Source organism: Thamnophis elegans, chromosome 13 (genome assembly GCF_009769535.1).
Source record: "Thamnophis elegans isolate rThaEle1 chromosome 13, rThaEle1.pri, whole genome shotgun sequence".
NCBI classification, from domain to species: Eukaryota; Metazoa; Chordata; class Lepidosauria; order Squamata; family Colubridae; genus Thamnophis; species Thamnophis elegans.
The window spans coordinates 14,273,731-14,416,180 of NC_045553.1; the positions used below are offsets into that span (position 1 = coordinate 14,273,731).

General features: G+C 44.9%; 3 protein-coding genes and 4 non-coding genes across 11 annotated transcripts; 6 read left to right on the forward strand and 1 right to left on the reverse strand.

Annotated features, from left to right (window-relative positions):
- Positions 1-206: 206 nt before the first annotated feature.
- DHX37 (DEAH-box helicase 37) lies at positions 207-43,672 on the forward strand. 2 transcript variants are annotated; one of them, XM_032229126.1, is made up of 27 exons: positions 207-386; positions 1,529-1,698; positions 1,820-1,932; positions 2,626-2,950; positions 5,173-5,321; positions 6,730-6,822; positions 7,796-7,892; positions 9,667-9,780; positions 12,952-13,053; positions 14,693-14,807; positions 16,113-16,208; positions 17,929-18,008; positions 18,980-19,127; positions 20,917-20,993; positions 22,477-22,709; positions 24,317-24,428; positions 26,429-26,535; positions 27,111-27,299; positions 28,794-28,918; positions 29,628-29,744; positions 29,875-30,047; positions 32,019-32,133; positions 32,361-32,498; positions 40,356-40,450; positions 41,078-41,151; positions 42,385-42,482; positions 42,681-43,672. In XM_032229126.1, exons 1-27 carry the CDS (start codon positions 272-274, stop codon positions 42,758-42,760), a joined length of 3,450 nt encoding a protein of 1,149 aa, XP_032085017.1. In that variant the 5' UTR covers positions 207-271; the 3' UTR covers positions 42,761-43,672. The 2 variants fall into 2 exon arrangements, with proteins under 2 accessions (XP_032085017.1, XP_032085018.1); XM_032229127.1 differs by having other exon boundaries at positions 29,875-30,005.
- Positions 43,673-46,479: 2,807 nt separating this feature from the next.
- On the reverse strand, positions 46,480-46,551 carry TRNAA-UGC. Its single transcript has one exon. It is a non-coding gene; the product is annotated as a tRNA-Ala (tRNA).
- Positions 46,552-47,305: 754 nt separating this feature from the next.
- On the forward strand, positions 47,306-47,377 carry TRNAD-GUC. The gene has a single exon. It is a non-coding gene; the product is annotated as a tRNA-Asp (tRNA).
- Positions 47,378-48,001: 624 nt separating this feature from the next.
- On the forward strand, positions 48,002-48,074 carry TRNAF-GAA. The gene has a single exon. It is a non-coding gene; the product is annotated as a tRNA-Phe (tRNA).
- An 801-nt stretch (positions 48,075-48,875) lies between these two features.
- TRNAD-GUC lies at positions 48,876-48,947 on the forward strand. Its single transcript has one exon. It is a non-coding gene; the product is annotated as a tRNA-Asp (tRNA).
- Positions 48,948-49,639: 692 nt separating this feature from the next.
- UBC (ubiquitin C) lies at positions 49,640-52,283 on the forward strand. The gene is made up of 2 exons (XM_032229128.1): positions 49,640-49,745; positions 50,831-52,283. The coding sequence occupies exon 2, from the start codon at positions 50,836-50,838 to the stop codon at positions 52,207-52,209; it is 1,374 nt and encodes a 457-aa protein (XP_032085019.1). The 5' UTR covers positions 49,640-49,745; positions 50,831-50,835; the 3' UTR covers positions 52,210-52,283.
- A 2,051-nt stretch (positions 52,284-54,334) lies between these two features.
- On the forward strand, positions 54,335-111,754 carry SCARB1 (scavenger receptor class B member 1). 4 transcript variants are annotated; one of them, XM_032229155.1, is made up of 14 exons: positions 54,336-54,531; positions 73,237-73,394; positions 79,062-79,203; positions 83,716-83,919; positions 87,004-87,099; positions 92,017-92,132; positions 93,251-93,417; positions 96,108-96,226; positions 100,751-100,824; positions 101,034-101,085; positions 102,145-102,291; positions 104,070-104,159; positions 104,659-104,804; positions 109,765-109,824. In XM_032229155.1, the coding sequence occupies exons 1-13, from the start codon at positions 54,385-54,387 to the stop codon at positions 104,761-104,763; spliced, it is 1,617 nt and encodes a 538-aa protein (XP_032085046.1). In that variant the 5' UTR covers positions 54,336-54,384; the 3' UTR covers positions 104,764-104,804; positions 109,765-109,824. The 4 variants fall into 4 exon arrangements, with proteins under 4 accessions (XP_032085045.1, XP_032085046.1, XP_032085047.1 ...); XM_032229156.1 differs by lacking the exon at positions 109,765-109,824 and adding an exon at positions 105,061-105,182; XM_032229154.1 differs by lacking the exon at positions 104,659-104,804 and having other exon boundaries at positions 54,335-54,531; positions 109,765-111,754.
- Positions 111,755-142,450: the final 30,696 nt, after the last annotated feature.

Here is a 142,450-nt window from a genome sequence, read left to right on the forward strand (position 1 = left end):
TAACTAAAATAAGCCAGTTTCAGCCTCATGGGTTAGCAGCATCGCCCTGCTCGTCCCGTTCCGCTATGACTGGATTCCCCGCCGCGTTTTGCCTCCCACTCGCTCGCGGGAGCCCCGCAAGCCCCTCCTCTTCCTTCGAACGGACTTCTTTTAAAAGTACCATAGAGTCGGAGCCCTGGGTTGGGGGCGAGCGAGTTTTCGCGAGACGAGACGTCAGAAGGCGGAAGTGTTTGCTTCCCGGGGATCCACGTGGGCTGGAGAGGTTGTGTTGATGCGCGCCTCTATGGGGAAGGCGCAAAAGAAGCGCAATTGGCGGGCGCGGCTGCCAGGATCGCCCAGGAGAGGGGCTGCCGCTCCCCAGGAGCCTGTGCAGCTGGAACTGGGAGGTGAATACTATTTTTATATTTTTAAACTCACCTTTTTGATACAGAACTCAATGCCCACCTGGGATTCCCGCCTCCTTTTTGCCTTGTAACAACAGCCTTGCGAGGTAGGCTAAACTGGGAGAGGGAAGGAGGGGGAAAGGGCAGGCCCCAAAGATCAATGTAAAAATTCAATGTAGAGAAAAGTAAAGTCCTACACTCAGGCAAGAAAAACCAAAAGAACATATATAGACTGGGTGAAGCCAGGCTTAAAGCAATGACTGTGAGAGGGATCTTGGAGTCTTAGTGGACAACCAGCTAAACATGAGCCAGAAGTGTGCAGCAGCAGCACCCAATAAAGCCAATGCAATCCTAAATTGCATTAACAGGGGTCTACAATCAAGATCAAGAGAGATACTAATACCACTCTATAAAGCCTTAGTAAGACCACACCCAAAATATTGCATCCAGTTTTGCTCACCACGCTATAAAAATGATATTGAGATTCTAGAAAAAGGGCAGAGAAGAGCAACCAGGATGATGAGGGGACTGGGGGTTAAAACATATAAAGAAAGGTTTCTGGGTATGTCTAGTCTTATGAAAAGAAGGACTAGGGGAGACATGATAGCAGTGTTCCGATATCTCAGGGGTTGCCAGAAAGAAGAGGGAGTCAAGCTATTCTCCAAAGCTCCTTGAGGGCAGGACAAGAAGCAATGTGTGGCAACTAATCAAGGAGAGAAGTAACTTAGAACTAAGGATACATTTACTGACAGTTAGAACAATTAATCAGTGGAACAATTTGCCTCCAGAAGTTGTAATTTCTCCAACACTGGAAATTTTAAAGAGATTTGACAACCATTTGTCTGAAATGGCATAGGGTTTCCTGTTTGAGCAGTGGGTTGGACTAGAAGACCTTCAAGGTACCTTCCAACTCTGTTCTTCTATTCTATTCGACTAATGGGGATTTTGTCAATGCTGAATGATTGTCAAGGGATGTTCCTAACTATTTTGGGATTGCACCCAAGACACCTGTTAACTATTGTTGCTATTTTTGCCTTTGAGTTCATGGGACTTATTTCAGCGTGAACGCGCATGGAGGTGGAGTAGCCAAAGGGTTGCAATTTGACCTGGTGAGCTCATCTTTGTCTTTCTCCCACCCTGACTAGATGAAACCATCTTGAAAGGAGTGGATGGGAGCAACGCCCTTGTCCTTCCGTCTCGAAAAACCCAGGAAAAACCAGCAACCTGCCTTAAAAGTCCAGGAAAGAAACCCCTGACAAAGAAGCAGAAGAAGAATTTGCAAAAGGTTTTGGAACAAAAAGCCAAGAAGGAAAAGGTGGGTGGTTTGATTTTAGGAATACCCCACGCTTGATTGAATAGGGTGACACAGGGAGGCAGGAGACGTCACCCTCATTCTCACATGGTTTTGTTCTGTTGGGTTGGGTTTGAATTTCTAGCGAGCGGAATTGCTGAAAAAGCTGAGCGAAGTCCAGGTGCCTGAAGCCGAAATGAAGCTTCTCTATACCACGTCCAAGCTTGGAACAGGAAAACGGATGTTCCAGGCGAAAAGGTAAGATAAGGAATTGGGGGGTCCCTGGCGCTTTCTGAACTTGGTGGGTTTCTTGCAGACGTTTCATGACCCAGTGCTAGAAGGTGTTGTGGCCCAGATTTGGACAGTGAGGAGGTTAGGGAGGAACATGGGGCAGTCCTGGAGTCTGGGGAAGGCTCTGATGGCTCTGTGTCGTAGGCAGAGAGGAGGCCAGGCCCTTCTGACAGTTATCAGCTGCCTTTGGAGTCAGACTTCAGTGAAGCAGAAGAACAGCTGGAGCCTGTTCCCAGTGTGCGCATGCGCAGATTTGCCAGACGAAAGGAACAGCTAAAGAACAGGGGTCGACTTGGGAGTAAGGCCACAGGTGGAGGATGAATAGCCCCTCCCATGGGAAATAAAAGAGGAGCGAAAGGGGAGTGGAGTTTGCAGGAGACAATTAGTTCATTCCTGCATTCTTGCCAAGTTTTGCGGTGTCTGAAAGATACCGGCCTGGCCACTCTCCAAGCCTGATAAAGGTCGGTAATTGGGAACTCTCTTGAAAGACTGTGGGAGAAGAAAGCCTTTGCTGGAGAGGAATTCACTGTCAATTAAATAAAAGGGGTTTATCAGAACGAGGACTTGGCTTTGTGCTGCTGGGGAAGCCTCGGTCAAAACACCTGAACTTCTTTTCAAATGTTTTGGGCAAAGAGCATCTCGTGTTCCTTGGTGTTTCAGGTCAGTCCAGGAAGCAAGTGTCGGCTGGTCGAAGAAAATCAAAAGCATTGGAGGTGCCAATAGGAAAAGAGGCAGACTTGAGTTGGAGGAGGAAGAGGTAGAAGAAGAGGAGGAGGAGGAGTCTGAGAAGGAAGAACAGGTTGACAAGGCACTCCCAGAAGCTGCCTCTACCACCACCACCAAGACAGAATCTGGAAAGACCCCCAAATCTCCACTCCTTTTAGCCAAAGGACTTGATAAACCTCCTGAGCAAAGAAACACAACTTCTAAACCCACATCTGAACCTGCAGTGTTTGTTCCAGTGGATCGACCCCCTGAGATCCAGGTCAGTTTTGAATCCAGTCCCTAGAGAATGTTCTCATGCCTCATTCAAGTTAGCTAATGAAGCAAATTTGAGCTGATTTGTGTGTGTGTGTGTGTATGTGTGTATAAATGTATATGTATGTATGTATACATACATTTATACACACACACCACACATACATGCATATTATATATATACACACACATTATACATACATACACACACACATATAGCGGTAAAGCTAGCACCTGCGCTCTTATATGATACATCATCAGATCTCTCTCTCTCACACACACACACGCACACATATACACACACACACATATACACACACACATACTTTGCATTGGCATCCATCATTCTCAAAAGACTATGGTACCCAAGCAGCAGATCCCCCACTCTCCACGTGGCAGAAATAGTCCAATGGAACAGCAGAGCTGATACGATTGGTTCCAGCTGCGTTGCAGGAGTTACCAGAACATGGTTGTATACAGTCACAAACTGCTTCCGGGACTCCGGCTCCGGATTTTGCCTCGAGGTTGACTTCTGAAGCCTTTTCCAGTAGTAGATGTAGCCACAAGGTGTTGGCGGTTTGTAATCCGAGTTTCCCTTCTCCTAGAAGATGGCTCTGCCACTTTATCTGCTGTTGGGGCGTAGAGCCCTCCAAACCGTTGACTGTCTTCTCCTGTAAGCCTGGAAAAGGGGCCCTTACGACGTGCTCCCAGCCGGCCCAGCTGGACCAAGGTTACTCCTCCATCGCTCACTCTTTGTCCTGGCTTGTGACAGGCAGAGCCTGGCTTCCCAAACGTTGGGCCCAGGCATCTTCAGGCTGGGTTTTGGGCTTAAAGTGTTATCGGAGCTGCCGTCTTTCTATAAATCTTGGTGGGGGTGTGTGGAGTGCTGGCTTTGTTTCAGTAAGTGGCTTGATTGGCTGTGTGGTTGTATCATGATTGGTGCTGGCTGTGTGTCTATTGTTGTTTCGTGTTGTAATGGCCTGGGCGGTAGGTGGGGCCCGTTTGTTGACTAGGGCTGGTTTCCAGATGTCTGGTAGGCGGGAGGTATCGTCACGTTTATTCATGTTGTGGGGGTATTTCTCTATTTCAATAGCTTCCATAATTATTCTCTTGTTGAAGTGTTCAGTTTTGGAGATTAACCTGGTTTCCTTCAAAATTAATTTCATGTCCTGTAGCTTTAAGGTGCTGGGAAAGGGAGGAAGTTTTTTCTTTTTTCTGACTGTGTTCTTGTGTTCTGCGATGCGTGCATTTATTCTCCTGTTCGTTTGTCCTATGTATGCTGCAGGGCAGATTTTGCATGGTATTTCGTACTCCTTGGTTTTCTAGCTGGATCTTGTCTTTGGGGTTTCTTAAGATGTTGGCTATTTTTTGGTCAGTGCTGAAGGCTGTCGTGATATTGTGCTTGTGGAGAATTTTGCCGATTTTATCTGTGGTGCCTTTGATGTAAGGGAGGAGAGCGATGCCATTGTCCTGTTCTGTGTCTCTGTTCTTGGGGAGTGTCTCATTTTGGATTAGGTTGGTAATTGTTTTTCTTTGGAATCCGTTGGAGATTAATACGTTTGTGAGAGTCTGTAATTCAGTTTTCAGGTGATCTTTGTCGGCTAGGTATTTGGTTCTGGAGATGAGGGTCTTGGCTAAAAAAATCTGCCCTGCCATATATATATATGTTTGGCAGTTCAAATCCCTAGGGCCACGTAACAGAGTGAGCTCTCGTTACTTGTCCCAGCTTCAGCCAAGCTAGCAGTCTGAAAGCACGTAAAAAATGCAAGTAGAAAAATAGGGACCACCTTTGGTGGGAAGGAAACAGCATTCCGTGCACTTTCTGGGTTGAGTCATGCAGGCCACACGACCATGGAGACGTCTTCAGACAGTGCTGGCTCTTTGGCTTTGAAATAGAGATGAACCCCCTAGAGTCAGGAACAACTAACACATGTACGAGGGGAACCTTTATTTTCATCTTTATAGCGCTAGTTTATATATATTTCTAAATCATCTCAGGTGCTAAACCAAAAGCAATGAAATCATCTGGTCCGAGAATGTGAAGTGACATGGAGCTTGCAACGAAAGAAGTTCTTAAGAGTGGAAATATTAACCACGAGCAATTTTAAAACTCCAGGATGTCTGTGGAAATGTAATTAAACCTCCAGAATGATGTGTGTGGAAATTTAATTAACAGTTTGGCTTACCACTCTGTTTATAAATATTCTCTCTTTCTCTTGGTTGTGAAAGGAAGCCAGGTTGAAGCTTCCAATACTGGGAGAAGAGCAGGTGGTAATGGAAGCCGTGCGGGAGAATCCTATCGTCATCCTATGTGGGGAAACAGGTTGTGGGAAAACCACACAAGTGCCTCAATTCCTCTACGAAGCAGGCTACGCAAGGTATGAATTTGGGGGCTTCTAAGGCAGCCCCTTGGACAGGTAGTCCTCGACTTAAAGCAGCCCATTTAGTGACCATACAAAGTTACAACAGCACTTTTTTTCCTCACTTATAACCTTTGCAGCATTCCCTATGGCCATAGGATCAAAATTTGGACGCTTGGCAACTGACTCATTTATGACCGTCCCGGGATCATGTGGTTCCCCTTTGCGACCTTCTGACAAGCAAAACTATTGGGGAATCCACATTCATTCAACAACCGTTTTGCTAATTTCACAACTGCAGTGCTCCACTTAATAATGGGGGCAAGAAAGGTGGCAAAATGGAGGCAAACTCACTTAACAAATGTCTCGCTTAGCAGCCGAACTTTTGGGCTCAGTTGTCGTCAATCAAGAAATACCTCTCTCTGCTTGCTAGAGTGAAATAAAATCAGAATCAGGATAGAGTTTGAAGGGACCTTGAAGGTCTTCTAATCCAGCCCCCTGCTGAAGCAGGAGAACCTATACCATTTCAGATACGTGGCTGTCTAGTCTCTTCTTAAAAACCTCCAGTGACAGAACACCCACAATTTCTGACGGCAACTTCTGTTCCACTGATTAATATTCCTCCCTGTTAGGAAGTTTCTCCTTAATTCCAGGTTGGTTTTCTCCTTGATTAGTTTCCACCTATCAATTAACAATAGCTCACACATATTTTGGCTTCAAACCTTTGTTTTCAAAGGTTTTATTATCTGGTACAAATAATAAATTTAAACCAGTTTCTTTTTCAAGCTTGCCAACTTTACAATGCACGTGTCAGCATTCCAAATATCATGCAGAATTAAATCAGAGTCCAAGGCAGAGCTATCCTTAAAGTTCCAATTTAATAAGACAGACATGTTGGCACATCTGTGGAATCCCAAATCTAAAAGCTTCCTGGGATTCCACCCAGTTGAAAGTTCATGATCTTATCCCCACACCCATAAATCCAACACGTGGTCCAATCTTCTTCAGCCATGCTGGCATCTCCACCCAGCTGGTTCCGGTCAGGTGCAGAGGTGGGTAGACAAAAGATGACCTTGGGCTTCTAGAAAAGAATGACAACACACTCCACAATTGTACTCCTTTCCATTCTCCCTCCCAATTACTACACTAATGAAACAGTATAATGAAATAATAGAGAGTGTGGCAGGCCAAAGATCCTAAAAAGGAATATAACTGCAGGCCTGACAGCACGGATTTCAGCTTCCAGAATTCCTCAGTCAGAATCTTGGGAGTTGGTCCATCCATGCTACCTATGGAATCTTGCAAAGAAGTCCACTCGTCCGGCTAGGGAATTCTGGGAGTTGAAGTCCACACATTGTAAAGTTGCCACGATCAAGAAACTGCTCTTAACGAATTTATTAAAATCTCACCTCAATTCTGTTTGTAGTACCGATAGCATCATTGGGATTACCGAACCTCGGCGTGTAGCGGCGATATCTATGTCTCAGCGAGTTGCAGCAGAAATGAATTTATCTCAACAGTAAGAATGGCCTCTTTCCAATACTAGTTTCAGATATTATTAGGGCGGAAATTTTGTTGAAATAGAAACATAGCATGTTCTGGTATTTAGAATGCAGTACTGCAGGCTACTTCTGTTACTGCGAGTTGCCATCAGTTCAATTGACCAGCTCAAGGTTGACTCAGCCTTCTGTCCTTCCGAGGTGGGCAAAATGAGGACCCAGATTGTTGGGGGCAAGAGGCTGACTCTGTAAACTGCTTAGAGAGGGCTGGTAGTGGCATATAAGTGTAAGGGCTATTGCTATTGCCTTCCTTCCTTCCATAACTCTGCCCACTCCCAAGAGTTCGATCTTGACTGGCTCAAGGTTGACTGAGCCTTCCATCATTCCGAGGTGGGTAAAATGAGGAGCCAGATTGTTGGGGGCAAGAGGCTGACTCTAAACCGCTTACACAGAGCTTATATACCACTGTGAAGTGGTATATAAGTTTAAGGGATATTGCACCTGTCTTAAGTTTTAGAAACAATTTGAGGATTTAATTATCCATATGAGATAGATTTTTCAGGGAATTTAAATAGCTGGGAAGTGATGTGATGGACCTTGTGCTTTGAATGTTTATTACTCTGTTCTTTTGAGAACAATTTCCATAGAGTTATGAGCCAGAGTTTCAACTTGTTCCCTAGTTTGGTTGTTGTTGTTTCTTCTTCTTCTTCTTCTTCTTCTTCTTCTTCTTCTTCTTCTTTCTCCTCCTCCTCCTCCTCCCCCCTCCTCCTCCCAAATCAAACACATTCTCTGAGGTTTTGAAATGACTGTAAGCAAAATAAAACCGGAAAGTATTTCAAGATAAGGAACCTAATCTTCTTTAAGCATTTATTTGCCATTTACATTTGCCCTAAATACTTCCAGCGAGATAGGTTTAAATGGCATCATCTCAGTTTTGTGTGTTGTGAGGGAAATCTGACAACCTCAACCTGGTTTCCACATTCTCTGTACCAGTGTGATTTCCTACCAAATCCGTTATGAGGGGAATGTGACGAAGGAGACGAAAATGAAGTTCATGACGGATGGTGTGCTGTTGAAAGAAATCCAGAAGGTGAAGATTTTTTACATTTTCCTCTTTTGAAATGTGGGGTGGAAATTGATTTTTAGGAGAATGCGCATACATGCAGAACATTTTCTCACTTTAGCACAGGGCTCTCTAACCTCGGCATGTTTTAAGACTTGTGGCCTTCAACTCCCAGAATTCCTCAGACAGCTTAAGACTTGTGGCCTTCAACTCCCAGAATTCCTCAGCCAGTTTAAGACTTGTAGACTTCAACTCCCAGAATTCCTCAGCTAGCTTAAGACTTGTGGCCTTCAACTCCCAGAATTCCTCAGCCAGTTTAAGATTTGTGGCCTTCAACTCTCAGAATTCCTCAGCCAGTTTAAGACTTGTGGCCTTCAACTCTCAGAATTCCTCAGCCAGGATTTCTGAAAGTTGAAGTCCATGCATCTTAATGGCTGGAGATCTCTGTTTTAGCTGGTCCGAGAAGAGATTTTTGGGAGTCAGATAATCTCTTCTTCCTGCTTCTTCCCCAGTAAGGAAACAAAAGAGTGAAGGAGATTTCTTTCTTTCTGTTCCTTCTTAAAAGGCCTTGAAATTCCCAATAGTATTGCAAGTAGTCCTCAACTTAACGGCCACAATTGGGGTCAGAATTTCTATTGCTAAGCCAGGGGGTTGTAAAATGAGTCACGTCCAATTTTGCATCCTTTTTTTTTCTTTTTAGTATGATTGTTAAACATGACTGCAGTTGTTAACTGAATGACACGGCCATTAAGTGAATCCAGTTTCGCACATTGATTTTGCTTGTCTCAACATCTTTTTAATAGTGTGACAAAACTGGATGAAGTACTCTAGGTGTGGTCTTACTAGGGCTTTATGGAGTGGTGTTAGTACTTCCATTGATCTTGATTGTATCCCTCTGTTAATGCAATTTAGGATTGCATTGGCTTTTTTGGCTGCCGCCGTACACTGCTGGCTCATTTTTAGCTGGTTGTCCACTAAGACTCCAAGATCCCTCTCACAGTCACTGCTATGAAGCCTGGTTTCATCCAGTCTAATTATGTACTTTTGACTTTTCTTACCTAAGTGTAGGACTTTACTTTTCTCTACATTGAATTTCATTTTGTTAGATCGGGCCCAGTGTTCAAATCTGTCAAGATCCATCTGGATCTTGAGTTTATCTTCTAGGGCCGTGATGGTGAACCTATGTCACAGGTGGCACACAAAGTCATATTTGCCAGCTTCGGCACACATTGGCCAACTGATTTTCGGTCTTCTGGATGAGACTATTTTCGCCCTCCACAGGCTTCAGGGAAGCCTCCAAAACCTGGGGAAGGTGAAAATTCCCCTTGCCCCTGCGGGGGTCACTCGCGCCTGCGCAGATGGGTGGGCGTGCGCGATGGCACTCACGCACACAGTTTTGACACATCTTTAGAAAAGGTTAGCCATCATTGTTCTAGAGTGTTGGATATTTCTGCCAGCTTACTATCACCTGCAAAGAAAGTGACTTACAGCTGGTACTCACCCTTATAACTGGTATTCACACTTACAATGGTTGCACTGTCTCCATGGTGACCTGATCAAAATTTGGGCATTTGGCAACTGGTTCACACTTAACGACGGCTGCAGTGTCCCAGGCTCACGTGATCTCCATTTGTGACCTTCCCTGCCAGTTTCCGACAAACAAACTCAATGGATTCACTTAATGACTGTACAATTTGCTTAACAGAACCTGGATTCACTTAATAACCATACGAGTCTGTATATGTTCTGTTGGTTTGGGTTTTTCTGGCCTAATTCTCCCACCTCTTAATTTTTTTTTCAGGATTTTTTGTTATCCAAATACCACGTCATAATTCTGGACGAAGCCCACGAGAGGAGCGTCTATACCGACATCTTAATTGGTCTTTTATCTCGCATCGTGCCTCTTCGAGCCAAGGTAAAGCAGAAAGAAGGAATTCATTCAATGTAGGCAGTATTTCCACACTGAGCTCAGTTTAATCAAAAGGTGTCTTACTTGGTGATAAATACTTCATCAGTTTTGGTAACAACACTATAAAAAAGATGTTGAGACTCTAGAAAGAGTGCAGAGAAGAGCAACAAAGATGATGAGGGGACTGGAGATTAAAACATACGATGAACGGTTGCAGGAACTGGGCATGGCTAGTCTAGTGAAGAGAAGGAGCGGGGGAGACAGGATAGCAGTCTTCCAGTATTTGAGGGGCTGCCATAGAGAGGAGGGGATCAGGCTATTTTCCAAAGCACCCAAAGGCCAGACAAGGAAGAATGGATGGAAACTGAACAAGCAGAGATTCAACCTAGAAATAAGGAGACATTTTCTGACAGTGAGACCAATCAATCAGTGGAACAGAAGTTGCCTTCAGAAGTTGTGGGAGCTTCATCACTGGAGGTTTTCAAGAAGAGATTGGACTGCCATCTGTCAGAAATGGTGTAGGGTCTCCTGCTTGGGTGTGGGGTTGGACTAGATGACCTACAAGGTCTCTTCCAACTCTGTTAATCTGTTAAAATTTGTTCAACCAGAAACTCTTCTCTCCCAAGCAGGGAAGGGAGGTCCCAAGATTGGGCAAACTCTTTAAGAAGGAAAAACACTGGGCAAGACAGCAGAAATATAGACCTGGAAAGTCGATGAAAAATCTTTGGTTTGGTTGGGGAATTTGTAGGATTTTTCTGGAAGCATTTGATGATTGTGGTCCAGCAGAGAAAATTATCTGATGTTTCACCAGTAACTTTGGATGAGCTCTTCAGTCATCTACAGGCAACTGACTGGGATCCTGTCTTCAGGACTTCTGGTTGCTCTTTAGCCGAGCTGGCTTCCGATTGGTTCAGGTTGGTGAGGGCTCACCTCTGATTGGTTATTTGTCTGAGATGGGCAGGGCTAGACATTGCAATGACACAACTTGCAATCTTAGGTCTCCAGGATTGCTGTTGATATCTCTGTTTCTGGATGGTCCTTTTGGACCTAAACTGTTCTGAAGGAACAGTGATAGAGAAGAGCATGTCCTGCTGATCTCAGGGGCATCGCAAAGCCCCTGATTGAGCCAGGAGAAAGCTCTTTTTGCCAGCTACAAGAGAAGCAACCAAAATGGCTGCAGAAGGTTGGGACAAGTCTCTGAAACAGAAGCTGTGCAGGAGTGTGTGTCGAATTGGTGAGAAAATTTTTTATTATTAGAGAAGGGAAAACCCAAAAGAATTGGAATTTAAAATATAATTGAAGATAGAAGAAAACAAGCGGCGAATCAACTCTGGTTTAAGACTAGCGTGTTATCTTCTCTACCTTAACTTTATTTGTTTTCTGTGGATGGACTCTTTACAAATGCCTCTTGCTTTTAAACTGGAGTGGTCTCTTTTTCTTCCTTCTTCCTCTATACTTTTTCCATTTTTGGTATTCGTGGTTTAAAAGCTTCTTCTCTTGTAAGTAAGGCTGGGACGCAGTGTAATTTTTACAGGTTTTTTTTCTCTCGGACAGAGAGGCAGAAACAGATGGAAAAGAGGTAACACTGCCATCTAATGGCTAGAGGCTTGGCAATATCTGATATTGCAAAGCTATAAGCTTTGTTTACTGAAAGGCTCAGTGGGAAATGTTTTGTTGATACAGATGTTCCTTTGAAGGAAAGAGAAAACTTGGATTTGATAAACTCCACTGAATTTGTTTGACCTAAAAAGTCTCAGATATTTTGGCAATGTTTATAACCTGGAAAATGGCACAACGTGAAGAAGAAAAGGCACTATGCAAAGAATGTTCTTAGAAATTCAAAAAATTGTAATAATTACAGAGAGAATTGAAAAGAGATTTGAAATTATAGATCAAAATACAGAAAGTACAGGGACAGTGATGAAGTTTGAGGACAGAGCTGAAAAAAATAACAGAGACATATGAAAGTGATAAGAAAATTGTTGACACTGATAGCAAACTGAGAGTGGAAGGAAATGACAGGTGTGAAATACGGAAAGGAGAAATTGATGAACCGGATCTTCATTTCGAATGTAGCTGATAAACAGAATAGATAACGGGTTTCGAATTCTTATAATGAACAACAGGTTCTTAAGAGAAGTCTACATAAGACTTATCAAGAAAACATTTAGAATACAGACTTCACAAATGGCAAGAGATATTGGACTACACTATCTCTGGAAGGATACAGGATGATGAAATGAAATGTCACAATAACTTTTAGTTAAATGTAGTTAAATTTTGAGTGCTATGTACAACGTAATACTGGCTATAGTCAAATGATTAATAATGATAACAAAGTATTTATATATACTACATTGATAATATGAAATCTTATACAAACTGAGTGAGGATTATGGAGATGATGTTGAAAAGCCTTTTTATAAAAGTTAAACAATTTTATATAGAATAGAATATAAAGATGCAATATCTTTATATTCTAAATATTTATATTCTATCTTAATGGATGATCTCGGGTGATGTGATAAAATGTCATAATATAAATACGTTAAAATTAATATGCCTTATGTTGAAAGGATGTAATAATAGCTGGGCTTAATGGATGTTTAATAAGTATAACAATTTGTATACATGTATATTAGATTGATGATACTAACAATGGGGAAAAACATGGAATTGGAAACTATTAGAGAATGTTATCAATGCTAAAATGATTGAATGACTTAGAATAGGATGAAGCATAATAACAATGTACAGTATACAAAGATATCTTGACTGTCAATAAGTAAATTTTGATGAAATTTGAGGACCACAGACAGGACACAGAAAGATTTTGTAACCAATCGACACACTGTGTGTAATTGAAGAGGCTTTTATGTTATATGTGTTGTGTGTTTGTGTTTGTCTGAAAATAAAAATGTTATTAAAAAAAAAGAAATGGTGTAGGGTCTCCTGCTTGGGCGAGGGGGAGGTTGGACTAGATGACCTACAAGGTCCCTTTCATTTGTCTTCAAGCAAGCTAAAAGCCAGCTAAAACCGTTTGCTAGATTTAAGGGAAAGCCTATACGGATACCTCGCCTTCCTCCTCTTGTCCCCCCCCCAAAAAAAATCTTTCTAATCTTTAATTCTGCCATGAAAACCCAACCTTTGAACGTTTCGTTTCTCTTTCGTTGTCAGAAAGGGCAGCCGCTGAAACTGATCATCATGTCTGCAACGCTACGAGTTGAGGATTTCACCGCTAACCAGAAACTGTTTCCTGTTACTCCTCCAGTTATCCAGGTGAAAAAGGAGTGGGGGATGGGGGTTAGGAAAAATGCGATTTTAGAACATTTTTCACAGGCTTTCTTTACTTCAATACAACCCACTTTACCAATCTCGTTCCAAAGTGTTCTGACCGAGGCTTTCCAAGAGCAGGAAGCAAATTCCTTGTCCCGGCAAAAACCCCTTTTATTAATTTACTGTGAATTCTGCTCATTCACATCCAGCAAACTCTTTCAAGGGAGGATTTACAGTTACAGACCTTATCTGGCTTGGAGAGCTGCCAGGCCGATATCTGCAGAACTTGTCTAGGAGTCTCGGAGGGTGACGAACCAATGAAGCGAACTAATTGTCTCCTGCAAATTCCACCCCCCTTTTGCTCCTCTTTTATTTCCTCTGGGAGGGACCATTCATTGTCCACCTGTGGCCTTACTCCCAAGTTCTTTAGTTGTTCCCTTTGTCTGGCAACTCTGCGCATGCGCACACTGGGAACAGGCTCCAGCTGTTCTTCTGCCTCACTTATGTCTGACTCTGAAGGCAGCTGATAATTGGCATACGGCTCTGGCCCCCTCTCTGCCTCCAACACAGAGCCCTCATCCAAGTCTTCCCCAGACTCCAGGACTGGCCCAGGTTCCTCCCCAACCTCTTCACTGCCCGAGTCTGCTGCCAGCTCTGCTGGCTACTAGCGGGCCTCTCCAGTTCTGACTCAGCTTTGCTGAATCAGGCTGCAATAAGTGCTGAAGCTGACCTGGCTGGTCAGAGTTTGCAGCAGCAATCACATACAGAAAGCACAGTAACTGATTGAGCAGGATTCAAAATCATAATAATATACAATACATTACCAAAAGCAGGTTTTCCAAGGTAGCGGTAAATGCAAGCATAACACAAGCAGTTTCACTTTCAGTTCTCGGCTAAGCCAAGCTCCTTGTTGCTCATATTTCAGCGTCCAAATAGCCCTCATTGGCTGACCTTGTTCCCATGTATCAGCTGAATACCATGGATGCTGGATGGCTAACCTATTTGCCAGCGAATGCCAAAAGCGGGAGGAGTGCAGGGGGTCATGCAGGGGCTCATAATTCTATGTGCAACCCCCCTCCCATGCATGCACGTGCGACCTCTGCCCTCCCCCACTTTTTGCGCATGATCGACCCGTTTTGCACCCTCTCTGGGCTCCAGAGGCTTTCTAGTAGCCTGGGGAGGGCAAAAACTACCTCCCCGCCCCCCAGAGGCTTCAGGAGGGTTCCTTGAAGCCTCCGGAGGGCGAAAAATGGCCCTTCAGGCAACCTGGAAGTCTGTTCCTGAACTTCTGGTTTGCACATTGGGCCGTTTTTCATTCTCCAGAGGCTATGAAGACCGAAGTCTGCTGGCCATCATGTGCATTGGAGCTGACAGGGCAACACCTCGCGTGCCTTAACAAATGGTTCCGCGTGCCACCTGTGGCACCCGTGTCATAGGTTCGCCATCACAGTGGTAGGCAGAAGCAGAATTTTTCTTATTATTATTTTCCTCCCCAAAACTAAGGTGTGTCTTATATTCCAGAGCATCCTATACTCTGAAAAATACAGTAATTTAATTGCGCTTCAGACCATTGTTTCAGTGTCTTCTTGCAATTTAGCACATTGTTGTTGTTGTTTTACCTGTGGTCTTTTTTCTCTGTCAGGTGGATGCAAGGCAGTTTCCAGTCACTGTTCATTTCAACAAAAGGACCCCATTGGAAGATTACAGCGGGGAATGTTTCCGGAAAGTCTGCAAAATTCACCGAATGCTTCCTCCAGGTCAGGGGGCTGATTAAAAAAACCAACAACAGTTGCCTAAAGAGATACCTAGGCAAGAAAATGTTGTCTTTGCAAAGCATTCAAGTTTTAGCAGCACGTAATTCCCTGACAATGAAGCAGTGAAGTTCCAACCTTGATGCTTGGTTATTTTCTTGCAGACGTTTCATTACCCAACTGGGTAGCATCATCAGTGCTAGAAAGAAGTAGGGATTGCAAAGAGGAGGACAACTCTGGGATTCTTGGTGCTCTCCAAGCTTAGTTATTTTCTTGCAGACGTTTCATTACCCAACTAGGTGACACCACCAGTGCTAGAAAGAAGTAGGATTTGCACCCTGCTAACACTGATGATGTTACCTAGTTGGGCTATGAAATGTCTGCAAGCAAACCAGCAAGCTCAGAGAGTCAGGTTTCCGAAGGATGCCCTAATTAGCCTCCAGCCAAGTTTCAAAAGAAAACCAGTCATTTATTAGGAGCACCATTTTGGTAATACCGTATTGCAGTCAGATCGAAGCCTCATTTGTATTACAGCTGAACTTTACCCCTGTTCCTTCCCTCCTCTCAGTCTGTGTCATAAATCACATTCCCCAATGTGGTGCACCCCTCCAAGCCTGCTGTAGTAATCTGAGATCTGACTCTAGCCGAAGGTATGGGTGGAATGCGCTCCTCCCCCCTTCTCTCACCATGGCAACTTTATGAGTTGACACAGAGCACCAAGGATCCTCTTCCTGTTTTCCTTCTCTTCTATTCCACACACCGCACTCCCTTTTAAAACTGATGATGTTATCTAGTTGGGTCGTAAAATGTCTGCAAGAAAACAACCAAACTCACAGAGCACTAAGGACCGCACAGATCAACCCTGAACTACAAATATTCCCTTTAAAGTTCCGCTCTGCTGCTTCCCCAAAGCTGCCCCCCCCCCCAAGCTGGATCCTTACCCCCATCATCCCCAGCCAGGTCTTTCAGTATTTAAACATTTTGATACTCTGCAAAGGGAGCAGGAGGTTTTCATTTTGGGGGGAGACAGGTGTTCTACGGTCTTCGCAACTTTCCCTTAGGTCAGCGGTTCTCAACCTGTGGGTCTGGACCCCTTTGTGGGTCGAATGACCCTTTCACAGGGGTCGCCTAAGACCATCGGAAAACACATATTTTTTTAAAAAAATACAGAAAATATAAAATAATTTTATGGTTGGGAGTCACCACAACATGAGGAACTGTATTAAAGGGTTGCGGCATTAGGAAGGTTGAGACCCTCTGCCTTAGGTGGTCCCGTTTAAAATGCCATCCTTCCTTCCTTCCCTTTCGCAGGGGGCATTTTGGTGTTCTTAACCGGACAGGCCGAAGTCCATTCTCTGTGTCGGAGGCTGAGGAAGTCCTTCCCTTTTTGCAAAAATGCAACCCCAGGTAAGTTTTGCCCTCTTAAAATTTACTCCTGTTGTCCTCCTATTTAAGACTTTCTCAAATAGCAATGCGAAAAAGGGCCAGTTAATGCAGCCTTTTCTTCTTTGCTCTGGGAGGGTGCAACCAGAGGCCATCCAGAGGTTTGTGGTGTTAACTTGGCCAAGGGATTGTGCGAGGTGTAAATTCAAGCATCAGGTTATTTACCTGTGCTCTGCATTTCTCGGTAGGTGACCTGGTTTAAATCTTTAGGGATGATACACAGCTGTTTTTTTTTTCTTTGCTAAGAGCAGAAAATATACAGGTAGTCCTCGACTTACGATGCTCAACATTTCTGTTGCCATTTGATGCAGTTGTTAAGTGAATTTTGCCTTGTTTTACGACCTTTCTTGCCTTGATGGTTAAGTGAACCACTGCCGTGTTAACTTAGTAACTCGGTTGCTAAGTGAATCTGCATTCCCCATTAACTTTGCTGGTCACAAAATGGGACCACATGACCCCAGGACACTGCGAGTCATAAATATGCAACTGTCATAAATACGAGTTGCCAAGCATCCAAATTATAATGATGTGACCCACGGGGGTGCTACAACAATTATCAGTGTGAAAACGCTTGCAAGTCACTTTTTTCAGTGATGTCGTAACTTTGAGCGGTCACTAAATGAACTGTTGTAGTCTTGTGGCAATTGATTTTTCTCCACTCTTTCACCTCTCTGAAATGACTCTGACATCCGGTGATTTGTGAAACCCCATCTTTATCACTCTTAAATTGGCTTTTTGAATCATTCACTCTGGAGCTGTTTCTCTCTGGCCACTTTAAGAGAGGAACGCTTCACCTCCCATAACTCCCCAGCCAGAATGGATGGGCGTGCTGGGGAATTCTGGGAGTTAGTTCATCTGTGCTAACTGGAAAAAAATGGGAGTTGGTCCACCCCTGCTGGCTGGGGAATTCTGGGAATTGAAGTCCATCCATGTTGCCTATGGAATTGTAGGTAATGAAGTCCATAGTGGGTGGGGGATTCTGGGAGTTGAAGTCCATCCATGTTGGCTAGGGAATTCTGGGAATTAAAAGTCCATCTATGTTTCCTGGGGAATTCTGGGAGTTGAAGTCTATCCATGTTGCCTGAGGAATTATAGATGATGAAGTCCATATTGGATGGGGAATTCTGGGAGTTGAAGTCCATCTATTTTACCTGAGGAATTACAGGTGATGAAGTCCATATTGGATGGGGAATTCTGGGAATTGAAATCCATCCATGTTGCCTGAGGAATTATAGGTGATGAAGTCCATATTGGATGGGGAATTCTGGGAATTAAAGTCCATCTATGTTTCCTGGTAAATTCTGTGATTTGAAGTCCGTCCATGTTGCCTGGGGAATTATAGATGATGAAGTCCATATTGGATGGGGAATTCTGGGAGTTGAAGTCCATCTATGTTGCCTGGAGAATTCTGGGAGTTGAAATCCATGTGGGCTGGGGAATTATGGAAGTTAATGTCCATTTACATTTCCTGGGGAATTTTTGGAGTTGAAGTCCATTCGTGTTACCTGGGGAATTATAGACGATGAAGTCCATATTGAATGGGGGATTCTGGGAGTTGAAGTCCATCTATGTTGCTTGGGGAATTCTGGGAGTTGAAGTCCATCCGTGCTAGCTGGGGATTTCTGGAAGTTCTACTAACATTTTATAGTCCTGATTGAGAAAGATGTGTCTTTGCTCTTTGTAGGCTCTGAAGATGAGGACAATTCTGTAGAAGCCATCAGAAGGTTTAAGAAATCCAGACAGAAAAAGAAGCATGCTCTTCAAGTAAGCTAAATTTTCCTGCACTGTCACAAATGCAGGCTGGTTGCCAAGAGCCCAAATTTTGCTCACGTGACCATTTTGTATGCTGCAAAAGTTACAGGCGCAAGTTGTAAGTCACTTTTTTCACTGCTACTGTAACTTTGGCCATTAAATAAATGGTTATAAGGACAACCTATATTTTCTCTTTCTTTTAAAAAAATCCCACCAAATATCTTAGTTTTGCACATTCATCTCCTTTAGTACATTCTGTCTACTAAATGATAAGAATCTGATTTATCTTCTTGCTTTAGATGATTGGATATTTTCGTACTTTTCAAATAGATCTTAAGATCATGTGAAACGTTAATACCACTTTATCATGCTTTAGTAAGGCTACACTTGGAATCCTGCATCCAGTTTTAGTCACCACGATGTAAAAAAGATTTTGAGACTCTACAAAGAGTGCAGAGAAGAGCAACAAATAAAGTGACTAAATGACTAAATGACTAATCAAAGATGTTTAGGGGACTTGAGGATAAAACATAAAAAATAATTGCTGGAACTGGGTAGGTCTAGTTTAATGAAAAGAAGGACTAGGGGAGACATGATAGCAATGCTCCAATATCTCAGGGGCTGCCACAAAGAAGAGGGAGTCAAACTATTCTCCAAAGAACCTGAGGGTAGGACAAGAAGCAATGGGTGGAAACTAATCAAGGAGAGAAGGAACCTGAACTAAGGAGAAATTTCCTGACAGTGAGAACAATTAATCAGTGGAACAGCTTCCCTCCAGAAGTTGTGAATGCTCCAACACTGGAAGTCTTTAAGAAGAGATTAGATAACCATTTGTCTGAAGTGGTGCAGTGTTTTATGCCTAAGCAGGGACTAGAAGACCTCTAAGGTCCCTTCCAATTCTTGTTATTCTACTACTTCTAAATTTTAAATCTAGAAGGATGTCAAGTCTTTGAAGTTGTTGTTGTTTGTCTCTTTCTTTCTAGACCCTGCCCAAAATTGATCTGGATAATTATTCCATTGTGCCGATCGACGAAGGAGACGAAGACCGAGAGGCCGCGGAAGATGATGAAGAAGCGAACTCGGCTGGTTCAGATCTCGACCTTGATCTGGGCGAAGATTGTCTGCAAGGAGGTTTGTTCTTTCTGAGCCTTTGTGTTCTGACCCAGCCTTAGCAGAAGCAAGAAACAGACTCTTGGACACGAAAAAAACCCTCTTTATTTACCTTTTGTGAATTAATTGCATTCATCCACCAAAAAGTCCAGGCAATAATCCTTCAAGGAGTTAACTGCAGTAACAGACCTTATCATCTCCTTGGGATAATTGCCAGGCCATGAGTTCCCAGCTGAAAGGCTGCAAATTAAGTTCTGGCAAGCAGTTTTTGTGGCATGAAACACAATGAGTAAAATCTTCAGAAATACAAACTGTTGTCTCCTACGACCACCACTGCCCTTTCCTTCTATTTATTCCCCAGTCAGGGTAGGGCTATTCAGCATCCACGTGTGCTTTGCTTCCCAAGTCGACTCCTTGACCCCTGTTGTTCCCCTCTCCTGACAGCTCTGTGCATACATGCATCTGGAACAGGCCCCAGCTGTTCTTCCTCCCCACTTATCTCAGCTTCCAAAGGCAGCTGCCTCTCCGATAGCTGGGAAATGTTGGACGGCTCTGGCTCTATCTCTGTGCCCGACGCAGAGCATCCATCAGAGCCTTCCCCAGACTCCAAAACTGGCCCAAGTTCCTCCCCAACCTCCTCATCGTCCAAATCTGCCACCTGGTCCACTGACAGCTGGTGGGCCACAACACTTTAAAAGTTGGCTGAGTTTGCACAGAAGACCAGAGAGATTTTAAATCATGATTAGCTGATCAAACCACATGAGGCATAATAAGATGAGGCACTATGTAATGCAGCCTCTTTTTTTCTGTTTGTATGGACAGATCTTGCCTTCATATCAACATAGAAAAACAAACCCTGGCTTATTCAACAAACCACGAATGTTAAGTTAGCACCTTATTATATCACCTCCTCAAAGATGTTGGTCTGCCTTTAATAACAGGAGATGTTTTTTTAAGGTTGAGTGTCCCTGTTTGTAAAGTAAACACCCTGTTAGATTTATGCTCAATATGACTCTCAAATAAAATCACAAAGAAGCTAGTTCTCATGAAGCTGCCAGAAAAATAGGTGCTGCTTTTTCTTCTTCCATTGCCTCTTAGCTCTTATTTGGAAAAACAAATTGAAATGTATTTATTTACTGGTTATATTTATATTTTTATACTGCCTTATTTCCCGAGGATTCACAGATGTGAGCAATTAAAATAAAAACGTGTAAGGTTAATGATCAAACAGTTAAAAAAATAGTAGTTTTCTTACTGTGTCTGGAAAATACATATTATACTACTAATAACCTAGCAGGCTAATCTTTTCAGCACTTAGATACCTGTATTTTTCAGAGTATGATGCACCTTTCCCCCACAAAAAGGAGGCTGAAAATCTGGGTGCGTCTTATACACCGAATACAGCATTTCTGGCCTCCTAAAACCCCACCCCCTTTGCAAAAATGGCCGTGCATAGCCTTTAGGAGGCTTCCAGAGTGCTCCTGGTGGCTGGGGAGGGCAGAAATGAGTGAAAAATGGCTCAGTCTTTGCCCCCCCCAGCCCCCAAGAGCACTCTACAAGCCTCCCAAAGGCTACGCACGCCCTGTTTTTTGCTCGTTTTTGCCCCCCCAGCCCCAAGGAAAACTTTGTAGGCCTCTCAAACCCTCTGCATGCCCCATTTTTCACAAAAAAACCGAGGCATGCAGAGGGTTTGGGAGGCCTGCAGAGTGCAAAAACGGGGTTTTTTTTTTTTTACCTCTTCAAAATCTTGGTGCGTCTTATACTCCAAAAAATACGGTATATGTTTTCCCTGTTTATAATTTGAATGCAGGTGAAAAACCGGATTCTTCCCACCCTCTTTACGTTCTTCCTCTCTACTCTTTGCTGGCTCCTGAAAAACAAGCCAAGGTAAGATTAAACACCCTTGTAGGAATATTGGGGTACATTCGGAAAAGCTGCCTGTACTTATGAACATTTCTAGACAGAATAACTTTATTGTCCTTTTGAACTTACACTAAGTTCACTAACTTACACTTCACTAACTTACAGGTGAAACTCGAAAAATTAGAATATGTGCAAAAGTTCATTTATTTCAGTAATGCAACTTAAAAGGTGCAACTAATATATGAGATAATACTCATTAAATGCAAAGCAAGATAGTTCAAGCCGTGATTTGTCATAATTGTGATGATTATGGCTTACAGCTCATGAAAAACCCCAATGCACCATCTCAGAAAATTAGAATATTACATGCAATCAATAAAACAAGGATTATACATAGAACAATATTGGACCTCTGAAAAGTATGCATGTACTCAGTACTTGGTTTGGGCCCCTTTTACAGCAATTGCTGCCTCAATGCGGCGTGGCATGGAAGCTATCAGCCTGAGGCACTGCTGAGGTGTTACGGAAGACCAGGATGCTTCAATAGCGGCCTTCAGTTCTTCTGCATTGTTGGTCTCATGTTTCTCATCTTTTTCAAACCAAGCTTGAACTATCTTGCTTTGCATGTAATGAATCTATCTCATATATTAGTTTCACCTTTTAAGTTGCATTACTGAATGAAATAAATGAACTTTTGCACGATATTCTAATTTTTTGAGTTTCACCTGTACATTTCATTAAAATGAAATTTCATTGCATACAGCTGTCAAAGGGTCACCATCCCCAATATACGCTACGTAAACATGACAAAAATAAAAATAAATACAAAATTATGTATTTATACTCTGTGCCATATAACATATTTATAATATGTTATATGGCACAGAGAAACAACTAGTCCGGATGTATAAATGTACGTGGTGAGCAGAACAAATCTTGCGAGTTTGCCAGATGGGTGGCGTAGGGAGCAAAGCTGTTATAGAATCTGGTAGTCCTACTAGAAATACTTCAAAACCTCCTCCCAGAGGGGAGCAACAGAAACAGGCCGTGAAGTGGGTGTGTGGGGGTCTCTAACAATGCTTTGAGCTCTAAGCGCATAGTGCTTCTAAGCAGTATCCTGAATAACACGAAGTGAGTTTCCTATAATCTCTACTGTCCTCACCACTCTCTGTAGGGACTTTCTATCTGAGGCACTGGAGCCCCCAAAACAAACAGGGATGCAGTTTGTTAAAACGCTCTCAGTCATGCCTCTGTAAAAATTGCAGTCTCCCAGGGTCGTGTGTTCACCTTTTGCGACCTTCTGACAAGCAATGGCAAGGGTTAGGATAACCCAGTAATGGAGCCTTGACAAATAGGACATGGCTGGCAGGAAACCTGAAGCTCTTCCCAACATGAAGAGCATTATCACAAATGCTCCTTGTGGAAGGGGTGACTAGTAGACTTCATTCTCTTGTCTTTGGTGAGATGGTTGCTTTTTCTCATCTGTTGAAACCTGTGCCCATCTCAGGTTTTCAGACCATCTCCACCTGGGACCAGACTGTGCGTTGTGGCCACCAACGTGGCGGAGACGTCTCTGACCATCCCGGGCATCAAATACGTCGTTGATTGCGGGAAGGTCAAGAAACGGTTCTACGACAAAGTAACCGGCATCTCATCCTTCAAGGTTGTGTGGACATCCCAGGCTTCAGCCAACCAGCGGGCAGGCCGAGCCGGCCGAACGGAGCCAGGCCACTGTTACAGGTCAGCTAACTTGCTTTTTCTTCTTCTTTACAGAGCTGAAAATCAGGATGCTCAAATGTGGCCCAAATGTCCTCGGTGCTGGTTTTCTTGTGGACATTTTATGACCCAACTAGGTAACATCATCAGTGTTAGAAAGGAGTGGGGGGGTCCCCTTATTTTTTATCTAGTAATGATTAGTTCTCTCTTTGTTGATGGGAATCTTCTTTATTAAGATAAAGGTTCCCCTCACACATATGTGCTAGTCATTCCTGGCTCTAGGGGGGCGGTGCTCATCTCCGTTTCAAAGCCAAAGAGCCAGCGCTGTCCAAAGACGTCTCCGTGGTCATGTGGCCGGCATGACTAAACGGCGAAAGCACACGGAACGCTGTTACCTTCCCATCCAAGGTGGTCCCTCTTTTTCTACTTGCATTTTTTATGTGCTTTTGAACTGCTAGGTTGGCAGAAGTTGGGACAAGTAACGGGAACTCACTCCGTTACGCAACACCAGGGATTTGAACCGCCTAACTGCCAACCTTTCTGATTGACAAGCTCAGCGTCTTAGTCACTGAGCCACTATGTTCCTCTATCTTCTTTATTAGTCTGTTTTATTGCTTCACTGTTGTTCTGGTATGACAGGGCAAGCCATTTGTATAAAGGCGGTCCTCCACTTAATGACCACAAATTGAGCCCAAAATGTATGTTGCTAAGTTAGAAATTTGTTAAGTGAGTTTTGGCCCATTTTACAACCATAGTTGCCACAGCTTTTCAGTGAATTACTGCAGTTGTTAAGTGAACCTGGCTACCCCGTTAATTTTGCTTAGCGGAAGGTCGCAAAGGGTGATCACCTGTCCTTGGGATGCAGCAACGGTCATAAGTATGAACCAGTTGCCAAGCATCTGAATCTTGATCATGGGGATGCTACAAAGGTTGTAAGCGTGAAAAACGGTCATGGGTCACTTTTTTCAGTGCCATTGTAACTTTGGTCACGAAATGAACTGTTGTAGATCGAAGATTACCATGGATAAACAGAGAGAAAACACTACTTCTTTCTAGCACTGATAATGTTAACTAGTCGGGTCATGAAATGTCTGCAAGAAAACCACCAAGCTCAGAGAGCACCAAGGACCCCACAATAATAGTAATAATCCCCCCTCCCCCTCAAGCTGCCATACTTTGTACTGTCTACTTTCTTTTGTGGGAAAATGGGAGGGGATTATGTGGAGTTGGGTGATATGTAGCCATAACAACATTATTTCTAGAAAGCCAAGGTCATCCTTTGTCTCTGCACCTGGCTGGAACTGGATGGGTGGAATCTGTCATTGTGGCAATGGAAGACTGGACCATGTGATGGACTTGTGGGTGTGGGGGCAAGATCTTGTACTTTCAACTAGGTGTGGAAAACCAGGAAGCTTTCAGCTTCGGGTTTTCCCAGATGTGCCAACAAGGCTCTCTTAATAGATTGGAACTTTGAGGAATCCTTTGCCTCGGACTCTGATTTACTTTTGAGTGCTATTTGGAACCCTGACACACAGTTCTTTAAAAATGGATGTTTGTTAGCCACTAGTTGTTGGTGGGTTTTTTTTCAAGGATTGCTTTGACCTCCACTGCTCATTTTTTGTGTGCCCTAGACTGTATTCTTCGGCTGTGTTCAGTGATTTTGAGCAGTTCTCGGTTCCCGAGATCACCAGGCGACCTGTGGACGATTTAATTCTGCAAATGAAAGCGTTGAACATCGAGAAGGTGGGTGTCCCATTTTTTTAGGTGCTTCCTTGATAGGTAGTCCCTGACTTACAACTGTTTGTTGTGAAGTTACAACGTCCCCGGAAAAAGTGAACTTGTGACTGGTTCTTGTGCTTACAACCATTGTAGCATTCTCTGTGGTCATGGGGTCAAAATGACAGCATGGTTGCTCTTTGCAATCTTTCCAAAATCCAAAGTCAATAGGAATAGCCGGATTTACTTGACAAACACAAGATTCACTTAACAGCCATATGCTTCACAAAGAAGAGGGGGACAAATTATTCTCCAAAGCACCGGAAGACCGTGACCCGACAAAAGCGCGAACGTCAAAAGCGCGCCGACAAAACCGCGGCGCTAAAACCACGATGTCAAAAGCGCGCCGACAACAGCGCGCCGACAGAAGCACGATTTAAGTTAAGGTAAGGTTTAGGGTTAGGTTTAGGGTTAGGTTACAGCGCACTTCTGTCAGCGCGCTGTTGTCGGCGCACTTCAGCGCTCATTCATCGGCACGGTTTTGTCACCGCGGTTTAGTCAGGCGCGCTTTTGTCGTTCGCGCATTTGTGGTGGAACCCCGGAAGGCAGGACAAGAAACAATGGGTGAAAAGTAATCAAGAAGAGAAACAATTTGGAACTCAGGAAAAACTTCCTAACAGTGGGAACAATCAGTGGAACAGCTTGCCACCAGAAGTTGTCAGAACTCCATCTTTGGAGATTTGAAGAAGAGACTGGACAGTCACTTGTCTGAAATTGTGTAGGGTCTCCTGCTTGAACAGGGCTGGACTAGAAGACCTCCAAGGTCCCTTCCTGCTCTCTCCTCTGCTCTCCACTTCTAAATTCTCTCCTCTCTCCCCTTCCCTCCCTCTCCCTGCTCCAGTCTTCTCTTTTCCTCAACTCTCCTGTCCCCTCTTCTCCTCTCTTCCCATTCCTATTCCTATTCTTATTCCATCTCATTTCAGCACATCCCATCCTATCCTATCCTATTCTCCCAAGCACCTGAAGGCAGGACAAGAAGCAACAGATGGAAACTAATCAAGGAGAGAAGCAACCTAGAACTAAGGAGAAATTTCATAACAGTGAGAACAATTAATCAGTGGATTAATTGTTTTTCAGAAGTTGCAGATGTTCCACCACTGGAGATTTTTAAGAGACAGGATAGCCACTTGCCCAGAATGGTATAGGGTTTCCTGCCTTAGCAGAGGGGTGGACTAGAAGACCTCCAAAGTCCCTTCCTACTCTTATTCTGTTTGTCAGCCTGCAACTATCTTTTCTTTTGTATCTTTGGCCTGCCACACTTTCTATTATTCTCCTATGCATTTTCTATTGTGGGAAAATGGGAGGGGGGATTGTACGGAGTTAGATGCTATGTAGCCAAAATAAAATTCCTTTCTAGAAAGCCAAGGTCATCCTTTGTCTCTGCACCTCTGCACCTGACTGGAGGTGGATGGGTGGAACTTCCAGCGTGGCAGTGGGAGATTGGACCATGTGATGGACTTGGGGGTGTGGGAGCAAGATCCTGAACTTTCAACTGGGTGGGGAAAACCTGGAAGCTTTCAGATTCGGCTTTTCCCAGATGTGCCAACATGGTTCTCTTAATAAATTGAAACTTTGAGCAATACTTTGCCTTGAACTCTGATTTACTTTTGGATCCTATTTGGAACCCTGACACTGCTCTGTTCTCATTTACTTAACAACCATGGCAAAAAAAAAGATAATAAAATCAGGCACAGCTCACTGAATGGTTGCATCGCTTAGCAACGTAAGTTCCAGTCCCAATTGTGGTAATAAGTCAAGGACTATTTGCATTCAGTCTGGTCAATCTCTTTCCAAATTTTGTTCATTAATTTTCTTTTTATAAAAAGGGAATTATCTCTTGTAAGCCTGAAATTGTTTGCTAGGGAGCCCCTCTTCCTCCCATCCCCCATGGTCCTTCTCTCATACCATCACAATACTCCACCGCACGTATCGCTCCATCTCATTGTTTGCCTCTTTCCTCTCTGTAGGTAATCAACTTCCCGTTTCCTACCCCTCCATCCACTGATGCCCTGAAGGCCGCAGAGGAATTGCTGATCGCCCTTGGTGCCTTGAAGGCTCCTACCACCTCTGGAAGGTATGAAAGATGAAAGAGACTAGAAGAACTTGGAACAAATGCAGTCGGTTGCATTTCCGAATCTACTTTTGCATCAGTCCAACATCTGATCTGTTGGAGGCATCCATCTCAGACATGTCCTTGTGTGGCGTTGTTGACCTTTGTTGAATCAATTAGGATATAATTTCACCAAATAATACAGGTAGTTCTTGGAGTGGTAGTTGTTAGAGTGGTGCAGTGGCCCTCTCACCTCACAATCAGGAATTGTGAGTTCGATCCGAGTTAGAGACAGATATTTCTCTCTCTCAGCACAATGCGAATATAACTGCTGAACAAAACTCTATATTTGGCGACAGGGAAGGGCATCTGGCCATTCAAACACTCTGCTAGCTCCATTCAGTTGCCCAGACTCCATCCTGCAAGGGATTATGGGGTCGTTAAATGATGCTTTTATACAGGTAGTTCTTGACTTACAACATTTAGATGGTGGGAGGGAGTTAATTTTTTTAGCACTTGGTGGGAAGATAATCCTTGACTTATTTTCATAGTTTAACCACCTTCCTTCCTTCCCTCCCTTCTAAATGTCCTTCTTCCAGGCTGGAAAAGCTGCAGGAAGCCAAGTTCAGCTCTCCCATCAGCCCTTTGGGTGTCATCATGGCCTCCTTCCCAGTAGCCCCACGTTATGCCAAGATGCTGGCCTTGAGCCAACAGCACCACTGCCTGCCGTACACCATCGCCTTAGTCTCGGCCTTGACGGTGAGGGAGCTGTTTGAAGAGTTCAACAGGTAAAGCCATGGCAGGGGACTACTGAGAAACTGAGCCTATTGCTGCTTTGATTGGTTTTATGGGCTCTAATCTGGTTTGAGGGTTAAACAAACACCTCACCTCTCAAAATGGCACCAATATGGGGGCGAATTTACGATTGGCTTGAAAAAAGATATAAATAGAAAGAGAAAGGAACAAAACATGAAGTAAATATCTCAGAAGACACATTAGTAAATTAGGGGGGAGGGGAAATAAGAAAATATTCAAATGTAAATATACAAGTGGAAAAATGAACATAAGTGGAACTAATATTAGAAATAAAATGTAAACGGAGAAAAGTGTATGAAAATACAGTATAAAGGTGGGATTGCTGAAGTGCCAACCCGAGAAGCCATCAGAGAAAATAAATAAGGGCAACAACAGAAAGAAGGGGGGGATGAGGAGAGAAAAGAAGAAAGGGTAAAGTAGAGAAAGTAAGGGTGGGGAATTAAGAGAGAGGATAAGAAAGAGGAGAAGGGAGGAGGAGAGGGGAAGAAGAAAGGAGGAAGGAGAGGAGGAAAGAAGGCAGAGAAGGAAGGTTGAGAAGATGGAAGGAGCAAGGTTGTTGCAAAATAAGAAGGAGGCAGGGGATGGCAAGAAAGTGACCCAAACTATATTGTGTTTGTGTGTGTAAAAATGAGTATAGAGACTGATGATGAATAGATAAGAATGTACAGTATATCTATAAATGAATTTGAAAGGAAAAAATTTAAAAAAAAAATTTTTTTTAAATGGCACCGATTTGTCCATGAATTTGGAAGAGTCAAGACTCACTTAAAGGCATAACTAAAGATTCAATTCAGGTAGTCCTTGACGTACGACCACATTGAGTCCATCATTCCCATTGCTAAGCAAGACAGTTAAGTGACTTTCGCCTCATTTTATGACCCAAAGGTGCTTTTTCAAGAGGCAACTGGACTTTCTAGTTTCTCTTTGAAGTTTTGCTTCTCATCCAAGAAGCTTCCTCAGCTCTTACTTGGATGGTTGGGAATGGAGGGATTGACAGTATATTCTTTGCAGACAGTTGGTCATTTGCGTCCTTTTGGAGGGTCGTTGAAGCACTTGGAGGTTAACCTGTGTCCAAAAATTGCAGACTAAGGACCTCCAACCACCCTCTAAAAAACGCAAATAACAAACTGATAGGTTTCTGTTTCAGATACATTAATAATTTAGTTTATTTAGCATAAAATGGAGCTTAGTTACATAGCATGAAGGCTGTACATTCTGCATTATTGGGACTCTCGGTGAGTCAGCAGTGGGTCAGAGGAGGACAGAGATGGCAGCTGCTCATATAAAAATCATGATTTAAATCAAGTTGATTTAAATCAAGCCCTTTTACTAGTGATTTAAATCATGATTTAAATCGACATTTCAGATCAAATCCACCCTGACCTGGGGACATTTCTGTGTCCTGCACGATGGACGGATTGTTTGATTGAATCCTTCATTTATTCATTTCTCTTTTTTTTATGCAGGCCTGCTGTGAATGAAGAAGAGCAGGAGAGCATCAAAGGGAAGAGAGCCCGTGTGGCACAGATGCAAAGAATTTGGGCTGCCCAAGGACCATCTCAGAAGCTGGGCGATCTCATGGTCATGCTAGGTAAAACTGATCTACTTGTCGGTTGGGTTGGGGACTATAAACTTTCATGGTGTTAGAGGTTTCCACCAGAGATGAGAGACCACGATCACGTGAAGGGTTAGCACCACTTTATCATGCCTTGGTAAGGCCACACTTGGAATCCTGCATCCTTTCTCTCCTCTCCTCTCTTCTGCTCTGTTGTTTTTGTTATTTTCTTCTCTTCCGCTCTGTTATCTCTCCTCCCTTCCCTCTGTCTTCTCTTCTCCTTGTCCTAGTCCTCTCCCTATTCCTATTCCATCCCATCTCAGCACATCCCATCCTAGTCTCCAAAGCCCCTGAAGGAAGGACAAGAAGCAATTGATCAAGGACCAAAGCAGCTTAGAGCCATGATAGTGAACTTATGGCATGCCTGCAACTTGTGCAACTTCTGAGGGCACATGAGGCATTGCCCTGTCTGATCTTAAGCCTTGATTTTTGGCCCTCCGGCCCAATGGGCAACCCAGAGGTCCGTTCCCAAACTTCCCCAGGCTCAAAGAAAGCCGTATGCGGGGCAGCCTGGGTGTGTGTATGTGTGTGTCACGCGTGCATGCGCGGTGGGGGGCGCATTAAATTATAGAGGTGGGCATGCAAGCGCATGGCTTTGGCACCCAAGGTGAAAAAGGTTCGCCATATCCCTGACCTAGAACTAAGGAGAAATTTCCTGCCGGTGAGTGAGAGTCTGTCATTGCAGGAGCTGTGGGCGCTTGTGAATACGCAGGTTGCACGCCTCATTTCTGTAGCACCAACGGCCTGCGCTACAAGGCTATGGTGGAAATCCGGCGGCTGCGTGGGCAGCTCACCACGGCAGGTAAGACTCTCCACACCTGCTGTCTTCCCTGGGCTCTGCTCTTCCTTCTATTGGGAGCCTCATTCAGGTGGGGCCACCTCCATCCGTCTTTTGACCTTCACATGTGTCTATGTATATGTTCCCTTCCAAGTGAATGCCGTTTGCCCGGGTGCAGACCTCTTTGTGGACCCCCAAATGAAGCCCCCCACGGAAGAACAGGCCACTTTCTTGAGGCAGATTGTCCTGGCCGGACTGGGGGATCACGTCGCCCGAAGGATCCAGGCAGAGGAACTCCTTGACGAGAAGTGGAAGAACGGCTACAAGGTCTCTCTCTTATACTCCTTTTTAGTGCCAGCACTTTGCCCTTTCTGGAATTCGTTTAATAAAGTTGGGTTCCAAATAGCATCCAAAAGTAAATCAGAGTCCGAGGCAAAGGATTCCTCAAAGCTCCAATTTATGAAGAGAGCCATGTTGGCACATCTGGGAAAACCCGAAGCTGAAAGCTTCCCAGTTTTCCCCACCCAGTTGAAAGTTTAAGATCCTGTCCCAACACCCACAAGTCCATCCCATGGTCCAATCTCCCACTGCCATGCTGGCAGTTGCACCCATCCAGTTCCGGTCAAGTGCAGAGACAAAGGATGACCTTGGCTTTCTAGAAAGGAATTTTGTTATTGGTACATAGCATCTAACTCCGTACCATCCTCCCTCCCATTTTCCCACAATAGAAACGACATAGTAGAATAATAGGAAGTGTGGTAGGCCAAAGATCCAAAAGAAAAGATGGTTGCAGGCTTGACAAAAGTTTTATGTACAAATTGAAAGGAAAAAAAGGAGACAGAATAACTCAGTGTGTTGAAACACATGCAGATGTAACTGAAGCCATATTTAAAAGTAGAGAAAACAAATTAAGAAACTAGAAAAAGGTGGGAGGGAGGGAAGGAGAAAGAAAGAAAAGGAATGAATGAATAGAGGGAGGAAGGGAAAGGAAGAAGGAAAGGAATGAATGAAAGAATAGAGGGAAGAAGGAATAGGGGAGGGAAGGAAAGAAAGAGTAGAGAAAGGAATAAGGAAGGGAATTGTTGGAAGAAGTGTCCTTCTGGGTTCAGTTCCAAGTGGGGAAAAAGACTCTGGATTCATGGAAGTTGCTTGGAAAGAAGGTTTATTGATGGTGGATGGGACCACGTGGTTTGAGGTCATGGGGAGGAAAAGGGGAAGAGATGCGGAGAATGTCCTGGTTTTATGCCCTCTCTGGGCTTTTGAATTTGAGCTTGTATTCTGATTATTTGGCAGACTCCCATGGGGCCATACAGGGGCAACTCTGTAGGCTGTCCTGTGTCCCAGTCTTGGTTGAGCCTTTGCTGGGTGATGATGTAATGAAAGGACTTTGGGATTCCTATTATGGCTCTGCCTGAAGGAGGTAGATCTTTGTTATGTAGAATAGACTGGCCCCGGGCCTTCATGGTCCATTGACAAAGGTGGGGAGGGGGGCTGAGTTTATGCCTCGCTTTTAGGGGGAAATATTCTGCCCTTTTTAATATTTCCTAAAATATTTCATTTTTCTAGGAGAGGGTGCTAACTTCCTACAGAAAGAAGGAAGGAAAGAATAGAAGGAGGGAAGGGAGGAAAAAGAATAAATGAAAGAAAGTAGAGGGAAGAAAGAATAGGGGAGGTAAGGAAGGAAAGAAAGACTAGAGGGAGGGAGGAATAAGGGAGAGTGAGAAGGAAAGAAAAAGGAAGGGAAGAAGAAATAGGGGAGGGAGGAAAATGTTCCTTGTATATTATGCTTAATTGTTGCTGGTTTACTAATAGGTATCAAAGTAATATAATATGATCAGTAGATAATATTGTTATAAAACCTCACAAAACCTTTACAGATGACTTTCAGTTGTGTAGATGCGGTTGCTGTTGGTTTGCACTAGATGGGAGCTTATCCTATTTTTCAGAGTATAAGATGCACCGTTTCCCCCCTAAAAGAGCGTGGAAATGTTGGTGCGTCATACACTGAATACAGCCATTTTTGGCCTCCTGAAGCTTTGCCCCCACATCCCATTTTTGCAAAAAACAAAGCCGTGTTTCACAAAAATGGAGGCATTTTCTCCTTCTCCCCAGCCCTGCTGAAGCCTGCAGAGTGCTTCTGAGGGCCAGGGAGGACAAAAACTTTTTTTTCTTACTTACCTCTTCAAAATCTTATACACTGGTGTGTCTTATAGTCTGAAAAACATGGTAATTCTTTTTTTTCTTTTCCTATTCATGCCCTCCATCCCCCCCCCCCCCCCCCCCCCCGCTGCTACTTAGACGCCACTGCTGGACGATCCAGTCTTCATCCATCCCAATTCCGTCCTGTTTAAGCAGCTCCCAGAGTTTGTGGTGTATCAGGAAATCATTGAAACCACCAAGATGTACATGAAAGGTGAGCTGGGGCGTCTGTTTTCCCCTTGCCTTCCGTTTTTAAAAAAAAAAAAAATATTTAAAGAAGAGAATCTAGACCAGGGGAGAGAGAAAAGACCCTGATCCAAAGAATCCGCAGGTAACATGCAAACATATTGTCTCTGGAAATTATAATTTGCATGATGTCACTTTCTAGCCGAGCTAAATTCCCATTTTCTCCCAATTTTTATTTTCTGGTCCCTTCTGAAGGGGTTTCGGCGATCGAACCTGAGTGGATCCCGCTTCTCCTGCCCCCCTACTGCCATTTTGAAAAACCTCTGGAAGAGCCGCCTCCATTTTACTGCCCCGAAAGAGGCCAGGTCCGTTGCCACAGGCCCAGCGTCTTCTGTAAGTTTGCTTTCCCTCCAGGAAACATATGACCTTCCTTTTCTCCTTCAAATCCGCCGCAAAAAAAACAGGAGCTCGGCTGCAATTCCGTTAACTTTGGGCAAAGTTTTTTTGTAGTTCCGCTGACGTTATAGCAGGAAGCTGCAATTTCTCGATGTATTTTGTTTAAATTCGTGGACAGGGTACCAAGTGCTTTGATGACAATGGGTATCACTGTTCCATGTTTCATCCATAATCGCATCGTTTTCGATTGTCAGGTCGCGATATTTTGTGATTTTTTTCCCACCAGTTCTTCTTATTGTTATTATACTTTTATTCATTAAGCATGAAACTCAGAAATATATATGAAATAATATAATATCACAAACATTGACTGGCACTGATGGTTGATACAGGTGGCTGCCAGCATCCTAGGTATCAGCTAAGTATCTTCTTAAATATTATTTAAGATTATTTAAATATTATTATTATTATTAGAGCCAAGGTGGCGCAGTGGTTAAATGCAGCACTGCAGGCTACTGCTAGATCAGCAGGTCAGCGGTTCAAATCCCACCAGCTCAGGGTTGACTCAGCCTTCCATCCTTCCGAGGTGGGTAAAATGAGGACCCAGATTGTTGGGGGCAATATGCTGACTCTCTGTAAACCGCTTAGAGAGGCCTGAAAGGCCTATGAAGCGGTATATAAGTCTACTGCTATTGCTATTGCTATTAGTAGTAGTAGTAATAATAATGAGATTGTAAAACAGCGGATAACAGCAACAGCTAGAAAAATTGAAAGATATGAGGCACGAATCATCCAATATAAACAAAATCAGCAATTTCGATCAAACCAACGGCGTTTTTATCAAAGTTTTAATGTGAATGGTGACACCAAAAGTGAAAAACCAGAAAAACAGGCCACAGTTGAATTCTGGAAAGAATTGTGGGAAAATGCAAAGGACTACTATAAGGAAGCAAAGTGGATACATGACTTTGAGAAAAGCATTGGCAACAAACAAATGCAAGTATTAGAAATAACAACTGAGATGGTCAAAAATCGAGTAAAAAAGGTAAAGAATTGGACATCACCTGGAAAGGACCAATTACATGGTTTCTGGCTCAAATATCTGACCAGTTTACATGCAATATTGGCCAGGCAACTGAATGAAATTTTACAAAAGGGCCAAATTGATGAATGGTTGACAACTGGAAAAACATACTTGATTCACAAAGATGCAACTAAAGGAACAACACCTGAAAACTACAGACCAATAACATGCTTGCCAACAACCTTCAAATTACTCACAGGCATTATTGCAGATAACATGATGGATTATTTGGAAACAAACAACATCTTGCCAGTAGAGCAAAAAGGCAACAAAAGAAAGAGCAGGGGCACAAAAGATCAGCTCCTAATTGATAAAATGATATTAGAAAATTGTAAGAACAGAAAAACGAACTTGAATATGGTCTGGATTGATTACAAAAAGGCATTTGACTCACTGCCACATAGTTGGATCATAAAATGCTTACAAACAACTGGCATTAGCAAAAATATTACATCCTTTACTGAAAAGGCGATGAAACAATGGAGAACTGAGTTGGCAGTAGGGAATGAGATCTACAGAATGGTTAATATCAAGCGAGGAATTTTCCAGGGTGATTCACTTTCACCTCTTCATCATCACAATGATCCCACTATCAGTAATCTTAAAAAAAATGAAATTAGGCTACCAAACAGCCAAAGAAGCTGAAAAAATTTCGCATTTACTATATATGGATGATTTGAAACTCTATGGAAAGTCAGAAATAGAAATCCAATCATTGACAAACACAGTCCGAGTATTCAGCACCGATATTTCAATGCAGTTTGGCATGGAAAAATGCGCCACTGTATCCATAAAAAGAGGCAAAATCACTGCATGTGAGGGAATTGAAATGCCCAATGGCCAACTAATTAAATGCAATGAAAATGAAGCCTACAAATACTTAGGCATTCTGCAGTTGGATAACATCAAGCATGGAGAAGTAAAAACTATTGTCAGGCGAGAGTATACCAACAGAGTTAGGAAAATTTTGAAATCTAAACTGAATGGTGGAAATACAATCAAGGCCATAAATACCTGGGCAATACCAGTTATAAGATACACAGCTGGTATAGTTAACTGGACACAAGCTGATTTGGACATTTTGGACCGAAAAACCAGGAAACTAATGACAATGCACTACAGTTTACATCCACGTGGTGATACTGATAGACTATACCTGCCCCGAAAATCAGGTGGCAGAGGATTATTACAAGTGAAGCAAACAGTTGAAGAAGAAAAACATGCACTTGCTGATTATTTAAAAGAAAGTCAACAACATCTATTAATTGAAGTAAAGAACAAAAATCTACTGAAGGCCCAATAGACGAAACAAGAATACAGAAAAGATGTGATAAAATCAAGAATGGAGAGTTGGCAGAACAAAGCACTGCATGGCCAATTTCTGGAAAAAATAAAAGATAAAGTGGACAGTGAACAAACTTGGTTATGGTTAACAACAGGTACATTAAAGAAAGAAACGGAGTCACTAATCTTGGCTGCGCAAGAACAAGCTATCTGCACAAATACCATTAAGGCCAAAATTGAAAAATCCTCTGATGATGCCAAATGCAGACTTTGCAAAGAAGCTGTTGATCACATACTCAGCTGCTGTAAAAAAATCGCGCAGACTGATTATAAATTGCGGCACAATTCAGTAGCAAAAATGATCCATTGGAATTTGTGCAAAAATTATAATATTAAAACAGCAACAAACTGGTGGGAACATCAGCCTGAAAAAGTCACCGAAAATCAGATGGTCAAGATCTTGTGGGATTTTCGCATACAAACAGACAAAATACTGGCACATAATACACCAGACATCACATTGGTTGAGAAAAATAAGGTCACAATCATAGACATCGCAATACCAGGTGATAGCAGGGTCGCTGAGAAGGAATATGAAAAAATCGCAAAATACCAGGACTTAAAAATTGAAATTCAACGACTATGGCACAAACCAGCAGTGATAATTCCAGTGGTAATTGGCACACTGGGTGCTATTCCAAAAGCACTGGAATTACATTTAAAACAGTTAAAAATTGACAAAATCACCCATCAGTCAAATGCAAAAAGCCGCACTGCTTGGATCTGCACGCATATTACGAAAATACGTTACAACGTCCTAGGCCCCTGGGTGGGGCCCGACTAGTAACCAATGCCAATTCCGGCGAAACAACTGGCCGCTGTGATACAATTGTATAATAATAATAATAATAATTCATTAAACATGAAACTCCCGTCAACTGAACATTTAAAAATGTCTCACAAATACCATTGATTGGTGCTAATGGTTGATACAAGTTGCTGCTAGCATCCTAGGTATCAACCAGTATCTTCTTAAAATGTATGTTGTTCCGAGTAGCACAGTTTTTTGCAGTTCCACTAGTATTGCAGGAAAGCTGCAATTTCTTGATGTGTTTTGTAAAATTTTTGGACATGGTACCAAGTGCCCTGATGACAATGGGTATCACTGTTGGAATTTGTTGCTGTTTTTGTTATTGTTATTTACTTTATTCATTAAACATGAAACTCAGTCAACCAAACATTTAAAAATGTATCACAAATATCATTGACTGGCACTGATAATAATTTATCTATTATAATAATTTAAGAAGATACCTTGTTGATACCTAGGATGCTGGTAGCAATCTGTATCAACCAAGTATCATCATCATCATATCATACTAGCTTGTATCCTCCAACGTTTAACAACAACAACAACAACATTGCAATACCTGGAGATGCACGAATTGAAGATCAACAGAAAAAAATCACAAAATACAGGGACTTGCAAATTGAAGTTGAGCAACTGTGGAAAAAGAAATCATGTGTTGCCCCAATTGTAATTGGAGCCCTTGGAGCAATACCCAAAGGGCTACCTCGCTATTTGGAAATTCTAAATTTATCTGACTTGAACATTCTGACTGTACAAAAAACCACCCTACTTGGAACAGCTTATATCCTCCGACGTTACCTTAACAGTTCCTAGGTCCTTGGTTAGGACTCGAGCTGTTGAGCTACCAACCGGCCCCAAAGGCTGTGAATCTCACCAAAGATTAACCACATAATAATAATAATCTCTTTTATTAATTAAACATGAAACTCACAAATACCATTGACTGGAGCTAATGGTTGATACGGTTTGCTGCCAACGTCCTAGGTATCAACCAACTACCTTTTTAAGATGTACGATCTCCGAGTAGCACAGTTTTTTGTAGTTCCACTGGTGTTATTGCAGGAAGCTGCAATTTCTTGATGTGATTTGCAAAATTCTTGGACATGGTGCCAAGTGCCCCGATGACAAAAAAATCACGAAATATGACCTGGCCATCGAAATTACACTGGTATGGATGAAATATGTTTCATCCATAGCTGTGTAATTTCGATGGCCAGGTCGTGATATTTCGTGATTTTTTTTTCTTTTTCTTCAACTCTGGCATCTCTCAGGACAGCGATATCAATAAACTATATGCTTCAGTTTTCGATAACTGTGGTATCTGGCATGTTGTGTTCCAAATGACAATCTGTCTGTATTCAAAAGTCCCACAAGATCTTCACCTTCTCTATTATTATTATTATTATTATTATTATTATTATTATTATACAATTGTACCACAGCGGCCAGTTGTTTCGCCGGATTTGGCATTGGTTACTAGTCGGGCCCCACCCAGGGGCCTAGGACATTGTAACGTATTTTCGTAATATGCGTGCAGATCCAAGCAGTCCAGCTTTTTGCATTTGACTGATGGTGATTTTGTCAATTTTTAACTGTTTTAAATGTAATTCCAGTGCTTTTGGAATAGCACCCAATGTGCCAATTACCACTGGAATTACCACTGCTGGTTTGTGCCATAGTCGTTGAATTTCGATTTTTAAGTCCTGGTATTTTGCGATTTTTTCATATTCCTTCTCAGCGACCCTGCTATCACCTGGTATTGCGATGTCTATGATTGTGACCTTATTTTTCTCAACCAATGTGATGTCTGGTGTATTATGTGCCAGTATTTTGTCTGTTTGTATGCGAAAATCCCACAAGATCTTGACCATCTGATTTTCGGTGACTTTTTCAGGCTGATGTTCCCACCAGTTTGTTGCTGTTTTAATATTATAATTTTTGCACAAATTCCAATGGATCATTTTTGCTACTGAATTGTGCCGCAATTTATAATCAGTCTGCGCGATTTTTTTACAGCAGCTGAGTATGTGATCAACAGCTTCTTTGCAAAGTCTGCATTTGGCATCATCAGAGGATTTTTCAATTTTGGCCTTAATGGTATTTGTGCAGATAGCTTGTTCTTGCGCAGCCAAGATTAGTGACTCCGTTTCTTTCTTTAATGTACCTGTTGTTAACCATAACCAAGTTTGTTCACTGTCCACTTTATCTTTTATTTTTTCCAGAAATTGGCCATGCAGTGCTTTGTTCTGCCAACTCTTCATTCTTGATTTTATCACATGTTTTCTGTATTCTTGTTTCGTCTGTTGGGCCTTCAGTAGATTTTTGTTCTTTACTTCAATTAATAGATGTTCTTGACTTTCTTTTAAATAATCAGCCAGTGCGTGTTTTTCTTCTTCAACTGTTTGCTTCACTTGTAATAATCCTCTGCCACCTGATTTTCGGGGCAGGTATAGTCTATCAGTATCCCACGTGGATGTAAACTGTAGTGCATTGTCATTAGTTTCCTGGTTTTTCGGTCCAAAATGTCCAAATCAGCTTGTGTCCAGTTAACTATACCAGCTGTGTATCTTATAACTGGTATTGCCCAGGTATTTATGGCCTTGATTGTATTTCCACCATTCAATTTAGATTTCAAAATTTTCCTAATTCTGTTGGTGTACTCTCGCCTGACAATAGTTTTTACTTCTCCATGCTTGATGTTATCCAACTGCAGAATGCCTAAGTATTTGTAGGCTTCATTTTTGTTGCATTTAATTAGTTGGCCATTGGGCATTTCAATTCTCTCACATGCAGTGATTTTGCCTCTTTTTATGGATACAGTGGCGCATTTTTCCATGCCAAACTGCATTGAAATATCGGTGCTGAATACTCGGACTGTGTTTGTCAATGATTGGATTTCTATTTCTGACTTTCCATAGAGTTTCAAATCATACATATATAGTAAATGCGAAATTTTTTCAGCTTCTTTGGCTGTTTGGTAGCCTTATTATTATTATTATTATACAATTGTATCACAGCGGCCAGTTGTTTCGCCGAATTTGGCATTGGTTACTAGTCGGGCCCCACCCAGGGGCCTAGGACGTCGTAACGTATTATTATTATTATTATTATTATTATTATTATTATTATTATTATTATTATTATGTGGTTAATTTTGGTGAGATTCACAGCCTTTGGGGCTGGTTGGTAGCTCAACAGCTCGAGTCCTAACAAGGACCTAGGAACTGTTAAGGTATCGTCGGAGGATATAAGCTGTTCCAAGTAGGGTGGTTTTTTGTACAGTCAGAATGTTCAAGTCAGGTAAATTTAAAATTTCCAAATAGCAATAGCAGTTAGACTTTTATACCGCTTCATAGGGCTTTCAGCCCTCTCTAAGCGGTTTACAGAGTCAGCATATTGCCCCCAACAATCCGGGTCCTCATTTTACCCACCTCGGAAGGATGGAAGGCTGAGTCAACCCTGAGCCGGTGAGCTTTGAACAGCCGAACTGCTGAACTGCAGTCAGCTGAAGTAGCCTGCAGAGCTGCATTTAACCACTGCGCCACCTCGGCTCTTCTAAATAGCGAGGTAGCCCTTTGGGTATTGCTTCAAGGGCTCCAATTACAATCGGGACAACACACGATTTCTTTTTCCACAGTCGCTCAACTTCAGTTTGCAAGTGCCAGTACTTTGTGATTTTTTCTTGCTGTTTATCTTCAATTCGTGCATCTCCAGGTATTGCAATGTCAATGAACCATACTTTTTTCTTTTCAACTATTGTTATGTCAGGTGTGTTGTGGGCCAAGTGCCTGTCAGTCTGGATTCTGAAGTGCCACAAGATCTTGACTTTCTCATTCTCTAAAACCTTCTGAACCTGATGTTCCCAATTATTATTATTATCATTATCATCTCTTATATTCATTAACCATGAAACTCAGTCAACTAAACATTTAAAAATGTATTACCGTGTTTCCCTGAAAATATGACATGTCCTGAAAATAAGGCCATGCCATATTTTTCAGTTGGGCAATAATATAAGCCCCCCCTCAAATAAGCCCCTTGGACAATCCACCCCCTCAGGCCAGGCAGAGCACCACTCACCAACCTAGCAGTATCCTGAAGACGCCAAGCTGCAGGAACTGGTGGAGGGTCAAAGGAGCTTGCGTTGCTTGTTGCCTTCAGGATACCGCTAGGTCAGTGAATGGCGCTGTGCCCAGCTGGAGAGGGGGTTTGCCAGGTGGCTGCTCTCTTGCAAGTGGGCTCCTGAAGAGCTGGGCACAGCCTCGGGCGAACACAGCAGCCATGAGGTGACTATGCTCATAAGCAGCTGCCTGGCATACCCCCTTTCCAGCCAGGCAAAGCACCATTCACTGACCTAGAGGTATTTTGAAGGCGCCAAGCCACAGGAATGCCTGTTCCCTGCCTCCCAGCCCCCGCAGCTCGGCGCCTTCGGAATACCCTTTGGTCAGTGAATGATGCTCTGCACAGCTGGAGAGGGGGGTTGTGTGAGCGGCTGTTCCGCTTGGTGCCTCCTAGCCTCACCATGCCCTGGCCCAGCTCTCCCTGCTGGGCCAGGGCACCACCGGTAAGTCGAGGACTACCAGTATATTCACTCCGCTCCCTTCTCTTCCTGCAGACCGGGTGGGTTGGCCCCTTCCTGCCGTGGAAGTGGATTATCCCGAAGGCCTTGATCGCTTCAAACATTTTGCCAGGTTTCTCCTGGAAGGGAAGGTGAGTGTCTGCTTCGCTTTACATCCAGTCCTCCACTTACGACCACAATTGGGACCTGAACTTAGGTCACTAAGTGATGCCACCTTTAAATGAGTCATCCCATGATTGCACCCAATTAGATGACCTTTCTGCTGTGATCATTACGCGAATCTGGAAATAGTCATCACGTGGGCCCCCCTAGGATGCTGCAACTGTCATAAATGCAGTCATAAGAATGAGGATTGGTTGTAAGTTCACTTTTCAGCACCATTGTAACCATGAACAAATGGTCATAAGATGAGAATTGTCCATATCTCTGCCATGATCCACTGCTGTTTCAGACTTAATTTTAAGCGTTTTCCCCAACCTCAGGCCTGGCTGTTCAGTCCATTTGACTACAAATACCATGCCCTCCACCCAGCAGTAGCCAAATTAGCTGCACATGGGAGTGGTAGTCCAGCAATAACCAAAAGGCCAGTAATTTTCTACCTTTAGATTTTTAAAAATCCATTTTTTGGAGACTGTGTTTACTTGGATAGAAATGCCACAGATTAAAAAGTTGGAGACGAGTGATTGGAAAAATGTTCCAGGGTTGTCAACTTCACAAATAAATAGATTCATCAGTGACACACTCTTTTTTCCCCCTAGGTTGTGAAACGGTTGTCGGCTTACAGCCGTTGCCTGCTCTCAAGTCCAGTCACGATGCTAAAGACCTGGTCCAAGTAGGTTGTGAGCTGTCTCTCCCCTCCTTGTGTAATGGGATGTGAAAATTGTGTGTCTATCGCTCTGTCCACACACATAGAATCAGCCTTGGGACCACTTACATTTGCTCCCATGCTTACCTTTGATAGAATACAGCTGGAAGAGACCCTGGAGGTCTTCTAGTCCAGCCCCCTGCTCAAGCAGGAGATCCTATACCATTTCAAACAAGTGACTGTCCAGTTTCTCCTTAAGAACTTCCAGTGTTGGAGCACCCACAACCTCTGAAGGCAACTTCTGTTCCACTGGCTAATTGTCCTCACTGTTAGGAAGTTTCTCCTCAATTCCAGGTTGCTTCTCCCCTTGTTTAGTTTCCATCCATTGTTTCTTGTCTTGCCTTCTGGTGCTTTGGAAAATAAATTGACTTCCCCCTCTTCTTTGTGGCAGCCCCACAGTTATCATGTCCTCCCTAGTCCTTCTTTTCTCTAGACTAGCCAAACCCAAATCCTCCAACCATTCTTTGTATTTTTTAGTCTCCAGGCCTTTAATCATCTCCGTTGCTCTTCTTTGCACTTTTTCCAAAGTAACAGGTTAGCAGAGTTGGAAGGGACCTTGTAGGTCCACCCCCCACCCCAAGCAGGAGACCCTACACAATTTCTGACAGATGGTAGTCCCATCTCTCTTTGAAAGTCTCAAGTGAAGCTCCCACAACTTCCGAAGGAAACTTCTGTTCCATGGGTTGATTGTTCTCACTGTCAGGAAATTCCTCCTTATTTCCAGATTGGATCTCTCCTTGTTCAGTTTCCATCATTTTCCTTCTCTGGCCTTCGGGTGCTTTGGAGAATAGCTTGACCTCTTCCTCTCTGTGGCAGCCCCTCAAATATTAGTAGACTGCTATCCTATTTCCCCTGGTCTTTCTCTTCACTGGACTAGCCATGCCCAGTTCCTGCAACCGTTCTTCGTATCTTTTAGCCTCAAGTCACCTCATCATCCTGGTTGCTCTTCTCTGCACTCTTTCTAGAGTCTCCACATCTTTTTTATAGCGTGGTGACCAAAACTGGTTGCAGAACTCTAGGTGTGGTCTTACTAAGGCTTTATGGAGTGGTATTAGTACCTCACTTGATCTTGATTGAATCCCTCTATTAATGCAATTTAGGATTGCATTGGCTTTTCTGGCTGTTGCCGCACATTAATTGATGAAAAGTTGGTTTTATTTATCCCTCTGGATTCAATCTTTTGCTTGGTGTTCCTTATAGACTTCAGCCCAGGACAGAATCTTTGCTTCAAGCGCTCGTTTCTGAAAATGCTGATAAACTGGACACTTTGCAGCTGGCCTGGGATAAAAATCCAAAATGTAAGCATTCAGATTGCCAAGGTTTTAATTTTTTAGATATTTTTTAATTGTACTTAATTCCGCCACCAAGGCATGTAAGGTTTTACAACCTGCAGTATTTGGGAATCACGATCGCAAGCTAAATTCAGGAATCGAAACTTTTAATCGCAGCAGACTGACGGGTCATTCCTTTCTCCAATTTTAATCTTCTCGTTTCAGATTTATTGGCTGAATATTGCCAGTGGGTTCCCGAAGTTACCCATGAGGAAATTGCTAAAATGTGGCCTCCAGTGCATTGATGCGGTGAATGTTTGAGCCAGGAACCCTCCAGCTTGCGTTCTTCCTGAAAACACCATGAAGAAAAGCAAGATCCGTAATTGCACAAGGAAACGGAAGAAAGATTAAATCTTTCTTCATTTGTCATCCAAAGGAACAACACGTGTGTGATTTGTGACCTGCAAAGAAGTGACACGTGGGACAATTGTGACGCAAAAAATAATAATCATGCAGATGATTTTGGTTGGGCTGAATGCAACAGCTGTCCAGCGAAAAAATTGATGCACATCCTTTCATACAAACGAAATTCATTGTTTCTCAACCTTGGGAACTTTAAGACTTCAACTCCCAGAACCCCCCCAGGGTCTGGCTTCTCTTGAGAACAGACTCTCTTTGGTTGCTAGAACTCATCCAATATTTCTCAACCTGAGCACCTTTTAAGAGGTTTGGACTTCAATTCCCAGAATTCCCCCAGCTGGCAAAGTTTGAAACACCCTGGATTGCTGTCGCAAAGATCTCACATTCCATTAAGCAGCATTTACTTTAATCATGGTTTGTTTTTTGGCTAAGCCATGGAGGTTATCTTTTCCTCCCCAAACCCAGAAACCTTGCTTAGATACACAGTACATCCCAATAGATTACATCACACAAACATAAAACATGGGCTGCAAACATAAAAGATTTAGCAGAGTACACAGCCTTTATACATTTCAACTAGACAACTAACTACAGTTATGCCAAGTTTTGTAGAAATAAATGCCAAGAAAGGAAATACTCTAATATGCCACTGCATATTGGAAAAAAAACCACTATGGTTTTGAGTCTCTTTGCACCTGTTTCTTTGAGTTTAAAAGGCTCCTGATGTTAATCGTGACATTTTCAGTCCGTATCCACAGGATGTTGCAGTCATTTGTAAATATAATAGTTCGAATGAATATTTGCTGTCGGCGTTTGGTTATTTATTTTCCTTTCTTTAGACATGCAAAGCATTCAAGGGTTTTAATCTGAATGCTCATGACTGGCGCAACAAGCAGATTATTTCTTTGCAAATGAGTTCCAGTGGACAACAATTTAAATATGAGCCAGCAGTGTGCAGTAGCTGCCAACACAGTTCTAAGCTGCATAAACAGAGGGATAGAATCAAGATCACATGAAGTTTTAATACCACTTTATAATGCCTTGGTAAGGGCACACTTGGAATCCTGCATCCAGTTTTGGTTGCCACAATGTAAAAAAGATACTGAGACTAGAAAGAGTGCAGAGAAGAGCAACAAAGATGATATGGGGGATGGAGGCTAAAACAAAAAATGAATGGTTGCAGGAACTGGGCATGGCTAGTCTAGTGAAGAGAAGGACAAGGGGAGACATTAAAACAGTCTTCCAATATCTGAGTGGCTGCCACAGAGAGGAGGGAGTCAAACTGTTCTCTAAAGCAGTGTTTTTCAACCACTGCCGCGGCACACTAGTGTGCCGTGACATAGTGTAAGGTGTGCCGTGGGAAAAACACTTTATATATAGTCAATATAGGCACAGAGTTAAATTTTTTAAACATTTTCTAATGGTGGTGTGCCTAGTGATTTTTTTCATGAAAAAAGTGTGCCTTTGCACAAAAAAGGTTGAAAAACACTGCTCTAAAGCACCCGAAGGCCAAAGGAATAATGGATGGAAACAGATCAAGGAGAGATTCAACCTGGAAATGAGGAGAAATTTTGTGACAGAACAATTAATCAGTGGAACAACATGTCTCCAGAAGTTGTGAATTCTCCAACACTGGAAGTTTTTAAGAAGAGATTGGATAACCATTTGTCTGTAAGGTTTCCTGCCTAAGCAGAGGGTTGGACTAGAAGACCTCCAAAGTCCCTTCCAACTCTGTTCTTCTATACGTCAATGTTGTTTTCTGCCCCAGTTGCAGTTGTGAAAATGTGAACAACTCCGGGGTTTTCAATTTGATCATCCACTTGGGAAGGATGAAGTAGAATGGATTCAGGTGGTATCCAATGCCTCTTGCAAAAAAAAACCTGCAAAAGCCCAAATTTTCATATATAAGAAGATGGTTTTGTCTTGGGAAGGGAAATCTAAATTTTTCTATACCTCTTCTGGCCTTAAAAACCCCCTATACTAATTATTTTGAAAAACAGAATAATTTCAGTGTTCGTATTTGGCTATTGCCCAAAGGGTTTTCTGAAATAAATTGGTTTTCGTTCAATCCACTGGCTTAGCCGTTCCCTGGCCAATAACGGTGTTATATATTCATTTGTTTTCACATTGCTGGCGATTATGTGGCCTTGGGATTCTGCAACCGTTGTAAAGACCAGAATTTCTGTTGCTAAGCAGTGCTGTTATGAAACAAGCCATGCCCAATTTTACAACATTGTTCAACAGAGCACCGCAATGGTTAGGAGAATCATGTCGTTAAGCTAACCCATTGACCAAAAGCTGCTGAAAAGGTTGCAAAGAGCAATTTGCAAATTGCCTTCGGAAATTGTGAGAGCTTCATCACTGGAGGCTTTGAAGAAGAGACTTAACTGCCATCAGTCAGAAATGGTGTAGGGTCTCCTACTTGGGTTTGGACTAGATGACCTACAAGGTTCCTTCCAACTGTTGTTAATCTGTATCTAGATCCCTTGACCCCAGCATGTTGTACCATTGGAAATACATGCCAGTTGCCAGATGCCCAAGTTTTGATCCCATGAATGTGGGGAATGCTGCAAGTGTTGTAAGTGTGAGGACCGGTCGTAAGTCACTTTTTCAGCACTGTTGTAACTTGAGCAGTCCCTAAACCAATGGTAAGTCAAGAACTACCTATAATGGGCTGCAAAAGAAAAAGTTGGATGAATATTGGACATTTCATTTGTCCTGAATGGTGTAAGAACTGCGTCGGGCCAGTGGGTTGGACTAGATGACCTCCAGGTTTCCTTCCAGCCCTGAAATTCTATGGTTTATACAGGTAGTTCCTGACTTAATAATAGTTCATTTAGTGACCGTTTAAAGTTACAACGGCACTGAAAAAAGGTGACATGACCATTTTCCCCAGCTATGACCATCTCTATGCTCAGGGCATCAAAATTCAGGCATTTGGCAGCTGATTCATTTTATGACTGTTGCTGTGTCCCAAGGGTCACAGGATCCCCTTTTGCAACCTCCTGACAAGCAAAGTCCATGGGGGAAGCCAGGTTCGCTTAACAACTAGGTTGCTAAGTGAACTGCAAGGATTCTCTTAATGTTTTGTTTTCACAAAAACCCTGCGAGGTAAGCTGGGTTGAGGACTAGAGGCAGAGTTGGGTTGTACAGGAAGCTTCCAGGACACCAAATTACCCTGAAATGTAAAATACAGGCACTCCTCCACATAAAACAATTCATTTAGTGACCACTCAAAGTTACAACGGCACTGAAAATGTGACTTATGACCGTCTTTCACACTTAAAACAACGGTTACAACACCCTCAGGATCACGTAATCAAAATTCAGACCTTTGGCAGCTGGCTCATATTTATGACGGTTGCAGGGTCCTGGGGTTGCGCGATCCCCTTTTGTGACCTGAAAAGCAAAGCCAGATTCAATTAACAACCGGGTTGTTAATTATCAATGGCAGTGATTCACTTACCAATGGTGGCAAGAAAGGTCGTAAAATGGGGCAACGTTGACCAACGCGACGCTTGGCAGCAGAAATATGGGGCTCTCTCGTGGTCGTAAGTCGAGGACTCGCTGTATTGCAAATACACTGAATGGGGTGGAAAAAACGTGGAGATGCCGGGGATTGAACCCGGGGCCTCATACATGCAAAGCATGCGCTCTACCACTGAGCTACATCCCCTTCCCTGTACCGAGAGTTCCAGCGGGAAATACAAAGCAATTCCATTGTTTCTTCTCTTTATTTTTCTTCTTCCTCCTTCCAAAAATAGTCTCTTTTTCCCCCTTCTTTTGTCGTGCAACTTTCTTCCCTGCAGGCAGAAGCGCCTCCTCCTCAGTCGGCTCTTAAGCCTTGAGGCTGCCACCCACCTAAGGAACGGGGGAGGCCTTTCTCCTGCACCCCTTCCTCCACTTTGGGGGGTCTCTGGGGAAGAAGGAGAAGAAGAAGGCTACTCAGGTACAGCTGCAACTTTTGGGGGGGATCCAGGACTTGGGGCTACTTCGGGGGGGGTTAGCTTCCTCTTTGGGGCAGCGGCCCGTTTGGAGAGCAGGAAAGCAAAAGGAAGCTGAGCTTTACTTTAGGATTTGGTTTTATGGAAAAGAAAGGACAGGGGGAAGGGAGGGAGGGGAAGGAAGGAACGGAGGAGGGAAGGAAAGAAAGAAAGAAAGAAGGAAAGAAAAAGAAAGTGAGAAAGAGATCGGAAGAGAAAGGGAGGGAGAAAGAAGTTAGAGAGAAAGGGAAGGAAGGGAGGGAGGGAAGAAGGGAGAAGAAAGGGATGGGGCAAGGGAAAAATGGAGGGAGGGAGGGACAGAGGGAAACAAAAAGAAAGAAAAAAGAAAGAAAGAAGGAAAGAAAAAGGAAGGACGGACGGACGGACCTTGGGATCAGCAGGTGCCCCGCTTAACTAGCCTCTTTCGGAAAGCAGCGCCCGAGCTCTTCCTCGTTAGTATAGTGGTAAGTATCCCCGCCTGTCACGCGGGAGACCGGGGTTCGATTCCCCGACGGGGAGGCTCAAAGTTTTCTTTTCAGTAACATCAATTGGAAAAATTTTAAAAAACCCAACCAAGAAAACACATGCTTTCTTTTCCTTTCATTCCAGCCCAGGAAAACATTTTTTATGACTCCTTGATTGGATTCTCTGACTTTTGCATCTTAGGCTAGTTCCTTCTTTTCATCCTCCCTCTCTCTCCCCCCCCTTCCTTCCTTCCATCCTTCCCCCCCCCTCCTTCCTTCTTTCCTTCATTCATTCGTTCGATACACCTCTCCATCTCAGGCAGGTGACACGAGGCAGCTTACAATAAAATAGACATAACGCAACGGATTAAAACAAGAACTACACCCTAACCTGCAACTCTACCCCAGAGACTGACAGGGGGAAAGAGCTACAGGATTTCTGCCCCCCAGCTGACCAGAGTTGGAGGGATGCTAATCTAACCCCCCTCCCCACTGCTAAAGGCATAGGGCTTCAGGGTGGGGCAGGAGGGTGAATGCAGGGAAGCCTCTACTGAAGAAAAGTCGGGAGCAGTTAATGCATTGGGCTGGTTGCAATTTACAAAATAAAAAGTGGGGGTGGAGGGAGAAAAGGTCGGCCGCCGAGCCTTGAAAGGGAGGACGAAGAGGCAGGATGACATCAGCCGAAATAGCTCAGTTGGGAGAGCGTTAGACTGAAGATCTAAAGGTCCCTGGTTCGATCCCGGGTTTCGGCAGATGCTTTTTGTTTAAAAGGTGGGGTGGAGCGAGGCTGTTTGTGTTGTATTGCAAAACGCTTCTTTTTGTGCGGCCCGCTGAAAAGAAGACGGAAAAAGGGGTGTAGCCCTTTGTGTGTGTATGTTTTTGTGTGTTGCAAAGCATGCAAAGTTTCAGGAGCTGAAAGTCTGTAGAGATTCTCAGTGCTCCAAGTCATGGTTCACCCAAAGGTCCTTATTTTTTCAGGAGGCAACTGGACTTCTTATTCTTTTTCTTTTGAAGAGGTTTCGCTTCTCCTCCAAGAAGCTTCTTCAGTTCTGAGTGGATGGTAGGGAAGGGAAGGATTGATACTCCTTGCAATTTGCATCCTTTTAGAGGGTCTTTGAGGCTACTTAGAGGTTTAGCACTAATAGGAATGGATTTCCAGAGAGAGAGAAATTGCAGACTACAGGAACCATTTGCACCACTCAGGTGACTCTGAGGACACAGATAAACCTCCAAGTGCTTCAAAAGGATGCAAATGACCAGCTGTCTGCAAGGAATATAAACCCTTCCATTCCCCACCATCCAAGTGAGAGTTGAAAAAGCTCCTTGGATGAGAAGCTAACCGTCTTCAAAAGAAAAAAAAACAGACAGTCCAGTTGCCTCTTGGGGGGGGGAACTTTTAGGGTTTACAATGGGCTGCTGTTGCTGATCTCTTTTCTCTTGTAGCAAAACAAAATTTCTTGCCTAGGAAACGTGTGAAAGAGACCTAAGGTGATTCAGACGTTGACTCTGTACACTCTCCAAGAAGGGTGACTGGAAACTCCTGGCAGGGCTCCTCCTCGTTAGTATAGTGGTAAGTATCCCCGCCTGTCACGCGGGAGACCGGGGTTCGATTCCCCGACGGGGAGGCCCAATATTTTTTAAAAATTATTATTTTATTTTATTTTTGAAAAGCAAAGGTCTCTTTCTTTTACAAAAAATCCTGGGAGGCGAGTTGGGAAACGTCGCACATTTTATTTTGATTTGCATTAATGCAGCAGAACCCTCCAAGGAAGATTTAAGCAGAAAAATTGCAATGGGGGCAACTCCCTTTTGCAGACTCGGTTGATGGGAAAACTTTGGCCTTTGCTGGAGAAAAGAAGTTGGGCAGGTTCTAATTTTGCCCAAATTTGGCCTCTAGTTGCTCCTCTAGTGGCAAGCTGGCTGGAGGAATTCTGGGAGTTGAAGTCCACCCCTTTTAAGCAATTGGCCAAGGTTGAGAAAATACTATTATATGGAGAAATCTTGCAATTAGCTTTAACTCTTTTATTTCCCTTTCTTCTTTTCCTATCCGTCCATTCCGTCTTAGCCAAAAAATCCACTCCATGTTTTCCTTCCAACCGGTTTTTTTTTTCTCTCTGTCTCTTCCATTTAACCGTTTGGCTTCTATTTTCATAGCAATTCGAACCTTTTTATCCTTCCCCCGTTCCATTCCACAGAAGGCGGGGAGGACTCCCTGCGCTGCCCCTTCTGACTTCCCGCGTTTCTATTGGCTAACGGGATGCTCGTGAGCTTCAATGAAAAATAATCCCTCGGTTTCCGTTGGCGGAGCGATCCACGTGCGATGCCTATATAAAAGGCCGCCGCAGTTGGTACGCAGTTAGAACAAGTCGCCTCTTGCTTGTGTGAATTTGTTGCTGTCTGCTAGGGCCCACTCGAGCTCCGCCGTAAGCCTTTATTGTTACATTTAAGTCTTATAGTGGTATTTTTTTCTTACATTTTCTATTAAATTCGGTCTGAGGGAGGGTTAACTTTCATTGAATGAGCCTTATTTGGAAAGTGGGAGGGAGTCTCTTTTCTGGGAGGGGGGGACCGAAACCCTTTAGGAGGGAAGCGCGGATTTTCACAGGCTTTGGTTGTGAGGGGGGGGATGCTATTTTTAATTAAAGCCGAGGAGAGAGAAAGGCCCTAATGGCTTATTCAGCCGCCACCCAAAATGGCCGCCCCGGTCGCTGGATGGGGAAGAGAGAATCAGCGAGTCTCTGCCCACTCGCTTGTGACGTCTTCATTTTGACGTACCACGCCCGTAACCGCCCCCCATCCAAAGTCATCCAGTGCGCACGCGCGCTTTCTCTTTCGCGCTGCTCTTTTGATTTGGTTCCGGAAGAGACGTAGGTGGGGGAAGGAGGGCGGGGCGTCGACTGCAGCCCCTCTCCCTACGGACCTTACCAGATTTTGCGAGGTTGGTAGGGGATGGAAGCCAATGAATTTCGGGAAGACGTAAAAGCAGGCTGGGAGGGGGGGTTGCGAAGGTCATCTAGTCGTGGCCTCCGCGTCATGCTGAAAAAAACCATTCTTAGAATGTGGGGAGGTTACTTTTCAGGACCTCCCACAAAGAACACGTAGCCGCCACAGACAGGTAACATTCCTGCTGGGTAAATGCATTGGTTTAACGGGGTTAGGGTGCGTGCGTGTGTGTGTGTGTGTGTGTGTGTGTGTGTGTGTGTTCCAACTCCAGCAGTAGGAATTGGGATTGTACAATAAGGAAAGAAGCAATAGAGGTCCTGTCGTGGGGTTTTCCTTGTGTTTAAATCAAGGGTCCTCCAGATTTGGCCCCTTTAAAGATTTGTGGGATTCAATTCCCCAGCCAGCCAGAAACTTACAAGTTGGCAGGTTTGGAGACGTCTGGTGTAAGTCAAATCTAAGCAGTTGCACCTTTGACATTGAAAAAAAGAGCTCTTTAAACACAGTTAAGATAGTTGCTAACTGGATTGATGTGGTTTCCTGTCCCTGTTTCCCTCTTCTGTTGCAGAGAAAATGCAGATCTTTGTCAAGACCTTGACCGGGAAAACCATCACCCTAGAGGTGGAGCCCAGCGACACCATTGAGAATGTCAAGGCCAAAATCCAGGATAAAGAAGGCATTCCTCCCGACCAACAGAGATTGATCTTTGCTGGCAAGCAGCTGGAAGACGGCCGCACTCTCTCCGACTACAACATCCAGAAGGAGTCCACCCTCCATCTTGTCCTGCGTCTGAGGGGTGGCATGCAGATCTTTGTCAAGACCTTGACCGGGAAAACCATCACCCTAGAGGTGGAGCCCAGTGACACCATTGAAAATGTCAAGGCCAAAATCCAGGATAAAGAAGGCATTCCTCCCGACCAACAGAGATTGATCTTTGCTGGCAAGCAGCTGGAAGACGGCCGCACTCTCTCCGACTACAACATCCAGAAGGAGTCCACCCTCCATCTTGTCCTGCGTCTGAGGGGTGGCATGCAGATCTTTGTCAAGACCTTGACCGGGAAAACCATCACCCTAGAGGTGGAGCCCAGTGACACCATTGAAAATGTCAAGGCCAAAATCCAGGATAAAGAAGGCATTCCTCCCGACCAACAGAGATTGATCTTTGCTGGCAAGCAGCTGGAAGACGGCCGCACTCTCTCCGACTACAACATCCAGAAGGAGTCCACCCTCCATCTTGTCCTGCGTCTGAGGGGTGGCATGCAGATCTTTGTCAAGACCTTGACCGGGAAAACCATCACCCTAGAGGTGGAGCCCAGTGACACCATTGAAAATGTCAAGGCCAAAATCCAGGATAAAGAAGGCATTCCTCCTGACCAACAGAGATTGATCTTTGCTGGCAAGCAGCTGGAAGACGGCCGCACTCTCTCCGACTACAACATCCAGAAGGAGTCCACCCTCCATCTTGTCCTGCGTCTGAGGGGTGGCATGCAGATCTTTGTCAAGACCTTGACCGGGAAAACCATCACCCTAGAGGTGGAGCCCAGTGACACCATTGAAAATGTCAAGGCCAAAATCCAGGATAAAGAAGGCATTCCTCCCGACCAACAGAGATTGATCTTTGCTGGCAAGCAGCTGGAAGACGGCCGCACTCTCTCCGACTACAACATCCAGAAGGAGTCCACCCTCCATCTTGTCCTGCGTCTGAGGGGTGGCATGCAGATCTTTGTCAAGACCTTGACCGGGAAAACCATCACCCTAGAGGTGGAGCCCAGTGACACCATTGAAAATGTCAAGGCCAAAATCCAGGATAAAGAAGGCATTCCTCCCGACCAACAGAGATTGATCTTTGCTGGCAAGCAGCTGGAAGACGGCCGCACTCTCTCCGACTACAACATCCAGAAGGAGTCCACCCTCCATCTTGTCCTGCGTCTGAGGGGTGGTTTTTAAACTTTCTGCTTGCTTACAACTGTTGAAGTAAACTTCACTGCACTTTGTTTCAATAAAGCTGTTGGGATTCCCAATTGTCTTGGTGAATTATTTGAATTGTTATGTACAAAGTATAAACAACTTAGAACAATGAGGGCGGAATAAAAATGCTCATTTACAAAATGGGGCAGAGGGAAGGTGGCTAGATTTTAGATGCTTTGTCAAAGCTTAGCAAATGATGTTAGTCACATGCTGAGCAAGTAAACTATGACTCACTTGCTATTAAATGTAAAATAAGGCCTGAAGGCCTTTGCTTTGGCCCCAGAGACTTAAGATAATACATTTTCTAGCATGTTTCAAAAAGGATAGGAAGTGTTAAGACTTTATCTGGCACTACTGTTAATTTGGGGGGCTTGAGTGACTTAATGCAGTTAAGGGTAAAGAATCTTAAGTTTCCTTTACATTTCCAGCCTTATGCAGAGAAGACCAATCACACTTGGCCAGTAAAGAATTATATTTCCTATAATGGATCTGTTTAAATGTGGATTCCTTCCTATCACTAGCCTGAGTAACCTGTGATTACCTAGTCCAGCTGGTATTTAGCTGGTTTGGACCTTTGGGTGAACCAGTAGTGGCAAACCTGCAGATGGGCCTAGCTAACCAACCTGGCTACGCCGTCCTATTTAGTCAGTTTTGAAAGCTGTGTGAGGAAAGCGTGCACAGAATGCATGCATTCTCACATGCAAGTGGGTGCTCTCAAAATGAGCAGGTGCAGTGACCCATTGGTAAACTATGAAACCCACCTCTGCCAATAAAACACCTGTGAACCACCAAGCTCTGAGAGTACTCAGATTGCCACAGGCCACCTCCACACCCTTGCAGCCCTGATGTGATCTATTTGGGTAATAAAACATCTGCAAAAAAAAACCTACCCACCTGCACAGGATGCACAGTCCCTGTTCATCCGATTACCTTCTCTCTGCGCTGATGTTTCCCAGTTGGGTCACAAAACATTTGCAAGAAAACCAAGTTCAAGGCGGATCTGTATTCTGTTGCAACTAGTTATTCATTTGCCAAGGCCCTGGCCACATTAGCTAATTATTTCATGAGATGATAGAAGGAATTGTGCAGACTGATTCCTTGGAAAGGAGCCCAAATCCCTGCTGGACAGAACCAGAATCTCCGATGGGGAGTCTTTTCTCCCAAGGTGGGAGATGCACCTGGAGCAAACCTGTGCAGTCCCTGGAAGTGCCAGATGCAGCTGGAAAGGGATGGGGCTTCCCATGGCTGAGCCAGGATAGGAGAGCCTCAAAACACGCTCTGCCCTCCTTCAATCCTTTCCATCCATTCCCAACTCCCTCCTTTCCTTCCTTTCATCCCCAACTCTTCTCATTCCTTCTTTCCTCCCCTCATTTGCCTTCATTCCCATTCCTCCTGTTCCATCCATTCCCAACTCCTTCCTTCATTCTTTCTCATTCTTCTCTCCCTCCCCATTTACCACCTTCCCTTCCATCCCTGCCTTCCTGTCTTCCTCTCATCCCTAATTCCTTCTCATTCCTTCTTTCCTCCCTTCCCATTCACCATCCTTTCCTCCTCCTCCTCTTCCACCTCTGCCTTCCTCATGCTCAAATCCTCATTCCTTCTTTCCTCCCTCCCTCCCCATTCTTCCTCCTTTCCTTCCTCTCATCCCCAACTCCTTCCTTCCTTTCTCTCCTTCCTCTCATTCCCACCTTCCATTTTTCTTCCCTCCCCATTCTCCTTTCCCTTCTATCCATCCCCATCTCCTTCCTTCTTCCCTTCCTCCCCATTCTCCCTCTTTCCTCCCTCCCCTCCCCTTCCCAACTCCTCTCTCCCTCCCCGCGCAAGACCACCGGGCAGAGCGAGTCGAGGGGCCAGGCGAGAGGTGGCAGCAGGGCGGGAGCCTCCCTCGCGACCACCCGCTTCCAGAGCTCACCGCCCCTGCCTCCCTCCGCCCAGCCCGTCCTTGGGGGCGACGCCAAGGCCCACGGGGCGGCGGCGGCAGCAGCAGCAGCGAGTCCGCCCGCTCAGCCCAGCCGGGCGCCTCCCTCTGGCCGCCGTTGGCTGCCGGGCCGGGCGGGGAGTGGCGGGGCGGCCAGAGGCGCCCGTCAAGAGCCCCCGCGGCGGGCATGGCACGGAGCGCAGCGCAGCGGCGGCGGCGGGGCTGGCAGGCCGGCCATGGCGAGGGGCGAGAGCACCAAGAGAGGCTGCGGGCAGCGCTGCGGGACGGCGGCCGGATTGGCCGTGCTGGGCTTGCTGTGCCTGGGCTTCGGGCTGGTCCTGCTGCAGACCATGCCGGGCCTCTTGCGGCAGCAGGTGGCCAAGGTAAGGGTGCTCAGGCGGAGGGGCTCCCCCCCCTCAGATAGACTGCCCCGAGGAGGGGAGGCTCTGCCCCGCCTTCAGCTGGGCTCGCTCCTCGCGGACCTTTGCAGGAGGCGCCCAAGGGGGAGCGGGGTTGCCGGCCGTGAGCAGGGCTAGAACAGACAGACAACCAAAAGCTTTAATTAAAAAAAAAAACACGTATTGGGATTTAAGACTTGCAAACTTTTTTTCCCCTTCCGGCCCGGTTCCCCCCCTTCTCTCTTTCTTTCTCTCTTTTTCTTTCTCTCTCTCTCTCTCTTTCTCTGTCCCTCACTCTATTTCTTTCTCTCTGACTCTCTTTCTTTCTCTCTTTCTCTCTCTGCTTCTCTTTTTTCATTCTTTTTCTTTCTTTCTCTCTCTCTCTCTTTCCCTTTCTATCCCTCCCTCTTTCTTCCTTCCTTCCTTCTTTTCTTCCTTCCTTCCTTTCTTCCTCCCAGTCCTTTCCTCTAGGTTCTCTTCCCACCACTCCTACCAGCTAGGCGAGGAGGACTCCTTTGCCATCTGATTTTGGTTTATCCTTGGCTAAATGTTTGTTTTTCTGTTTTGCAAAGATGGGTAAATTCTGCTTTGGCTGCTGGTAAAGGTTTTTTCTGCCTTTCTGTCTCCTCCTCTCTCAAATTCAGGAGTTTATTTTTTAAAAACAGGTCAGTTCAGAGTCTGGAGGCTACAGAGAGGCAAACACACACAAGACGCTTCCCAAATCTTTTCTCCATTAGAACTTGTGGTTCTAAGATGGTGAAAATATTATTTCATGCAATGTATTGCCTTTTTCATCTCCTGTCTGGGCCTTTGTTGTGTATTCTTCTGGTTGCCCAACATCTTCTTAAAAATCTGCAGTATTGGAGCACCCACAACTTCTGGAGGCTAGCTGTTCCACTGGTTAATTGTCCTCATTGTTAGGAAGCTTCTTAATTCCAGGTTGCTTCTCTCCTTGATTAGTTTCCACCCATCGTTTCTTGTCCTGCCCTCTGGTGCTTTGGAGAATAATTTTGACTCCCTCTTCTTTGTGTAACGCCTAGTCATGCCACCCCTAGTCCTTCTTTTCATTAAAGTAGATAGACTAGAACATTTTCTCAACTTCCTGCTCTACCTCCCTCCCCAGAATTTAACAGAATAACAGAGTTGGAGGGGACCTTGGAGGTCTTCTAGTCCAACCCCCTACTCGGGCAGGAATCCCTATACCCTTTCCGACAAATGATCGCTTTTTAAAAACCTCCAGTGTTGGATCACTTACAACATTCCGGAGGCAAGTTGTTCCACTGCTTAATTGTCCTCCCTGTTAAGAAGTTTCTGTTTAGTTCTTGGTTGCTTCTCTCCTTGGTTAGTTTCCATCCATTGTTTATTGTCTTGCCTTCGGGTGCTTTAGAAGATAAGGTGACCACCTTTTCTTTGGGGCAGCTCTTCAAATACTGGAATACTGCTAACACATCCCCCCTAGTCTTCCTTTTCTCTAGACTAGCCGTACCAAATTATTTTAATTTATTTTATGCATAAGAAGTACAGGTGGAGAAAGAAAAAAAAATATTTGCAAGGGGGTCACACCAGAATTTACATCCATTTTGCCATGGTTGTTCGATAAATTGCTGAAGTTGTTAAGTGAAGCACATGGTTGTTAAGTGACTCTGGTTTCCCTCATGGATTTTGCTGGCTGGGAAGATTGCAATTGGTAATCCTGGGATGCTGTAATACATTGCAAATCCCTGCCAAGCCCCTGAATTTTGATCATGCAACTCCGGCATGCCGCCACAGTCATAAATGCGAGGACCGGTCATAACATAAGTTTCTTTTTTCACTCCCGCTGAACTTAAGCAGACTCCAAACAAATGCTCGTACATTCAGGACTAGCCTCTCCATCAGAATTATGGTTGAACCCACGGAATTGCATGCAAGCTTTGCCCAAGTTCTGTTGTTAGTTTTTCCTGGCAGAATGGGAAAGACGAACTTTGTTTCTCAAACAGATTTCCAAATTGCATCCAGGCCTCTTGAAATCCAATTTCTCCCTGCTTCTGTCATCCATGTTGGAAACACGATATCTGCGTTTGTTACAGTGCTTAGTTTGTTTGTTTTTTGTCAATGTAACCAAAAAGCAGATTCAGAGTTCAAAACACAAGAAGGAAATCTCACTCGTGCATTTTGAGGGCATCTAAACTAACAGGATTTATTATTTTTATTTTGCTTTGCTCTCTTCTCTCTGCTGGATTTGGTAGATTACAGAGGGATTTAACCTGCACAAGATTTAGTCTGTGGCATACGACAGATTGAATAGATCAAGGCAGGAGGACAAACCCATTCATGACACTTCTGTGCTTTCATATTTTAGTCAGCCAGTCTTTCTCTCCAGGTGGTGTAACCTTCCTCTTAAATTTGCAAAACCTGAAGTGTCCCAGTTGGCAATACACAACCGGTAACAAAAGAAAGTTTAATTAAAGAACTTCAGACCCCTCCCTTCTCCCCCTTTGCTCCCCTGTTCTTATCTCAGTTAGGCACTGTTATTCTTAACCCTTGCAGCCATTCATGTATATGCTACCTGCAGGGACTGAATAATTTGCAAACATGAAAACATATTTCCAAGAAACCTTGTGAATAAATCCAGCTTTTTCCTTCCTCTGCAACCTGGTTTTAAATAGAAACAGAGTTGGAAGGGACCTTGTATGTCACGTAATCCAACTCCCTGGCCAAGAATGAGACCCCTATACCCGGGATGGTGAACCTTTATGGCTCTGAGTGCCCAAACTGGAATGTATGTGCATGTGCACACACCGGAGTGCTTGAAATCTGAAGAGCAGCTGGCCGGCACATGCATGCCTGTGTTTGGGCATTTTCAGGCTGTTTTTGCCCCCAAAAATGGCCCCCAAAAGACCAAAAACCGGCCTGAAAATGGCCCCAAAACAGCCTGGTTTGGCCATTTTTCAGGCCATTTTCTGGCACTCCAGCAGAAGAGCAGCTGGCAACGATGTGTGTGCCCACACCACACAGAGGGATCATTTCTGACAGATGGCACTCCAGTGTCTCCTTGAAAGCTTCCAGTGATGAAGCTCCCACAACATCTGAAGGCAACTTCTGTTCCATGGGTTGATTGTTCTCACTGTCAGAAAATTCCTCCTTATTTCCAGGTTGAAACTTTCTTGTTCAGTCTCATTCCATTATTCCTTGTCTGGCCTTCGGGCGCTTTGGGAAATAGCTTGATCCCCTCCTCTCAATGGCAGCCACTCAAGTATTGGAAGACTTCTCTCATGTCTCCCCTGGTCCTTCTCTTCACTAGACTAGCCAGGTCCAGTTTCTGCAAACGTTCTTCATGTTTTAGTCTTTGATCATCTTAGATAGATTCAGATTAACAGAGTTATAAGGGACCTTGTAGGTCATCTAGTCCAACCCCCTGCCCAAGCAGGAGACCCTACACCATTCCTGACAGATGGCAGTCCAGTCTCTTCTTGAAAGCCTCCAGGGATGAAGCTTCAACCTCTGAAGGCAACTTCTGTTTCATGGGTTGATTGGTTGATTGGTTGAGCTTTTTTTCCCCTGTGGTTGGGAAAGTTATCGTTTAACTTTGGCCTCTGAGTTTTTAAACAGCAGTCAAGGTCTTTATCACTGTTCTCTATTGTCAACAAAGCTAGACTCAGTTGCACAGACTTTGTCCGGTGCTTATCACATGTGGCTGTCCTCTTGTTCGAAAAGAACAACATCTGTACAAAGAGCACCAGGGGGTTTACCTTAGGGCAGTAGCACCTTAGTGGCACGTCCTACTCTGATGTCACCCCTTCGAGGAAAGCCAGATCATGGAAAAGTCACCACAAGGATTACCTGGAACTCATATATATATATGAGTTCCAGGTAATCCTTGTGGTGACTTTTCCATGATCTGGCTTTGTGTGTGTGTGTGTGTGTGTGTGTGTGTGTGTGTGTGTGGATAAATAAAGGGAGACTAGTATAGATCTATTTCAAGGGGCGAATAGCTGTGTTGCACCATCGCAGCAGTGCAACACAGCAGCCATGAGGTGACCACACTCATGAGCAGCAACAAGGCAACCCCCCCTATCCTGCCAGGCCTAGTGGGATCCCGAAGGCACCAAGCCATGCAAGCACCTGTCCCCCCCCCCCGGTTCCCATGGAGATACCACTGGGTTGGTGACAGGCATTCTGTCTGGCCAGAGGGAGGGGGGATTGTCCAAGGGGCCTATTTTCAGGGGAGGGCTTATATTTCCCCCCCCCAAAAAAAACTGGCATGGCCTTATTTTTAGGAGATGCCATATTTTTGGGGAAACACGGTATTTCAACGCAAAGTAGTTCATTCTACTATCCTCTCTTTGGCAATGGGGCAATTCCAGATCCTTGGAATGGGGCAGAATGAGGATTTTTTATCCCCTTCCTCTAAAATGGGTGGGTTCCGGTTTTCCCAGCTGTCCCCTTTAATCTGAATTGTCCAGGTGAAAAGATTGGGAGTCGGGGTGGGGAGGAAGTGGAGCAAACTTGCCAAAACTGAGCAGAAATTGTAACAAAAAGAAGTGGGGGACACACCACTTAATTCCACCAGTTTTCCTGCAGACTTTATTTTATCGGCTCTTCCAGAATTTTTCTAAGCTTTAGAATCAGTTGCAAGATTTATTTTTTTAAAGGCTCCTATTTTGCAAGGATCTTGCAGTCTAAACTCGGAGCAAAGCAACTTCTAAATTGTTCTCCCATTGGAAAGAATCTGTCAGAGAGTGAACAGAACTGTGGTTGTGATTTGAGACTACTTAAAGCAGGGGTCTCCAACCTTGGCAACTTGAAGACTGGTGGACTTCAACACCCAAAGTTCACAAGTCTTCAAGTTGCCAAGGTTGGAGACCCCTGACTTAAAGTACCCCTAATAATTGATTAGGTATGGGGTACAGGTGGCGCAATGGCTAAGACGCTGAGCTTGTCGATCAGAAAGGTCGGCAATTTGGTGGTTCGAATCCGTAGTGCCGCATAACAGAGTTATGCTTCTGCCAACCTTACAGTTCGAAAGCATGTAAAAAATGCAAGTAGAAAAATAGGAACCACCTTTGGTGGGAAGCGAACAGCGTTCCGTACACCTTTAGCATTTAGTCATGCCGGCCACATGACCATGGAGACGTCTTCAGACAGTGCTGCTCTTCGGCTTTGAAACGGAGATGAGCACCATCCCCTTAGAGTCAGGAACGACTAGCACATATGTGCGAGGGGAACCTTTACCTAATGATTGATTGATAGAACTTATATTGCCGCCTACTCACCCATAGCGACTCAAGGCGGCTTACAGAATATATAACAACATTTAAAACAATAAAAACTAACAAAAAGAATCAAATAAATTAATATAGTACAATATAACAAAATCAATCCCCCATCTTCCACCCCAGCGACAGCAGATCACACAGTCATTGAATGGGCTCCATCCCACTCTGGGTTCCCCAGGCCCGCTGGCAGAACCAGGTCTTCAGCACCTTCTGGAAGAGTGTCAGAGTGGGGGCCATTCTAAACTCTGGGGGGGAGTGATGTTCCAGAGGGAGGGAGCCACCACAGAGAAGGCCCTTCTTCTGGGTCCCACCAGGTGTATCTCCCTTAGGGATGGAGGGACATTCCCTGTGTCCTAGCTCTGATGGGTCGGGTAGATGTGACCAGCAAGAGATGCTCCCTCAGACCACCTGGTCCCCAGCCATGAAGGGCTTTAAAAGTGACAACCAGCACCTTAAATTGCACCCAGAAGTAAATCGGCAGTCATTGCAGCTCCCACAGGCAGGAGAGGCAATACATGTGCACACTGAGGTCTGCAGAAAGCCATGCGGGGTGCTGCATTTTGCATCCACTAGAGCTTCCAGATGCTCTTCAAGGGCACCCCCATGAAGAGCGTGTTGTGATAGTCAAAGATAGGAAGTGACTAGGGCACAAGTGACCATGAGTAGGGACTGTTGGTCCAGGAAAGGGCGCATCTGACGCACAGCCCACAGTTGTGCCAAGGCCCTCCTGGCCACACAACTGCCACCTGCTCTTCTAATTAGTTAGCAGGACCCTAAAAATTAAGATCTGCTGCAAGGGTGTGGGGGTGGGTCTTTCAAAATAGAGGATGGCCTTGTGAAACCAGAACGCATTCGCTTAAGAGCGCTTTTCAATTGACGCAAACAGTCATGATCACGGTTCAGAAACTGTCTGTTCTGCAGCCAAGCAGTTGAGCTTGTTCGCTGACTCCCAAGGCCAAAGGATGATAACGTTCTAGTCTCCAATTCTGACCGGCCAGTTGATTTTACAACTCAGGAAAGCATCTGAAGATGCACTTGGAATACTGAATCCAGTTTTGGTCACCACGATGTAGAAAAGATGTGGAGACTCTAGAAAGAGTGCAGAGAAGAGCAACAAAGATGATTAGGGGATGGAGGCTAAAACATACAATGAACGGTTGCAGGAACTGGGTATGCCTAGTTTAATGAAAAGAAGGACTAGGGGAGACATGATAGCAGTCTTCCAATATCTCAGGAGCTGCCACAAAGAAGAGGGAGTCAAATTATTCTCCAAAGCACCTGAAGACAGAACAAGAAGCAATGGGTAGAAACTAATCAAGAAGAGAAGCAACTTAGAACTGAGGAGAAATTTCCTGACAGTTAGAACAATTAATCAGTGGAACAGTTTGCCTCCAGAGGTTGTGAATGCCCCAACACTGGAAGTCTTTAAGATGTTGGATAGCCATTTGTCTGAAATAGGGTATAGGGTTTCTGCCTAGGCAGGGGGTTGGACTAGGTCCCTTCCAATTCTGCTATTGTATTGATGCTTCAGTGAATGACAAAGGTCAGAATTTGTGGTATTTAGCCGTATCCCCCCCCAAAACAGAAATCTTGCATGGGAAAGGGGACAGGACAGAATAATTTTAATTTCGGAGCTCAGGAAATAAGATCATGTTTCCCTGAAAATAAAACCTCCCTGGATAATAAGCCCAATCGGGCTTTGGAGTGCATGCACTAAAATAAACCCTCCCCCGAAAATAAGCCCTCCCCAAAAATATTTAACCGCATGTGCAGCCTTTCCCTGCCATTTCCTGGGAGGGAAAGTGGGGAACGTGGCCCACGGACCCCAAATGCACCTGTCATTCATGCAGAACAGCCTCGCAGAGTCCGCTTCTGCAAACCCTAGCTACCACACCCCTTCTCTTAGTGACAGTCGCAAAAAGAGGGCAGGCTCAGCCACAGTGGCAAGAGTGTGCCAGAAACCGAGACGGAACTTCCGGCCCTCTCTGGATCAGCTGATCTGCGGGCCGAGGTTAAGGGGGCCTCCTGCACCTCAAAAATAATAAGGCCAAGCACTTATTTCAGGGGTCAAAAGAAAATAAGACCCTGCATTATTTTGGGGGAAAGACGGGGTAGCAAGAGAGCAATATTTAATGTCTGAGAATGAGTCGCTGTTTCTCTGGTGCCCTAAAGCTGATTTTTGGCCAAGGATTCCTGTTTACGATTTCCTGTGTGTGTGTGTGTGTGTGTGTGTGTGTGTGTGTGTGTGCGCGCGCGTGCGGTTTTTCCCCAGATTAAGGAACTTCTCAAGCCCTAATAAAAGGAACAGAGGAAAGATACAATATTATGTTGATCCCGTATCTTAAGAAGGGCAGACGCACAAATTTTTTGAAAGAGGATTAGGGAAGTTGCACGACCTAAAATGCTTGAATTTCGAGTTTCGCTTCTGCCTGGCCAACTCTCAAAAAGCTGAAGGAGACAGTTTGAATTCTAGCTTGGAAAGGGAAAGGAGATGGGTAGTGAAGTGGTTGGGAACTGTCAGAGGAATCCTGTTAGAGATTGAATCCAAAGTAAGGGATTAAAAGGGGGTTGGTGTGCCATTCTGCAATTTGCATGCTTCTCTGACTGCAAGAGAGGGGGAGGCAGGAGAGGGAGAGGAGAAAGAGAGAAGAGAAAGAGAGAAAGAGAGAGAAACAGACGAGAGAGAGAGGAGAAAAAGAATCAAGAGAGAGAGGAGAGAGAAGGTAAAAAGAAGAGAAAGAGACGAGAGACAGAAGAGAGAGAGAGAGAAGAAAACAGGAGAGAGAGGAAGAGAGACGAGAGAGAGGAGAAGAGGCAAGGGAGAGACAGAAGAGAGAGGAGACGGAGAAGAGAGAGGAGAAAGAGAGAAGGGAGAGAGACAGAGGAGAGTGGGAGAAGAGAGAAGAGAGAGACAGAGGATAGAGAGAGGGAAGAGACAGAAAAAGAGAGGTAGAGGGAGGAGAGAAAAAGAGAGCAACAAGAGAGAGGGGGAGAGAAGGAGAGAAGGGAACAGAGGAGAAAGAGAAGAGAAAGGAGAGAAGGAGAAGAGAGAAAAAGAGAGAAGAGAGAGAGGGGGAGAAGAGAGAGAAAGGCATATTCAAAAATCAGCCTTAAATAACTCCCAGTAGGAAACAAAGCTGCCTGTCTTCCGTGGCTCCTTAAGCTGGCACTCCAAGTGGGCGTACATATTTGAGCCAAAAAAATAAAATTACAAGGACGAGAATAGCTGTAAGAATATGAGCATTATGAGATTGTATTGTGGGGTTTGTTTTTTCCCTTTCTTTCCACTTGCCTCCATTTGTACAGCACACTTCATTGCAAACAGAGAGCCTCCTTTCGCCTCCTGCGCTCTTTGGATCTCGCTTGTCACATCGTATTATGGTTAGCTCTGTCAGAGATCGCTGAGCATGTGGGTCAATTTGCTGAACCAGGATTGAAGTTAACCCCCGAAAAGCCAGATTGTGCAAAGTGTCATTCCCCCCACCCCTCACCTTCCAATGTAATTGGCCCTTTGCATGTCTTGGCTGAGCTTCTTTTTAAAAAAAGGTTTATTGGGTTTTCATTTTTAAACATATATATCAACATCAATTCATGAACAGCAGGGCCTCTGGGTATGGTTCATGTTAATACAAATAACAATCAATTATTACATTCATCAAATTTCTATAATCCTAATATTGATGTACTTGATTATTTTAAAGTAGTTATTCAATATTTCAATGTCCCATTCTAATGTCAATGATCTTCTTGAACATACATAATAATATCATCGCTTCTCAGCTTTCCATTTAATTATTACTTATTTTCAATTTATACAATGTATTGTTCTTTTGTATTGTAACGACCTGGGCGGTGGGTGGGGTTCATTTGTTGACTAGGGTTGGTTTCCAGATGTCTGGTAGGCGGGAGGTATCATCACATTTATTTATGTTGTGGGGGTGTTTCTCTATTTCAATGGCTTCCATAATTATTCTCTTGTTGAAGTGTTCAGTTTTGGAGATTAAGTTGGTTCCTTCAAAATTAATTTCATGTCCTGTAGCTTTAAGGTGCTGGAAAAGGGAGGAAGTTTTTTCTTTTTTTCTGACTGTGTTCTTGTGTTCTGCGATGTGTGCATTTATTCTCCTATTAGTTTGTCCAATGTATGTGGCAGGGCAGATTTTGCATGGTATTTCATAGACTCCTTGGTTTTCTAGCTGGATTTTGTTTTTGGGGTCTCTTAAGATGTTGGCTATTTTTTGGTCAGTGCTGAAGGCTGCCTTGATATTGTGCTTGTGGAGAATTTTGCTGATTTTTATCTGTGGTGCCTTTGATATATACACAAAGAAGGAACACCACTCAGACCCATAGTCAGCTCCATAGGCTCACCTCTACAGAATCTTGCCAAATTCCTTACCAAACAACTTCACCCCTACAAAGAATCCATTACCTCACACGTACAAAACTCACTCCACTTCATAGAAATAATAAAGAAACAAAACCTACAACCCAGCGACCTACTAATGAGCTTTGATGTCATATCCCTCTTCACCCAAGTGTCTATAAAAAAAGCCTCGACAGCTATCCAGAACAAACACAACTCCCCTAAGCACATCCTGGACCTGACCAACCACTGCCTAACCAACACGTACTTCATCCATAATGGACAAAGATACAAACAGATAGAAGGAGCACCCATGGGATCACCCCTCTCACCCGTCATTGCAAAGTTATACATGGAACATTTTGAAACTAACGCCTTAGACAAATCTGAACACAAACCCAAACTCTGGATTAGATATGTTGATGACACTTTCGTAATCTGGCCACATGGGAAAGAAAAACTGGACAACTTCCTCACACATCTCAACAGCCTACACCCCAAAATACAATTCACTATGGAAACAGAAGCAAACAACCGTCTTCCTTTTCTGGATGTCCTAATCTACAAAAAACCCAATGGCTCCCTAGAACACTCCATCTACCGGAAAAAAACACACACCAACTGCTACTTAAACGCACAATCCCATCACCACAACTCTGTAGCCAAGAACCAAAAGCCTAGCTGACAAACAACGGACACACAGCCAGCACCTCAGCCACACATGATGACACAAAACAGCTGACCGATCTACAAACATCAACTCCATCTACCAATCAGGATGCAAATACACAGCCAATCAACCCACTTACAGCAAGAAAGCCAGCACTCCACACACCCCCACCAAGATTTTTAGAGAGACTGCAGCTCTGACCACGCTTTACTCACACAAGCACAAAGCCAAAAACACCAGCCTGAGGATGGCGAGTGAGACTTCGCCGAAACGTTGCCAAGACAATCTCAATCTTACACGGGAAAAGACCCAAATACAACAAGACCAACATACCTAAACCCCTGCCTCTGAGGCATTATCTTGCCTTTCTGGTATCAAATGGAATTAAAAAGAGCATGTGTAGAACATGGTAAATCTGCTAATGAAGGGGAATCACACCTATGGATTATACTGTGTGCTAATTAGGGTTACTCAAGAGGATTAGGTCCTTAGAGGAAAAGATTACCCAAGAATTTAAAGCCATGTTTTTAAAATTCAGCAACTTGAAGATGGTGTGGACTAACTTGCTGCATTCTCTAGCCATTACTAGCTGGGGGAGGGGAATTCTGGGAGTTGAAGTCCATACACCTTCAAGTGGCAAGTTTCAAAAACACCGGTTTTAATTAAGGCTGTGTTTTATCCAAAAGCTTGCATTGAAATTCTGGGGTTTTAAGAATTCAGCCATTACAGAACAGAAGGGAAGGGACAGAGCTGGAAGGGACCTTAGAGGTCTTCTAGTCCAACCCCCTGCTCACACAGGAGACTTATACTAGGGATTCGAATGGCCGAACTGCCGACCTTTCTGATCGACAAGCTCAGTGCCTTAGCCACAGAGCCACCTAGCCAGGCACAATCCTTTCTTCTGATTGTGCTTCCTGTTTCCTTGTCAGCTGTCCCAGGCAAGGCAGGTAATCCTTGAGTTATGACCACAATTGAGCCCAACGTTTATGTCACTAAGCAAAACATTTCTTAGGCGATTTGTTCCCTTGTTTTTGTGACTTTTCTTTCCCACGGTTGTGAAGTTGAATGATTGGATTTCTTAAGAGTTAACACGGTCGTTTAAGAGTTTGCGTCTCAGAAGATCGCAAAAGGGGATTGCATGATCCCAGGGAACTGCAATTGTCATAAATGGGATCCATTTACCAAGCCTCTGAATTTTTATCTCCATAAGTCTCTTTCTTCAGTGCCGTTGTAACTTTGAACCGTCACTGAACGAACCCTTGTTCATTTGATCTTCTTCAACATACATAGTAATACCATACTTCCACCTCTCCTCTTTCCAGCTAATTATTACTTATTTTCAATTTATATAGAAATTAAATATATTATCTATATTAATTGGAATGACCTTCTGAATGTCCAGCCTTGATGGTGACCATTTGGAGATTAAATACAGGCAGTCCTTGACTTACAACCACAGTTGAGCCCAAAGTTTCTGTTGCTAAAGGAAACATTTGAGTTCTGCCCCCTTTTACGACTTTTCTTGCCGCAGTTGTTAAGTGAATCGCTGCACTAGTTAGTTAATTGTTAAGTTAGTATCACAGCTGTTAAGTCAGTCTGGATTCCCCATTAACTTGGCTAGTCAGAAGGTCGAAAAAAGAGGATCTCTGGATCCTAAGGGATGGCAGTTGTCATACAGATGATCGATCCAGAGACCAGGCATGTGAAATTTGACCACGTGGGGATCAAAATGGGGATGTTGCAACAGTTGTGTGAAAAACGGACAAAAGTCACTTATTTCATTGCTGTTGTGACTTTGAACCGTCACTGTTGTTACATCAAGGACTCCTTGTGCAGGGAAATATCTGATTTTGGCCCTGGCTGCAGCGTACAATCCTGAATATTCTTGTTTTATACACTATGTTTTAAAGATCAAAAGCCGATCTTGAGTGGTTTGTCAAATTGATGGTTTGCCTTACTTACAGGCACAAAAACCCCATAGATTTGCTTTGGCTATTGCATCAGAGGCATCGCTTGCCCTTCTGGTATCAAATGAGATTATAAACATCAAGTGTAGATCTGTTAATGTCATTTTTTTCCAGTGCCGTTGAAACTTGGAACCGTCACTTGATGTGGTAAGTCGAGGCCTACCTGTATATATAGCTTGACTCCCTCTTCTTTATGGCAGCCCCTGAGATACTGAAAGACTGCTATCACGTCTCCCCTGGTTCTTTTCATGTCTAGTTTAAGGAAAAGAAGGACCAGGGGACACGTGATAGCAGTGTTCTAATATCTCAGGGGCTGCACCCAAAAAGAGGGAGTCAAGCTATTCTCCAAAGCCGCTGAGGGCAGGACAAGAAGCAATGGGTGGAAACTAATCAAGGAGAGAAGCAACCTAGAACTAGGGGGAAATTTCCTGACAGTTAGAACAATTAATCAGTGGCACAACTTGCCTCCAGAAGTTGTAACTGCTCCAACACTGGAAGTTTTTAAGAAGATGTTGAGTCAGTTCTGATTTTACGACAATTTATACAGCAATCATTAAGTGAATCACATGGTCATTGAACACAGCTAGAGTACTGCATCCAGTTTTGGTCCCCACACTATACAAAAGATGTGGAGACTCTAGAAAGAGTGCAGAGAAGAGCAACCAGGATGATTTGGGGACTGGAGGCTAAAACATATGAAGAACGGTTGCAGGAACTGGGTATGTCTAGTTTAATGAAAAGAAGAACTAGGGGAGACATGATAGCAGTCTTCAAATATCTCAGGGGCTGCCACAAAGAAGAGGGAGTCAAACTATTCTCCAAAGCATCTGAGGGTAGAACAAGAAGCAATGGATAGAAACTAATCAAGGAGAGAAGCAACCTAGAACTTAAGGAGAAATTTTGTGACAGTGAGAACAATGAATCAGTGGAACAACTTTCCTTCAGAAGTTGTGAATTCTCCAACACTGGAAGCTTTTAAGAAGATGTTGGATAACCATTTGTCTGAAGTGGTGTAGGGTTTCCTACCTAAGCAGGGGACTAGAAGACCTCTAAGGTCCCTTCCAACTCTGTTATTCTATTTAATTATGTAACATCTGAGGAAATGGATATTTGGGGCCAGGTGTTTGGGAACACAGTGACTCACTGGAAGAATTCAAGTTGCAACCTGCTTGATGCCAAGGGACTACAACTGATACTGGATAATCCAGGATTTTTTTAATGTGCTGTTCCAGCAATCTTACTATGGGTAGAGCCAACTCAGAGAGAACTGCAGGTCCTTCCAGGTAGGCCTAGAGGGAGAACAGGCAGGGCAAGGATTCTCAGAAATGCTAAAGATTAAGAGATATGATTTTGCACGCTCGTTCAGCTTCTATCCCATCTCCTGCCAAAAAAAATGTCAAGCTTCTGGATTTGCTTTTTCAATGTTCTCGCTCGCTTTCAACTTAATGAAGTTGAGACTCTAGAAAGAGTGAAGAGAAGAGCAACCAGGATGATGAGGGCACTGGAGGCTAAAACAGACGATGAACAGATGCAAGAACTGGGCTTGGCTAGTGAAGAGAAGTACTCAGGGTGACATGAGAGCAGTCTTCCAATATCTCAGGGGCTGCCACAAAGAAGAGGAGGATCAATCAATTCTCCAAAGCACCAGGAGGCAGACAAGAAGCAATGGATGGAAACTAATCAAGGAGAGAAGCAACCTGGAAATAAGGAGAAATTTCCTGACAGTGAGAACAAGTGGAAAGGATTGCCTTCAGAATGTTGTAGGTGCTCCAACACTGGAGGTTTTAAGAAGAGACCAGACAACCATTTCTCTGAAGTGCTGTAGGGTTCCTTGCCTGGAATGGGGGTTGGACTAGAAGACCTCCAAGATCCCTGTTATTCTGTTAAATTCTGGGGAGGGATGTAGAGAGGAAGTTGAGAAAATGTTCTGGTCTACCTAGTTTAATAAAAAGAAGAACTAAGGGTGACATGATAGCAGTGTTACAATATTTGAGGGGCTGCCACAAAGAAGAGGGAGTCAAATTATTCTCCAAAGCACTTGAGGGCAGGACAAGAAACAATGGGTGGAAACTAATCAAGGAGAGAAGCAATCTAGAACTAAGGAGAAACTTCCTAAAAGTAAGAACAATTAATTAGTGGAACAGTTTGTCACCAGAAATTGTGGGTGCTCCAACACTGGGGGGTTTTAAGAAGAGATTAGACAACCACAAGAGTACCCAACAAAGGCCCAGACAGGAGATGAAAAAGGCAATATTGCATAATATTTTCACCACCTTAGAACCACAAGTTCTAATGAAGAAAAGGTTTGGGAAGCGTCTGACGCCTACAGACTCTGACCTGACCTGTTTTTTAAAAAGAAATTCCTGAATCTGAGAGAGGAGGAGTCGGAAAAAAGCTTTACCAGCAGTCAAAGCAGAATTTACCCATCTTTGCAAAGACAGAAAAACAAACATTTAGCCAAGGATAAACCAAACTCAGATGGCAAAGGATTCTTCCTCACCTAGCTAGTAGGAGTGGTGGGAAGAGAACCTAGAGGAAAGGACTGGGAGAAAGGAAGGGGGGAGGAGAGGAGGGAGGGAGGGAACCAGTTGTTAAATTATTTGAATCCCACTACTGCCTACAAGGTCCCTTCCAACTCTGTTAATCTGTAAACTATCTAAAAGAAAGGGAGGGAGGGAGGGAGGGAGGGAGGGAGGGAGGAAGGAAGGAAGGTTCAAAACAAGGAAGAAAGGGTGGAAAGAAGGAAGGGAGAAAGGAAGGAAGGGGAGAGAGAGAGAAGGAGAGAGAGAGAGAAAGAGAGAGAGAGAGTTCTGTTCTACTCTACTCTCCATCATTTCAGGCTGCAGTGATGATCATAAGCCCAGGACTCTTGCAATGGTTTCTCTTACAGGTAACCCTCAACGAGCACAATTGAGCCCAACCTTTTTGTGGCTAAGCCAGACAGTTGCTAAGGGAGCTTGGCCCCATTTGACGATCTTTCTTGCCACCGTTGTTAAGTGAATCGCCTTGGCTGTCAAAACGGTACAGCAGGGTTGGCTTCCTTGTTGGTTGCAAGGTTGTAAGAGGGGATCCCATGACCCCGTGACCCTGCAACCTGTTGCGTCCAAAAATGTGATTGCGTCACCACAGGGAAGCTGCAATTTAGTGTGTTAAAAAAAGGATCCCAACCCCCTTTTTTTCACTGCCGTTGTAACATGGAATGGTCACTAAATGAATGAACGTAAGTTGAGGACTTCCCATACTTGCTTTGTACCGTGGCTGTTGCAACGCGGTCTGTGACCTCCAAATCGATAAATAAGGGAGTCCGGCATATTTGTTTGCCGATCCCAGTTCCTCTTTCGCTTGAATCAGAGATGATTGAGCTAACTTTCCTGGCCTGTGTCTGTAGCGCTCACGAAACCACAAACCACAAGTCCAGCGTGGCTTATTTTAGCCTCATGTTTGGGGACAAACTCTGCTTTCTGGACAGTTCAGAGCATTCTGTGACCAGCGGCAGATTTCAGGGAAATGTTCAGTCCGTTGGGCAAAGGTAAACATGATGTGTAAATAGGTTGACTCGATGTGTTTCATCCACACAAACAGAGACTTATAGCTGGAGAAATTATAAACATCATGTTGTGGCTTGTCAGCCACCGGCCCCTCCAGCAGCTGAATCAGAGGAGGAAGGAGGAGTCAGGCGTGGGAGTCAGGCTCAGCATCAAGGCAAGAGTTGAAGAAGCTTCTCGGATGGGAAGTGAAACCTCTTCAAAGAAAAACCAAGAAAGTCCAGTTGCCACTTGAAAAAAAAAAGCACCTTTGGGACAACTGGACTTTTGTGTTTGCTTGAAGACATTTCACTTCTCATCTGGGAAGCTTCTTCAACTCTTGCCAAAGAAGACGTTTCCCTTCTTCAAAGAAAAGCTCTTCAAAGAAAAGCTCTTCAAAGAAAAACCAAGGAAGTCCAGTTTCCTCTTGAAAAAAAACAAAACAGCTTTGGGACAACAAGGACCTGGAGGACAGAGAATCTCCATAGACAAAGAAAATGTGGAATTTAAAAAAAACAAAAAACCTTCCAATGTTGATTTGCATACATCTTAAAATGCCATCGGTAAACATCTATGATGTGACTTTGGTGGCTTTTGGCATTGCCCTGCAAGCGAAGTGAATCATTGGGATAATGTGTCATAATTGGCTTCTTCACACAGGTGTGAACCCAGTGAAGGGTGCCTTTTCCCCTAAGTTGTGGTTCGAAACAAAGCATGCCCTTGGGGCAGGGTTTGAAAGGGGTAAACAACCTGTTTCAGCCGAAAAGGAGGAAATCCCTCCAGTGTTAGAAGCCTTAACTAATAATTAAAACACTTAGACAATTTACAATCCCCTTTGGGCTGTGTGAATCACAATTATTTAACAGCCAGAAGCACAAAAACAAAAGGCAGCCAAAATTTGTGCAGCAATGGAGGTCTCCGGTGATAAGCCAGTGACTCTGGAAGTTAATTCTGTTTTTCTCTCTCCAAGATGTCAAGGTGGGTAATTCTTTTTTTTCCCCAGAAGTTTTTATTTTAATTTTTTGTTCTCTATGTACAATTATAGGTATACACTCACATAGTTATTATTCTTTTTTACATTTGTCATTCTTATACTTTTGTCATTCCATTTACAGGGTTATAACATACCATTTGGGTTGCTTTATTTACCATCCCTTCCTCCTGTTTTGACACCACCTTCTTTTTCCCTTTCTTTTCTCCCTCCCTCCCTTCTCTACTTCCTTCCTCTCTCCTTTCCCTTCCTTCTTCCCTTACCTCTCCTCTACTCCTCTCTTCCTCATCCCCTTCCTACCTTCTCTCCTTCTCCCTTCCATCTTCCTCTCCTCACCTCTGTCTTCCTTTCCTCCTCTTCCTCGCCTCTCCTCTCCTCCTCTCCTCCTCTCTTCCTTTCTTTTTCTATTGTTGTAGGTCTTTTCTCCCTCCCTCCCTTCTCTACTTCCTTCCTTCCTTCCTTCCTTCCTCTCTCCTTTCCCTTCCTTCTTCCCTTACCTCTCCCCTACTCTTCTCTTCCCCTTCCTGCCCTCTCTCCTTCTCCCTTCCATCTTCCTCTCCTCACCTCTATCTTCCTTCCCTCCTCTTCCTCTCCTCTCCTCCTCCCTTTCTTTTTTCTATTGTTGTAGGTGTCTCCTCCAGCTCTTAATTTAATGTGGGTAATTCTTGACTTACAGCCATTTCTTTAGCGATCGTTCAAATTTACAACAGCACTGGAAACAAAAATAAAAGTGACTTGCAGCCGGTCCTCACACTTACGACCACACTGAACATTGCCCAAAGTTGGGGTGCTTGGCAATTAGTTACAATGGTTGTAGCATCCCAGGAGTCACCTGATCGCCATTTGTGACCTAACCAGCTGGCTTCCCATCAGTAGTCCATGGGATTCGCTTAATGACACGATTCACTGAACAACCACAGTGCTTTGCTTAACAACCATGGCAAAAAAATAATCAGGTGGTGAAATCAGGCGTGGCTCGCTTAACAAGTGGCCTTGCTTGGAAATTCGGGCTCGGTTTGTCGTCGTAAGTCGAGGACTACCTGAAGTCCGAGGATTAACCAGAGAGCAATGTAGGATGAAGATGAAGGAAAAAACAACAAGAGATACGTCTGTTTTGTTGGAAGAAAAGTCCTTCTGGGTTCAGCTCCAAGTGGAGGAAAAGACACTGGAAACATGGAGACTGCTTGGAAAGATGGTTTAATGGTGGACAGGGCCACATGGCTTGAGCCCTGAACAGAAAAGGGGGGGTCACATGCTTCCAGATGTTGGGTGAAGAAGTAAAAGAGACCGAGATGCTGAAAGTCCCTGGTTTTATGCCCTCTTTGGGCTTTGATCTTGTATTTTGATTGGTTGTCAGGCTCCCATGGGGCCATGCAGGGGCAACTCTCTAGGCTGTGAGTCCATGTTGGGTTGAGCCTTGCTTCCTCCCAGGTGCCCCGTAATGAGATGGGTAAAGAGCTAACCCTATCATGCTTTGATCCCATCACCCTGGAGCTGAAGGGGGAGATCTTTGTTGTGTAGAATAGACTGGCTCAGGCCCATTGACAAAGGTGGGGGCTATTAAGAGTGAGTCTGCTTCCTGCCTAAAAACATATCTCTCCATTTCTGATGCAGGGAAATATAATATTCTGCCTTTTCAATATTTCCCAGGATATTCCATTCTTCTAGGACAGTGTTTCTCAACCTTGGCAACTTGAAGATGTCTGGACTTCAACTCCCAGAATTCTGGGACTTGAAGTCCAGGCATCTTCAAGTTGCCAAGGTTGAGAAACACTGTTCTAGGAGAAGGGTGGGTGCTACTTCTTCCAGTGAAATGGAGTGTAGTGCATTGTGTAAACTTGTGTTTGCTCACTGGCTTGGCTTGGCATCAGCTGGTGAAGATCAGCTGTCAATTCTGACCCGTCTCCATTACAATTGCAGAATACCAGAATCGACCCCAAGAGTGCCATGTTCACCCTGTGGAAAGACCTCCCGGTGCCATTCTACATCTCCTTTTACTTCATGGAGGTGATGAATCCCAAGGACATCCTTCTAGGCGCCAAGCCAGTCGTCAGCCAGCGGGGGCCTTACGTGTACAGGTGCGCACTACTCTCTTGGCTCGGCTCACAGGTGCTTGGGGGAGGGGGGCCTTGGCAGGACTCTGCCTGCCTCAGCCAAATAAATCTTGGTTACAAATTTGGGGCAGGAGGGCAGGCCCAGGAGAAGGAGCTAATGGGGAAGGGAGAGGGAAAGGGAGGGAGGGAGGAAGTGAAGGAAGGAAGGAAATAAATGAGGGGAATAGAGAGAGGGAGGAAGGAAAGGCAAAGAGAAAGAAGAAAAAAAGGAAGTGATGGAGGGTGAGTGGGAGACAGGAAGGGAGGAGGGCAATGAAATGGATGGAAGGAAGGAAGGAAATGGAGGGAGGGAAGGAAGGAAGGGCAAGGAGCAAGAAGAAAGAAAGAAAAGAAAAAAGGATGTGTTGGAGGGTGGGTGGGTGGGTAGATGGGAGACAGGAAGGGAGGGAGGGCAATGAAATGCATGGGAGGAAGGAAATGGAGAGAAGGAAGGAAGGGAGTAGAGAAGGAAGAAAGGGAAAGAAATGGAGTGAGACAGGAAGGAGGGAGGACAATGAAACAGGAAGGAGGGAGAGAGGAAAGGCAAGGAGATGGAAGGAAGGAAGGAAGGAAAAAAGGAAAGGGAGAGAGACAGGAAGGAGGGAGGACAATGAAAGAAAGAGAAAGAATTAATTAATTAATTAATTTAGCCAGTGTTCTTTATGTTACCATTCTTGAATTCTTGAACTGTTTATTGCCTTGGTTGATATCTCATCAGGAAGGCCAATTTGGAATAAATGCTAGATATGTGGTGTGTTTTTTGAGTAACAACAACACAAAGATAAAGAACACACTTCACAGCCAGCTGTAATCCTGTCTTTAGCATGGGCCCCATCTACATAACCAGGGTATAATTTTGACCTCGGGGCAAACCAGGTTAATTGAGGCAAACATGGTCAAATCAACTGGGATAACCAAACTCAGCCCAAGGAGGAAAATTTTCCAGAACTGGAATGTTAATCAAATCATTTCAAAACATTTAGGGATGGTTGCGCATTCAGAGATGCCTTTCTGATTTAATTCTGACTAAATTATAGCTTTTCCTGAAGGTGATTAAGCCGATAAAGGAAGAGCCATATCATTATTATGTGTTATTGGTTCCCATTGTTATTAATGTATTGTCCTTTCTGGGGAGTGTTTCTGGATGGTTATTTTAAGTCTTGTTTTCAGCAGAGTTTTGCTCCTGATGATATGAAATTAGTTTCAATTCCTTCCTTCCTTCCTCCCTCTCTTCTTTCTTTTATATTCTTCCTTCCTCCTCACCTTCCTTCCTTCCTTTCTCCCTCCCTTCTTTCCATCCTTCCTTCCTTCCTTCCTTCCTTCTTTCTTTCTTTCTTTCTTTCTTTCTTTCAGATAGTTTACAGATTAACGGAGTTGGAAGGGACCTTGTAGGCAGTAGTGGGATTCAATAATCTAACAACCGGTTCTCTGCCCTAACAATTTCTTCCAACAACCAGTTTACCAAACTGAATCAGAAACTTAACAACCGGTTCTCCCAAAGTAGTGCAAACTGGCTGAATCCCACCACTGCTTGTAGGTCATCTAGTCCAACCCCCCACCCAAGCAGGAGACCCTACACCATTTTTGACCAATGGCAGTCCAGTCTCATCTTGAAAGTGATGGAGCTTCCACAACTTCTGAAGGCAATTTCAGTCCCATGGGTTGATTGTTCTCATTGTCATGCTGGCCACATGACCACAGAGACATCTTCAGACAGCGCTAGCTCTTCGGCTTTGAAACAGAGATGAGCACCGCCCCCTAGAGTCGGGACCAACTAGCATATGTGTGCAAGGGGAACCTTTAAATAATTGCCCCAAGTAGAAGATGGGGAAAAATTAAGGAAAGTTTCAGAATTATGTCCATTTTTCTCAGCTCTTTGTTTAAGGTTTATAGACTGAATGCAGCCAGTGAGATCAAATGTTAGTTAGATCTAAAGTTTGGTGCACCAGAAGGGGACTTGGTCGAGGGGACCCACCTCACTGCCAGCTCTGAAAAAATGCAGAGGTATTAGTGGAGTGGATTAATATTTTTTTTAAAAAAATGAGACCATAGGAGAAAGAACTGGAATAGAACCAACCTTAAACTACACGCAAAGACAGCAAGAGGAGTGGTTTGCTCACCTGGAGAGAATCCCTTAGGATCCTATGCCATAAAAGGCACATACAAAAAGAGGAGAAGGTCAAAGAACATGAGGCAGACCCAGAAGAAGATGGAAAGACAATATATGAAAGACGCACTACAATAGCATCAAATAGCAAGAAGGAGGAGGAGAGAGAAAGGAAGAAGAAAGGGGAGGAGGAGGGAGGAAGAGATGAGGAGGAAGAAGAAGAGAGAAAGGAGGAAGAGGGAGGAGGAGGAGGAGAAGGAGAAGAAGAGAAGAAGAGGAGGAGGAGGAGAAGAAAGAAGAGGAACAGAGAGAGAGAAAGAAGAGAGAGAAGAGAAAGAGTTTTTTCATCACGTAATTATGGGAATGCTGCAACAATTATTAAGGGTGATATATGGTCGTAAGTCACTTTTTTCAGTGCTGTTGTAACTGGTGACTCTACGTTGAGGACTCTCTATAAAAATCTACTATGCCAGTAAATCCATAGTGTCCATAAAAATATACAGCCAAATAAGTTCCTTGCATAAGTTTTCCGTACAGTTTCTCTCCACCAGAAAGAAGAAGAGGAAGAAGGAGGAGGAAGAAGAAGAAGAGGAAGAGAAAGAAGAAGAGAAAGGAGAAGAGGTGGTGGAGGAGGAAGAGGAAGAAGGTGAAGAGGAAGAGGAGGAGGAAGAAGAAAGGAAAGAGGAGGAGGAAGAAGAAGAGAAAGAAGAAGAAAAGGTGGTGGAGGAGGAGGAAGGGGAAGAGGAAGAGGAGAAGGAGAAAGAAAGAAGGGGAAGAGGAGGAGTAAGAGGAAGAAGTTGAAGAGAAAGAAGAAGAGAAAGAAGAAGTGGTGGAGGAGGAGGAGGAGGAAGAAGAAGAAGAGGAACAGGAGAAGGAAGAAGAAGAGAAAGAAGAAGTGGTGGTGGTGGAGGAGGAAGAAGGTGAAGAGGAAGAGAGGAAGGAAGAAGAAGGAGAGAAAGGAGGAGGAAGAAAAGGAGAAGAAGAGGAAGAAGAGGAAGAGAAAGAAGAAGAGGTGGAGGAGGAGAGGAAGAAGAGGAGAAGGAGGAAGAAGAAAAAGATTATTTATTTATTTATTTATTGGTTATGGATTCATGATAAACCATCCAATTCCAAATGTTTATAAAGTTTAGCAGTTGCTTAACCGACCTCCCATGCGTTGCACAGCAGAGGCCAGCTCCACCGCTTTTACACAACACAGCTGAGGACAGTTGCATCTGGAAGGCCCAATCCGTGCAGCCGGTGGCATTTCTGCCTGCCTTTCATCACCAGCTTCTTGGTGGAGCAAAGTGTGAGATGGTTAGCCTCCCCACGTGGGAGAGATTACGAAAAAGACCCCAGGGTGAAGGCATGTGAGTCACTGTTTTTGTACTCCCTGTTAAGTAAGTATAAATTTAGAAATGAATTATAATCCCCAAATTTATTCCCAGGATTAAAGACTTGAGATAAATGGCTGAGTCATTTTTGAAGCAATTGCCTTCCACCAATGGAAGGAACAATGTCTAAGGCTGAACTGGGACAGGGGTTACCATGCATTTTTATTGTCTTGTTTACTCATGGTGGTTTGGTTGCATTTCTTCACGTGGGTGTAAGGAGTCCTTGGGGCTTTCTGAGTTGCTTGTTTGCTTGCAGCTGTTTCATTAACCAATGAGGCCACATCATCAAGGCAAGGAACAAGTGACAGTAGAAAAGCTGAGCCAATAGAAAGGCTAAAACCAGCAGCCCAGATAAGCAGGGATTAACACTAGACAAAAGTGCAGGTAGAAAATAATTCCCTAATCCAGAAGTGACCAAAGACAAAACCACACTGTCACTAACACTGCCAGGATAATCTTCTGTATATAAACAGGAATGGAACTCCACACTTCTTCCCACCGATGATGTGACCTACTTGGCAAAGGATACACCTGCAAGAGAATCAGAGAGCACCGAGGAATCCAGAATCATCCTCCTCCTCTCTACAAATCCCACTCCATTCTAGTACTGATGATATTATCTACTTGGGTCATGAAACATCTGCAAGAAAACAACCAAGGACCCTACAGTCCTCCTCCTGACAAACCCTCCTATTTTCTGGTACTGATGATGTTGCCTAGGTTGGTAATGAAATATCTGCAAGAAAATCACCAAGCTGAGGGGACTCTATAGTTGTTGTTGTCCTCCTCTTTTTCTTCCTCCTCCTCTTCCTCCTCTTCCTCCTCTTCCTCCTCCTCTCCCTCCTACTTGCAAAATCCCATCCCTTTTAGCACTGATGATGGGTTATGAAACATCTGCAAGAAAACCACCAAGCTCAGAGAGCACCAAGGATGCCACCATTCTCCTCCTCCTCCTCCTCCTCCTCCTCCTCCTCCTCCTCCTCCTCCTCCTCCTCCTCCTCCTCCTCCTCCTCCTCCTCCTCCTCCTCCTCCTCCTCCTCCTCCTCCTCCTCCTCCTCCTCTCCACAAACCCCACTCCATTCCAACACTGATGATATTGCCTAGCTTGGTAATAAAACATCTGCAAGAAAACCCTTGTCTTCAATAGATTGTCTTCTATTGAAACCCTTATAAAAACAAGCCCGTACAATTAGACGTATTTCGAGATTGCTACAAAGGAATCACAAACCAAGGGATTTTCTCAGGCTGCGTAGGTCAGGGCAAGCCACTCACTCGTGCATGGTTGTACCAGTTTTCAGAAAAGACAGAAACAAAGAAAAGGTCTTGGCACCAATCTTACAAGTGGAAACCTCAACTTTTTAAGAGCAGACTGTTTGCAGCTGCTAAATTTGGATGGAAGGCTGAGCCCAGCCTGTCTTTTTCGGTTTGGACCGAGGGAGGATTGCTGGCCTCTTTCCCAAACTGGAGCAACTGTCTGGATCTTCTTTTCAATTTAGCGTCACTCCAACCATCCAAATGTATAACAACCGGGAAACTGTTCGGCCTCAGCTTGTGGTGGGGAACGCGGCCTGGATCCCTTGCAAAATAAAATTGTTGGAAAGCAAGAAGTGCCCTTTGTTTGATTTTAATTGGAGGAGTCTGCGCAACCACGGGCAATCCTGGGCCTCATTTAAACTGGAGCCAAAACAAAATTATTGGTTTACCTGCCATTTAGAAGAACGTCTCTTTCCTGCTTAAATAGGGGGTTTAAATCACACACAAAAAACCCCCGCCCTTCTAACTCCTGATGGCTCAGTGGCTAAGACACTGAGCTTGTCCATCAAAAACGCTAGGGGTTCGGCGGTTCGAATCCCTAGCGCCGCATAAGGGAGTGAGCTCCCGTTACTTGTCCCAGCTTCTGCCAACCTAGCAGTTCGAAAGCACGTAAAAAACGCAAGTAGAAAAATAGGAACCATCTTTGGTGGGAAGGGAAGAGCATTCTGTGCGCTTTTGGCATTTAGTCATGCCGAGCACCTGACCACGGAGACGTCTTCGGACAGCGCTGGCTCTTCGGCTTTGAAATGGAGATGAGCACCGCCCCCTAGAGTCGGGAACGACTAGCACATATGTATGAGGGGAACTTTTACCATTTTAAACCATGATTTGTTTTGTCGTGTTCTGCGTCTTTTGCAGGGAATACAGGCAGAAAAAGAACATTACTTTTCATAGTAACAACACTGTCTCCTTTCTGAGTTATCGCTCCTTCGTCTTCCAACCAGACCGTTCCAACGGATCGGAATCCGATTACATCATGATGCCGAATATCTTGGTTTTGGTAAGTGAGCTTCCAACTCTGGGGATCTTTTTTATTATTATTTTTTATTATGCAATTTTCTTTGTCTATATATACATATAAATGACTGTGTGTGTGTGTGTGTGTGTGTTCTAGCATTACTCTGGAGTGCCTCAAGCAATTTCAACTAAACTTGGTACACAGATGACATACTCTCTAGAAACAAATTCTGTGGGGGTAAGACACTCCTAACACCCCTCAGGGTGTGTGTTTTGTTAAGATACAGCCTGTTGTGCCTTAAAATGGCTTCTACCCTACTTCCTTAAAATGGATTCTACTATACAGCGCTGTGGAGTTGCCATGGTAACGGCTTCACAGTACTCCACAAGGGGGCTCCCTCTGGTAAGGAGGAAAATCCAACATTAGAAATTACGTTGGGTCTGAACATTTTCCCCTATAAATAAATACCTGGACAATGCCGAGATCAGCTATTTATATATATAAAATTTCCATATCCACAATGGCTGTGTTCTGACTCGGTACAATCTCTTTTAAATACAAATAATAAATCTTACACATACAATACTATTATTCTCAAAATCTATTCACCATAATCTTTACATATCCTTATTAAACATTTTCTGTTATTTAATTAAACATCCTCTTTGGCTTTGTCTATAATTAGTTAATAATATCAAGCATTATAAACATCATATAACCATCAAATTTGTAACTATTATCGTCCAGGTCTATTAATTATAATGTTTACTTATTCAATATGCATTATTTAATTACACATTTCTTCATTTTTATTTACTCCTTAATTCTAAATTTCTAACTTCTGCTTCTATTTTCTAACCATTGATAAAATAATTCCCAAGTTAAAAAGTATCCTGTTTTCTCCTTATCCTTAATTTACAATGTTAATCTATCCATTTCAGCACATTCTAGTATTTTCTTTATTACATTTTCCTCTATAGGTATATTTTTCATTTTTCCAATGTTGTGCATACACAATTCTCGCTGCTGTTACCACATGTAAAATTAAATATGTATTTCTTTTATTATATTTCTATGGTAGGATACCCAACAAGAACATCTCTGGTTTTAGGTCTGTTTGTTGTTTTGTCATTTCTTCTAGCCACCGTTCTGACCTAGGCTTCTTGCGAAAGCATCAATCACGCTTAGTCCCCAAACCCCTCTTTTTATTTAAACAGCTGTGAAATATGGTCACTCACAGCCCGTAATGATTGACAAACAGTCTGTGAAGAGTCCAACAGATGTCTGCCACAGTCTTTCAGGGTAATGCTGATAAGCACCCATCTTTATCTCCCTTGAAACGCTGCCAGAGACCTAATTGCCAATTAGTTTTGCAAGGCCAAACGGAGCTTCTCAGAGTTTGAACCGACCAGAATTGCTTCCTTGCAAAGGCTCACGTCCGTTTGCTCCTCTTTTATGCCTTATGGGAGGGGCCAATCATCTCCAGGCCTTACTCACAAGTTGACCTTTTTGTCTTAATTGTTCTTGCCTTCTGGAAGCTCTGCGCATGCACGCAGTGGGAACAGGCTCACACTGTTCTTCTGCCTCACTGATGTCAGACTCCGAAGGCAGCACATAACTATCAGATGGTCCTGACTGCCTCTGTGCGTCTGACGCAGCCTTCCTCAGACTCCAGGACTGGCTCATGTTCCTCCCCAATCTCCTCACTGTCCGACTCTGCTGCCAGCTCTGCAGGATGCCAACGGACCACAAAAGTCAAAATTTTATTTTTAACCAATATTTTTTTGCCATAGGACAAGTCCACCACATATGATAATAAGAACCCGATATTTGTTTACTCTCCAAACATCTGGGAGATATGTTTTGGAACATATTTGCCATTCTTGCTGGTGGCAGATGCCGCCTATGAAACATTTTGTAGAAATTTTCTTTGTAGGCTGTTGACATCGTCAATTTATAGTTTCTATCCCAGCCAATTCTGGGGACCGTCAACCATCTTCACAGAACAGGTGTCATTTCTGGAACTTTTGTGCAAAGGCTCCATATTTTTTACCGATTTTGGTTTTTTCTCCCATTTTGGGCTTCACCTAGCAATATGTTCCCCCCAGAAGGATGTTTGACCTTGCTTTTCATAAAGTCAGATTCTATCCCAGCAACGATGCTAGCTGGGCTTCATTGTATTATTACACTACAAAAAATTATTGCACAGATTGTTGGTTTTGTTTTTCCCTTAGTGTGCACTCAAAGTCTCAGTGGAACAGGGCGATCTGCAAATATTGCAGAGAATTCAGTAAATAAATACTTGCAATCTTCCGCAGGATTGCCGGAAAAGATGAACAGATTCCAGAATTTCCCTCTATGTTTCAGAAACGAAGCACCACAAAGTCACCAAGGAATTGATTCTTTGCTTGCTAATGGCTACAAGATTTTTTCTCGAGAGCCACCACTAACCTTTGCATACTTAGAAATAAATACAGTTTGTTGATGTCAGGATTTACAGGCGCCATTTTCTTTGAAGGCCAAAGGGAAGATATGGAGTTATTTCTGTTAAAGAGAAATGTTATTTACAGTAGTGGCCAAAATTGTGGAAAAAATTGTATTTTTGAGATTTGATGGCTAATAACACCACTTTTTGGGGGGGGAGTTTTAAGATAATCACATTTCACTGCTGGAATGGCCTGGGAATAGCCCAAACCTTAACCCAATTGAAAATCTATGGAGCCAACCCAGTTAAAACCCAGTTAATAGAAGCAATCATTCCATCTTGGTTTTACATTATAACATCTAAAAAACTAAAAGACTTGGTTCACTCCATGGGAAGACATTGTAAGGCTGTAATTCCTGCTAAAGGTTGCCCAACTAAGTATTAACTGACATGGTGATCATTTTTGTATATCTCCTTTTTTCTATGGTGATCATTTTTATATATCTCGTTTCACTTTTCTTCTTTATAACTGCTATTCTAATAGGAAGTCCTTCATAAAAGTTATTGCACTACATTCTTGATTAAATTATCTTTCCATTGATATATAATCTTATGGTACAACTCCCTGCAAAAGTGGTGTTATTAGCTAGTTTTAGAAAATACACTTTTCCCAAAAGGTTTCCACAATTTTGGCCGTTACTGTATACAAGGGGATTTCCATGCCATTTCTGACAGTCCCCAGCTCTGAAACAATTGGAGGTTGATAAGTGTCAGAAATGGTGTAGAGTCTCCTGCTGGGGTGGGGGAGAGGGTTGGACTAGATGACCTCCAAGGTCCCTTCCAATCCTGTTATTCTATATTCAGTGGAACGACTTGCCTTCGGAAGTTGTGGGAGCTTCATCACTGGAGGCTTTCAAGAAGAGACTGGACTGCCATCTGTCAGAAATGGTGTAGGGTCTCCTGCTTGGACTAGATGACCTACAAGGTCCCTTCCAACTCTGTTCATTTGTAAGGTCATCCTCGACTTACAACAGTTCATTTAGTGCCCATTCAAAGTTACAGCGGCACCGGAAAAAGTTATGATGACTGTTTTTCACGCTTAACTTGCAGCATCCCCATGGTCAAAAGTCTTAGGAATTGACACATAATGATAAGTCCTTGTTTTGCTTAAATGTGGTTTTAGTGACATACTTCTAAGGGCGTAGGCCTAAACAAAACCAGATGGATATCTCCTTCTCGATGGAACAAAAACTGGATAGCAATTAGGAAAGGCACCTCCACATTTATAGAATATGAGAATAATAGAATGACAGAGTTGGAAGGGACTTCGGAGGTCTTCTAGTCCAACCCCCTGCTGAAGCAGGAAACTCTACACCATTTCAGACAAACAGCTGTCCAATCTCTTCTTGAAGACCTCCAGAGATGGAGCACCCAAAACTCCTAGTGGCAAGCCGTTCCCTTGATTAAATTAAGCCAACTAATTAATAGCAATAGCACTTAGAAATAGCAGACTTATATGCCACTTCATAGTGCTTTACAGCCCTCTCTAAGCGGTTTAAAGAGTCTTGCCCCCAACAATCTGGGTCCTCATTTTACCCACCTTGGAAGGATGGAAGGTGTGTCAGCCTTGAACTGGTTAGAATCAAACTGCTGGCAGTGGGTAAATTTGCCTGCAATACTGCATTCTGACCATTGTGGGACAGAAGGAAGGAAGGAAGGAAGGAAGGAAGGAAGGAAGGAAGGAAGGAAGGAAGGAAGGAAGGAAGGAAGGAAGGAAGGAAAAAGGAAAAAGGAAAAAGGAAAAAGGAAAAAGGAAAAAGGAAAAAGGAAGGGCGATACCAATAGCACTTATATACCACTTCACAGTGCTTTACAGCCCTCTCTAAGCGGTTTCCAGAATCAGCCTTTTGCACCCAACAATCTGGGTCCTCATTTTACCCACTTCGGAAGGATGGAAGGCTGAGTCAACCTTGAGCCAGTGAGGATTGAACTCCTGGCAGTTGGCAGAATTAATCTGCAGTGCTGCATCCTAACTGCGGCGCCACCACGACCAGTTTTTAAAACTATTCTTTCTGTTTGTTCTGATTCTTCTTTTACTCTGTTGATTTTTATTTTTATTTTCCTTCAAGGGAGCAGCCATCATCTTGGAAAACATGCCCTTTGCCATGAGGGTAGCCTTCAGCAGCGCCCTGGCCCTCTTCCATCAAAATGCCTTCATGAACCGGACAGTTGGAGATATCATTTGGGGGTACAATGAGCCCTTCACCCAGTTCCTGAGCAGCCTAGGGGTCAGCGTAGGTCCAGGCAATGAAAAATTCGGCTTGTTTTCCGACGTAAGTCAGAACCTTGGGGTTGGGGTCTGGGTCCACACCTGAACATTGGGGTTGAAATGGGCAGATATCTCCAAGAACAGAGACTTCCTACAAGGAAACTACAGCTATCATATTTGTTGGAGGGAAAAATCAGAAACTGCCTTCTCAGTTATTTTTTTAACCAAGTTGAAAGAAGTATAGGGCAGTGGTGAAATTCAATTATTTTACTACCGGTTCTGTGGGTGTGGCTTGGTGGGTGTGGCTTGGTGGGCATGGCAGGGGAAGGATACTGTAAAATCTCCATTCCCACCCCACTCTAGGGGAAGGATGGTGTAAAATCTCCATTCCCTCCCCACTCCAGGGGAAGGATACTGCAAAATCGCCATTCCCCCCTATTCCAGGGGCCAGCCAGAGATGGCATTTGCCAATTCTTCCAACTCCAAAAAATTTCCGCTACCGGTTCTCTGAACTACTCAAAATTTCCACTGTCAGAACCTGTCAGAACCTGCTGGATTTTACCCCTGGTATAGGGAGTCCTTGATTTACAACAGTTCATTTAGTGACCGAAGTTCCAGCGGGATAGAAAAAAAGGGATTTACAGTATATCACAGAAGGTATTATACCCCCTCACATTTTTGTTGCCAGCAGTTTAGACATTAATGGCTGTGTGCTGCATTATTTTGAGGGGACAGCACATTTGCAGTGTTATACAAGCTGTATCCTCACTACTTTACATTATAGTCCAGTGTCATTTCTTCAGTGTTGTCACATGAAAAGATATACTTAAATATTCACAAAAAGTGAGGGGGGTACTCCCTTCTGTGATATAATTGTATGGCCGTTTTTCACACTTAATGACTGTTGCAGGCTCCCCGTGGTTATTTGATCAAAATTCAGACGCTTTATAACGGTCACAATGTCCCCGAGTCACATGATCCCCTTTTCTGACAAGGCAGGTCAATGGGGGAAGACAGATTTACTTAACAACCGTGTGACTCACTTAACAACTGCAGGAATTCAGTGAACAATTGGCCAGTAGTCATAAAATGGGGCAAAACCTTCACTTTACAGCTGTCTTGCTTAGCAATGGAGATGCTAGGCTCAACTGTGGTTGTAAATTGAGGATTTTTGAGTTCCCCTGATGAGTTCCCCCTACTTCATTACGGTCGCTTTCCAAATTAACATACTGGAGGTGTTGCATTGGTGCAAACTGTTTGGGGAATCCTGCCACGATTTCAATCTTAAATCTTGGAATGTTGGCCAAATGCAGAACCCAGTTTTTCTCCCAGCCAGCCAGCATAACTAGTGGTCAGGAAGGATGCCGGTTCCTCCCTGAATGTAGACACCCACAACTAATCAGAGATCAAGAAAGCTGAACGTTAACAGCCCACTCCTAGAAACTTAACAATGGTGGGAAAATATGTGGAGGAAAAATTTACACTAAACTATAATTAAAAAGAAAACCAAATCTTATCAAGTGAATCCCTACAGTTGTTGTAGCTGTGCAATAAAGTAGAGGTTGTTCGGGAAACAAAAATAAGGAATTGATGAGTAAATTTAGTTGCACATATTGAAAACTGCTTTTTAAGGAAGAAAGGTCAACAAGTTAAAAACAACAACAATTACAAAACCAGAAAATGATTAAAAAACAGAAATACAAAATAGACTGTAGCAAATAAATAATAGGAAATGGATGCAAAATGACGCAAATGTAATGAAGGTTGTTATACATAGAATATGTAAAATGTTATATATAGAATGAAGAAAAAAGATGTATGAAATAATATAAATGCACATATATATAAAGTTATAGTTATACAAGATTTATATGTACAGATAAAAGAATCACAACAGATATGTAAAAGAAATGTAATGTGTTGCAAAGATGTGAAGTTTGCATAAACAAGATTTTAAAAAAATGAAAACTGCTTTTTAAAAAATAGTCCTATTATTTCAATTTTTGTAGCCAACGAAGAAAGACGCGGTGGCTCAGTGGCTAAGACGCTGAGCTTGTCGATCAGAAAGGTCGGCAGTAAGGCGGTTCGAATCCCTAGTGTCGCGTAACAGAGTGAGCTCCCGTTACTTGTCCCAGCTTCTGCCAACCTAGCAGTTTGAAAGCACGTTAAAAAATGCAAGTAGAAAAATAGGAACCACCTTTGGTGGGAAGCGAACAGCGTTCCGTGCGTCTTCGCCGTTTAGTCATGCCGGCCACATGACCACAGAGACGTCTTCAGACAGCGCTGGCTCTTTGGCTTTGAAACGGAGATGAGCACTGCCCCCTAGAGTCAGGAACGACTAGCACATATGTGCGAGGGGAACCTTTACCTTTACAGTTGTTAAGTTAGTAACACGGTTACTTTTGATTTTGCTTGTCAGAATGTCACAAAAGGTGATCACGCACCCCCAGGACACTACAGTCACTATACTCCTAAGCGTGAAAAATATCCTAAGTCACTTTTATCAGTGCTGTTGTAACTTGGAATGGTCACTAAACAAACTGTTGTGAGTCGAAGACTAAATCTGCATAGGTAATTTACCTCTCTGCCCTGGCTCTCTGTTAAAACGGTAGCCTTTGTTTTCCTGTATTCCTTTTTTCTTAAAAATGAGTCAACAGGGAGTTTAATTTATTGTTAGGTAAAGGTAAAGGTTCCTCGCACATATGTGCTAGTCCAGTGTTTCTCAACCTTGGCAATTTGAAAATGTCCGGACTTCAACTCCCAGAATGCCCCAGCCAGAATGCTCCAGACATCTTCAAGTTGCCAAGGTTGAGAAACACTGTGCTAGTCGTTCCTGACTCTAGGGGATGGTGCTCATCTTTGTTTCAAAGCCGAAGAGCCAGCGCTGTCCAAAGACGTCTCCGTAGTCATGTGGCTGGCATGCCTAAACACCGAAGGCGCACGGAACGCTGTTCCCTTCTCACCAAAGGTGGTTCCTATTTTTCTACTTGCATTTTTTACATGCTTTCGAACTGCTAGGTTGGCAGAAGCTGGGGAAAGTACCGGGAGCTCACTCTGTTAGGCGGCACTAGGGATTCGAAACACCCAACTGCCAGTTTATTGTTAAAAGTATGTAAATCACCTAACTGGTTCTTCTTTTCCATTGCAGTTAAACAATTCAAACTCTGGTCTCTTCACGGTGTTCACAGGCATGGATGATATTAACAAAACTCACATGGTGGATTCTTGGAATGGATTAAAAGAGGTAAAGACAAAATAAATATTTTTTTTAAGAAAGGAAAGCTGAAAAACCATAATGAAATAATGCCCATAAGTGCTGCATAATTAAATGAGAACCCATCAGTCAGAAATGGTGTAGGGTCTCCTGCTTGGATTGGGGGGAGGGGGGTTGGACTAGATTACCTCCAAGGTCCCTTCCAACTCTGTTTATCTGTAAGGTCGTCCTTGACTTACAACAGTTCATTTAGTGGCCATTCGAAGCTAGAGCGGCACTGGAAAAAGTGACTGATGACCGTTTTTCACACAACTGACCATTGGAGCATCCCCATGGTCAAAATTCGGACAGTTGGCAACTGATCCCTCTTTGTGACTGTAGCAGTGTCCTGGAGTCACGCAATCACATATTAGGACAGTGTTTCTCAACCTTGGCGACTTGAAGTCCTGTGGACTTCAACTTCCAGAATTCCCCAGCCAGCTTGAGAAACACTGTTTCAGGACCATCTGACAAGCCAGTTCAATAGGGAAGCCATATTCACTCAACAACCCTATTGCTAACTTAACAAACTGCAGTGATTCCCATAACAACAGTGACAAGAAAGGTCGTAAAATGGGGGCAAAAGTCACTGAACAAATGTGTCACTTAGCAGTAGACATTTTGGCCTAAATTGTGGTTGTAACTTGAGGACTATCTGTATTTCCCCGATATTTTCATACAGGCTTTGGAGCAGGGAAGAAATTCATTTTTTTTTACTACCGGTTTTGTGGGCGTGGCTTGCTGGGTGTGGCAGGGGAAGGATACTGCGAAATCTCCATTCCATCCCCACTCCAGGGGAAAGATACTATAGAATCTCCATTCCCTCCCCACTCCAGGGGAAAGATACTATAAAATCTCCATTCCCTCCCCACTCCAGGGGAAAGATACTATAAAATCTCCATTCCCTCCCCACTCCAGGGGAAGGATACTATAAAATCTCCATTCCCTCCCCACTCCAGGGGAAAGATACTATAAAATCTCCATTCCCTCCCCACTCCAGGGGAAAGATACTATAAAATCTCCATTCCCTCCCCACTCCAGGGGAAAGATACTATAAAATCTCCATTCCCTCCCCACTCCAGGGGAAAGATACTATAGAATCTCCATTCCCTCCCCACTCCAGGGGAAGGATACTATAAAATCTCCATTCCCTCCCCACTCCAGGGGAAAGATACTATAAAATCTCCATTCCCTCCCCACTCCAGGGGAAAGATACTATAAAATCTCCATTCCCTCCCCACTCCAGGGGAAAGATACTATAGAATCTCCATTCCCTCCCCACTCCAGGGGAAAGATACTATAAAATCTCCATTCCCTCCCCACTCCAGGGGAAAGATACTATAAAATCTCCATTCCCTCCCCACTCCAGGGGAAGGATACTATAAAATCTCCATTCCCTCCCCACTCCAGGGGAAAGATACTATAAAATCTCCATTCCCTCCCCACTCCTGGGGAAGGATACTATAAAATCTCCATTCCCTCCCCACTCCAGGGGAAAGATACTATAAAATCTCCATTCCCTCCCCACTCCAGGGGAAAGATACTATAAAATCTCCATTCCCTCCCCACTCCTGGGGAAGGATACTATAAAATCTCCATTCCCTCCCCACTCCTGGGGAAGGATACTATAAAATCTCCATTCCCTCCCCACTCCAGGGGAAAGATACTATAAAATCTCCATTCCCTCCCCACTCCAGGGGAAAGATACTATAGAATCTCCATTCCCTCCCCACTCCAGGGGAAAGATACTATAAAATCTCCATTCCCTCCCCACTCCAGGGGAAAGATACTATAAAATCTCCATTCCCTCCCCACTCCAGGGGAAAGATACTATAAAATCTCCATTCCCTCCCCACTCCAGGGGAAAGATACTGTAGAATCTCCATTCCCTCCCCACTCCAGGGGAAAGATACTGTAGAATCTCCATTCCCTCCCCACTCCAGGGGAAAGATACTATAAAATCTCCATTCCCTCCCCACTCCAGGGGAAAGATACTATAAAATCTCCATTCCCTCCCCACTCCAGGGGAAGGATGGTGCAAAAGCTCCATTCCCTCCCCACTCCAGGGGAAAGATACTGTAAAATCCACATTCCCTCCCCACTCTGGGTCCAGCCAGAAGTGGCATTTGCCAGTTCTCCCAACTACTCAAAATTTCTGCTACCGGTTTTCCAGAACCTGTCAGAATCTGCTGGATTTTCCCCATGCTTTGGGATGTACATTCCAGAGACTGCCTTGTGCTCCTTGCTTCATGACACTTCTTTTTCCCAGCTAAGCTATGCTATGCTGAGAGATAAGGAACCCCATTTCCATTTTTTGCTTGTTTTGCTAACAGAGATATCTGATATCAGGGTGTTTTCCTCTAACTGTGTCAGGATTAATTAATATCTGGAGCAGGAATTTTACAAAGAGGTGAATCATTCACAGCATGCCTTTTGCAAAAATCAGGTGCATTCTCTTCTAACGATTGAAACAACATCTCCACCATCAGACAATGAAATGCTCACTCCTGGCAACTCAATATCACTGGACTACAACTCCCATCATCCTGATTTTAAGCTTTCTTTTTTTTGACCTGAATAACACATAGATTATATAGTCCAACTAACCCTCAAAGGCTCAGGCCACCTTGAATGGGCAGCCATAGAAATCTGATAAATAAATAAACTATTTTTGCATCCGTTTCAGCAGCAGACCAAGAATTGTCTTTTATAAAGGAATCCAATCTTCTGTTCCCATAAACTTGAATTTGGAGGCACATCAGAGAGGTCCTCAAAAATTTTGTTTTCATAATTTTTTCTGGGTAGATTGTTCTTTTTTGGGAGGGGGGTTTACAACGTATTTTATTCAAAATCTGGCTGCTATGGAGAACTTTCTGCTGGAGATCTTCTCCTTCCTAACAGCTCACCATCTTCCTTCCTTCCTTCCTTCCTTCCTTCTTTTCATTTTGTTTCTTTTGTTCTGTCTTTCTGTCTCTGTCTTTTTCTTTCTGTCTCGTTGTTTCTTCCTTCCTTTCTTTCCTCTTTCCTTCCTTTCTTTCGTTCTGTTTCTTTCTTTTATTCTGTCTTTCTTCTGTGTCTCTTTCTTTTCTTTCTTTATTTCCTTCTTTCTTCCTTCCTAGGTAGAGGGAGGGAGGGAGGGAGGAAGAGAGAGAGAGAGAGAGAGAGGTGAGAAGATGGATGAACCTTTTTTTAGACTGTTGTTCTTATCTTCAAACTTGGTAACTTTAAGACTTGTGGGCTTTAGCTCCCAGAATTCCCCAGCCAGCATGGAATTCTGGGAGTTGAAGTCCAGAAGTTTTCAAAAAAGGGGAAAAAATAGATCCAGGAAACTACAGACCTATCAGCCTGACCTCAATACCAGGAAAGATTCTGGAAAAGATAATCAAGCAACGAATTAGCGAACACCTAGAAGCAAACAAAGTAATAGCCAAAAGGCAACATGGGTTTGTCAAAAACAGATCATGCCAGACTTATCTTATTGCATTCTTTGATAATGTGACAAAATTAGTGGACCAGAGGAATGCCATCGATATAGTTTACTTGGACTCCAGTAAGGCATTTGATAAGGTAGACCATAACCTACTACTAGATAAAGTAGAAGAATGTGGGTTAGACAGCATCACCGCCAGATGGATTCGTAATTGGCTGACCAACTGCATCTACATGGAGGGAAGTATACAGTGGAGTACCCCAAGGCTCTGTTTTAGGCCCAGTACTCTTCAACATCTTCATCAATGATTTGGATGAGGGAATAAATGGGGAACTCATCAAATTTAAAACGACCCTCTGAGCAAACCGGCAGTGACTTCCGCTTTGTTTGGAGGGTTATTTGACTGTTCCGGAGGCTTCAGAGACGCCTCCAGAAGGTCCCTGAAGCCTCCGGAGGGTGTCCAGGGAGGGCGGGAGAGGCTGTTTTTGCCCTCCCCAGGCTCCTATAAAACCTCTGGAACCTGGGGAGGGCAAAAAAAGCATGCAAAAAATGGGGGGGTTGCACCTGTAGTGCGTGCATGCGCACTGGGGGTCGCACATTGCATTATGGGTGCCGCCCGCCTGCACACGACTCCCCTGCGCTCCCCCCACTTATGGCACACAAGCCAAAAAAGGTTCGCCATCACAGGTATAGGTGGTACCTGACTCAATAGTAGTAACTGTGATAGGGACCTTGGAGTCCTAGGGGACAACCATTTAAATAGGAGCCAGGAGTGTGCAGCAGCTGCCAAAAAAACCCAACACAGTTCTAGGCGGCATAAACAGAGGGATAGAATCAAGATTACATGAAGTGTTGATACCACTTTATAATGCCTTGGTAAGGCCACAGCTGAAATATTAAGTTTTGGGCGCCCGATGTAGAAAAGATGTGGAGACTCTAGAAAGAGTGCAGAGAAGAGTAACAAAGATGATTCGGGGACTGGAGGCTAAGACATATGAAGAATGGTTGCAGGAACTAGGTATGTCTAGTGTAATAGAAAGAAGGACTAGGGGAGACATGATAGCAGTGTTCCAATATCTCAGGGATTGCCACAAAGAAGAGGGAGTCAAACTATTTTCCAAGGCACCTGAGGGCAGGACAAGAAGCAATGGGTGGACACTAATCAAGAAGAGAAGCAACTTAGAACTGAGGAGAAATTTCCTGACAGAACAATTAATCAGTGGAACAGCTTGCCTCCAGAGGTTGTGAATGCCCCAACACTGGAAGTCTTTAAGAAGATGTTGGATAGCCATTTGTCGGAAATGGTATAGGGTTTCCTGCCTTGGCAGGGGGTTGGACTAGAAGACCTCCAAGGTCCCTTCCAACTCTGCTATTGTATTGTAAAGTTCCCAAGTTTGGAGATTCCCTGCTTTAGAGGAAGGCATGGGTTCTCATATCAACCTGGTTTCTGGATATTAAAGTTCCTTCTCTCTTGACAGGTATCCTATTGGCATTCTGAAGAATGTAACATGATCAATGGAACCCCCGGAGAACTTTGGCCACCATTCATGACCCCATCTTCACCAGTGGAACTCTATTCTCCAGATGCCTGCAGGTGAGTTTCTTGCAAATTCTTGTCTCTACAAGACCTTATCCTATACTAGAATTCTGCCCAACCTTTCAAATATATCTTCAGTGCAATGAGCAAATGGCCAAATATCCAACTCTCATCTCCTGCCATCACTCAAATAAATTTTCTTGGGATTAGATGTCTGCAAAATGTGGACCCTTCAACCTCTGATTCCCCTAAATTTGAAAGCAGTATCTAACCACCCAAGTTATCCATCTCCATTCTCAACTTTCAAACATGTTTCTTCCTTCATGGTCCATCTTCTTCCTTCATGGTCCATCTTCATGGTCCATCTTCTTCCTTTATGCTTCATCTTCTTCGTGTTTCATCTTCTTCCTTCATGGTCCATCTTTTTCCTTCATGGTCCATGAACTTCTTCCTGGATAGTTCATCTTTTTCCTTCATGGTCCATCTTCTTCCTTCATGCTCCCATCTTCTTCCTTCATGCTCCATCTTCCTCCTTCATGTTCCTCTTCTTCATTCATGGTCCATCTTCTTCCTTCATGCTCCATCTTCTTCATGCTCTATCTTCTTCCTTCATGCTCCCATCTTCCTTCATGCTCCATCTTCTTCCTTCATGCTCCATCTTCTTCATTCATGGTCCATTTTCTTCCTTCATGCTCCATCTTCTTCCTTCATGCTCCATCTTCTTCCTTCTGGTCCATCTTCTTCATTCATGGTCCATCTTCTTCCTTCACGATCCATCTTCTTCATTCATTCTCCATCTTCTTCCTTCATGATCCATCTTCTTCCTTCATGCTCTATCTTCATTCATGGTCCATCTTCTTCATTCATGGTCCATCTTCTTCATTCATGGTCCATCTTCTTCATTCATGGTCCATCTTCTTCCTTCATGCTCCATCTTCTTCCTTCTGGTCCATCTTCTTCCTTCTGGTCCATCTTCTTCATTCATGGTCCATCTTCTTCCTTCACGATCCATCTTCTTCATTCATTCTCCATCTTCTTCCTTCATGATCCATCTTCTTCCTTCATGCTCTATCTTCATTCATGGTCCATCTTCTTCATTCATGGTCCATCAGGACGCTGATCTTCCAAGCAACCTCTGTCTCAATTGACCTCTCTTTTAATCTTGTCTCTTTCAGGTCGATTAAATTAAACTACACCCAATCTGGAAACTTCAAAGGCATACCAGTTTATCGTTACACGGCCCCGAAGACCCTGTTTGCCAACGGGACTGACTATCCACCCAACGAGGGCTTCTGCCCATGCCGGCAATCCGGAATCCAGAACATCAGCTCCTGTAAATTAAGTACGTCTGCTAAACGTTTTGGTTGTATGAAGCATTTCCGAAGTTTCCCATTTTCCTGACAGGGGCTGATTTTAAAGAGGATTTGACACAAGTAGAGTAATAGTTGATGAAGGATCTAAGATCTGAAAGGATGATGTTATTAGAATAACATAAAACTATACATTTTGTTCCTTCTTTCAGTAAAGGTGAGATTAGAAAAGTTTAATGGAAATAATGCATCTAAAGGGAAGACATTCCAAGTTATAAAGTACAGGTAGAGATTAACAGAGTTAGAAGGGACCTTGTAGGTCATCTAGTCCAACCCCACCCCACTCCCACTCAAGCAGGATGTCAGGGTTCCAAATAGCATCCAAAAATAAATCAGAGCCCAAGGCAAAGGATTCCTCAAAGTTACAATTTATTAAGAGAGCCATGTTGACACATCTGGGAAAACACGAATCTGAAAGCTTCCTGGTTTTCCCCACACAGTTGAAGGTTCAAGACCTTGCCCCCACATCCACAAATCCATCATATGGTCCAATCTCCCACTACCACGATGAGATTCCACTCATCCAGTTCCGGTCAGGTGCAGAGGTGCAGAGGCAAAGGATGACCTTGGCTTTCTAGAAAGAATTTTGTTATCGCTACATATCACACAACTCCCTATAATCCCCCTCCCATTTTCCCGCAATAGAAATTCAGGCCTGAGACAGGAGACTCTACACCAGTGATGGCTAACCTTTTTTGGCTCATGTGCCAAAAGCAGGGGGGGCGCAGGGGGTTGCGTGCAGGCTTACCACACCCATAATGCTATGCGCGTGACCCCAGCGTGCATGCGCACAGTTCCCCTCTGCGCATGCACGCGTGACCAGTGCTCTCCCACCGCTTTTGGCGTGCTGTTTTCACCCTCCCCATGCTCCAGAGGCTTTCTAGGAGCATGGGGAGGGGGAAAACAGCTTCCCTGAAGCCTCCGGAGTGTGAAAAAACGGACCTACAGGCAAACCGGAAGTTTGGAATGATCGTGTGAGTCTTTCTGCATCCAGGAATGCCTTTACACCCTCTGGCTGGAAGACCTTTGAGTGTCCCAGATCACATGTTCAAAAGTTCCACCTTTGCAATGATCATGATGGGCAGGTGTCCAGGAATTAGCCACCAAGGAAGGGAACTTCATGGAGCTTGTAGGAAATGGTTTCTTTCTGCCTCTTCTTTGCATTAATGACACGCAGCGGCTTCAGTCACCTTCTTGTTTTCGTGGCTGGGCCAGCAAAGAGGAATTCCATCCAAATTCTTGGTTGACGGGTCAAGCTTTAAGTAGATAAACGTGGTTTGTGCATTTACATCAATTGTTTTTTCTTCCCCTCCTGGTTTCTGTTTGTTCATCTCCATCCAGAGAGATCTTCTGAAATCTCCAATGATCAGCTGCCCTTTTTTCAAATTTTTCATTTGCATAACCTTTGCAATTTATTTTTAAATTTCCATTTGCATAACCTGTGCAATTTATTATTAAAAATTTTCATTTGCATAATCTGTGCAATTTATTTTTTAAATTTCCATTTGCATAACCTGTGCAATTTTTTATTTGCAATTTGCATAACGTGCATTTTTTAAAAATTTCAATTTGCATAATCTGTGCAATTTTTTGTAATTTGCCAAAGCTACGTCCTTGCTAATAAAAAAACATCCCTAGCATTGGCTTGCTACACCACTGAGGATTTGACTCAAACAAGTTACTGATCCTCATGATTGTTGAAACTTCAGAGCAAGGGTCCAAAATGAAAAAACTGACCTCGTGTAAAGTGGTAGAGCTGGCAGGATGAATCGTGCTAGGTTTACAGGTGGTCCTTGACATACGACTGTAATAGAGCCTGCCAATTATGGTCACAAATCGGGTCACTCATATGAATGACTCAGTTTTATGATTTTGATACCAGCGTCATTAAGCAAACAAGGCCACCCTAAAACAAACCCCATCGTTCACTACGGCACAGTTTCTTCAAGCCAAACCTTCGCAAAACGAGCTCACAGGACGCTGCAAACAACAGGAAATGCAGCCATTTGCATCTGGGGTTATGTGACTGTAAGAGGGGGGCACGGGGGAAATGCTCTGAAGTCTGCTACTGCTTCGCTACTAGTTTGCTTCATGCGCGCAGGCGCATTGCAGGAACTAGCGCCCAGCGCTAGGTATTGTGGATAGTAGGCTTTGCAGGAACTAGCGCCCCAGATCTCCTGCTTTCTAGCGAATATTAATCACGCAGCACAACTGATTGTCCAACAGCTGATTGTCGGAACTATTGTTAGTTAAAAAAATGCTTTAAAAAGGTTCAACGATCAGTTGTGCGGCAATCAGCTGTTCCACATGATTTCTAGAGAATATAAATCATGTGGCACAGCTGATTATCCTGCACAACTTGCCCAAACCAGTAGTAAAACGATGCTTTAAAAAGTTTCGACAATCAGCTGTTCTACGCGATTTCTAGTGAATATAAATTGCACAGCTGATCATTTGAACTACCAGTTCGCCCAACCTGGTAGCATTTTTAACTACCGGTTTGGGGCGAACCACCCCAAACTGGTAGCATTTCACCCCTATGGGGGTGGGGCAATCCTCGGAACTTCAAATCTAAGAAACCGGTCATAAGTCGAAGACTACCTGTCAAAAAAAGAGCTTGTTGCATTTTGATTTAAATTTTTTCCTCCCTCTTGTTTTAAAGATGCGCCAATATTTATTTCTCAACCTCATTTCCTAAACGCTGATCCGGCTTTATTGGACACGGTAGACGGTTTGCATCCGAATGAAAAGGATCACGATCTGTTTGTCGATATCCACCCAGTGAGTTTGCCATTTAATCACCAATTGGTGGTTTACGGCTGTTAATCAGGGCGATGATTGCCGGTTCCAAATGTTCCTTTTGCTCAAAACAGGACATGCAGGTACAATTCCGGTGAGGTTCCCTGCCCATTTCTTTCAACTTGATTAGCCCTGTTTATATTTTAAGGTTTGATGAATCTGAAAAGAATTATTATTTTTAAAAAGAGGGGGCTGATTTCCACATTGTGGGTGAAAATTATTTTAATACTAGCTTTGTCATTTTGGAAAACATCCCTTTCTTGAAAGTCTAGAAGCATCACTTTGGTTTTTATTATGATAATGGTCACCATTGTGTTTTTTTTTTCACATTTGCAATTGCTGCCTTATATTTCCTTTTTAAAAATTCATTGTTGTGCACTGCCCACAGCCAGCGGTTGACGTGATGTGCCAGTGCCTTGAGGCTGTTAGGGTCTGGATGGGGGATAACAAGCTTGCACTCAATCCGGATAAGACCGAGTGGCTGGTGTGTTTCCCTCCTACTAATTGGCCAAGTTTTCCATCTCTCAGGCTGGGGGGTCAAACAGTACGCCCCTCAGACAGGGTTCGCAATTTGGGAGTCCTCCTGGACCCACAGCTGACTTTCGAACACCACTTGTCGGCTGTGACCAGGGGGGCATTTGCCCAGGTTCGCCTGGTGCATCAGTTGCGTCCCTACCTGAACTGGGAGGCCCTCACAACAGTCACTCGTGCCCTTGTGACCTCTAGACTGGACTACTGCAACGTGCTCTACATGGGGCAGCCCTTGAAGAGCATTCGGAAACTTCAGCTTGTCCAGAATGCAGCCGCGCGAGCGATTGTGGGTGCACCTCGGTTCACCCACGTAACACCTATCCTCCGCGAGCTGCACTGGTTGCCTATTGATCTTCGGATGCGCTTCAAGGTGCTAGTCGTCACTTATAAAGCCCTTCATGGTATTGGACCTGGGTACTTGAGAGACCGCCTGCTGCCAATTACCTCCACTAGACCAATAAGATCCCACAGACTAGGCCTCCTCCGAATTCCATCAGCCGGCCAATGCCGACTGGCGACTACCCGGAAGAGAGCCTTCTCTATGGCTGCTCCGACCCTCTGGAATGAGCTCCCCGTGGAGATTCGAACCCTCACCACCCTCCAGGCCTTCCGCAAAGCCCTTAAAACCTGGCTGTTCCGACAGGCCTGGGGCTAAAGAGTTTTTGCCCCCCTTCTCGAATGGTATGGTTGTTGTGTGTTTTTAAATTTTGTATTGTTATGTCTTGTCTTTTTTATCCCCCTGTCTGTACCCCCTTCCCTGATTGAACTGTGAGCCGCCCTGAGTCCCCTTCGGGGAAAAGGGCAGCATATAAATGTAATAATAAATCAAATCAAAAATTAAATCAAATAAGCTTCGGTGAGCAGCCCAGTTAGCATACTTCAAATGCTAACAGGCAGGAACTTGCCTTTGCATTTGTATTCTAAAAGAAAATAGCTTGAGGGACTAGTCGTATCTTTGCATGCAAATTTAAACAACAAAACATTTATTTGCTCCACCTATTCTTGCCTTTGTTTTCGAAACTGAACGGCTAATTTAAAAGATCCTTCCATACCAGGTCATAAACAGTTTTTAAGTGGTGGCTAAAGGTCAGTTAGGGATGTGGTGGCTCAGTGGCTAAGATGCTGAGCTTGTTGATCGGCAGTTCGACAGTTTGAACCCCTAGTGCCGTGTACCAGAGTGAGCTTCTGTTACTTGTCCCAGCTTCTGCCAACCTAGCAGTCCGAAAGCGCGTAAAAAATGCAAGTTCTGCGCGCCTTTGGTGTTTAGTCATGCTGGCCACATGACCACGGAGACATCTTCGGACAACGCTGGTTCTTCTGCTTTGAAACGTAGATGAGCACCACCCCCTAGAGTCAGGAACGACTAGTAAAGATGTGCGAGGGGAACCTTTACCTTTTAAGGTCAGCTAAAGTTTTCAATGGACTTTGGGGTGCAATTGGAGAAACCCAGGGAAGTCTTCGTCGGCAATAAATAGTCTTTGCAATTGTTCTTGATTTGTGATTATTATTACTATTTCTTTTTAAAGATTGCTTGGCAATTGTAAGACTGAGTGACTAAATGATTAAATGAATACATTTTGTGGCTGCAAGAAGCACACAAATCAAGTTTGTTTCTCTGGATAAATTGGCCGAAAGAGGCTTGTAGAAAAAATGGAATCCTTACTTAGAGAGCCTCGTGATTAAAATCTGTGTGTAGGGATTTGGCTGTGAGAAAAGACCCTTGTGTGTTATAGAATAGAGAAGAATGAAGCTGGAAGGGTCCTGGGAGGTCTTCTAGTCCAGCCCCCTGCTCAATCATGAGACCCTATACCATTTCAGACAGGTGACTTTCCAAACTCTTCTTAAAAACCTCCAGTGATGGAGCACCCACGATTTCTGGAGGCAACTTCTGTTCCACTGGTTAATTGTCCTCACTGTTAGGAAGCTTCTCCTTAATTCCAGGTTGCTTCCCTCCTTGGTTAATTTCCATCTGTTGTTTCTTGTTTCTTGCCTTCTGTGATTTTACATTCAGACACCGACAAACAGCAACTGCTTCTCACTTCATTTTTATTTTTTATTATTATTATTAATAATAATAATAATAATAATAATAATAATAATAATAATAATAAAGAAAGAAAGAAAACTAAGATCATGGCATCCATCCCTCTCAACTCCTGGCAAATAGATGGGGAAGAAAGGGAGGTAGTGACAGGTTTTATTTTCTTGGGCTCCAAGATCACCTCAGATGGGGACTGCAGCCAAGAAATTAAGAGACACTTGCTCCTGGGAAGGAAAGCGATGACAAATCTAGACAGCATCCTAAAAAGCAGAGACATCACCCTGCCAACAAAAGTGCGTATAGTCAAGGCTATGGTTTTCCTAGTTGCAATGGATGGCTGTGAAGGTTGGACCATAAGGAAGGCTGAGCACCAAAGAATGGAGGCCTTTGAACTCTGGTGCTGGAGAAGACTCCTGCGAGTCCCTTGGACTGCAAGGCCATCCAACCGGTCAGTCCTAGAGGAGATCAACCCTGACTGCTCTTTAGAAGGCCAGATCCTGAAGAAGAAAGTCAAGTACTTTGGCCACCTAAAGAGAAGGAAGGACTTCCTGGAGAAGAGCCTCATGCTGGGAACGATGGAGGGCAAAAGAAGAAGGGGATGACAGAGAATGAGGTGGCTGAAGCAGTCGGCGTGAGCTTGAATAGACTCCAGGGGATTGTAGAGGACAGGAAGGCCTGCAGGAACATTGTCCATGGGGTCGCAATGGGTCGGACATGACTTCGCAACTAATAGCAAACAACAACAACGAGTGCTGCAACCCATGCAAATGGGATTCCTTTGGAGACATTCTGAGCTTTGCCCTAGATCACAGAATTATTTCTGAAATGCAGAATCTAGAAAGGATGGGAAGGATGTTTCCTTCTTTTTGAGAACCTCTTCCTTGGAACTGGGGCGCCACCTCTGCTTCCTCCTTCCTCTTCTTCACCTTTTCCTTCTCTTTCTCCTCCTCCTCCTGCTCTTCCTCATTCATATTTCTTCCTGTTCGTCTCCTTCCCTTTTTCCTTCTTCCCCTGCCTTTTTCCTTTCTTCTCTTTCTCCTTCCTCTTCTTCACCTTCCTCACTGACTTTTTCTCCTTTACCCCTTTCTTCCTCTTCTTCTTTCTTCTCATACTTCTTCTTCCATTCTTCTCCTTGCTCTCCTCTTCCTCCCTCTTCTTCTTCCTCTTCTCTTTCTCCTCCCATCTTTGTTCTCCTTCCACTTCTCCTTCCTCTCCTCCTCCTCCTTCTATCCTTCTTCTTCTCCCCACTTCCTCCAATCTTTCTTCTCCCTCCCTCCTCTTCTCCTCTTTCTTCCATCCTTCTCCTCTTCTTCTCCCCTCCTCTTCCTCCTATCTTTTTTGTCCTTCCTCTTCTCCTCCTCCTTCCTTTCCTCCTCCTCCTTCCTCTTCTCCCTCCTCTTCTCCTCTTTCTTCCATCCTTCTCCTCTTTCCTCTTCTCCCCTTCTCTTCCTCCTCCTTCTTCTCCTTCCTCTCCTCCTCTTCCTTCCATCTTTCTCCTTCCTCCTCGTGTCTTCTCCTCCTCCTCCCATCCATGGTCATAAGTCTGAAAAGCAGTCCTAAGTTACGTTCATTCCCAGTGCCGTTACGACTTTCAACGGGTCACTAAACAATCTGTTGTAAGTCGAGGATTGCCTATATCCCGGCAGCTTCCTGGATAAAACGAACGGCGGTTTTGTTCCTGCCATGGACGCGCCCATTTTGTTGAAGTGCGTGCAGATCCGTGCATGCCAAATTGTGGGGTGATTTGGGTCCGTTTTGTTCCCCATGGCTGGATTACATTCCTTGGGCGAATTGTTTTTGGGGGGAGGGCTGAGATTTTGTCAAATACAAGGCATTTGCTTAGAGAGGCTTTGGACTCCTCGCCAAAGGGGGGAGAAAAATCAATGGGCTCTTTGTAACCCAAAGAACTAAATCGGTTTCTTCTTTTTCTGCAGCTGACGGGGATTCCCATGAACTGTTCGGTCAAAATACAACTGAATCTGTTCATCAAACACGTCTCGGGCATCTGGTAGGTTGTGGGCCAAGCAAGGGAGAGACGGGCCTTTGGATTTCTTTGGCTCTTCTGGGAAGCTTCTTCGTCCCTCGCCAGGGAGCTGGGCAGCCAAGACGGAGGAACAAAGCCCCTCACAGAGCCCCCCCCCCCCCCCCCGGGCTCAGGCTGGGCAAAGGAGGCGGGCCGGGGATTTTAAAATGAGTCTCCTCTCTTCCTTTGTCCAGGCAAACCGGACAGATTAAGCCTGTGGTTTTGCCCCTGATTTGGTTTTCCGAGGTAAGTATGAGTCTGGCTGCATGCATGCATGCATGCATACAGACAGACAGACAGACAGACAGACAGACATAGAGAGAGGGAGGGAGAGAAAGGGGGGGGAGAGGGGAGAACACCTTCTGGGAAGGGTGAATATAGTTTACTTTATATATACTTTCAATCAGGCTAACCTCCCTCCCTCTCTCCCTCTCTTTCTTTCTTTCCTTCCTTCCTTCCTTTGTTCCTCCCTCCCTCCCTTCCTTCCTCCCTCTTTTCCTCCCTCCCTCTTTTCCTCCATGTCTATCTCCTTCCTCCCTCCCTCTTTTTCCTTCCTTCCCCTGCCTTCCTCCCTCTCTTTCTTCCTCTTTTCCTCCCTGTCTATCTCCTTCCTCCCTCCCTCCCTCCCTCCCTTCCCCTCCCTCCATCCCTCCCTTTTTTCTTCCTTCCTTCCTTCCTTCCTTCCTTCCTGCCTGCCTTCCTTTCTTCCCCTCCCACCCTCCCTTCCTCCCTCTTTTCCTCCCCCCTCTTTTCCTCCATGTCTATCTCCTTCCTCCCTCCCTTCCCCTCCCTCTTTTTCCTTCCTTCCCCTTCTTTCCTCCCTCTCTTCCTTCCTCTTTTCCTCCCTGTTTATCTCCTTCCTCCTCCCTCCCTCTCTCCCTTCCCCTCCCTACCTCCCCCTACCTCTTTTTCCTTCCTTCCTTCCTTCCTTCCTTCCCCTCTCTCCCTCTAATCCTTCCTCCCTCTTTTCCTCCCTCCCTCTGTCCCTCCCTCTCTTTATCCAAATCTTCATTACTTCAAGTTGCTAACCTTGCGCAATATGACAAATTGTCCTTTGGCCAAGAACGAGATGAGATGGACAAGGGAATGGGGGGGAGGGAGGGAGATGCACCTGGACTGCAAAGCCCAAAAGGATCCCTCACCACTCTTAAGCTAAACCCTGGAAAGCTAGTTGGATGTTGATTGTTTCATTCCCTTGGATTCAACCATCTTCTCCCACACGGCTAGGAATCTTGCCTCTTGCAGGCAAATAAAATCTTGCGAGGCGGTAAAAACACTCACTGATTGTTTCTTTGTCCTGAACAGAGTGGGGAGATAGTAGGAGATGTTTTGGACGACTACTACACCCATCTAATAACCATCCCTTCATTGCTGGAATACCTGAAGTTCTGCCTCATGGGCTTAGGAGGACTTCTGCTTTTGGCAGCTGGCTTAGTTGGGCTCAGGACCAAGGTAGGCCACGAATGACCTTAGCTCTGCCGCTCTCCTTCCCTATAACATTGGGGGGTTTTGGTCTTTCTTCCTCCTTCTGACCCTCCCTGCTGTCAGTCAGCCGATTACTTCCCTCTTCGTCCAAATGCTACTCTTGTTTTCTTCTTCAGTTTGCACAGAAAACATTTTTTAAAACAAACAAGAAACTTGGAGCCAGCATCAGCAATACTGGATAACGTGACTCTTCCTGGAACTTCTCCTTTAGAGGTTTCAGCGAGTTGGTGATAGTTCTCTTTCGTTCCCCTCCTACCTAGAGTTGGCTTCCTACAGGCTGGGTATTCCGTCCTCCTTCTGGGCCTGCCCAGTTTGAGCTGCCATCTCTTTCTCTTTGAGAAGAGATACAGATTAACAGAGTTGGAAGGGACCTTGTAGGTCATCTAGTCTGACCCCTCCACCCAAGCAGGAGACCCTACACCATTTCTGACCAATGGGAGTCTTGAACGCCTCCAGTGATGAAGCTCCCACAAGTTCTGAAGGCAAGTTGTTTCATTCAATATAGAATAACAGAGTTGGAAGGGACCTTGTAGGGCATCTAGTCCAACCCCCTGCCCAAGCAGGAGGCCCTACACCATTCAGGACAGATGGCAGTCCAGTCTCTTCTTGAAAGCCTCCAGTGATGAAGCCCCCATAACTTCTGAAGGCAACTTCTGTTCCATGGGTTGATTGCTCTCACTGTCAGAAAGTTCCTCCTTATTCCCAGGTTGAATCTCTCCTTGGTCAGTTTCCATCCATTACTCCTTGTCTGGCCTTCCGGTGCTTTGGAAAATAGCTTGAACCCCCTCCTCTCTGTGGCAGCCCCTCAAATATCCTGTCTCCCCTGGTCCTTCTCTTCCTTAGACCAGCCATGCCCAGTTCCTGCAACCGTTCATCGCATGTTTTAGTCTCCAGTCCCCTCACCATCCTGGTTGCTCTTCTCTGCACTCTTTCTAGAGTCTCTTTTTTATAATGTGGTGACCAAAATTGGATGCAGAAGTCTAGGTGTGGTCTTACTAAGGCTTTATAGAGTGGTATTAGCACCTCCCCCTTGATCTTGATTGTATCCATCTGTTGATGCAATTTAGGATTGCATTGGGGTTTTTTGGCTGCCGCCAACACTACTGGCTCATGGTCCAGGCCAAGGAGAAAACTTCATTCTTAAAGTTCAACATCCAACCTCAATTTTTTTACCTTTCCATAATAGTATAAAGTAGCCGTTTCTATAAAACAACAATTCAATCTAATCAGTAAAACCCAAAATCGATTTAAGCCAATGGCTCAGTGGCTAAGGCGCTGAGCTTTGTCGATCAGAAAGGTCAGCAGTTTGCCGGTTCGAATCCCTAGCGCCGCGTAACGGAGGGAGCTCCCGTTACTTGTCCCAGCTTCTGCCAACCTAGCAGTTCAAAAGCACGTAAAAAATGCAAGTAGAAAAATAGGAACCACCTTTGGTGGGAAGGAAACAGTGTTCCGTGTGCCTTCGGTGTTCAGTCATGCCGGCTACATGACCACGGAGGCACCTTCGGACAGCGCTGGCTCTTCGACTTTGAAACAGAGATGAGCACCGCCCCCTAGAGTCGGGAATGACCAGCACATATGTGCGAGGGAAACCTTTACCTTTTAAAAGAAGAAGATTAAAGCTTTAGGAGGTTTCCTGCAGGTTTCCAGCCATTTCTCCACTGGATGAGAAGTTAAAAAGCAAAGCAAAACTTTCTAAACCTTATTATCTTCTGTGTTCACATTGGACATGTTTACTTCCTCAACAGACATTGAATCTTTCACAGCAAAAGGATCGGTCGGTTGCCATACAGATTCCACCTAGATCTGACATTAATTATGGGTATCATGGTCCTTTGGTAAGCGATCCTTCAGTGGATCACGTTGAAAAAAATAGATGTCTAGCAGATAATCTTTCCCTTCTGATATCTCTCACATTTCCCTAACTCCTCTCTTGAATGTTGCAGGAATCTTTTCACAATACTAAGCAACTGTTTGTCATTGTTAATTGTGTGTGTTTGTGTAACCTTTGTTCTTTTTTGTAGCATGGCTTTCAGCCCAGCCGCCCGGGGCTCAAAAGATTGAAAATATGTTGCAAACATCCCCCACCCCCGTCTAACGATAACTCGCTTCTTAATCGCTTTTAAATCATATTTAAAATGATAAAACCTAAATGTTTAAATGTGCTTAATTTAGGACAAACAATTCAACTGACCTCTTAAAGTTAATTTAAAAAGAACATAACCTAACCGATAAATCCGTTAAACCACATCTTCCTTCTTTCCTTTCAATCAAGTAACATAAATGTCCTTCTAAAACTAATCTAAACTGTTTTAAACCAGGCTAATTATTTTCTAGGGGAAAAGCTTTTTATTTTGGCGTAGTAATAAAAACTCAGGACCTAGAGGGGCAATCCCTGCGTCCAGGAAAAAAGCCACCTTGCAATGGATGGAGATGAAATAGTAGGCGGAGATCTGGGGAAAAAAGCAAACAAAAAACAAAAGGTAACGTCCAATTTGCGGTTTTAACCACAAAAATGTAGCTTGACTCACTTTTAAAACCTCTTCGGGTTTTAAAACGGCTGCTGGAATGGCTCGCTGCTTTAAAAAAACATTCCGTCTTCGTGGTGGCTAATCTTAGCCAACCGCTTCTGCTTTTTAATACGCCCCCCCTAACTTTATCATCGCCCCACTCATATAATAACCCACTTAATCCGCTGTGACTTCTCTCCACCCCACCCTGCCACGTCTTTTGATACAGGCCAATGGAAATATTGGAAGATCTGATCTGCCTCTGGAGTTCGTTGCTTCGCTAAGCCTCGGATGGCGTAACTTCTTGGGAACTGACTAACCTTCCATTGAATCCCTTTCTAAAAAAAATAGTCTATGAAATTTTGTACGATGGGTATCAGTCAAGCTGAAGGCCCCCCAACTCTTGGCCTTCAGAGACCTCTGGGTGACTTTGCCTGAGCAGGAAGAAGGAACTGTTGTGGCCCACCAGCGGCGAGCAGAGCTGGCAGCAGATTCGGACAATGAGGAGGTTGGGGAGGAAGATGGGCCAGTCCTGAAGGCTGGGAAGGCTCTGATGAGGACTCTGTATTGGAGCCAGAGAGGGAGACAGAGCCGTATGCCAGTTATCAGCTGCCTTCGGAGTCAGACATCAGTGGGGCAGAAGAACAGCTGGAGCCTGTTCCCAGTGTGCGCATGCGCAGAGTTGCCAGATGAAGGGAACAGCTAAAGAACAGGGGTCGACATGGGAGTAAGGCCACAAGTGAACGGTGAATGGCCCCTCCCAGAAGAAATAAAAGAGGAGCGAAAGGGAGTGGAGTTTGCAGGAGACAATTAGTTCGCTTCATTGGTTCATGACTCTCCGAGATTCCTTGACAAGCTTTGCAGATATCAGTCTGTTAGATAAGGTCTGTGACAGTAAATCCTCCCTTGAAACACTTTGCTGGCTGTGAATGAATTTACAGTAAATTTAAAGAATTTACTGTAAATTAATAAAAGGGGTTTTTGTCGGGACAAGGAATTTGCTTCATGCTCTCGGGAAGCCTTGGTCAGAACAGGAAGAGATAGAAAATCCTCGATTTACGACTATTCCAAGTTACCAGTGGCCTTTCCCGAAGCTGCTCAGATTTGTAGTTCTGACAGTCACATTTTCACCTTTTGGTTGCTTGGTAACAAGCCTGCATTTTCAGCTAATTGCAGCATCCCGCCATCATGTGACCAAGATTTACAATGTTTTGTGAGATGGTTACCAGCTGGCAAAAGCAAAAACCCACATCCATTTCAGATGAGGTTTGCTTAATTGTTGATGGCCACTGGAAAAAAGGTTATAAAATCAGTAAATCACTTAATGGCCAGTATGACTTGGGATGGTATTTCTGGGCTCAGTTATGGCTGTAAATGGAGGATTGATTTACAATACAATACAATAGCAGAGTTGGAAGGGACCTTGGAGGTCTTCTAGTCCAACCCTCTGCCTAGGCAGGAAACCCTATACCGTTTCAGACAAATGGCTATCCAACATCTTCTTAAAGACTTCCAGTGTTGGGGCATTCACAACTTCTGGAGGCAACTTCTGTCCACTGATTAATTGTTCTAACTGTCAGGAAATTTCTCCTCAGTTCTAAGTTGCTTCTCTCCTTGATTAGTTTCCACCCATTGCTTCTTATCCTGTCCTCAGGTGCCTTGGAAAATAGTTTGACTCCCTCTTCTTTGTGGCAACCCCTGAGATATTGGAACACTGCTATCACGTCTCCCCTAGTTCTTCTTTTCATCAAACTAGACATGCCCAGTTCCTGCAACTGTTCTTCATATGTTTTAGTCTCCAGTCCCCTAATCATCTTTGCTGCTCTTCTCTGCACTCTTTCTAGACCTGTGTTTCTCAACCTTGGCCACTTGAAGATGTCCGGACTTCAATTCCCAGAATTCCCCAGCCAGCGAATTCTGGGAATTGAGGTCCAGACATCTTCAAGTGGCCAAGGTTGAGAAACACTGTCTAGAGTCTCCACATCTTTTCTACATCGTGGTGACCAAAACTGAATGCAGTATTCCAAGTGTGGCCTTACCAAGGCCTTATAAAGTGGTATTAACACTTCACGTTATCTTGAGTCTATCCCTCTGTTTATGCAGCCTAGAATTGTGTTGGCTCTTTTGGCAGCTGCTGCCCCCTGCTGGCTCATATTTAAATAGTTGTCCATTAGGACTCCAAGATCCCTCTCACAGTTACTACTGTTGAGCAAGGTACCACCTATACTGTACCTGTGCATTTCGTTTTTGTTGCCTAAATGTAGAACCTTACTCATTTCACCACTGAATTTCATTTTATTAGATAGTGTCCAATGTTCAAGTTTGTCAAGATCCTTCTGTATCTTAAGCCTGTCTTCTGGAGTGTTGGCTATTCCTGCCAGCTTGGTGTCATCTGCAAATTTGATGAGTTCCCCATTTATTCCCTCGTCCAAATCATTGATGAAGATGTTGAAGAGTATTGGGCCTAAAGCAGAGCATTGGGGTTCTCCACTGCATACTTCCCTCCATTGCTTGTACTCCCTTAAATGTAGCATCTGGAATAATCTTGTGGCAGGGAGTTGATCAGGATTCCGGAAATTGCAAAGAAGCATTGTGCTTTAGCCAGAGTCTTTTGCCTGGGGAGGGCTGCTCATCTTCAGAATGGAAACCCACCAGGCAGGTTGGCCACCCAGAAGGATCCTTGGTGCTCTCTGAGCTTGGTTGTTGAACTAGTACTGATCATACTACCTAGCTGGATGATGAAATGTCTACAAGTAAACAACCAATCTCAGAGAGCACCGAGGGCCCCACAGTAGTCCGCCTTATCTTCCTCCTCATCTTCCTCCTCCTGCGTTGATGATGTTACCCAGCAGGGTTATGAAATGTCTGCAAGAAAACAACCAAGCCCAGAAAGCATCAAGAATCCCTCATTTCAACCCAAATGTTCTCCTTTATGGAGCCATGGTGGCGCAGTGGTGAGAATGTGGTACAGCAGGCTAATTCTTCCTGCTGCTACCAGTTCGATCCTGACCGGCTCAAGGTTGACTCAGCCTTCTGTCCTTCTTAGATCGGTAAAATGAGGACCCGGATTGTTGTGGGCAAGAGGCTGACTCTGTAAACCGCTTAGAGAGGGATGGAAAGCACTGCCAAGCAGTACAACAGCCCAAGGGCGATTGCTATTGCTTTATTAACAATCCAGAAATTTGCTAGATCAAGAAAATGAGAGAGAGAGATTTTTAGATGTTGCTCCACTTGGCATGTTTCTTAAGCCCGTGAGAGCAAAGGACCCATTGCTATGTGTTCACTACCTTATTCAAAAGAACCCTGAATCAGAGATTGTTGACATTCCCCAGAAAAGAAACCAGGAAAGGAAAGATTGGGAGAGCCATGACGTTGGCTGCTTGGCCAAAGTGCGGCCTCAGTGCTTGCCTCTTTGCCATGTTTCCCTAAGCAGGAAATAAACTCTGGCTTCCTCTTTAGATGATCAATATTGATATAACCGTAAAGCAGTGATTCATGGATGCAAACCAGATTCAAACCATGGCCTGCTTGACTCCAATTGAATACCTTGACCGTAATTAAACAAACTGGATTTGGTTCGATTTATTTCATTAAACAACAGGTGGAGGAGGTGAAGTTCAGGCCCATCACGTTAAATCCAGGGGTAGGATTCAGCCGGTTTGTACCAGTTTGGGTGAACTAGATGTTAATTTTGCAATCTGCCCACCCCACCCTCCCAGGAGTCTCCATGCGGCTCATTCATCATGCCAGGGCTGGCAGGGCTTGTGCGGAAGCTCTGGGAGGGCAAAAAATAGGCTGCCTGGAAGTCCAGAAATGGGCCTGTTTCCGGCCTCCGGAGCCTGCCTCCCGGAGGCTCAAAGGAAGCCTCCATAGTGTGGGAAGGGTGAAAACGCTCCCCCCACCACGCATGGTGGTGCAGGAGGTCAGGTAGGCCATTCCCACCATGGCCACGCCCACCCAGCAACTGGGCAGAGAATCAGTTGCTAACATTTTTGAATCTCACCCCTGTTTAAATCCTCTCCTTCAATCCAGAGACTGTGCAGAGAGTTTGATGTTGCAGTTTTTAACCATGATGGGAGACAATCTCAGTTTGTTCCATTCTCTCTGAAAGACACCAGGTTGGGCTAAACCACAGGATTCAGTTGCAGGGGAACCGGGCCAGCCTCCATTCTGTCTGAAAAGGATGAGAGGTCAGAGCGGGAAGTTGGCTCAGCTGAGGAATCAACCCAACCTCACCTATTTCAGGATCTGCGCACTGCATGTTGTGGCCCGCCAGCAGCCAGCAAAGCTGCAGTAGAGTCGGGCAGTGAGGAGGTTGTGGAGGAGCATGGGCCACTCCTGGATGCTGGGGAAGGCTTGGACGAGGGTTCTGGGTGGGAGGCAGAGACGGAGCCGAGGCCGTCTGGCAGTGATCAGATGCCAACAAAGCTAGACAGCAGTGAGGCAGAGGAACAGCTGGAGCCTGTTCCCAGTGTGCGCATGCATAGAGCTGCCAGAAAAAAAGAACAGCTCAGAAACCAGGGTTGACTTGGGAGTAAAATCACAGGTGGAAGGGGATTGGCCCCTCCCTTAGGAAATAAAAGAGGAGCGAAAATGGGGGTGCTTTTGCAGGAAACTATTCGTTCGGTCATTAGATTCATTTCAGGAGTGTGAAGATCTGTCCGTGAATCTCAGAGACTCTGTGCCCAGACTTTCCTTGCACATACTTCATTTGGGAAATATTTACATGGCAGCTTTCCAAGATAGATAAGGTCTGTGGTCATAAATATTCCTTTGAAAGACTGTTTACCAGGCCTTGCTGAATGTGAATGAGAGGAATTAACGTTTGTTTAATAAAAGGGGTTTTGTTGGGACCAGGACTCTGCCTCGTGCTTTTTAGGGAAGCCTAGTTCAGAACACGGCACATTCTAACTAACATCTGTCTTCTTTTCAGAGAAAGGCGGCGACAAGGACTTTGCAAACTGCTGATCCTCTGGAAGCCACGGAAACAAGCCCACTTCTGCAGGAGGACCCAACAATCACAGCTCATGATAGCAGTAATACCTGACATTACTGATATTACTACTAGCCTCAGTTCCTCCTTGCGAAGGATATCTCAAGATCTTTCTTCATCGAGCCTGCTTACTCGCAGACAGGGGGGGGGGGAATGAAAGGGAACCGATGGGGAGTGAAAGGGAACTGATGACTTACAAGACTGTGTGGCCTCTGAGAAGGCATTGGGGACCCCCTTCCCCAAGCAGACAGCTTACTCCAGGTTGTCTTTTTCTCATGCCAAGAGTTGAAGGACCTCAATGGCAACGTTGGAGTTGGAGGACTGATGGAGAAGCCTTGAAGTGGCCAGACAAAGACTCCAATCTATCCCCCCTCCCCTCCCCTTTGCTGGATCATTTCCAGCTTCTCCTCCCCAGAAAGTCCTTTGATCCTTCTTAAAGGGGAATCACCCACCCTTGCCAGCCTTACCGTATAAAACAGACGGGACCACACAACCACACCGAGTTAATTCTTTCTTGTCAGGCTACATCAACACAACCTTGCAAGTCTGAAAGCACAATTCTCCCTCCTTTGCACCCTGAGAAATTTGGGAGGACCCCTTCTGAGCATCTTTCTCCCCCATCTGTGGGCTAAGCAGGCTAATGATCTAACTTTTCCCTTGGGCGGCATCTTCCCAAGCACCTGGAAAATGGGGAGGTTAAGGCAAGTTCAAATGAGCGTAAGGATTTATTGCAAGCTTAAGCTCTCTAGAATCGGAGCTACTAACGGTCAAGGGGAAGTTAAGAAAGGAATTCAAGGCAGGCTGGACTTACATCTCTTTTGGGCAAGCAGGGACTCATGACTGATGACGTGTTTGACCCCTCTCCCTCAGATTCAGCCTGGTCATCTATACATCTTTTATCGCTACATCTTTCCCACATACTATTACAGCCGTCCCCTTTACAGGATGAGAAACTAGGGAGGGTTCCTTATAAATCCTCATCTTCCACCTGTTATGCAGCTGAGGGCTCAGCAGTCTCTTATTTGACCATCCCCTTGGCAGTGTCTCTTGGCCCTGTCTTCCAAGGCCTTTCCCACATGCCATAATAGCCACATGGTTTACAGCCTGAGAAACTAGGGAGGGTTCCTTATAAATCCTCATCCTCCACCCGTTATGCAGCTGAGAGCTCAGCAGTCCCTTATCTGACCACCCCCTTGGCAGCCTCTCTGGGTCCTTTTCTCGCAAGGCCATTCTCACATTTCTTTTACCTATGGGGCCGTTCACGTAGCCGTGTCTGTAAAAGATCCTTTTAATTGTAGCCTCCCTCCCTTTTTGACGCGAGCGCTTCTTCGTGCACAGCTGCACAAACAGTCATTCAATTCCGGCTCTGCGCAGCACCCGAAGACAAAAATCAAGTGCAAATTTGTGGATGCAGATGATCAGTTCCTGGTTGGTCTGGGCCTGGAAACCTATCTTAGCTTTCACCGACAATCTATCAGTATTTATAAACACCAGCAAAACATTCAGACAGACCAGCTGGAAATAGACATTGGGGCGGGGGGGGGGGGGTTCTGTATGTGTGTGTGTGTGTGTCTTTGCCCAGGGAACAAACATTTTTGCTGTGAAACCCATGAATCTCCTTCCAGGGGAGACCTCGGCACCCCCAAAGTTCTATTCTGCCTTTTTCAGCAAGCACCTCCTCTTTTTTCTTTAAAAAAAAAAAGAAGAAAATAATTTTATTCACCTTTAAAAAAAAACATAACAAAGACTAATACAGCGTAAACTAGTAAAACAAACCTTTAGAAGGTGCAGAAAAAGAAAAACGACAGAAAGGCAACGAAGAGAATAATAAAAATAAATCAAGTTTCCACCTTCATCGCACTGAAGACCAGCTAATATACAGTAACTTTTCACCCCTTTTAAAATTGCAAATAAATTAAAATGAAACCACCTCCACTTAGTCTGAGTTTTATCTATGTGCAATCCAGAAATGGTCACCCTTGCAGCAAAAAGTCCATGAGGAGTTACCAGAAATCTCAAAATATACAGCTAGTCCCCGACTTATGACTGGTCCTCACACTTACGTCACTAGCAGCCATCCCCACAGTCATGTGATCAACATTTGGACACTTGGCAACCAGCATAGATGTGTAACAGTTTCACTTAACAACATGGCACATTGGTGGTAAAATTGCTTAGCAACGAAAATCTGGTCCCAATAGTGGAGAAAGAGAGAAAAGAGAGAGGAGGAAGAGGTGAGAGATAGAGAAGGAAAAGAGAAAAGAAGAGAGGACAGTAGGGAGAGAGAAGAGAGAAAGGAGGGAGAGAAGTGAGAGAGGGAAGAGAGGAGGGAGAGAGGAGAGAAAGCAGGGAGAGGAGTGAAAGAAAAGAGGGAGGAGAAGAGAAAGGAAGAGGTGAGAAAGAAGGAAAAGAAAGGGAGAGAAGAGAAGGAAGTGAAAGGGAGAGAAAAGAGAAATGAGAGGAGAGAAAAGAGAGAAAGAGAACAAGAGAGAAATGAAGGAGAGAAGTGAAAGAAGTGAGAGAGAAGAGAGGAGGGAGAGAGAAGTGGGAGGAGAGAGAGAAGGAAAAGAAAGAAGAGAAAGAGGGAAGAAAGAGAAAGACGAGGAAGGGAGAGAAAGAACACACAGAGAGAAACAAAGGAGAACAACGGGTCAAGGGATACCTGGCTTGGATTTAGAATTCAATTCATCCTCTGTCAAGGATGTTGATTTTTCTCCCCCACAAACTCCAGTCTTGCCTTTCAAACGTTTTATTCTCGTCCAGCCCTTCTTTTCACAGGAGAGAAAATAGCAGCGTTTACAGCATTTGATGCGGGTTTCAGTACTCCATTTGGCCACTAGGTGGGGGTGTTGCATTGGGGTTTTTCTATTTCAGTTTATTGCACAGAAATATGACTTCATCTGGGTTAGAAAAAAAAGTTCCAGCCTCTTAGGTGGGGTAAAGTGGGATATCTGGGTCAAAGGACCCCACAATCACATTTGCATCGGATGGTGGAAGCCCTCTTCTCTGAGCTCAGCCTCTCAATAAGCCATGATTAAACATCACCCAATTGACTGGGTGGCAGAAGGTACTTTTAGAATCAACCACACCTCTCTTTGATGACCATAAGAGAAAGTTAACCCCAAACGGCTCCATGGAGAGCTGGTAGTTAGGACCTCATAATTAATTAACTCATAGACGCCTCAACTTTGAAGGAGAGGGCGCCCACTGCAGTGTCACAAAATCACAAGCCCTTTTAGGCGACAATTGGAGTTACTCGTGACCATCATCTCTGCCCTGAATGCTCATCTTCTTAGAGAGGTTGAAAGCTTGAGGAACAGACAGTGGTTCAAAACCATCAATGGACTAAGGTTCTTCGGCCATGGTGAACAGCCCTGGAGACAATTCAATAGCAATAGCACTTAGACTTATATACCACTTCACGGTGCTTCACAGCCCTCTCTAAGCTGTTTACAGAGTCATCATCTTGCCCCCAACAATCTGGGAAGAATGGAAGGCTGAGTCACCCTTGAGCCAGTGAGAATTGAACTGCTGGCACTGGGTACAGTTAGCTTGCAATACTGCATTCTAACCATTGTGGGGAAGAATGGAAGGAGGGAAAGGAAGGAAGGAAGGCAGAGCAATAACAATAGCACTTAGACATATACCGCTTCACAGTGCTTTACAGCCCTCTCTAAGCTGTTTACAGAGTCAGCTTCTTGCCCCCAACAATCTGGGTCCTCATTTTACCCACCTCGGAAGGATGGAAGGCTGAGTCAACCTTGAGCCTGGTGAGATTCGAACTGCCAAATTGCAGGCAGCCAGCAGGCAACGGAAATAGCCCGCAGTACTACACTCTAACCCAGTGTTTTTCAACCACTGTGCCGCGGCACACTAGTGTGCCGTGACATGGTGTAAGGTGTGCCGTGGGAAAAACACCCGCCTATAGTCAATATAGGCACAGAGTTAAATTTTTTTAACATTTTCTAATGGTGGTGTGCCTTGTGATTTTTTTCATGAAAAAAGTGTGCCTTTGCACAAAAAAGGTTGAAAAACACTGCTCTAACCACTGCCCCACCGTGGCTCAACCTAGAGAAGAAGTGAGGTCGATGTTCCAAAGCCAAGATAGAAACATTAAGACTCAATTTCTACCATACCTTGAGCATATTTATCATCGGAGAAGCTTTTAAAAGGAAATGCTTGTATCTCCAGCGATGTTGGAGGCTTAATTACATTAGCATCGGGCTGTCTCAGCTTTATGACTTAAGACCGTCTGTCTTGCGGGGGACATGGGTTTATGAATAATATTGCTGAGAAGTATTTGGCTTCCGGGACTGGGCTGGAGAAGGCCAATCGGCATTCTGATAAAATAACAGAATCACAGAGTTGGAAGGGACCTTGGAGGTCTTCTAGTCCAACCCCCTGCTCAAGCAGGAGACCATCTACCATTTCAGACAAATGGCTGTCCAGTCTCTTCTGGAAAACTCCCAGTGTTGGAGAATTCAGAACTTCTGGAGGCAAGTTGTTCCACTGGTTAATTGTTCTCATTGTCAGGAGATTTCTTCTTAGTCCTAGGTTGGTCCCCGATTCGTTTCCATCCATTGCTTCTTATCCAGCCCTGGCTGTTTTGGAGAACACAAAAGAAACCCTCTACCATTTCAGACAGATTGTGTCCAAGCTCTTCTTTAAAAAACCTCCAGTGTTGGAGCACCCACAACATCTGGAGGCAAGTCATTCTACTGACTAATTGTTCTCACTGTCAGGAAATTTCTCCTTAGTTCTAGGTTGCTTCTCTCCTTGATTAGTTTCCACCCATTGCTTCTGGTCTGCCTTCTGGGGATCTGCAAAATAGGTTGACCGCTCCTCTTTGCAGCAGCCTCTCAAATATTGAAACTCTGCTATCAGGTCCTTTAAGAACAATGATTCTTTCTATTGGAAACAGTTCAGAGAAGAGCAGCTAAGGTGATCAAAGGCCTGGAGACTAAAACATACAAAGAACGACTGCAGGTTTTGGGTTTGGCTAGACTGAAGAACGAGGAGTGACTTGATAGCAGTATTCCAGTATTTGAGCGGCTGCCCCAAAGAAGAGGAGTCAAATTATTCTCCAAAGCACCAGAGGCCAGGAGAAGAAACAATGGTTGGAAACTAAACAAAGAGAGAAACAACCTGGAATTAGAGAGAAACTCCCTAACAGTGAGAACAATTCACCAGTGGAACAGCTTGTCACCAGAAATCATGGGTGCTCCATCACTAGAGGTTTTTAAGAAGAGACTAGACAGTCACTTATCTGAGATTGTATCGGTTCTCCTGCTTGAGCAGGTGGCTGGACTAGAAGACCTCCAAGATCCCTTTCAGCTTCTTCTCTTCTACTCTATTCTACTCTACTCTACTCTACTCTACTCTACTCTACTCTACTCTACTCTACTCTACTCTACTCCTCTATTAAATTCTATTCTAATAGTTATTCCATTCCATTCCATTCCATTCCATTCCATATCTATTGTATTGTATTGCATTCCATTCCATTCTATTCCATATCTATTGTATTGTATTGTATTCCATTCCATTCTATTCCATATCTATTGTATTGTATTGTATTGTATTCCATTCCATTCTATTCCATATCTATTGTATTGTATTGTATTGCATTGCATTGCATTGCATTGCATTGCATTGCATTGCATTCCATTCCATTCCACCCTTCAGAGCAAGTCATGTTGAGGAGATGGGACCACTGCTAATTCCAATCATAGCTTTGGCAGCTGGGGATCAAAACTGACAACTGCAGAAGGCCATGCCATTCCTTCTGGGGCCTCCAGGCACAGCCCTGGCTATGTTGCCACACCAGCCAACCCCGAGACGAGACGGAGTGACGAAGTGGACGTGTTTACTAAGCCATGGCTTTCAAAGGTCAGATTGCTTTGGGGACAATTAGGGAGGGAGGGGGGAATGCGACGGAGAGGAGAGGAAGACCTTTGGCGGATTGGCATTTCCTGAAAATGGCATTTTGCATTTGTTAAGTTCATGGACAAATTGCAAAGCAGCAATTAACTGCCCGGCTGGATGCATTTGGCGGAAGGAGGAGAAGAAAGAGAAGCCACAGAATCCCTGACCAATCAATACATTGCAAATCTGGGTGAGCAAACACACACACACACACACACACACACACACACACACACACACACAGACACTGTTGCGTGTTTGTGTGTGCACTCAAGGGCCAGTGTGTGTGGTATATAGGTTGTCTCTGACTTACAAAAATTCATTTAGGGACAGTTTCAAAGATACAACGGCGATGGGGAAACATGACCTACACACTTACGACCATTGCAGCATCCCTCCCCCCACCCCCACGCCCCTTGGTTGTGTGATCAAAATTCAGATGCTTGGGCAACCGTCTCAGGCTTATGGCGGTTGCCAGTGTCCCCTTTTGCGACAAGCAAAGGCCATGGGGAAGCCTGATTGGCTAAACAAGTGTGTTACTGAATGAACCGTGGTAGTGGTTCACTTAACAACTGTGGAGAGAAAGGTCATGAAAAAAGGAACAAAATTCACTGAACAAATGTTTCAAGTGTTTTTTCTTTGGTGGGACTGGCCTATCAGGGCAACCTGGTCTACCCAAACATGGGGCGGAGCTTACTGCTTCCGCTTTCGCCTTTCAGTTTTTGCAACAAACTATTTTTCTGTTGAATTTATATTTTATGGAAAAAGAAATAAAGGAAGACTGGTATATATATCAAGCAATTTAGCTCTCGTCATCTAGCCATACCCTTTCTGGGATTCGAACTAGGGCTGCTTGCATATTAGGTAGATGTATTAACCTCTAGATGGCTTAGTGGCTAAGACGCTGAGCTTGTGGATCAGAAAGGTCGGCAGTTTGCCAGTTCGAATCTCTAGCACCGCGTAACGGAGTGAGCTCCTGTGATTTGTCCCAGCTTTTGCCAACCTAGCAGTTCGAAAGCACATAAAAAATGCAAGTAGAAAAATAGGGACCACTTTTGGTGGGAAGATAACAGCATTCTGTGGGCCTTCGGCATTGAGTCATGCCGGCCACATGACCACGGAGACATCTTTGGACAGCGCTGGCTCTTCGGCTTTGAAACAGAGATGAGCACCGCCCCCTAGAGTCAGGAACGACAACTCATATGTGCAAGGGGAATCTTTACCTTATTAACCTCTAAGCCACGGGCTCTCCTTGCTTTGCCAGCTACACCAGGGGGGAGATTAAGTGTTCTTTTTCATCAGGGCAACCTGGTCTACCCAGATATGGGACGGCGCATGCTGCTCCCGCTTTCGCCTTTCCGCCCCAATCCAGGGTCCTTTGCAGGCAATCTCTTTCGCGACAAAGTATTTTTGTGTTCAATTTATGTTTTACATTTATCACGGAACCAACGTCTCACTGAGCAACAGAAACGTCGGGCTCCTCTATAGTCGCAAGTCGAGGACCACTAAGTTCAACCAACGGCTTGGTTCTTCCAGGCTTCTCGGGTGGATCTTTTAAGTGTCGCACGAAACTGCATTGGCAGTTTTCCAACTCTTCCTTCCCTACTCCCTCCCTTCCACTCACTCGTCCGTCCCACCGCAGTAGTAGGACTCACAAACAACGCTGCAGGGACACGGTGGTGGAAGATAATGTTCCATTGTTAATCGCGGGGGTATGATGGCATCTCTAGCGCTGTGGGGTCAAAGAGAAAATTCGCCTGGCGGTGAGAGAGATGAAAGAGTCGAAGAAGACGGAGGGAAAACACAGCCTTCCTTGGGAATAGCTGATTGGGGGACTTCTATCCAGAGATTTCCAGATTTCAGATGCCGCTTTGAAGAGAGTCACACCGTGTCCTGCCAACGGCATATTTCTTTTTGATCGTCCACCAAGATGCCGCTTAGGACTGATTAGCAAATGGTGAATTATGCAAACTGGATGGCTGGCAGCCAACTACACAACACTTCCCACACACACACAAACACATCTCCTCGATCTCTGTTGGCAACCATTAAATTGTGCCTGGAGTATCTCAGGCTATCTGCAAACACTTCAAGTGTGTGTGTGTGTGTGTGTGTGTGTGTGTGTGTATTTTGCACCTGATCCAGACTGTCAGTGAGATCCATAAGCAGGGTCCTTGACATATGACCAAAACGGAGCTTTCCAAACTTTCCATTGCTAAGCAAGACAGAATAGGAATAGGAATAGGAATAGGGATAGGGATAGGGATAGGGATAGGGATAGGGATAGGGATAGGATAGGATAGGATAGGATAGGATAGGATAGGATAGGATAGGATATGGAATGGAGTAGAATAGAACAGAACAGAACAGAATATGGAATGGAATGAAATATAAATAATGAATAGAATAAAATGGAATAGAATAGAATAGAATTGGAGGGGACCTTGGAGGTCTTCTAGTCCAGCCAACTTCTCAAGCAGGAGAACCTAAGTGACTGTCTAGTCTCTTCTTAAAAACCTCCAGTGATGGAGCACCCACGACTTCTGGAGGCCAGCTGTTCCACTGGTTAATTGTCATCACTGTTAGAAGTTTCTCCTTAATTCCAGGTTGCTTCTCTCCTTGTTTAGTTTCCATCCATTGCTTCTTGTCCTGCCCTCTTGCTGCCTTGGAGAATAATTTGACCCCCCTCTTCTTTGGGGCAGCCCCTCAAATACTAGAATGCTGCTAACATGTCCCCCCTAGTCCTTCTTTTCTCTAGACTTGTCAGACCCAAATCCTGCAGCTGCTCTTTGTATGTTTTATTCTCCAGGCCTTTGATCATCTTAGTTGCTCTTCTCTGAACTTTTCCCAAAGTCTCAACATCTGTTCTGTAATATGGTGAGCAAAATTGGTTGCAGTATTCCAGGTGGGGCCTTACTAGGGTTTTTATAAATTGGCACTAATACTAAGTAGTTAAGTGAATTCTATCCCATTTTACGACCTTGCTTGCCGCAGCTGTTAAGGGAACCACTGCAGAGTTTAAGCTAGCCCAGTGTTTCTCAACGTTGGGAACTTGAAGATGTCCGGACTTCAACTCCCAGAATTCCCCAGCCAGCATTCACTGGCTGGGGAATTCTGGGAGTTGAAGTCCGGACATCTTCAAGTTCCCAACGTTGAGAAACACTGAGCTAGCCACACTGTGATTAAGTGAATCCAGCTTTCCCCCATTGCCTTTGCTGGTCAGACGGTCACAAAAGGGAACACTAGCAACTGTCATAAATAGGAGTCAGTTGCCCAGCATCTGGATTTCGATCACACGACTACGGGGCTGCAGCAATGGTCATAAGTGTGAAAAACAGTCAATAAGTCACTTTTTCATCACCATTGTAACTTTGAAACAGTCCCTAAATGAACTGTTGTAGGTCAGGGACAGCCTCTCTACCACCCTGACCCTTGTTACAAAAGGAGGTCACGTGGCCCCAGAACACATTGCAACCGTCATAAATATGAGTCAGTTGCCAAGCATCTGAATGTTGATTACCTGACTACAGCAATGGTCGTAAGTGTGAGAAATGGTCATAAGTCACTTTTTTCAATGCCGTTGTAACTTCCAGTGGTCGTGCTCTGACCTCGGCTTCCCAAGAGCGTGAAGCAAAATCCCTCTCCAGCAAAGTCCCGGCCAACAGTCTTTCAAGAGATTTCCCAATTCCAGACTTTATCAGGCTTGGAGAGCTGCCAGGCCGATATCTTCCAAACTCCATGCTGTAACAGCAATTCCTTGGCAAGGAGTCAGGAACAGATCTTCACCCTAATGAATTGAACTCCTGCAAACTCCATTCCCCTTTTGCTCCTCTTTATTCCCTATGGGAGGGGCCATTCACTGTCCACTTGTGGCTTTATTCCCGAGTCGGCCCTTGTTCCTTACTGTTCCCTTCTCCTGGCAACTCTGCTCATGCGCACACTGGGAAGAGGCTCCAGCTGTTCGGCTGCCTCACTGATCTCTGACTCTGAAGGCAGCTGATAACTGTCAGACGGCCCTGGCCCCCTCTCTGCCTCCCACACAGAGCCCTCATCAGAGCCTTTCCCAGACTCCAGGACTGGCCAGGTTCCTCCCCAACCTCCTCACTGTCTGAGTCTGCCACCAGCTCTGCTGGCTGCTGGCGGGCCACAACAGGTCACTAAACAGACAGTGGTAAGTCAAGGACTACCGGTATACCGGTTTAATGTAATTTTCTGCTGTTCCCCCATTCCTCTGGTTTCTGAATCCAAAAGCCCAGTATCCCTTAGGATCATTTATACTTTCCTTGCTTTTCCTCCAGGCTAATTAAGGGATTTTCTTTCATCGTGTTAAATATTTAAAAAAAAACACCAAAAAAACCCCACAATAAGTGACAGAACAATATCCCAGCCTTTTTCTAACCTTTTGTTCCGTTCTAGCGATGGTACAGTTGGCTCTGACGCCAGCACATTTTAAATTCCTGCCTCCTACTCCTCTTTGTACGGCTGGCACGCTTTATTCCACCTGCTATTACACAGCAAAGTCCTCTCCAGCACGCAGCCTTACTCCAAGGAAAAGCACACGCGCGCACACACACACACACAGAGACACACACAAACATTGCTGACTTTACGATCAGGGGAATAGAAAACCTCATCGTTTGAGGTTGCAAACCTCAGAATTGTGCCAGAATAGCAATAACACACGGAAGGAAGGAAAGAATGAATGAAGGAAGGAAGGAAGGAAGGAAGGAAGGAAGGAAGGAAGGAAGGAAGGAGCAATAGCAGTAGCATTTAGACTTATATATCGCTTCATAGAGCTTTTACAGCCCTTTCTGAAGGATTTGCAGAGTCAGCCTCTTTCCCCCAACAATCTGGGTCCTCATTTTACCCACCTCGGAAGGATTGAAGGATGAATCAACTTTGAGCTGGTCAGGATTTAACTGCTGACAGTGGGCAGAATTCAGGGGTGGCTTCCTGTACCGGTGGTACCACTTCGCTGTGTGCTTGCTTCGCTCATGTGCGTGCCCACCACACATTGCTCATGCATGTGCAGTTGACTATACATTCTTCTGCGCATGCGCACAAACATACCAGCAAGGACAGAAGAGACTGGGGAACTGGTTCAGGGGCATGGCCAGCCTGAGTAACTGCCGGTTCTGTGACCCAGGCCAAATTACCACTACCGGTTCAGCTGAACCGGGCCGAACTGGGAGCAACCCACTTCTGGCAGAATTTGTCTGCAATACAGCATTCTAACTAATGAGCACCATGAAAGGAAGGAAAGGAAAGGAAAGGAGAAAGGAAAGGAGAAAGGAAAGGAGAAAGGAAAGGAAAGGAAAGGAAAGGAGAAAGGAAAGGAAAGGAAAGGAAAAAGGAAGAGCAATAGCAGTAGCATTTAGACATATACTGCTTCACAGTGCTTTAGCAATAGCAGTTAGACTTATATACTGCTTCATAGGGCTTTACAGCCCTCTCTAAGGGATTTACAGAGTCAGCCTATTGCACCCAACAATCTGGGTCCTCATTTTACCCACCTGGGGAGGATGGAAGGCTGAGTCAACCTTGACCTTTCTGAGATTTGAACTGCCAAATTGCAGGCAGCCGGCAGCCAGCAGTCAGCAGAAGTAGCCTGCAGTATTGCACTCTAACCACTGCCCACCATGGAAGGCAGGGGTGGGTTTCGACCGGTTCGCACCGGTCCCTGCGATCCGGTTGGTCGCCGAACCCAGAAGTAAGTAACTTCCGGGAACGGCGAAGCCCCCCCCCCCGCGCCCGCGCGCGCCCGCACACCCGCGCCTGCTCCTTACCCGGTTTTTACGAATTCTGCGCTTCCACGCATGCGCAGAATGCATACAGCGCCTGCGCGATCCTCCAGGAGCAGCTGGAGCATCGTGCAGACACTAGTACGCATGCGCGTGCCGCGTGCGTGCACGAGGATGCCGCATGCGTGCACGAGGATGCCGTGTGCGTGCGCGAGGACGCCGCCGGCCTCGTTCCAACCGAACCGGTTGGAACGGGGCGAGAAACCCACCCCTGATGGAAGGGAAGGAGGGAGGGAGGGAAATAGCAATAGCACCTAGACTTATATACCACTTCACAGTGTTTTACCAACCTTGGAAGGATAGAAGGCTGAGGCAACCTTGAGCTGATGAGAATCGAACTGCTGGCAGTGGGCAGAGGGAAGGAAGGAAGGAAGGAAGGAAGGAAGGAAGGGACAGCAATCACTTCATAATGCTTTACAGCCCTCTCTAAGTGGACTTCAGAGTTGCCCCCAACAATCTAGCTCCTCATTTTACCCACCTGGGGAGGATGGAAGGCTGAGTCAGCCTTGAGCCTGCTGAGATTCAAACTGCCAAATAGCAAAAACTCCGAGCAGCATCGGAAAAAGATGACCTTGAAAGAAACCAACAAACCAACAAACGGGGCTATTGGTCAGGGCATCTGGTTTAATTATTGGCCTGGCCTTCGAGGGTTCAAGCAAGCCGAGACGGAAGGGCAAAAGCAGGAGCTGGACTATTAAGTGATAATCCTCTTGTTTAAAAAAAAATAATTTTTTTTTATGAGGTTGGTTTGGTCAGGGTGACTCAGTTGCACCAGCCTTGGGAACGTCAGACGGCTCAGGGTTGACTCAGCCTTCCATCCTTCCGAGGTGGGTAAAATGAGGACCCAGATTGTTGGGGGCAATATGCTGACTCTCTGTAAACCACTTAGAGAGGCCTGAAAGGCCTATGAAGCGGTATATAAGTCTACTGCTATTGCTATTGCTATTGCTATTGCTATTGCTAAAGGTGGTGGGGATTTGCTGCCTCAACTATTCTTGTTCAGATGTTCTCCGAAAAGAAGAGACAGCATCTCTGAAGGTCACCTTGGCCACAGATTTGCTAGCTCTGCTCTTTATTGCTAAGATGTTCTCCAACGATGACAGAGATCCAGTTGCCAGTGGGAACGATTGACAATGAGGGAAGAGGTGACGGCTGCAATCGTGGCATTCAATGTATCCACTCATTGTGCTAAGACAGGGTTTGTTAATCTTGGCTTAGAAGGTAGAAGTTGAAATCCAGAGGTCTTGAGTTTGGAAGTGAGGGAGCTTTTTCAAATTGAGCTGATGGAGAAGGGAAGGGAAGGTAGGCTGGTTATAAAGAGATACAGGTAGCCCACAACTTACAACAGTTAACAGATTAACACAGTTGGAAGGGACCTTGGAGGTCATCTAGTCCAACCCACCCCACTGCGCAAGCAGGAGAGTCTACACCATTTCTGACAGATGGCAGTCCAGTCTCTTCTTGAAAGCCTCCAGTGATGAAGCTCCCACAACTTCTGAAGGCAACTTCTCTTCCACTGGTTGATTGTTCTCATTGTCAGGAAATTTCTCCTTATTTCCAGGTTGAATTTCTCCTTGATCAGTTTCCATCCATTATTTCTTGTCTGGACTTCAGGTGCTTTTCAAAATAGCTTGGCCCCCTCCTTTCTGTGGCAGCCCCTCAAATATTGGAAGACTCCTATCGTTTCTCCCCTGGTCCTTCTCTTCCCTAGACTAGCCATGTCCAGTTCCTGCAACTGTTCATTGGATGTTTTAGCCCCCAGTCCCCTCATCATCTTGGTTGCTCTTCTCTGCACTCTTTCTAGAGTCCCAACATCTTTTTATAGTTAATGTAACAACTGAGGCAAGAAAGGTCATACAATGGGGGGAAACTCACTTAAAGAAATGTCTCACTTAGCAACATAAATTTGGGGCTTGTAAATGTGGTCGTAAGTCAAGGGCAAGGGATCAGATCTCCCACCACACACACCCCAGCAAAAACAACAACAGAAAAGCCCAGCCAGATCCTGTGCAAGGAGAGGTTAGAGAATTGACCGTTCCCCTCCAAAACTGCCTGAGGGGGGACGGGACACTTTCATCTACAAGGCGACAACGCATGCATGCTCAGTGGCTGAGGAGCATTTCAACAAAATAGGGGCAACGTGCAAAATGTATGTTCACCATTAAGCTCTTTGCACAGAATTTCCAAAGCCTCTCCCCTCTTTATTTCTTCTTCTTCTTTTTAAGTATGCCCACCGAGATTATTGCAAGAGTTATAGTGGCGTGGGAAAAAAAAGGGAATCCAGCCACCTATAAAGAGTGCCATCCCATGGCTCCCTATTGACTCACTCTCTGCCTCTCTCTCTTTCCTCTCTCTCTCTCCTCTCTCCCTCTCTGTCTCTTTTTCCTTTCTCTCTCTCTCTCTCTCCTTTCTCTCTCTCTCTCTCCTTTCTCTCTCTGTCTCTCTCTGTCTCTGTCTTTCTCCTTTCTCTGTCTCTGTCTCTCTCTCTCCTTTCTCTCTCTGTCTCTCTCTCTCTGTTTCTCTCTCTCTCTCCTTTCTCTCTCTCTGTCTCTCTCTCCTTTCTCTCTCTCTCTCTGTGTCTCCTCTTTGTCTCTCTCTTTCCTCTCTCTCTTTGCCCCCTCTGTCTCTCTCTCTCTCTTGATTCCCTCTGCCCAGTCTCTCTGTGTGTCTGTCTCTCTTCTCTGCCTCTCTCTCTTTCTCTCTCTCCTCTCTCCCTCTCGCCCTCTCTGTCTCTCTATTTTTCCTCTGTCTGTGTGTCTCTCTCCTCTTTGTCTCTCTCTTGTTCCTTTCTCTCTTTGCGCCCTCTCTCTCTGTCTCTCTCTCTTCTCTCCCTCTCTCTCTGTCTCTTCCTCTTCACCTCTGTCTCTCTTTTTCCTCTGTCTCTGTCTCTCTCTGTGTGTCCGTGTGTGTGACCATGTGTATGTCCCCTCTTTGTCTCTCTCTCTTTCCTCTCTCTTTGCCCCCTCTCTCTGTCTCTCTCTCTTCTCTCCCTCTCCCCACTCTCTCTGTCTCTCTCTCTCTTCTCTGCCTCTCTCTCTTTCTCTCTCTCCTCCTCTCTCCACCTCTCTGTCTCTGTCTCTCTCTCTTTCCTCTCTCTTCTCTCCCTCTTCACCTCTCTGTCTCTCTTTTTCCTCTCTGTCTCTGTGTCTCTGTGTGTGTGTCGGTGTGTGTGTCCGTCCGTGTGTGTATCCTCTTTGTCTCTATCTCTTTCCTCTCTCTCTTTGCCCCCTCTCTGTCTCTCTCTCTTCTCTCCCTCTCCCCACTCTCTCTCTATCTCTTTTCTCTGCCTCTCTCTCTTTCTCTCTCTCTTCTCTCCCCCTCTCTGTCTCTCTATTTTTCCTCCCTGTATATGTCTCTGTCTCTCTCTCTGTGTTTCTCTCCTCTTTGTCTCTCTCTCTTTCCTCTCTCTCTCTCTTTGTCTCCTCTCTCTGTCTCTCTCCCATCTCTCCCTCTCCCCACTCTCTATGTGTCTCTCTCTGCCCCCTCTCTCTTTCTCTCTCTCCTCTCTCCCCCTCCCCCCTCTCTCTTTTTCCTCTGTGTATGCTCTTGGCCTCTCTCTCCTCTCTCTCTTTGCCCCCTCTCTCTTCTCTCCCTCTCCCCACTCTCTATGTGTCTTTCTCTCTGTTCCCCCTCTCTCTTTCTCTCTCTCCTCTCTCCCCTTCTCTGTCTCTCTCTTTTTCCTCTCCCTCTCTTTCTGTCCTCTTTCTCTTCCTTCTCTCTCTTTGCCCTCACTGTCTCTCTCTCTTTCCTCTCTCTCTCTCTCTTCTCTCCCTATCCCCACTCTTTCTGTCTCTCTCTTTCCCCTCTCTTTCCTCTCTCTCTCCCTGTTTCATTCTCTCTTCCCCTCCTCTCTCTCTCTCTCACACACACACACTGACAACATTGCTGGAAGGGACCTTGGAGATCTTCTACTCCAGCCCCCTGCTCAAGCAGGAGATCCTATACCATCTCAGACCATTTCAGAAGTGAACTTCTCTCTCCCTCTCCTTCTCATCTCTCTCTCTCTCTCTCTCAGTGCCTTTTCACAACATTTACTAAATGCAAATAACTTGTGTGTGTGTGTGTGTGTGTGTGTGAAAAATAGCTCCCAACAGCTCCAAGTTGGCTGGCTTAACCATCGCTTGTGCAATAAGCTGAAAACTGCTGGCTTCCCATATCACAGGAAGGTATAAATTAAAGATTGCCAATGATAAAGATTGGGTTGGCATGGCCCAAATGAAAAAAAAATAGCATGAGATTTAGCACTAGGGAGCCCTGACTTTCCTTTATGACACTCCCAAGAACCTTTTTAGGGGGAAAAAGGTCCTTTACTGCAGGTAGTCCTCGACTTATGACCACAGGTGATCCTCAGATTTTCTTGTGAGACATTCGTTCAATGAGATTTGCCCCGTTTTATGACCTTTCCTGCTCGGTTGTTAAGCGAATCACTTGCAGGTGTTAAGCTAGTAACAGGCTTGTTAAGTGGATCTGGTTTGCCCATCGACTTTCCCTGTCAGGGGGTGGTCACAAAAGGGGGTCAAAATGTGGCCCCAGGACACTGCAACCATCGTAAATATGAGTCAATGGCCAAGCCTTTGAATTTTGGTCCCACGACCGAGGGGGATATTGCAACGGTCGCGAGAGTGAAAAATGGTCATAAATCACCTTTTTTCAGTGCTGTTGCAACTTGGAACAGTCATTAAGTGGGCTGTTGTAAGTCGAGTTCTAGCTGTATTTATGCTTTCATTCCCTTTGCAAACGCAAATGTGCCCCTTCCAGGACCTGCATGGTCAGAGTGCAACCCACCCAGTCCTAAAGGCTTCAAATAGTTCCAAAACATTAAAAAAACCTGTAAGGTTCTACTTTTAGGCATGAAAAACAAAATGCACACATACAGTATATGTCAGGGATGGCTAATCTTTTTCTGCTTGCATGCCGAAATCACGCCCACCTGCCCACACCCATAATGCAATGCGCCCCTCCCATGCGCATGTGCGTGCCACTCCTGTGGTCCCCCACCCCCAGGCATGCGTGTGAGCCCCCTTGCCCTGTTTTGGGCATAGCAGGCCTCCCTGAAGCCTCCTGAAACCAAAAAACGGGGCATGTCACACCTCCCAGGCTCCCCCTGCACACCCACGCACGTCTCCTGCATGTGCATCAAAAGTCATCTGGCCGGCACGGCAGAGCTGAGATGGGCAGCAGCTCGCGTGCCTGTAGAGAGGGCTATGCATGCCATCTGTGGCACGCGTGCCATGGGTTCACCATCACAGGTATATGTGGTACCTGACTCAATAGTAGTAACTGTGAGAGGGATCTTGGAGTCCTAGTGGACAATCATTTAAATAGGAGCCAGCCGTGTGCAGCAGCTGCCAAAAAAGCCAACACAGTTCTAGGCTGCATCAACAGAGGGATAGAATCAAGATCACCTGAAGAGTTAATACCACTTTATAAGGCCTTGGTAAGGCCACACCTGGAATACGGCATTCAGTTTTGGTCGCCACGATGTAGAAAAGATGTGGAGACTCTAGAAAGAGTGCAGAGAAGAGCAACAAAGAGGATTAGGGGACTGGAGGCTAAAACATATGAAGAGCGGTTGCAGGAACTGGGTATGTCTTGTTTAATGAAAAATAGGACTAGGGGAGACATGATAGCAGTCTTCCGATATCTCAGGGGCTGCCACAAAGAAGAGGGAGGCAAACTATTCTCCAAGGCACCTGAGGGTAGAACAAGAAGCAACAGGTAGAAACTAAGCAAGGGGAGAAGCAACCTAGAACTAAGGAGAAATTTCCTGACAGTGAGAACAATTAATCAGTGGAAGAACTTGCCTCCAGAACTTTTGAATGTTCCAACACTGGAGGTTTTTAAGATGTTGGCTAACCATTTGTCGAAAGTGGTGTAGGGTTTCCTGCCTAGGTGGGGGGGGGGTGGACTAGAAGACCTCCAAGGTCCCTTCCAACTCTGTTATTCTATTATAAAAAAATCATCTATCAGATTTTTTCCCCTCCTAGCTTCCTGCGTCTTTATTTAAAAAATAAAAAGCCAGAGAATAAAAGTGTGTGTTAAGAAGGGCTGTGTTTGCATTGAACGCTGTTCCCTTGTTTTGCCCGTCATGGCAGCCACCACTTTGCATGCAGTGAGGAACCTGTGAGTAAAGGATACTTGTAATTTCACTGGTCTCCTGAACACGCTTGGCATGACTCATCCCTTTCCCTTAAAATTCAGCTGGCTAGAGAAAGAGTGATGCTACATTTATAGATAGGCTCACGGCAGAGATTTACAGGGTAGTTTAGCCATCAATGAGGGACACAGTGGCTCAGTGGCTAAGACACTGAGCTTGTCGATCAGAAAGGTCGGCAGTTTGGCGGTTCGAATCTCTAGCGCCCTGTAACGAGTGAGCTCCCGTGACTTGTCCCAGCTTCTGCCAACCTAGCAGTTTGAAAGCACGTAAAAAATGCAAGTAGAAAAATAGGAACCACCTTTGGTGGAACGTAATAGCATTCCATGCACCTTCAGTGTTTAGTCCTGCCAGCCACATGACCACGGAGACATCTTCGGACAGCACTGGCTCTTCGGCTTTGAAACGGAGATGAGCAGCACCCCCTAGAGTTGGGAACGACTAACACACATGTGCGAGGGGAACCTTTACCTTTACCTTAGGCATCAATAATAACAAAAGAGAGAGAGAGAGCCAAGAAGGCCATTGTCTGGAAATGCCTAACATTTGGGCACCCTTCCCCTTTTTTTTTTTTTTTAAAAAGATGACAGTTTGCAACCGGTTTTTTTAAAAAACAACAAGTTTGCAAATTGAGCGATTAAAAAAAATTAGCCAAAAAGAAAAATAATGCTCAAATTTGGGTCATCTGGTGGGAAACCAGCCCCCTTCCCCTCCAAGGTGCGACTTCCTTTTCTGCTTGGACCGACTTCAACTTTGACAAACCACTTCTGGGTTGGTGAAGAAAAAGAAGAGAGAGAAAAAATTGACAAGCCTGGAGCTGTGAAACCACCAGACGCCAAAATGCTTCTCAAAAGAGACGGTGCAAATTTTTGACGTGGAGGAGGATGTGAAACTGAAGAGGGAAGTGAGCCAAAATGCGTCTTTTTCAGAGAGCTGTGAAAAGCACCTCTAAAAAAGAAATAAATAATTGACCTTGGGCTCCTCAGTACCCTCTGAGCTTGGTGGTTTTCTCGCTGACGTTTCTGGACCCCACTAGATAACATCATCAGTGCTAGGAGGGTGTGGGGTTTGCTGTCTGTTGATAGAAAGAGTTCTGCCCTATCTGTGTTGGTGTGAAGGGGTCTTAGGCTGTTTACTGTTGGATTGTTTGTCTGAGTTTGGTGTTAATCTCAAATAATTTCAGTGTTGATTGTGGAAAGGAGCTGTTGTGGTTTCTTAATTACCAACACTGACAGGGCAAGCTGCTAGTAAATAAACAGGGAACAAACCCCACTCCTTTTAGCACTGATGATGTTCCCTAGTTAGGTTGTGAAACATCTGCAAGAAAACCACCAAGCTCAGAGAGCACCAAGGACCCCACAAGCCTAATCATCCCCCTCCTTCTCTTCCTCTCTGCAAATCCCACTCCCTTCTAGCACTGATGATGTTCCCTAGTTGGGTGATGAAACATCTGGGGAAAAATCACCAAGCTCAGAGAGCACCAAGGACCCCACAGTCATTGTCATCCTCCTCCTCCCCATCTCATTCTTCTCCACAAACCCCACTCCCTAGCACTGGTGATGTTCCCTAGTTGGGTCATGAAATATCTGCAAGAAAACCACCAAGTTCAGAGAGCACCAAGGACCCCACAGTTGAACCCTGAGTTACAAATATTTATTTTATTTATTTATTATTTATTTATTTGTCTTGTATGCCGCCCACTCCCAGAGGACTCCGGGCGGCTCACAAAAGACAAGGGAAAGGGGGGAACGAGACAAAGACAACATATTAAAAACAAAACCAACATTCACAATTTCCGTGGAGGTAGATGCTTCTCAGCTCCCCCCAGCCTGCTGGAACAGCCAGGACTTGGTGGCTTTGCGGAAGGCCGGGAGGGTAGTAAGGGTCCGGATCTCAACAGGGAGCTCGTTCCAGAGGGCCGGAGCTGCAACAGAGAAGGCCCTCCCCCAGGGAGTCGCCAGCCGACATTGGCTGGCAGATGGAATCCGGAGGAGACCCAACCTGTGCGGTCTAATTGGTCTGAGAGAGGTAATCGACAGGAGGCGGTCTCCCAGGAACCCAGGTCCGATGCCATGTAGGGCTTTATAGGTAGCGACCAGCACCTTGAAGCGGATTTGGAGACTAATAGGAAGCCAGTGCAGCTCGCGGAGGATAGGTGTAACGTGGGTGTACCTTGGTGCACCCACAGTCGCTCGCGTGGCTGCATTCTGGACTAATTGGAGTCTTCGAACACTCTTCAAGGGCAGCCCCATGTAGACCGCATTACAATAATCCACTCTTGAGGTCACAAGGGCGTGAGTGACTGTCTGAAGGGCCTCCCGATCCAGGTAGGGTCACAATTGGTGCACCAGGCAGACCTGGGCAAAGGTCCCCCTGGTCACAGCTGACAGATGGTGTTCTAGAGTCAGCTGTGGGTCCAGGAGGACTCCCAAATTGCGAACCCTGTCTGAGGGGCGTATAATTTCGCCCCCCAGCCTGAGAGATGGAACAGTTGGACAATCTTTGGGAGGGAACATCAGAAGCCACTCGGTCTTGTCTGGATTGAGTGCCAACTTGTTTGCTCCCATCCAGACTCTAACAGCCTCCAGGCACTGACACATCACTTCTACTGCTTTGCTGAGTTGGCACGGGGCAGACAGATACAGCTGCGTATCGTCTGCATATTGGTGATACTTAATCCCGTGCCGGCGTATGATCTCACCCAGCGGCTTCATGTAGATGTTAAATAGGAGGGGGGACAGGACCGAACCCTGCGGCACCCCATACTTGAGGGGCCTTGGGGTCGATCTCTGCCCTCCGACCAACACCGACTGCGACTTGTCCGAGAGGTAGGAGGAGAACCACTGCAAAACGGTGCCTCCCACCCCCACCTCTCACAACCGTCGCGGAAGGATACCATGGTCGATGGTATCGAAGGCCGCTGAGAGGTCAAGAAGCACAAGGATAGAGGGGTGACCCCTATCCCTGGCCCGCCAGAGATCATCGATCAGCGCGACCAAAGCAGTTTCCGTGCTGTAACCAGGCCTGAAACCCGACTGAAAAGAGTCTGGATAATCGGCTTCATCCAAGGACCGTCGGAGTTACGAGGCCACCACTTTCTCAACAACCTTCCCTACAAAGGGAAGGTTGGAGACTGGACGATAGTTGCTCAAAATGGCTGTGTCCAGAGACGATTTCTTCAGGAGGGGTCTCACCACCGCATCCTTTAGGAGGGGTGGGAAGATTCCCTCCTGGAGAGAGGTGTTCACAATCGTCTGGATCCAGCCGCGTGTCACCTCCCTGCTGGTCGAGACCAGCCAGGAGGGACACGGGTCCAGTATACAAGTGGAGGCACTCACCGCTCCCATGGCCTTGTCCACTTCATCAGGAGAAGCCCATTGAAACTCAATCCATAAAGCATGCTCAAGACCCTCCCCCAGTACCTCAGCTGGTATCGTGCAATTGGAGTCCAGCTCTGTCCTAATCCGAGCGACTTTATCTGTCAAATACTGAACAAATTCCTCAGCTCTACCCTGTAGAGGGTCACCCGCATCCCTCCCTTTCAAGAGGGAGCGGGTTATTCTAAACAAGGCGGCTGGGCACGATTCGGCGGATGCAATAAGGGCGGCAAAATGCAAACATTTCGCCGCCCGTATTGCCACGAGATAGGCTCTAATAAAGGCTCTCATCAGTGCTCGGTCTGACTCAGATTTACTGGCCCTCCAGCGGCGCTCTAGGCGTCTCTTTTGGCGTTTCATCTCCCGGAGTTCCTCGGTGAACCAAGGAGCCCTCCTGGATCCGCTGCCTCGGAGAGGTCGCAAAGGCGCAATCCGGTTTAGAGCCCCCGCCGCCGCTGTATTCCAAGCAGCGACTAAGGACTCCACCGGATTGTGGATGATAGTGTTAGGTATTTCTCCAAGCGCCGTCTGAAACCCCATTGGGTCCATCAGGCGCCTGGGGCGGAACCACCTAATCGGTTCCTCCTCCCTACAGTGAGGGATTGGCTTCCGAAAGTCAAGCCTCAGCAGGAAGTGATCAGACCATGACAAGGGCAAGGTCTTAATGCCCCTCAAATCTAGATCACGTCTCCACTGCTCCGAGAGGAATACGAGGTCAAGCGTATGACCCGCTGAATGAGTCGAACCTCGAATTACTTGGGTCAAGTCCATGGCTGTCATGGAAGCCATGAACTCCTGCGCCCCATCAGAGCGTTCACCAAGTGTAGGCAGGTTGAAATCCCCCAGAACCATAAGCCTGGGGAACTCCACCGCCAACTCGGCTACTGACTCGAGGAGCGAGGGGAGGGCTGTTGCAACGCTGTTGGGAGGTAGGTACGTTAGCAACAGACCTACTTGACCACCAAGGTCCAACTTCATCAATATTCTCTTCTCTTGCAACACTTGTGGTTGCAAACGGCCAAATTTGCAAGTACCGGGGCTTCTCAGTAGCTTCTGAAGAAACACCTCCATTTTTTCCATTGGGCTTGTGACATTCATGCCCAGGCAAACTAAGACAACAGACTGATCCAGAGACCTTGAGACCGAAGGCCCCCTGATGTCCTCCACCTTAAAACACAAACGTAAGTGTCTCCGCAGTATAACTAGGAGGGTTTTTTTTTAATTATTATCATTCTTTCTTAGCTTGGTCAACTTGTACTGTTTTCTTATTTTCTTAGAGAAGCAACTCCTGGCTTTTGTTGGGTGGTTGGGAAAGATTAAAGGGAGCCTTGGCTGATGGGCCTGGCCACGTTCTCTGTTTTTCCAGATGGTTTGGCCATCTTTTGTGTTTAGAGAGGGATGGGGGGGGATCTTTTTAGGAAAAACCAGCCTCTCTTGGAGAGTTTGAGAAATGTGACTCAACATAAAAGGGCCGTGAATAAAAATTGTTGGGTTTTTGTTGATGTTTTGTTGCTCTGAGTTCAAACCAGGAGGTGGGGAAGGAAGATTGAACGAAGGAATCTAGATTAAACAGACGATTTGAAAAGCCAATGCAATTCCCAAATTGCATTAACAGAGGGATACAATCAAGATCAAGGGATCTACTGATACCACTCTGTAAAGCCTTAGTAAGACCACGCCTGGAATCCTGCATCCAGTTTTGATCACCAATCTATAAGAAAGATGTTGAGACTCTAGAAAAAGTGCAGAGAAGAGCAACCAGGATGATGAGGGGACTGGAGCAGAGAAAGTATTCAGCAGATTCTGACCAGTTCTAGAGAACCAGCAAATACCACCTCTGAATGGCCCCACCCCCATCTATTCTCTGCCTCCTGAGTCCCAGCTGATCGGGAGGGAATGGAGATTTTACAGTATCCTTCCTCTGCCATGCCACCAAGCCATGGTCACCAAGCCATGCCACCAGGGGTGGGTTGTTGCCAGCATTACTGCAGTTCGCAACCCGCATGCAACGTGCATGTGTGCACCACACACGCAGTCACTAAAGTCCAAAATGGCGGTGGCCAAGCGGCAGTGAGGGAATTGGTTCAGGGGTGTGGCATCCCTGGGTCACTGCTGGTTCTGCAACCCAGGCCGAAATTCCACTACTGGTTCAGCCGAACCAGGCCAAACCTGTAGCAACCAACCTCTGCATGCCATGGCCACCAAGTCACGCTCACAGAACGGGTAGTAAAAAAATTTCAATCCCACAACTGGACTGGAGGCTAAAACCTACAATGAACAGTTGCAGGAACTGGGCATGGCTAGTCCAGTGAAGAGAAGGACCAGGGGAGACAGGATAGCAGTCTTCCAATATTTGAGGGGCTGCCACAGAGAGGAGGGGCTCAACCTGTTTTCCAAAGCACCTGAAGCCCAGACAAGAATTAATGGATGGAAGCTGCACAAGGAGAGATTCAACCTGGAAATAAGGAGGAATTTTCTGACAGTGAGAACAATCAACCCATGGAACAGAAATTGCCTTCAGAAGTTGTGGAAGCTTCATCCCTGGAAGCTTTCAAGAAGAGACTGGACTGCCATTTGTTGGGGATGGTGTAGGGTCTCCTTCTTGGGTGGGAGGGTTGGACTGGATGACCTACAACCTTCCTTTCAACACTGTTAATCTGAATCTATCTAAGATGATCAAAGGCCTGGAGGCTAAAACATACAGTGAACGGTTGCAGGAACCGGGCATGGCTAGTCTAGGGAAGAGAAGGATCAGGGGAGACAGGAGAGCAGCTTCCAATATTTGAGGGGCTGCCATACAGAGGAGGGGGTCAACATCTTCCAAAGCACCTGAAGGCAGGAGAAGAAGCAATGGATGGAAATTGATCAAGGAGAGATTAAACTTAGAAACAAGGAGGAACTTTCTGACAGTGACAACAATCAACCGATGGAACAGAAGTTGCCTTCGGAAGTTGTGGAAGCTTCATCCCTGGAAGCTTTCAAGAAGAGACTGGACTACCACCTGTCAGAAACGGTGTAGGGTCTCCTGCTCGAGCAGGGGTTGGACTAGATGACCTCCAAGGTCCCTTCCAACCAGTGGTGGGTTCCAAAAAAAATTAGAACCTCTTCTGTAGGTGTGGCCTGCTTTGTGGGAGTGGCTTGCTGCCCATGTGACTGGGGGGAATGGCTTCCCGGCCATGTGACAGAGTGGGAGTGGCTTGGTGGTCATGTGACTGGGTGGGCATGGCCAACTTGTCAAATGTGGTGAAACTCACTTAACAACGCTCTTGCTTTGCAACCAAAATGTTGGCTCAGAAACTCTGGCATTGAAGTTTGCAAGTCTTAATGCTGTCGAGTTACAAGACTCTTATACCCCTAACCCTTTAAAAAAACCCCAGGGGTGTTCAAACTTGACAGCTTTAAGACTTGTGGACTTCAACTCCCAGAATTCCTCCTCTCACTCTTCATCTTGATGATGTTCAGATGGGTGGGGGGGAGGGAGCTTGAACCGGTTCTAAACGGCACTGCAGATTTGTGGAACCTCTTCTATAGAAGAGGTTAGAACTGGCAGGAACCCATCCCTGCTTTCAACTCTGTTAATCTGACAAACCTGGATTTCAAAGAGCAAGGTGTTCTTCTCTTCTTTGGAAGATGCCAAAATACCAACCGTTAAGGCCACCACTGAGTTCAACATTTCCATTGCTGAGTGAGACCATTTTGCCTCGTTTTATGACCTTTCTCGCCACAGTTCTTAAATGAATCGCTGTGGTTGTTAAATTAGTAAACTGGTTGTTAAGCAAATCTGGCTTCCCTGTTGACTCTGCTTGTCAGAAGGTCTCAAAAAGGGATCATGTAACCCTGGGACATTGCAACCGTCATAAAGATGAGTTTGTTGCCAAGCCTCTTAATTTTAATTACATGACCGTGGGGATACTGCAATGGTCGTAAGTGTGAAAAATGGTCCTAAGTCACTTTTTTGAGGGCTGTTGTCATTTTGAACGGTCACTAAATGAATGGTTGTAAGTTGAGGACAGCCTATATTTTTAGCATTATCATTACTGATCGGAAGCAAGGCAGAAGAAGGGGCAATACAGGTCATCCTCAACTTACAACCATTCATTTAGTGACTGTTCAAAGTTACAACAGTCCTGAAAACAGTGACGTACGCCTATTTTTCACACTTACGACCGTTGCAGCTTGCCCATTTGGATGCCTGACAATAGACTCACATTTATGACGGTTGTAACATCCCAGGTCATGTGACTCCCCCATTTGCAAACTTCCAGCAAGCAAAGTCAAAGGGGGAAACCTGATTCACTTAACAACCATGTTTGCTAATGTAACAACCGCAGGGAGTCCCTTAAGAAACAAGCCAAGAAAAAGTCATAAAAAGGGGACAAAGTTCCCTTAATGAATTTCTCACAGCCACAAAAATTCTGGGCTCGGATTGTGGTCATAAGTCAAGGGCTCCCTGGGAAAGCTTGCTGGTCCTCCAGTTTTGACTAATCCTTCCCTGGAGGCCTCTTAATTGGGGGCAAAGGGCCAGTGGGAAAAGCTAATTGCAAACCTGCTTTGAAGATAGATGGATGCTTAAGCTCAAGATTAGGTGGAGAATGCAAAACATGTGAGGACTTCTTGGCTCTTGGATGTGGGGGGGGGGATGGACTCCACACACATTCTTCTCCGCTGCTCTGGTCAACAACACTTTAAATACCCTATTAGGAACGTGGACTTTCTCCCCCACACCTAGAATTCTGCATCCAGTTTTGGTCGCCATGATGTAAAAAAGATGTGGAGACTCTAGAAAGAGTGCAGAAAAGAGCAACAAAGATGGTTAGGGGACAGTTGCAGGAACTGGACATGACTAATGAAGAGTTGAGTAAGTCCTTACCAGGGGAGACAGGATGGAAGCCTTCCAGTATTTGAGGGGCTGCCACAGAGAGGAGGGGGTCAAGCTATTCTCCAAAGCACCCGAAGGCCAAACAAGGAATAATGGATGGAAACTGAACAAGGAGAGATTCAACCAGGAAATAAGGATAAATTTTCTGACAGAACAATCAACCCATGAAACAGAAGTTGCCTTCGAAAGTTGTGGGAGCTTCATCACTGGGTTATTTCAAGAAGAGACTGGACTGCCATCTGTTTGAAATGGTGTAGGTTTCCTGCTTGGGGGGGGGGGTTGGATTGGATGACCTACAAGGTCCCTTCCAACTCTATTATTCTACATTCTATCATTATGTGGGTGCATTAATGTAAATTATGAAAAAAAATGGGTGCTCCATCACTGGAGGTTTTTAAGAAGAGATTGGATAACCCTTTGTTTGAAATGATGTAGGGCAGGGGGTTGGACTAGAAGACCTCCAAGGTCCCTTCCAACTCTGGTTGATTCAGCCTCCCATCCTTAGGAGGTGAGTAAAATGAGGACCCAGATTATTGGGGGCAATTTTCTGACTCTGTAAACCACTTAGAAAGGGCTGTAAAAGCACGGTGACAGAGTATAATATAACTCTTAAGTGCTATTGCTATTCTGTTATTCCTTGTTTATCCACCTGCAAAGATCTGTTGAAGTTCTTCCTTCTTTCCTTTCACTAAGATCCCAGGAATTCTCCAAAGCACCTGAAGGCCAGACAAGGAAGAATGGATGGAAATTGACCAAGGAGAGATTCAACCTGGAAATAAGGAGAGATTGTCTGACAGTGAAAGCAATCAACCAGTGGAACAGAAGTTGCCTTTGGAAGTTGTGGGAGCTTCATCCCTGGAGGCTTTCAAGAAGAGACTAGACTGCCATCTGTCAGAAATGGTGTAGGGTCTCCTGCTTGACTAGATGACCTTCAAGGTCCCTTCCAACTCTGTTCATCTGTAATTTAATGTCAGCTCAGATCTAACTATCCTCACTGCTCTTTTTGCAGCCTGTGAGAAAACCACGATTTTTCACTGACGATTGAAGAAGGTGATTCATGCACACACCGCAGGAAACCAAGAAGGGACTGTGAATCACCAAATGTTACATTCACAGAAAGGCAGGTCTCCAATGTTGTGTGTTATGTGTGTGTTGTGTAGGACTGTGTGTGTGTGTGTGTTTGTGTGTGTGTGTGTGTGCAGCATTTTAAGTTTTTAAAACCAGACGGTCTTCCCCCTCTTCCCCAAGTTGAACTGCAGGGTGTAAGTAAGAGATTTTATGGACAGATTGGACAGAATGGTGTAAAGTAAGGTTCCCTGCCTGAGCAGGGGGTTGGACTAGAAGACCTCCGAGGTCCCTTCCACAACAATTCTCTTAATGACCATGGGGGAAAGGCAGTAACATTGAACACAACTCCCTTAACCACACTTAGCAACAGAGGTTCCAGTTTCAAAGGTTTCTATGACGCTGAAGTTTATTCCTGATTCTGGGTGCATATACATATACGTCCTCGACTTATAACCATTTCTTTAGTGACCGTTCAAAGTTACAATAATGACTTACGACCATTCTCACACTTACGACCATTGCAGCACAAACCCCCATGGTCACGTGATCAAAATTCAGATGCTTGGCAACCGACTCATACCTACGACAGTTCCAGTGTCCCAGGGGGTCACGTGATCCCCTTTTGCGACCTTCTGACAAGCCACGTCAACGGGGAAGTCAGATTCGCTTGATCACCATGTGACTAACTCAGTGTTTCTCAACCTTGGCCACTTGAAGATGTCTGGACTTCAACTCCCAGAATTCCCCAGCCAGCGAATTCTGGGAGTTGAGGTCCGGACATCTTCAAGTGGCCAAGATTGAGAAACACTGGACTAACTGAACAAGTGCAGTGAATCACTTAACAACTGTGGTAAGGAAGATCATAAAATGGGGCAATGGCAATAGCACTTAGACATTTGCAGCTTTCCAGCCCTCTCTAAGCGGTTTGCAGAGTCAGCCTCTTTCCCCCAACAATCTGGCTCCTCATTTTATCCACATTGGAAGGATGGGAGGTTGAGTCAACCTTGAGCTTGTCAGGATCGAACTGCTGACAATCAGCAGAGTTCGCCTACAATGCATTGTAACTACTGCACACCATGGAAGGAGGGAGGGAGGGAGGGAGGAAGGAGAAAAGGAAGAGGAATAAAGGAAGAGGTGAAGTATTATTACCACTTTATATAACCCTAGTAAGGCCACACCTGGAATACTGCAACCAATTTTGCTCATCATACTACAAAAAAGGCACAATTTATTTATTTATTTATTAGACTTATATACCGCTTCATAGGGCTTTCAGCCCTCTCTAAGCGGTTTACAGATTTTTAGCAAATTGCGTCAGCAAATTGCCCCCACAGTCTGGGTCCTCATTTCACCCACCTCGGAAGGATGGAAGGCTGAGTCAACCTTGAGCCGGTGAGATTTGAACCGCTGAACTGCAGATAACAGTCAGCTGAAGTGGCCTGCAGTACTGCACCCTAACCACTGCGCCACCTCGGCTCCTCTACAATGGGTAAACAGCATGAGTAAATATCAGCTGCGAACTCTGCATTGGCGACAGGAAGGGCATCCGGATAGTAAACACTCAGCTCCATTCAGTTGCCCCATTCAGCACCCTGATGCAAGGGATTAAGGGGCCATTAAAAGACATAATACTACAAAAAAGACATTGAGACTTTGGAAAAAAATCAGAGAAGAGCAATTAAGATGTCTAAAGTCCAGGAGACTAAAACATATGAAGAACAGCTGCAGGATTTGAGTTTGGCTAGTCTAAAGAAAAGAAGGACTAAGGGGGGACATGATAGCAGTGTACCAGTATTTGAAGGGCTGCCCCAAAGAAGAGGGGGTCAACCTCTTCTCCAAAGCATCAGAGGGCAGGACAAGAAACAATGGTTAGAAATTAGACGAGAGAAGCAACCTAGAATTAGCAATAGCAATAGCCCTTAGACTTATATACCACTTCACAGTGCTTTCCAGCCCCCTCTAAGCAGTTTACAGAGTCAGCCTCTTGCCCCCAACAATCTGGGTCCTCATTTTGCCCACCTCAGAAGGAGGGAAGGCTGAGTCAACCTTGAGCTGGGATGGATGGATGGATGGGGAGGGAAGGAGGAAGGAAGGAAAGAAGGAAAATAACAATAGCCCTTAGACTTATATACCACTTCACAGTGCTTTCCAGCCTCCTCTAAGTAGTTGACAGAATCAGCCTCTTGCCCTCAACAATCTGGTTCTTCATTTCACCCACCTTGGAAGGATGGAAAGTCAACCTTGAGCCAGTGAGATTTGAACTGCCAGTTTGCAGGCAGCCGTCAGGCAGCAGAAGTAGCCTGCAGTACTGCCCTCTCATCACTGCACCATCGTGGCTCAATGGGGCAAAACCCACTTTTCACAAATGTCTCACTCAGCCACGGAATGTTGAGCTCAAATTGTACGTCCAGGATTACCTGTAGTTCCGTGAGTGCTTGGCGGATTAACCAGGCGGAGGTTCTCAAGTCGCCACCCACAGATTAAACCACCAAACAGATTAACCACAATGGAAATTAACCAGGTTTAGCCTGGCCTATCGGAGGAGACAGATGTCCAAGCGTTTGCACTGCAGTCAAATCCGGGGTTCTCTCTCCCCTCCCTTGAGACAGGATCCCTCCCCGCACACGATCCTCTGATCTCTCATCCCTGGCCCCTTTTCCAAAGAGGAATCCGTTGCAGAATAATTGCATTTAGTGCAATTACTTGGATGGACGGGGGAACCAGGAGAGGCTGAGCCAAAAATATCCCCCTAGCAACAGCTGCCTTATATTTCCTTTAAAAAAAATGTTTTTGTCTCTGCTGAGTCAAACGTTTTGGGTGGCGGCCAAATCCTTTTGCATGACCCAGAATGCAAAAACCGTTCTCTTCCTCCCGGCTTCTTCAGAGTGACATTCAAGGGCATGAAGCCGGTAGAAGCCAGGAAAGGTTGTTTGCCTGCAAGGAGGGAGGCCCAACCACCAGTGGTCTGGGTGTCTGGTCTGGTTTTCGTTTGGGTGGGTTCCTCTGCCAAGGCTTGTAAAAACATCAGGGGTGAAGGAACCGATGGGTTAAAGATTTGGATTCCTCAACGGAAGTTTCCCTTGCACCTGCTTGGGAATCATGAACCAAAAATGGGCCTCTGATGGCATCCCAGATGCCCAGAGAAAAATGAAGTCCTACACTTAGGCAAGAAAAGCCAAAAGGACACATATAGACTGGGTGAAACCAGGCTTAAAAGCAGTAGCAATGTGAGAGGGATCTTGGAGTCCTAGTGGACAACCAGCTAAACATGAGCCAGCAGTGTGCGGGGGCAGCCAAAAAAGTGAATGCAATCTTAAATTGCATTAACAGAGGGATACAACCAAGATCAAGGGAGCTACTAATACCACTCCTTAAAGCCCTAGTAAGACAACACTTAGAATCCTGCATCCAGTTTTGGTCACCACACTATAAAAAAGTTGTTGAGATTCTAGAAAGAGTGCAGAGAAGAGCAACCAGGATGATGAGGGGACATACGATGAACGGTTGCAGGAACTGGGCATGGCTAGTCTAGTGAAGAGAAGGACCAGGGGAAATAAGAGAGCATCTTCCAATATTTGAGGGGCTTCCACAGAGAGGTGGGGGTCAAGCTATTTTCCAAAGAAACTGAACGCCACACAAGGAACAATGGATGGAAACTGACCAAGAAGAAATTCAACCTGGAAATAAGGAGAAATTTCCTGACAGTGAGAACAATCAACCGATGGAGCAGAAGTTGCCTTCAGAAGTTGTGGGAGCTTCATCACTGGTGGCTTTCAAGAACAGACTGGGCTGCCATCTGTCAGAAATGGTGTAGGGTCTCCTGTTTGGGTGGGAGGGTTGGACTGGATGACCTACAAGGTCCTTTCCAACTCTTGAGGGTTTCCAAAACAGAGATGACAAGACGCCATCAACAAAGATATGCAAGCTGCAGGCCACTGCCCTGGAGACACAGCTGACCGTGCAAATTGGCACGCAATGATCCAAAAAGTGGACACTGCGCCTGCGGGAATATGCTAGGAGGATGAGGAGAAGAAGAAGAGGAGGAGGAGGAGGAAGAAGAGGAAGGAGGAGGAGAAGGAGGAGGAGGAGGAAGAGGAGGAGAAGAAGGAGAAGGAGAAGGAGAAGAAGAAACCATCCAGAGTCCATTGGCTGTGATAAAGGACCATCCATCAATCAGCCTTGGTCTTCCTAAGAATCAATACTGGCCAATGTTTTCACAGAGCTCAAAATAAACTGGGGGCAGCAAGGATGATCTCATGACTGGTTAAACCCAGGAATCCGGGAATGGGGGTGGGGGGTGGGAAGAACAATTTCCCAGCTGGAAGTCTGAACTGTGCAAAGTTTGAGAGTAAGCAGAATGGAATAACATGGTTCCCAGATCTCTGTGATTTTTCTAACATTAATCTCAGCTACTCATTTCTGGATGAAATCATGTGTTCCTTTTCTTTTCTTTTTAAACTGGAAAGTTGGTGTCACGGTGTGAAAATGTTGTGATGTGTTGGGAGTTTACTTCTTCCCCTCCCAATAGGACAGAACAGAATAAAACAGAAGAACGGAGTTGGAAGGGACCATGGAAGTCTTCCAGTCCAACCCTCTTTCCCAAGCAGGAGACCCTGCACCATTTCTGACAAATGGCAGTCCAGTCTTTTCTTGAACACCTCCAGTGTGGGAGCATTCACAACTTCTGGAGGCAAGCCGTTCCACTGATTACTTGTTCTCATTGTCAGGAAATTTCTTCTTAGTTCTAAGTTGCTTCTCTCCTTGATTAGTTTCCATCCATTGTTTTTTGTCCTGCCTTCTGGTGCTTTGGAGAATAAGTTGACCTCCTCTGCTTTGTGGCAGCCCCTCAAATATTGGAAGACAGCTATCACCTCATCCCTAGTCCGTCTTTTCATTAAACTGGACAATGGGATTGCACCCCTTCAGAAAAGTATCTTAAAACAATGAATGCTGTACGATGGATGTTCAGAATATAATTGAGCTGGAAGGGACCTTGGAGGTCTTCTAGTCGAGCCCCCTACTCAAGCAGGAGATCCTATACCATTTCAGACAAGTGGCTGTCTAGTCTCTTCTTAAAAACCTCCAGTGATGGGGCACAACTTCTGTTCCACCTGTTAATTGTCCTCACTGTTAGGAAGTTTCTCCTTAATTCTAGGTTGCTTCTCTCCTTGGTTAGTTTCCAACCATTGTTTCTTGTCCTGCCCTCAGGTGTTTTGGAAAATAATTTGACCCCCCTCTTCTTTGGGGCAGTCGCTCAAATACTGGAATACTGCTATCATGTCACTCCTAATTCTTCTTTTCTCTAGACCAGCTTTCCTCTAAATCCTGCAGCCGTTCTTCCTATGTTTTATTCTCCAGGCCTTTGATCATCTCAGTTGCTCTTCTCTGAACTTCTTCCAAAGTCTCAACATATTTTTTGTAG

Excerpts from the sequence above, each read along its gene's own strand:
- SCARB1 (XM_032229154.1), top strand. The coding sequence starts at position 54,385 with ATGGCGAGGGGCGAGAGCACCAAGAGAGGCTGCGGGCAGCGCTGCGGG. Across the intron at positions 54,532-73,236 it reads TGCGGCAGCAGGTGGCCAAG|AATACCAGAATCGACCCCAA; the intron begins GTAAGGGTGCTC and ends TTACAATTGCAG. Across the intron at positions 96,227-100,750 it reads TGTTTGTCGATATCCACCCA|CTGACGGGGATTCCCATGAA; the intron begins GTGAGTTTGCCA and ends CTTTTTCTGCAG.
- DHX37 (XM_032229126.1), top strand. The coding sequence starts at position 272 with ATGCGCGCCTCTATGGGGAAGGCGCAAAAGAAGCGCAATTGGCGGGCG. Across the intron at positions 387-1,528 it reads TGTGCAGCTGGAACTGGGAG|ATGAAACCATCTTGAAAGGA; the intron begins GTGAATACTATT and ends CACCCTGACTAG. Across the intron at positions 18,009-18,979 it reads AAAAGAAGCATGCTCTTCAA|ACCCTGCCCAAAATTGATCT; the intron begins GTAAGCTAAATT and ends CTTTCTTTCTAG.
- UBC (XM_032229128.1), top strand. The coding sequence starts at position 50,836 with ATGCAGATCTTTGTCAAGACCTTGACCGGGAAAACCATCACCCTAGAG.